The following is a 143,038-nucleotide window of genomic DNA, read 5'->3' as shown; positions in this document are numbered from 1 at the left end:
TCAGTGTTGCTGTCTTTTAGGCCTCCGCAGGTGCTCTCTCCTTATAGCACAGATGGGAACTGTAAAGGCTCAGAGAGGGCCAGGGGTGCTGCTCCAGGGGCAGAGCCGGGACTGTGAGTTAGGATGTGACACCTCTGGGCAGGACACAGCAGTGCCCTTGATAGTCTGGGGCAAACCAGGGATTAGCTAGAGCCCGAGGGACAGGCCTTGGGGGCACGGAGGCTAGGAGAAGGGGCAGGGATAGAGATGAGAGCCAGGAATCTGCAAGAGGGAAGGAGAAAAAGTGAACCCCTGTTCTCGACTGCCCAGCATCCCTGCTTCCTGAAGCGGCTCCTCATTTTCTCCAAGGCCAATCCAACGCCTTGGAGGGGACTGACCTCAGTCCCTGGTTCTAGGTATGATCATGTGACCCAGGTCCGGTCAATCAGAATCACAGTGGTAAACGCAAGGATGGACATAGGACGAGTCCTGGCTGGAAAGAATTCTGCTCTTGTTGGAATCACTGGGACAGGGGAGCTTTCTGGCTGAGGGATGTTAAGCAGGCAGAACACGAGCCTGCGGTTGCTGGAGCCATCGTCAGGAGAGAACCTGATGGAGAATGAGGTCAGCATGATGGGTGGCAGGCCTGAGAGGTGAGGAGCGACATCATTTGAGCACCCAGCTCTAACCACACCCGAATCTGTCTCTAGACTCCCTGTATGTGAGTCAGTCCACTCCTCAGGATAAGTTTTCTGTCCCTTGCACTTGAGAATCCTGGCACAGAGAAGGAAGGAAAGTTAAAAAGGAAGGATGGACATTTTCAAGAAGAGATATGTGAGGGTTACCCCAATTGGGTTCTTGGTGTTTTTAGACAACTGGAATGCAGGTAGAGATTGGAGCCTTCGCCCCACCCAGAGGAGCTCTGTTCTTGGGGCTCCCAGCAGTTCCTATACACTTGCAGTGAAAAAAAAAAAATGCTGTAGCTACTAAGATAAAGCACTTAACTTCCCTAGGTCCAGGAGAAGGGGTGGCATGTACTACTAGGGCCGAGTTCTCCACCCCATTCACTTCTTTGGGCACTAACATTTATTAGGCACCTGCTTCCTGCTGGGCTCTGCTAAGAGGCTGAAAGACAGTCTCATTTCCTCCTGCCCCGGCACAGTGAGGAGGGAGAATCACCATCTCCATCTCACAGACCAGACGATCGACCTTGAGAGGCAGGACCACTGGTTTCAAGCTCAAGAGCCGCAGCAGGTCTGTCTGAGTCCAAAGTCCTGCCCACGGCACCACGCTGCATACACTAGATGCTAAATGAAGGCTCGCCTAGCAAATGCTGGATAAGGTGCTGTCAGCCTTCTGGGCAGCAACCTGCCCCTAGGTACTTTTCCCTCCTGCCTGAAATGCCACCATTAGCAACCACACCCTTTGGTTTCCCAGAAGGAGATCAGCACTAATCTGTGCTGGACTGACTCAGGGGATTGGCAGAGGTGGGACTCAGGAGGTGGGGCAGAGCCAGGCGAAACGAAGGTGCCCTGTTTCCACCCCACAGCCTTATGCAGGAGAAAATCTTCTGAAGATAGAGGGGTGTCTGGGCGGGAGGGCAGGTCGGTCCTGGCTGGACCCAGGTGTTGGCTGAGGACGACAGGGCTTCAGTGGCCTCATCAGGATTGAGGCCAGTGACACAGTAATGGGAGTGGGTGGCAGAGTGGCCACGGCCCCTCTCTGCTCCTCTCCTCTGAAAGAAGCTCATGAGGAGCCCCTGGTTGCCCAGACTCAGCAAAGCCCTGTCTCCATGGATAACTGCAGCATCGCTCTTGTTTGAGAGAGGAGGAGACTAGGAGTTCTGGTTTGGAGGCAGAAAGGATCTGGACCCAGCGACTGGTTTCCTGCTCAAGACAGAGTGGGCAGTCCCCAAGAGTCCCTAAACTTGAGAGCTGGTGTGAGCTGGGGACACAAGAAGGGTGGACGGCAGCCCCAGCCAGAAAACTGGCTTCCTAGGGTCAGAGAAGCCTTGAAGTACTTAGTTCTAAGACCAAAGACTTAGTTCTAGACTCTTCTTCAGTGACAGCATGTCTGTTTCAACCCAAAGCCTCTTTCCAGTTGTTTTTAGAGGCTGTCTGAAAATGTCATGGTGGCCCTCATTGCTGAAAATGGTGAAAACAGCTGGGGATGGGGATGGGGCCTGGGGTTTAACTCATGACTCGGGAGAACCAATTTTCTCCAAGGGCATCCACAGCCCCAGGAGATGCTCTGAGATAATCAGGTCCCATTTTCAAATAAGTAAATTTGGGGAAAGTGGCCCACTCTAGCCCTTTCATGGGTGGTCACAAAGCACATGACCACAGTGATGGCTCTGACAATGCGTCTACTTTGATTTAACCTGGTGTTTCCCTCCCTCATTAGACCACAGGTACCTTTATTCTCTCTGGAACATATTCTAGAACATTCTAGGGGTAAAGGAGTACCTCTTGGATCTCCTGGAGCCCCTGAGAAACCATGTCTGAGCTTTAGATGCTGGGGCCTAGGAGTGATGGACAGTGTGGGTGCAAATGGCGATTCCCATTATAGGGGGGACACAGCTCCTTCAGTCTTGAACAGAAAGTTCAAGGATGTGAGAAAGCTTGAAATAAGAGATGGCCTTCCCAACAACCCGGGGACAGAATCTGGGCCTCCACCTGAGTGGTTTCCTCCTGTAAATACCTTCCCACTTGCCTGAAATTCCACCACTAGCTGCATATTCCTTTGCAGAGCCCAGTTAAATCTGCTCTCCGCTTGTTCAGGATACTGCAGCCCTCAGGTGGGCAGGAGGCCCCTGCAGGAGGCAGGAGGGAAGAGGAAGAGGGACACTGAAGAGGCAGGAAGCCCCAAATGTCCACCATTTCACAACTTGAGGGGAAAAGGGCTAGAGGCGACTCTTCTGGACTCCTGGGGCAAGGAGAGCTGGCTCAGGGGACCCCCAGGCTGTCCGGGACAAGGTCCTGGCATTGTGTCCTGTGTTCGAGTCCGGCTTGTCCAGGGGATACCATGGCCATGTCCTCCCTTGGGACCAGCCTTCAGGCGTGGCTGCCCCTTAGATGCCCGAGGGGCGCACCATCATGCGAGTGGCGCGCAGCGAGTAGCTGGGGCCCTGGAAGTAGTGCCAGCGGATGCCGTTGAGCTTGCGCACGTGGTGACGGGCTGGATAGTAGATGCCATTGAGGTTTGAGAGGCCACAGGCGTCAAACCACCACCCTGGTGGAGGCGAGAGAAAGAGGCTTTAGGTAAGTGGGGATGCAGTTAATAGGGTGAGGGCAGCCCCCTACCCCAAAGGTGAATCAGGGCTGCTGGCCCCTGAGAGAAGCCAGCTTGCTGAGGATGGGGTTGGGTGGGAATGGGTGGGAGATTCCCAGACCCTCTCCTCAGCCTGGGGCCTCCAGAGGCTGGGAGCTTGGGTCTGTCTCTCTGATGTCTCTGTCTCTTTGCTCCCTATGACCCTGCCTTTCTGGGTCTCTCTGCCTCTCACCCCGTTTCCATCCGTCTTTCGTGGATGAAACGTGATCTGTGATTCTCTCTCCATCTTTCCCTCTGTACCTGCCCCTGTCCCCATGCAGCTCTGTGTCCACCTCTCTATCTGTTCATCCTGGTGTTTCTCTCATTTCCGTCTGTCCCTGTCTCTGTGTCTCCTGAGGTCCCCTCTGATCTCTGTCCCTCTCATTCTGTCTCTCACATCCCATCTCCCACTCTCTGACGTCGCTCTCTGCAGAAAACACTGCCTGAGTCAGAGTTGGTGGGCAGCTGCCCCTCTGCCCCCAACCCAGGTCTCCCTCCTCCTGATCCTGCTTGGCCTGGAGGAGGGTTGCGGGGGAGTCTCAAATCTGGGGTTGGAGCAGATTAGGCATTTTACCCCCCTAGGGTGCACCCTGGTCCCCAGCATCAGTGCTGCTCTGAGGTCTCAGGGGAGAACTGGAGGTGCCAGCTTTAGGGGGCGGTGAGACCCTGGAGGGGACCTTAAGGACTCAGTGGAAGTAGGGAAGTTTGGATGAGGTATAGCCAGGCCAGCCTGCAAGTGAGTGAGACCCTGACCTGTACCCACTTCTTGATGGCACCTGGCTGCACAAAGACCCAAGTGGGGAGGCGATAAAGGTGTTCAGCCAGGTGAGCCTGTGCAGAGGCGTGGGTCCACCCCATCTTGCACCCACCTCCGGACAGCATCTGGGCGCACTTGCAGAGGCAGTTGTCATTGTCTGCGTCGCGCGTGCTGAAGTTGGTGCCCTGGAGGACCAGGCTGCTCTGGCGCCCTGCTGAACCACTGTACCCACTCAGAGAAAGCCTGGAGGCCACCCGGAGGTGGTGACGGGAGAGAGGCACAGAGTCAGGTTGGGGCTGGTTGAGGAAGGGGCTCCCCTCTGGTTGTCCTGGGAAGGGAGCCCCATCCTGGATTCTGGGCCATCTTCCCTCCTGGATTGCCGTCCCTGCCTGCTGCCTCCAGGGACAGAGTCCCCATGTGTGCCAGGCCCCTCTCAGCTGGACCTGAGTCTTGGACAGTTGTGAGAGTGATCATGATAATAATAATAATAATAATGACTATGGCTAACACTTTTTGAACATGGACTATGTGCCAGGCATTGTTTAAAGCACTTAACGTGAGTTAACTCATTCTTGCTTAATCTTCACCATACCCTAAAACTCCTGTTTTACAGAAGAGGAAACAGAGCTCCTGTGAGCCAAAGGAGCCTTCCCCGAGTGTGAGAGCTGTGTGCCTTCCCTCCCCAGCTGACCATCCTGCAACCCCAGCCCTGTCACACCTCCTCATACTCATCCCCCCGCCCCCACTTCCAGGAAGGCTTCCGTGACCACATCAGCCCACATGGATGGGGCCCCAAGGCACCCCAATACCTGTGACTTCTACCCTTGCAGCCAGGTGGGGAGGGTTTCTATTTATCAGGCTACAAGACCCTGGCAGACACCTTGAGGCCTGTGTGGTGATTGCAACCATGAGCTTTGGGGACAAAATGCCTGGATTCAAATCCCAGCTCTGCTGCTCGCCAGCTGCGTGCCCTTGGGCAGATTGCTTCACCTCTCAGCTTCAGTTTCTTCACTTTTTAAAAACGGTAATGATAGCATATTAACAATCATTGTGAGGGGGTGACCTCAGCATGTGACGAGTGTGGAGCGGTGCTGGCGCGTGCTAAGTGCCCAGCACGTTCAGGGCTTGTTGTTATCCGTCCTGTCCTGTCCGTGTGTTCCCAGCCCGGGGCGCGCGGCTGGCACAGGCTTCCACTGAGCCTGGCTGAAGACAGTGCTGGGGGCTTGTGGTGGGGGAGGGCCTCCACTGACAGCTGCGGCGGGAGCCACTTTGGGAGCAATCAAGGTCTTCCGGGTGGAGGCAAGGGGACACCAGGTACAGCCAGGGCAGTTCAGGGGAGCTCTGGTTCCCCAGGGCAGGGCCTGCGAGATGCCCCCAGAGGGATCTAGAGGGAAGGTGGTGCCTGGGCATGTGGCCTGGCTCAGTCCAGGTACCTCCCACCCATGGACTCTGCCTGCGGAGAGGGCAGGGCCAGCTCAGGGCAGACAGCCATGAAGCCTCAACAATGCCCTTAAATACATCACCCTGGGCTTGCATGACTGGTGTTGCAAACCCCCTTCCAAGAGGCCCACCTAGCCAGGGCCTCCCTGGGGTGGGAATAGGCTGGCCGGCCCACTTGCTCATATGGTCCCAGCTTCTTGTGGCTGTTGACGGCTCCCCTTAAGGGCTCAGACATGTCACTTCAAGGCCAGGCTTGGGGCTCAGGCTGAGGCTGGGGGTCATGTTTAGTCTGGGGCCGCATGAAATCAGTGTTGGACAAAGCCAAATGATCTCATGAGGTCATTCAGCAGCATCAGCCCCTTACTGGGCCCAAGTCCTCAGCCTCCCTTCCCTGCTCCTCTGGGAGCGAGAAGGGGGATCTGCAGTCTCTAGGGGATCCTCAAGTCATGGGCCAGGAAACCCCACTTGACCCATTTTTCAGACACACTTTGAACATGTTCATGGCTGAGGCCTGGGGAACCCAAACAAACACACGGGTCCTTGGACGTCCCCAGGTGAGATACAGAAGGGGTGTGAGTTTGTGTGTCTGAGGTCGTGAGCATCTGGGTACACGTCTTTGTGCCTGCGTGTGTATGTGTGCGTGTGTTTTGAGTTTGTGTGGCATTATCTATGGTGGATCTGGTGTGTGCTCTGCAATCTGTCTTTGTGGCTGGATTGTGCATGTGTTTATCTGCAAGGGCTTCTCTGAGGCATGTTTGCACACGTGCCCGGTTGTGTGCTTGTGCTTGTTTGGGTAGCTATGGCACTTGTATGAGTCTCTGTGCTCTGAAGGCCCACGATATACCCAGGGGTGTGGTGAGCCCCTCCACACGAACATGTGTGTCTGTGCGTGTCCCTGTGTGCCTCTGTGTGTATCTGGTGCTCGTGCCGGGTCTGGGTGGGTGGCACCTCGGGGAGGCCTGTGCCTGCTGTCAGTGTGTGCTGTGCCTTGTCTGTGCCTCCCTCACCCCGCTCCATGGCTACTTCTCTGCAGGCTTCTGCATGCACCCCAGCTGGGCTCCAGAGGGTCCCCATCATTGTATCTGACATATAAGCGTGTCCCTCCTGCCCATGCCCCAGCTGCTGACTGCCAGGCTTCCCTGCCTCTGGGCATCCCTGAAAGGATCCTCCTCATCTTGTCAGGCAGCTGACTCTGGACAGTGGGGGCCCAGGGACCAGCGTTTGTTTCTGTCACTTTCCCCTAGCCCTTCTCTCGCAGTTTCCAGGCCCCTCTGTGTTTTCCAGGATCTTCCAAGCTGTTCCTGAATGAGCAGGGCCTATTATTTAGGATCCCAGCAGCCTTTGAAAGAGCGTTGCTTAAGTTTAGGGTTTCCGTGGCCAGCTAGATGGCAACTCTTCTGTCTCTGCCTGGGGTGTCCTCTCTATCCTCTCTTTGTCTGGAGAATGCCTACTCTTCATAGGCATCACCTCCTCCAGGGAGCCCTCCTTGTTAGCACTAGTGTCTCTGTGCTCCTGTGCTGTCCCCTTAGGCAACTCCTGTACTCCTGGGGGTGTGGGAAGACACACTCACCCCAAGATACACATGACGCACTGGACTGTGAACAACTTTGAGGGGTAGAGCGTAGGTCTGATTCTTCTCCAAATGACCAAGGCCAGCCCACACTTAGCTCAGGGCAAATGTTCAATATATTGTTATTATTATTTGGGGTCTGCTAAGGGTCAAATAGATGTGGGCCCTTTGAGACCTGAGAGTAATGGGCAGGGAGCTTCTCCAGATCTCAGATAAAAAGTCAGAGGCAGCACATCAAATTCACATAGGAGAGCACAGCAAGTGGTTCCAAATTTAACATAAATGCATATGTTCGTATAAATGGACATAAATAACTGAGATATGCATAGATGTAGAGATATTGTATTTCTGTCTTTGGATATATTGTTTATATATCTCTAACATTTACTTAACACTAACCATATGCTAGGCATTTTCCCACAGGTTATCTCAGTTATGACATAGATAGTGTGTTTTACTGAAGCACACAGAGGTAAGTAACTTGTTTAAGGTCATGAATCCAACAAGTCAAAGAGTCAGGGTTCATACCCTGGGCAATCTGGCTCTAGGGCCATGTTCTTTAGCACAATGAGATATAATACTTTCCTGATATTTCTTCCCTAAGAAAAATGGCAGATCATGGACTTGGAGCCACAGAAGCTGCTGCCCCAGGACTGGGTCATGGAGATGAAATGAAGTTTAACTGTTACATGTGTAGGAAAGGGAGGCACCCCCACTTCCTGTTATGCACTTACTATGTCCCAGGCACTGGGGATGGGAACAGCAGTGAATTCGCACAGAACAGGCCAGCCAAGTGTGTGAAAGGATGGCTTGGGAACAGTAATTGTAATATAATAGTATAATATTATTTGTTGGATATTTACTAAGTGCTAGTGTTAATGCTCTATGTGTAGTATTTCATTCAAGCTTCACAGCACTTTGAGGTGGGTACACTTTGGGCACCCATTTCACAGATGAGACAGTGGAGGGAGCAACTTGCTCAGGGTCCCTCAGGGAGATAAGGATAAAGCCAGGATTTAAGTCTTGGCTTTGGTGGTCAGTGGCTTAAAGAGAGGTCAGCCAGGTGTTGTGGCTACTCACTGGTCAGCTCAAGGAGTCAGGGGGCATTCAGCTCAGCCAGCCTAGCCCAGACCTGGGGATGTTTCATTTAGCTCTAGACCTTACACTTTATGAAAGAGCATTATCAGATTGGGTTGAGTCCCATAAAGAGGGATGTCAGAAGCAGCCAACTGGATGAACCAGGAACATTTCACAGAGAGAGGGGCTGGGGGCATATCCCTGAGAGGCCATCAGAGAGGGAACTATGCATACAGTGCAAGGAGCCAGAGAGTCATGAGCGATTCTTTGGAAGGAAGTGCCTTCCCATTAATGGGAGCATTCCAGCATGGTTGGATGCTGACTGTGGCTGTAGAGGAGGTTCTAGCATCATGTGAAAAACCAGATGACATGTGAGGTCCCTTGTGGCCCTGGAACATGAATCTGTGAATTCAATTCTGTCCTGGTTCCAAGATAGCTTATCCTAATATCCTCGAGTTTCTCAGAGGCATAAAATGATGGGGGAGAAACACGAGTTTTGGCAGCAAAAATGAGTTTAAAACTATGCCTTCCCTACCTTGTAACTCTGGGCAGTTCCTACATCACTAAAGCAGGTATAGCAACACTTACCTCAGAAGGTTATGTGTGTGTGTGTGCTTAGTCACTCAGTCGTGTCCGACTCTTTGTGACCCTATGGACTGTATCCTGCCAGGCTCCTCTGCCCATGGGGAGTCTCTAGGCAAGAATACTAGAATGGGTTGCCATGCCCTCCTCCAGGGACCTTCCTGACCCCAGGGATCAAACCCAGGTCTCCTGCATTGCAGGCAGATTCTTTACCGTCTGAGCCACCAGGGAAGCCCTCAAAACGTTATGGGGAGGATTAAATGAAGCTATGTGCCTGGAACATAGTAGGTGCTCAAGAAATGCTCATTTCTTTTTCTGAATGGGACCAAGAACCCAGGCTGAGGGGGATGGTGGGAGACCTTGGTGATTTTATAAGTTGCTCATATTTAAGCCCATCCTGTGTTACAGAGCTACGGAGAAGCTGACTTGACTCGCCTGAGTTCACACAGCAAGCTGGAGAGAGTGAGAATGAGCCTAGGTCTCTCACTTCCCAGCCCGGAGACCTTTCCACTTCCCCTCATAGCATAGGACAGACTGGGAACATCACTCCCGCGGTTCCAGGCCTCTGCAAAATGACTGACTGACCTTGGAAGGCCCCTTCCTGCTCCCGGCATGGCAGCGTCAGTGGCATTCTTTCCACCCCACCCAGTGGCCGGGCTGTGCTGAGTGCTAACCAGCTGCCTCCAGAGCCCATGACGCGCACCCAGATGGGGGAAAGATGGCAGGAACAGGAGACGCCCAGGGACTGACCCCTGGCGCAGACTCTGTAGCCACTAGCCCAGGGTCCCCCGCCCACCCACCAGCCTGGGCCCCGAGACCACCTGTACAGCTGCGCCTCGCTGCCCAGCTGGAAGTGCTCATACTGGGCGTAGGCCTCGTTGCCTTCCCAATCTTGCAGCTCCACTCGCAGAGAGTAGGTTGCCCTGCTGGTGAGCTGGTGCACCACTTCATTGCCTAGCCAGTGCTCTCCGGCTGGGTTGCCAAAGCCCTAGGGAAGGGGAGAATGCGGGTGGGTTGCATGTGGAGGACAGAGGCTACGCCTTTGGTTAAGGATCTGGGCTGGGCCCGGCTCTGGGGACATTCACCCAAAGCCACTTTGCTAAATGACCAAGTTCATAAAGAATAGTGTGGGCAGGCCTAAGGGTGGAGCTCCCCAACTTCTAGAGTAAAATGACTAAGACTTTTGTAAATGTAAAAACCTTTTAAAAGCAATTGAAATCACATTTCTATGAAGTTAAAGAACAGGTCAAAAAAAGTCTGTGGTGGTAGAAGTCAGAATAACCACTACTTTGGGGGTGTCTTGACTTGGAGGAGACACAAGGAGGTTTTCTGGGGTGCTGGGAATGTTGCATATCTATCTTTGAATGGTGGTCACATGGGTGAATACATATTCACTGAAAGGTCACTGAATCTTACTTACACTTAGGATTTGTGCACAGAAATGCACGTATATTAAATCTCAGTTAAAAACTAGCTAAAAACTTAAATCCGCTGCATACATGGCTGAGCAAACTTTGTTCAGTGACATGGCAGCCACTGCAAAATTTCAGTAACAAAAATGTAAAACGAAGAGCACTGAGGTGGAAAGTGTCCCAGGGTGACAAGTATCCAACACCCTTAGCCAGGACAGTAATTCAGCACTAAGGACAGGGCACACCTAAGCCCCACTCCCCATTTTAGTACCACTGATCAGCCTAATGGTTTATAGTCAGCACTCTTGTGTATTTCTGCTTTTGAGCACCCTCTTTCTTTTTGCCATTTGAATAATTCTTTAAAACCCAATTGGTTTAAGAACAGTCATAGCTTAATTTGCTTTTTATTTTCAAGTATTTATCAAATGGACAGCAAACAGACACACAAAAAATAGTATTGTTATATTTCCGTTTGAGTATCTTTTTCTATTTCTTTTGCTCTTAAAAACTTTAAGAGCTTTTAAGTCAGCTTGCCAAAAATCCTTTACTCAAAATTTAATTAAAAAATTGGAAGACAATCAGGCATTATCCCTCATCTTGTAAAATGCATGGGGTCTTTGAGCCAGCAATTCTGCATTAAAAAATCTCTCCTACAGATGTAGTCATGTATGTGTGTTAAGACAAAGACATTCATTTAAGCAGTGCATCCCGGGGTGGGCAGCAGAGGTTACTTTTTTCTGTTCCATTTTTTGGTAAAATTTTTCCATCAACGTGTATCTTTTCCAAAAATTAAAATAAAATGAAAGCTAAACTTTCATTTTTAGGATATACGTCAGGACTTGCAAAAAGAAGGTTCAATTTTGGGTGTTGGAGTCCTTGACAGTGAATGTGCGCTGGCCAAACCTGTTTGAAGGGAGTTGGTTTAGGCAGGCTGATTTTTTTTTCTGAGAAGGGTTGAGGGCAAACCAGATGCCTGCCCACACCCCACATCCTGCCCCAGGTTTCAGGACTGACAAGATCCTCCCCAGGGCAGCAATGTTACCTGTTTGTAATCCTTCCAGTTCCGTTGGAAATTCACGCTACCATTCTCACGGCGCTGAATGAGGGTCCACCCACCTCCACTGGCCTCCATGTCACAGAACACCTGGAGAGAATTGAGAAGGTGGGGAGTTGGAAGCCCCTGGAGGCAGCCAGAAGCCAGGTCTGGGCCAGCATGAGGGTCATCTGACTGACAGAACATCACAAAGCAAACAGTGAGCTTGGTGGTCAAGGGCATCGCACAGATCCAGGCCCAAACCCTTCCTTTCTTCATTTGTCAAACGAGGATGCTAATACCTTCATCTTTTTGTGCCTTAGGTTCTTATCTGCACAATGGAATTGTCGTGAGAACTAGATGAGTCATCCATCTAAAGAACAGAACTCAGTAAACGGAGGCTTTTCATTCACTATTATTGCAGGGTTCCTTTAAAAATGAAATGCCAAGAGGTGTAAAGTGCTTGATATATGGCGTAGACTCAGGAAATGTTATTACAGGGGTTCCCTGGTGGTCTAGTGGTTAGGATTCAGTGCTTTTATTATGGAGGCCTGGGTTAAATCCCTGGTTGGGGAACCATTCTGCATGCCGCACGGTTGGGACAAGATACCAAAAAAAAAAAAAATGTTATTACATTTGGTGGACAAATGTTTTCTGAGCACTTAGTAGGTAGCAGGCTCCATTCAAGGCATCAGATCAGATCAGATCAGATCAGTCGCTCAGTCGTGTCCGACTCTTTGCGACCCCATGAATCGCAGCACGCCAGGCCTCCCTGTCCATCACCAACTCCCGGAGTTCACTGAGACTCACGTCCATCGAGTCAGTGATGCCATCCAGCCATCTCATCCTCTGTCGTCCCCTTCTCCTCTTGCCCCCAATCCTTCCCAGCATCAGAGTCTTTTCCAGTGAGTCAACCCTTCGCATGAGGTGACCAAAGTACTGGAGTTTCAGCTTTAGCATCATTCCTTCCAAAGAAATCCCAGGGCTGATCTCCTTCAGAATGGACTGGTTGGATCTTGCAGTCCAAGGCATAGAGAGTGCCAATATGGATGAGACAAAGAGTTCATTCTTTTGAAGAGCTTACCATCCATTGCAATCACATCTTTCAGTTTAACTTTTGTTTACATATTAATTTTTCAGCCAGTTCAGTAGATTTCAATGTTTGATGAGGAAATACTTGGTATCTAGTCCCATATTATTAGTAGACAAATCAGAGACAAATGAGAGATAAATAAACCCCCAGGGCTGGTTTGATCTGGAGGAAGCTAGCAGACTGATATGGCTAGAAGGTCTGATACAGCTGGCAGACTACTGAATATGAACATCTGGGCAGCTACAAGATGAGTTCCCAAGAAAGAGTCAGGGACAGCTCGGGAAGGCTTCCCAGGGGAGTAGCATTGGAACAAGGCTTTGGATGTTGACATGCCTGCCAGATAGAGATGAGTGGAAATAGCATTTCCAGTGGAGGAGGGGAGTAGCTGGAATAGAGGTTCTGAGATGTTAAAGGTCTGTTCAGGAGAGAAGACAGTGGTATATGTTGTGAGGGTAGCAGAGGTTGCAGGAAGGGAAACTGAGGTCCAGAAAGGGGAAAGTATATGCTCAAGGTGAATGGGTCAAAGTAAAGCTGAAGTCTGAGCCCAGATCTCTTACCTCCCAGGCCAGCTCTTCCCTCTCTATCAGTGTTCCCAAATTTTAGCTATTCACACTTCCAAAATCCCACCATAGCTGAATTTACTTAATTTCGTATAAAATATTTACTTTAAAAGTGGTGTCTTTTTTCACTTAAGTAAATACTCAGACTGAATGCATCTTAAAAAGGATATCTCAAACTCTTCCACTTTTGGGTTTGGCCCCCAAACCCTCCCTCCTGACATCCACATTTTGCCTTGACTGCGCTCCCTCCACACATTTGATAACTGGTCCTCAAAGTTCAGGGTCTCCATCAGTCCCAGTCCCTAATATCCCACATGGAACAAGCTAGAAAATATCTGCTTTAACCACATGATCTGACCCCTGATTGGGTCACCCCTACCTTCTCTGGGATCTCAGATGTTGGACAAGGCCTGAAGTGAATGTGGGGAGCAGGTGGGGGTGAGCAGGGGTCCTTTGGCTCAGCACCGTCTGATAGCCTCAGTCCCCAAGGAGCCCCCTAACCTTTCTGGGCTCTGTCACATTGGCCACATGGATGGTGTAGATGCCACTGGCATTGGCCCCAAAGCGCTGGATCTCTGCACAGTCCTGGAACAGCTGGTCAGCTGCCCTCATGGAGGCTGCAATGGGACAAGGTGAAAACAATTAGCAGAGAGCAAAACACTTCCCAGGTGGCTCAGTAGCAAAGAATCCACCTGCCAATGCAGAGACACAGGAGATTCCGTTTCGACCCCTGGGTTGGGAAGATTCCCTGGAGGATGGCAACCTACTTCAGTATTCTTGCCTGGAAAATCCCATGGGCAGAGGAGCCTACAGACTAGTCCACGATGTCACGAAGAGTCAGACCCGACTGAGCATGAATGTACATTGATGAAGATGGGTGTGGCTTAGTGATAAATAATTCACCTGCCAATGCAGGAGATGCGGGTTCGATCCTTGGGTCAGGAAGATCCCTTTAGAAAACTTATGAAATTTTGCCTAGCTAAAAATTTATGACAAATTTTGATTCTACTTCTTTGACTTAGTATGAATAGAACAGTATATTTCTAATTTAAAAGAAAATGGACACACAACAAGCAACAAAGGTTTACTGTATAGCACAGGGAACTATAATCAATATCTTATAATAATCTATAATGGAAAATAATCTGAAAAATTATATATGTGTATATATATAACTGAATCATCTTGCTGTATACCTAAAACACTGTAAGTCAACTATACTTCAATAAAATATATATATTAACATTTTTTTAAAAAAGAAGGAAATAGTAACCCACTCCAGTATTCTTGCCTGGAAAATCCCATACAGAAGAGCCTGGCGGGCTACAGTCCATGGGGTTGCAAAGAGTCAGACGTGACTGATCAACTAAATAACAAGGTGAGAGGGAAAGGGCCAGGTGGGCACTTCTGCCTGCTCTGTGCCAGGTTCTGGGCTGGGAGATGTTGGGGACACAGAATGTATCAGGCCCGGGAGGGTTTCCTAGAGGAGCTGACAGTGAGTTGGGACCTGGACGAGGAGCAGGGACTGCCCAGGTGTAGAAGGGAGGATTGTCTCAGGCTGAGGGAACAGCACAGGCACAGGCTCCAACGTGGGAACAGGACTGATGTGTGCTGGGGTTGGGGTATGGTGAGGGGAATTTGGGGCTTCCCAGATGGTGTTAGTGGTAAAGAACCCACCCGCCAAAGCAGGGGACCTAAGAGACATGAGTTCAATCTCTGAGTGGGAATATCTCCAGTATTATTGCCTGGAGAATCCCATGGACAGAGAAGCCTGGCAGGCTACAGTCCATGGGGTTACAAAGAGTTGGACAGGACTGAACTGACTTAGCATGCATGCACGCACCTGCACATGCATGCGCGCGCGCGCACACACACACACACACAGGAAATTTGCCTGAGGCCACGGAGAGGAGATGACTCACACCCTGATCTCAGACCTGAGGCCAGAGGGAGCTCTAGCTGCTCAATGAACTAGAAAGTGTCATCAAGGAAGGAGAGAGGAGTCTTGAGATTTCAGTCTTGAACATGGGGCTGAGGAGCGCAGACTCTGGCAAGGAAGAGTGCTCTGGCCAGAGATTAGGACAGAGACTGGGAGGGATGAGACTCAAAGCAGGAAGGCCAGAGATGCGGCTGTTACAGTCTTTCAGGACAGGTACTGGGGCTCCAACTCCACTGAGGTACTTCTCCATTTCATAGACCAGAAAACTGAGGCCCAGGAGTGAGGTAACTGGCTCAAGGACACACGGCTGGGTCGGGTGGGAAGGGATGAGCGGGGCTTGCCTTCTCTCTGGGTCTCACTGGGGAGCTGTCCTTAGAGCTCCCTCGGGGTGGGTGGCCCAGAGTCTCCTCCACAGTCCACTCTACCAGCATCTCCTAGGTGGGCCCCTCCCCTACATTCTGCTTTCCCTGGGAGCTGACCATTGGCCTTAAGAGAGGATATGAATATAATGGCCAAATTCCACCAGGGCTCTGGGGGCCTCCAGGCTTAGCAAGAAAAAAGTGACTATTGGTAAATAAACTATTCAAATCCCCTCTCTGGCTCCTTTCGTGGAATCCATTAGAGCTTTGGGCTATGAATCCACCAGAATCCAATCTTGGGTAGGTGGGTATCCAATAACTAATAATGTTAGTCACTCAGTCTTGTCTGACTCTTTGCCACCCCAAGGACCCCAAGTAGTCTGCCAGGCTCCTCTGTCCATGGAATTCTCCAGGCAAGAATACTGGAGTGGGTAGCCATTCCCTTCTCAGGGGAATCTTCCTGACCCAGGGATCTAACCCAGGTCTCCCACATTGTGGGGAGATTCTTTAATGTCTGAGTCACTAAGTTTAAGGTGGGTATCCATGGACAGGGCTAAAGTTCCAGATGGATAGGTATCCTGACGAGGGACAAACCAGGAAGCTACCAAGTGTGTGACTTCCTGTTTTTGGCTTCATACTTGAACCTGGATCCTGGATCTTGGAGCTGAGGCACTGTTGAAAGGAGGCTATTATTCCCAGATCACAAATGAAAAGACAAAAGCCCCCAAATCCATCCCAGTCTGTGCAAAAACATTCCCTGGACAAGATCCCCATGGTCTCACTGGCCAGGCCCCTGGTCCCTGGGGAAGGGAAGCAGACACTGGGCCACAACTGGAGACTGGGTTGGCAGTGAGCCGGTGGGGTGAGGTGTTGGCCCCAGGCCCCATGCCTTTGGCTGAGCTACAGGATGAATTTAGGCAGCCTCATTGCCACTATGCACAAGCCAGTGATGGGTTCGGGTCACTGTTAATTACGGACGACATCCACTTCTCTTGCCTGTGGCCACCTCAGACCTTTTCAAACCTCCACCTCGGGGTGCCCAGCTTAGATGGCGCTATGGTGCTGTCCTCTGTCTCCACAATGCTGCCAGCCAACAGCGTCTGGAATCCATCACTATTGTTTGACTCCTGTGCCTTAAAGGCTTTCCAGCTTCCCCCTATGGTGACCCAGCAGCAGTAGGAACCCTTTCCCTGTCTTTCTCTCACCAAGCCATTCTCCCTTCCCTGGTTCCAATCACGCTTCCTAAATGTTAGTCCCTAGAAAATGAGTTAGTCCCTTCCTGCAGCCCTCAGATTAAAGTCTCCTCTCCTGCACACAGCCTTTTAGGCCTTCCATTGTCTGGAAAAGACCCTGAAGCTGGGAAAGATTGAAGGCAGGAGGAGAAGAGATGACAGAGGATGAGATGGTTGGATGGCATCAGTGACCCAATGGATATGCACTTGAGCAAACTCTGAGGGATGGTGAAGGACAGGGAAGCCTGATATGCTGCAATCCATGGGGTGGCAAAGAGTCAGACACAGCTGAGCGACTAAACAAGTCTGGAAACTTCAGGGACACTGCTAGCAGGGCACCTAGCACATACCAGGCACTTAACAAATATGCAATTCCTCCTCCTTCCCTCAGAGACCCACAGAGAGGGGCTAGCCATGTTTTTTTGTTTTGTTTTGTTTTTGGCAAGAAACAGTTGTGGAACTATGCTGTTCACTGGTGTACCCCCAGCACCCAGCACTGGGTGGCTCAGTAAGTGCTTGTTGACTGAGTGACTGACTCTGGAACTGAGTGATTGAAGTCGGCCCCATTAGAAGTGGGGGCTGGGGAGCAGGCCCAGCCATTGTCCTTTCTTAGGAAACTGATCCAGAGGTGCCTCTCCTCTCCTGTTTGGTCCTCTTGGGTTAGAGGGGAGAGAAGTCCTTGGGGGGTTGGGTGGGGCTGAATCCAACCTCTCCATTCTGTAGACAGGGAAACTGAGGCTTGGGGATGAGGGGGCAAGCCCAAGCAAGCGGGGATGGAGGGTGGATCCTGGAATCCCCAACTTGTCAGTCTGGGCTGGTGGTGTCCTTCTTATCACCACCCGTATTGAACAGATGGGGAAAGGGAGACTAAGGGAGGGATGGGGCATGCTCAAGGTCACTCAGGGAGTCAGGAGGAGTCTGGATTGGTTCCTCTTAGGACTGTGGTTGTTGTCACCATGATGACTACTCTTTGTTGTTTCTGTTTCATGATTGGGGGCGGGGATGGTCCTTCCTGCAGTGGCTGCCAGAACAAGCATGAAAGGGCAGGAGGGTAAGCAGGGTCTCCCTCCCCTCTGCTGCCCTCCTCCCACACCCCGGGCGCCCCGGGCGCTCACCCGGGCCCTGGGCCATGACGCGCACCAGGCGCTGCACCGACTCGAGCAGCTGGTGCTGCTGGCGCTGCAGGAGGCTGGAGTTGCTGCTGGCGGCGCGCAGGGTGCGCTCGAGGCCGGCGAGGGCGCCGCTCTGGCGGCCCAGCAGGCGCCGCAGTCGCTCCTTCTCGCCGCGGAGGCTGGCCAGCTCCGCCTGCTGTTGCGTCTCCAGGGCTTGCACCCGCGTCTCCAGCGCGCTGCAGGGAGGGGAGGGAGCGCACAGGGGTGAACCCGCCGCCCCCACCGTGCAGTCACACTCAAGGCTTTCCCCTGGGTCCTCGGGTGAGGCTCAGACCGCACCGGGGCTCGGAGAGGTAGCGTCCTGCCTAGGGTTCCACAGCCGGGAGGTCCGTGCCCACGGATAGCAGAGTGAGGAATGGAGGAAAGAGAGACCTGGCCCTGGAGTAAAATGCCTTGGGGTCCAGCAGAGGAAACAGGTGGGGTGGGAGGGACACACCAGCAACCAGCTAGCCGTGATCAAATCCCAAATACGTGTGTCCTTTGAAATAGCAGTCCACTCACCAGAGACAAGTTCCAGGGGGCATGGGCAAGAATGTCCTTTGGGAGAGTTGGTTGTAATGGGGAAAAACAAAACAGCCAAAATGCACAACAGCCAGGAGTGGCTGAGGCTCTTCTGTTCTGGTTTCCCTGGAAATGATCTGGAGCAGTTCTGAAGAGCAAGGAGGCTGAGCTCAGTTGTGCAGAAGGGAAAGAGGCCAGGGACTTGGAGTGGCACATCACTGCCTCCAGTCTAACCCCGCATGTGAGAAATTAAAAGAGAAAGAAAATGGTATTAATGTAAATTGTTGAGGGATACTCGGGAGCTTATAGGAAGAGGCGTGGATAGACATATGGAAGGACATGGTGGTACCTGAGTTTGTAGAGAATGTGAAAGAAAATCCACTAAGTGCTGGTACTTCTGTGGATCAGGTTTGAGCAGATGGAAATGAAAAGGAAGGGGTGGGTGGAGGGGGCCAACTTTACCTTTCATTTTGTACAAGTGTCTATTGTCTGAGGATATAATAAGCATGAGGCATTTTTGTAATGAGTTTTTTTTTAAAAGAAAGAAATTTTTGACTCAGCTTTCGCACTTCTGGCATTTTGTCCTACAGATTTGTTCACATGTGTGTTCAATAAGGTATGGGAACAATATTCATAGCACCACGTGTTGGAATCATAAGAGACTGGAACAACCTCAGTACCCATTAACTGGGCACTGGGAAATATATCTGGGGACAGGCGTCCAGTGGAACATTATGCAGCTGGAGAAAAGAATTCACAAGTGTGTCACGTAGCTATGGAACCATCTCCAGGATAATTGAAAAAAAAAAAAAAAAGAAAATATCATCTTCCAAAGAATAGTATGTTCCACTTGGGTTTAAAAAGGGTTAAAAGGGGACTATGCATACATATTTGCCTCCGCTGCCAGTGGGTGGGTAGCTGAAAGATGAAGCAGGAAGGAGATATTTTCTTATGCATGAGGCTATGCCAACCATTCTCCAGTCTAAGAAAATGAGTCCAGCCAGGGCCGGAGGAATTTCTCTGGACCCCAGATTATGCCTCAGGAAGAGACAATTCCACCTGGACTCTAGAATTTTAGCTGTCTCCATGGGCCAAGTGTGTATTGATGACACCCTCCATCTTCACTGGTTTCTGTGTGTGGTGGTCGCTCAGTTGTGTCCAACTCTTTGCGACCCCATGGACTGTAACCTGTCAGGCTTCTCCGTCCATGGGATTTTCCAGGCAAGAATACTGGAGTGGGTTGACATTTCCTTCTCCAGGGGATCTTCCCAACCCAGGGATTGAACCCGGGTCTCCCACATTGTGGGCAAACTCTTTACCATTTGAGCCACCAGGGAAGCCCACTGGTGGCTCACTGGTTTCTAGGCACTTTAATTCAGTTCAGAGTCATTGGTAGTATCCCAGTGCTTCCCCCTTCCCTTGGGATGGGGAGTAAGAATAAGGAGGTATACAAACTATCATTAATGGCCCCCAGATCACAGGGAGCTTGAGGATGCTTGTATCCTTATCTTGACTCAGCATATGAGCAACAATAACATCTCATTCTGTACACAGGCCTGTGACTGCTTACCTGTGTGGGTTTGCTTTCTCCACCAGCCTGAGCTTGGCAGTTTTTTCTCCACTCAGCTCGAAACTGAGATGAAATCAGCTTCAGAGGTCCATGTCTCTGCCTTATCTGTACCCCAGGACTCTTTCTTTGTAATTTAAAGGGTGTTCCCTTTGTGTTTATTTGCTTATAAATGCTGAGACTCTCTGCTAATACAGACAAGAAACATATCACTGTGGTTGTTTCTGGGAAGGAGAGGAGTTGGTAGGTGAGATTATATTTATTTATTTACAGATATGTAGATCAAATTAAGATGTACAGGGTGAATTGTATGTTATCCAAATGGTGATTCAGAAAAGCTGTTAAAATCTATAAAATAAATAAAGGAAGATAGAAAAGAAGGAAAGAAAGAGAGAGAGAGAGAAAGAAGAGAGGAAAAATCAGGGTTTCCCACGTCCCAGGAAAATGCCTGTCTCCTGTCCCCACTCAGGACAGGGTGGTCAGGCCCCATGCCTGCCTAGCCCCTAGCCTCAGCCTCAGCCAAGCCCCAGTGTCCACCTTCACTCTCAACTTTAGTCTGATCTCCTACCCTGGTTTCAGGCCTTGCCCTAGCCCTGGCCACGTCCCAGCTCTAGCCCCAGCCCTAGTGCCCCCTCACTCCAGTCTTCAGGCCTCTACCTCTGGCCCTAGCCCCCATCCTGGGCACTAGCTCAAGTCCACCTTTTCATTTTGCCCCCTGACAGAGCCCAGCTCAGGCTGGTTCTGGGGCTCACCCCAGATCCCCAGCCCACTTGGGTCCCAGCCCAGCCCTGGAGCTCAGCCCTGGTCCCTGCCAGGGTGTCCCGTGTCAGGGTGCCAGTGCCCACCTGTTGTGGCCCTGCAGCCGGTGGAGCTCATGGCCCTGCAGCAGCAGCTGTTTCTCCAGCTTGTTGGTGGACAGTGAGGTCTCCAGCAGCTGGATCTCCATTCGTGACGTCTGGTTCAGGACCTGCCCCGAAAAGGGAGGTGGGGAGAGGGGGCTTTGTAAGCCCTTTAGGAGCCCTGCCCAGCAGCCACACACTTGACCTCAAGCCCTGCCATTCCAGAGACTTGCTGACCTATTTACACCCTCTCACTCATAGACCCTAATATCGTGGTCCTTTCTTTCCTTCTGCCTTGTTTCTGGAAATTCTTTCCCAACCCGTGCACAGACCATGACACCTAGCTAGGCTTGTGATTATCTTAAATTTGCTCTTCCCCATCCCTGTACATGGAGTTCCATTCCTCCTGCCATGTATGTGGGAGGAATCAGCCTTGACCTCCCCCCCAATATCTAATCCATCAGCAGTTAGATATTTGCTCCACCTCCCGAATGGCTACATGGCCACTCTCCTGGTCTCCTCTATGACCCGCTTGGCCCTGACCTCCATCTCTCACCCTGTGTCTTGTACTGGCCTCTTCACAGGGCTCCCTGTCCCCGACCTTGTCCTCTATAGGCCTCTGTTTGGTTGGTAGTCTGGGGTAGACTTTTAAAATGCGGACCCCCTGCTCAAAATCCTCCTGTGGCTCCCACCGCACATGGCGGTGGCTGGCAAAATCCTGTAATGCCACCTGTCCCCATCACCTCTGATGCTGGCCCACAAGTCTCCCTGGGTCATTCCAGCCATACTGGCCTCCTTGATGTTCCTGGAGCTTGCCAGCTCTGTTCCACCTCCAGGCCTTTGCACATACTGCTCTCCCTGTTGGGAAGGCTGTTCTAGTAAGCCTGGCCCCAACCCTACCTTCCCAGCAGTGCCTTCCTGGCTGTATTGTCTAAGCTTGCAACTTGTCCCTCTCGCCACTCCTGGCACACACTCTCCACCGGTCATTTCGTGCTTGCTGTTGTCTCCCTAGCACTATCACTGTCTCATACACATGCTATTTATCCTGCTTGTTTTCTTGGTGCTCATGAGAAGGAAGCTCCAGGGGCGTATGGATGCATACCTATCTTATTTACTGCTGTAAACTAGAACCAGGCATCTCCAACAGGGCTTGGCACATAGTAAGGTTTAAGAAACACGTGGCCCTTTGTCAGCTGTCTTTTCAGCCATTCATTTACTCACTCTCTCACTTATATTCCTGTCCCTTTCCTACCTCCCTCTCTGCTGCTCCCTGTGGCCTCCTCTTCCAGAGTTGTTGTCCCCCTGAGGTCTAATAAATAGGTCTAATTTATTATCCACATTTTCCTGAAGCGTTGTGAGCCCCCTGAGGGCAGGTGTGTTTGTGCTGCTGAATCCCAGCTCGGACCGGACACGGGACTCACAGAGGCAGAAGAGCCAAACCCAGTGTCTGCTGTCCCCCACTTCCTGCTCTGGGCTCGTGGCCTGGTGGGAGACAGTTCTGTGATGGGGTCATCAGGGAGGGGTCCCGGGGGCTGCAAGGTCAGAGGAGGCTCTGACCTTCCCCAGGGACAAGGGTCAAAGCAAGATGACCAGGGTTATGAGCCAGCCTGGCCAGCCACGGTGCCCCCAGTACCACCCCCTCACCCTCTAGTACCTGAGCCTCCACGTCGGTCAGCTTGCGGGTCTGGGCGGTGGTCTGGGTCAGGAGACTGGTGCCCAGCTCCAGCATGGTGGCTGTCTGGTTCTGGACCATGTGCTGCTGGGCCTGTGCCAGCTCCAACCTCAGGTTCATCTGGATGTACCTTTCCAGCTGTGAGGAGATAGACGGTGCACTGGGGTCATGGGTAAGTGTTAAAGGGAGCTTCCTGTCCCTTCCACATGTCCCCTGGAAGGATGTAGCGCAACTGGGGGAGGCCCTGATGCCAGGTCAGGCTGCCATCACCTCTTGCTTACTCTATTTGTTGCTTTCTCCTCAACCTCTCTGCCTCCATCCTTGTCCCATACACAGCCCATTCTCTACTCAGCAGCCAGAGGGATCCTGTTAAACTGAAGTCAGATCACACTTCTCCTCCGTTCAGAGCCCTCCCAGGGTTCCTATCTCACCAAAGTCTTCCTTGGAAAAGTCAGGGAGGAAAAGCCAGTCCTCCGTGACTGCAGGTGGTTTTACGACCTGGTCTCCTGCTACCACTCTGGTTTCCTCTCCTAGTCCCCCTCACTCCACTCCAGACACCTTGCCTCTGTGACACCCTTCCAACACAGCAAGCATGGACCTACCTCAGGGCCTTTGCACATGCTATTCCCTCTTGTCTGGATCCTACCACCCCACACCATCTACAAGGCTCACTCCCTCACATCATTTCAGTTCTCTTCCAACCCCTTATCACACCCCAACTTTGTATTACATATTTTTTGTTTGTTGCCTTTTAAAACTTGCCCTTGACATGTCAATGCCATGAAGCCAGGAGCTTGGGCTTGCTCTCCACTTTATCTCCATGTCTAGCACAGTGCTTAACATACGGTGGGTGTTAAAAAAAAAAATGTGTTCAATGAGTCACTAAGAGGGGAAGCAACAATTGTCATCATAGTCCCCAACGTCATGCCTATGACTTAGCTTCGTAGGACTGAGTCAAGAGTGGGAAGAGGGGATGCATCTTTCCCTATACCGGAGTTTGCAAGTCCATCCATCAAACTGGACTTTTATTTTCTGGCCCCCTCCATCTGTGAAATGGAGTTGAACTGGCCAGTCTCCAAGGGTCCTCCCAGCTCAGATATCTTGGGATCTGACAAGCTAATGTTCATTTCTTTGACAGGGCTGCTTTTTCCCAAGAGCAGGAGAAGCTGGCATGAGACCAGGATCAAATTGCAAAGGTGAACGGCCTGTTCTCAGGGCTCAGTGCCTGAGGACAGAAAGCCGGTGCCTCTCCTCCACTCGCTCTCCATTGGGCATATTTGCTGGCCTCTCGCCACCATCTCGATCCCCCAGCTCTGGCTCCTTCCCACCCCCTGTCACTCAGCCCTCCAGGAGGTCCAACAGGGCAGCTCCCAAGGTCCCTGGGAAGACTGGTGTTTCCCAGGGAGATGGGGTGACCTTGGCTGGGGGTCAGGCTTCAGCTGCTTCTTCCTGAGTTCTTCACCTCTCTTCCATCTCAACTGTCTGCTCCCATACCTCCCTCACCTCTGTGCTTTCTAAGGGGGCATGGCTCGTTGTAGTGCAATGTCAAATCCTGAAGGGGGCGCAAGTGGTGTCGATCAGAGCCTTGCTTCTTAAAGTGCGTCCTTGGGGCAAGCATCACCAGGGAGCTTGTGAGAAATCCAAGTTTCCAGATCCAGACCTACAAAATCAGAAATTCTGGGGAGAGACTCAGCCAACTGATGCTTGCCCAAAGTGGAGAGGTCACAAAGGGGACTTGAGGACCAGGGAGATAAGTGTGTCTGAACTTCTCAAGCCTTTGTCCCTTTGACCCCTTCTTTCCTCTCCTGCCCCAGCCTCTGCATCAGGCAAATGTGTCCAAGGGTCCCTAGTTAAAAATTAAAGAAAAAAAATATCCTTGACTCCACAGATTCTCTCTATCTGTGTCTCCAATTTCTCTGCTCACCCCCAAACAACATAACTTCTTGGACAAATTATCTCCATTTTTCCCTCCCTCTCCATGCTTGCTGCTGCTAAGTCGCTTCAGTTGTGTCCGACTCTGTGCGACCCCAGAGACGGCAGCCCACCAGGTTCCCCTGTCCCTGGGATTCTCCCGGCAAGAACACTGGAGTGGGTTGCCATTTCCTTCTCCAATACATGAAAGTGAAAAGTGAAAGTGAAGTCGCTCAGTAGTGTCCGACCCTTAGTGACCCCATGGACTGCAGCCTACCTGGCTCCTCCGTCCATGGGATTCTCCAGGCAAGAGTACTGGAGTGGGGTGCCACTGCTTTCTCCATGCTTACTTTAAAAAAAATAATATTATTATGGTGTTCTTCACACACACACATTCACACAGCATAAATAATAGTATAATAAAATCTGTGTTTTTACTACACTCAAGAAAAAAAATACAACCCATATGGTTGAATCCTGTGCACCACTGACCTGTCCCCAGCCCTGGAGAGACTCTTTAACACACCTCGTTGTAACTGTCTTTGACAAGGGTGGTCAGAGGACACTTCTGTGTCCTCAGCTTACTCTCCGTCTCAGCAGCAGTCACCCATATGGCCACTCCCTTTTTCTGGAAGAACTTCCCAGGTATACCCTCCCCTAGTTTTTCTTCTCCCCTCCCTATTCCTTCCCCCTCCCCTCCCATCACCCTCTATCTGATTCCTTTTTCAGGCTTCTTGGGGGGCTCTCATGCCCTAATCCTGGGTATTCTGTCTGTAGGTCACAGGTGCCTAACTGGGGACCACAGGGCCTGTGAAGAGAATTCAGGGGGTCCATGAACTTGGGTGAAAGAATAATTACATTTTTCTTTTTTGTTCACTAACCTGTAATAAAAATTTGGCATTTCCTTCAATTACAAGCCAAGGTCCAAAATCATAACACTGTTAGCTGATCCTACAACTGGGCTTCCCCATAGCTCAGTTGGTAAAGAATCTGCCTGTAATGAAGGATCTCCCCAGTTCAATTCCTGGGTTGAGAAGATCTGCTGGAGAAGGAATAGTCTACTCATTTCAGTATTCTTGGGTTTCCCTGGTAGCTCAGATGGTAAGAGTCCACCTGCAATGTGGGAGACCTGGGTTCGATCCCTGGGTTGGGAAGATTCCCTGGAGAAAGGAAAGGCTACCCACTCCAGTATTCTGGCCTGGAGAATTCCAAGGACTGTATAGTCCATGGGGTCGCAAAGAGTTGGACACAATTGAGCGGCTTTCACTTTTAATTATGAGCAGAGATTCCAAATCATAACACTGTTAGCTGATCCTGCAACTTCATTACCAACAGAAATCACAAGTATTTCCTATCACAGCATAGATATTACAGTGTCATAAAATACCAATCATGACTTCAGAATATTGGACATTCTCAAGCCCACCACTGGGTAATGTTACAACTATAGCACATTATAATCACAATGTCACTAGGTGTTCTTATTTTATGCATTTGAAAGCAATATTCTGGACTTCTCTGGTGGTAGAGTGGAAGAGGAAGAATCCGCCTGCCACTAAAGGGGACATGGGTTCAATCTCTGGCTCAGGAAGATTCCACACGCTGCGGAGCAACTAAGCCCGTGTTCCCCAGCTACTGAGCCTGCAAGCTCTAGGGTCCACAAGCCACAAGTACTGAGCCCTCGTGCTGCAAGTACTGAAGCCTGTGCGCCTAGAGCCTGTGCTCTGCAACAAGAAAAACTACCACAATGAGAAGCCCACACACTGTGACTAGAAAGGAGCTCCTGCTCTTCACAACTAGAGAAGAAAAGCCTGCAGGCAGCCACAAAGACACAGTGCAACCAAAAAAGTATGTAAATTAAAAAAAATTTTTTAAGTAATATTCTGAAAAAGTATCCATAAGCTCCACCCAGGACCAGCAGCCCAAGTCCCCAAACTGAGACCCAGAAAACTTGCCTAAGGTCACCAGCTGATGGCCTGGGTTCCAAGACTCCCTCCCCAGGGGGCTTCTCAGGTCTGCACAGCAGGCCTGGGGCCTCAGGGTAGCTTGGGGTCCTCTCTAGTAATGGGAACCCCCTAAGCACTCTTATTAGTCCCCTATTTGTTCTGTGGCTACAAATGGCTGGGTGGGCGAAGGCCACCCACAGCTGGGACCCATCACCGAACTTGCATGCCCACTCGTGGGCTCTAGGATGGTAATCTGGGCAAGAAGGGCCTCAGTTCAGCCAGCCTGCAGCTCTGATGAGTAATGTCAGCCTGTGTGTAGGGGTTGGGTCCAGCCCAGGGCTCAGGCACCAACTGGAAGGGTGGAAAGGGAAAAGTCCTCATGGAGAGGAAACCCCAGATGGGATCTGCCCCAGCCCCCCAGCCCCACTCAGGATTGGACCTGCCCATTCTCTGTCACCCTCCTGCTGGTAAACTCTCAGGCCTGAGATGGGAAAGAGGGGCCCTGCATCTCAGCCACCTGACACCACCCACCCCAACACACACCACCCCCGGCCTGCAAAGAGGCTGATCTTTGGCCCTTGAGCTGCCCACTTCTCGCCTTGGCCCTGAGTTTGGTTCTGGCTCTGCTACGCCCAAGTGTGGGCCTCTTAGCAGTTGAAGGCTGCCTTTCCCTGAGCTTCACTTTACCAACCTGTGACACAGGGACAGTAAACCCTGCTTCTTTTGTGGGAGGGAGCATTTGAAAAGGGCCTTGAAGGAAAGGAAAAAGTTTTGATAGGCAGAGCCTGGGGGAGAAAGGAAGGAATTCTGGATAGAATATAGCTGAGCACATAGGCAGGAGAGTCTCAGTGGCCAAGGAGATTTGCTGAAGTCTGCTTTTTTCCTGCATTATCTAAATGAAAAAGACTTCATCTGGTAAATGGATAAGCAACTGTGGCCCAGTCATCCAATAAACTCTACTCAGCAATAAAAAGGAATGAATTACTGATGCATTCAACAGCATGGAGGCACCTCCAATTAGACTGCATTGAAAAAAGCCAGACTTAAAAGGCTACAGACTGTAGGATTCCATTCATATGACTTTCTGGAAAAGTCAGAATCACTTGTTGCTAGAGGCTGAGGCCCAGGGGTGGGGATTCACAGCAAAGGGACACAGGGGAACTTTTGGGGGGTGTTGGCAATATTTTGTATTGTGTGACAGTGGTTACATGATGATATACATTTGTCAGACTCATAGAGCTGTACATTAAAAGGGTGAATTTCACTGTATGTGGACTATATCTCAATATAAAATCCATCAACACAAGGTTCTATAAAATGTCCCATATAAAATATGTGTTATAATATGTATTATATATAAATATGGGCTGCCCTGGTGGCTCAGATGGTAAAGAATCTGCCCGCAATGCAGGAGACCTGGGTTCGATCCCTAGGTTGGAAAGATTCCCTGAACAAGGGCAGGGCAGCCCACTCCAGTATTCTTGTCTGGAGAATCTCATGGACAGAGGAGCTTGGCAGGATACAGTCCATGGGAAACGTATGTTATAAATGTTTCCTCAAACTAATCCCTCACCTTCTGAGTTTCATTTATGTAGTCAAGAAATTATTTTTGAGTACCTATTATATGCTAGATCCTGTTTTAGGTACTCAAGAATAAGGAATGAACAAAACTGGCAAGCTTTCTAATTCCAGGACACTTCCATTGACTATATAAGTTAAATTCCAATAGTGATGAGCGCTACAAAGAAAATAAGACAGGGTAGTGAGTGGGGTCAGGGGCTTGTTTAGCCACAATGGCAGGGAAATGCTCAGCAGAGGGGGTCATCTGAGCTGAGCCGACGTGAAGAAGCCAACTATGGGAAAGTCAGGAGGAAGGGAATTCCAGGCGGGAAAGGCAGTGCAAAGGCCTTAAGGTGGGAATGTGTCTGGTGTGTCAGAGAATCAATAAGATCAATAACAACGATATGTCCTGCCTGTCTCTTTTGTAGAAACGGTTCAGATTTGGGGAAAGCGTTTTGTCAACTACAGATAAAAGCCAAGGCAGAAAGAAAGAGTAGTGCCTTATATATGGTGAGCCTGGGTTTGAATCACAGCTCTTTAGCTTAATGGGTCTGTGACCTTGGGCTATGTGACCTCTACCTCTTTGGGCCACTTCTCTAGAACGCAGATAATCGTAGCTCCTATCTCCAGACGGTAGGGAAGATTCCAGGCATGATCCATTTAAAAGGCCTAGAGCATGATTACGTAATTGACACATGAAAAATTCTGGTATGTCTGTAAGTCTGTATCAGGGGTTACCAAGCAGCTGTTGAAAAGAACGAGGTCGACCTTCATCAGGAGTGGACGTGAAAAGATGTCCCAGATACACTCTTGAGAGAAAAAAGCAGGATACAGAACATTACCTACAGTGTGGACCCCTTTGCATGTAAGAAATCCCAGCTGATGTGTTTCCACGTGAACTCAGACAAAGGTCTAGGAGACACAAACTGGCGACCGCGGTGCTTTGCTTCAGGGAAGGCGATTACAGTGGTGGTGATGGTAATGTTTTGTTTTTGTTTTTTATATTCTGTATCTCCAAATTGTTTCTATTCTAAAAAAACCAGAATGAGATTGTATACAGGCATGCTTCATTTTATCATGCTTTGCAGATATTGCCTTTTTTCTTTTTCTTAACAAATTGAAGGTTTGTGGCAACTCTGTGCCAAGCAAGTTTGTTGGTTCCATTTTCCCAACAGCATTAACTAACTGCATATCCGTGTGTCATATTTTGGTAATTCTCACAGTATTTCTTTTTCATTACTATTATATTTTTATAGTGATCTGTGATCAGGCATCTTTGATGTAATTACTATGAAAGATTACGACTCGCTGAAGGCTCAGATGATGGTTAGCATTTTTTAGCAATGAAATATATTTTAATTAAGGCCTGTACTTAAAAAAAAAGACACAATGCTATTGTACACTTAATGGACTACAATATAGTGTAAAAATAACTTTTGCAATGCACTGGGAAACTACAAAATTCATGATTCTCTTTATTGCAATATTCACTTTATTTTCAGCAGTTTGGAACCAAACTCTCAATATTTTCAAGGTCTGCCTGTACAGATATAATTACTGTAATATTGAAAAGCCAGTATGTCAGCCAGGCATTCTTAACAGCTATTCCTGGATCCCTGAGGGATCTGTGAATAGAATTCAGGGAATCTGTGGACTTGGATGGGAAATAGTTGTGTTCAGTTTGTTTTTTTATTTTGCTCATCTCTAATTGAAAGGCGCTTTTCCTACAGTGATGAATGTAGGCCACAAATTACTGCAGCGGTGGTGCTGCGCGTGACTTCACCAGCAGACGTCACAGATAATCCCTTGTCTCACTCCAGGGGTTGTGGACATTCATGACATACTGTTTATACTTATTACAACTTCAGAATGGTGGAAGGGGGACTTCCTGGCAGTCCAGTGGTTAAGAATCCATCTTCTAAGACAGCGGTTGTGGATTCGATCCCTGGTCAGGGAACTAAGATCCCACATGTCATGGGACAACTGAGCCCACACAGTGTAACCTCTGAGCTCACATGCTCTGGACCCACAGCTAGAGAAGCCCAAACGCTGCAATGAAGAGCCTGCACGCTGCAAGACCCAGCAGAGCCACAAAAAAAAAAAAAAAGACAGCAAGTACTAGATCCACCAGAGGTCTTGTTATTTAATAGACTAATACAGAAGTACTATATAACTGTATCACACATCTGCTCTTTTTTCTTTTAATTTAGTTGTTAATTGGAGTATAATTGCTTTAGAATGTTGTGTTAATTTCTGCTGTACAACAATGTAGATCAGCTCTATGTATATATCCCTTCCGTCCTTACTCTTCCTCCCGCCCCTGCATTCCACCCCTTTAGGTCATCACAGAGCACCGAGCTGAGCTCCCTGCGCTATATAGCAGCTTCTCACTAGCTATCTATTTTACACACAGTAGTGTGTGCTACTCTCTCATCACACATCTGTTCTGAAAAATATTTGATATCTGTATCTCAAGGCAATTTGTTTCCTTTGTAAATCTACGCATACACACTTAATTTTTTTTTTTTTTGGCTGCACTATCTTCATTACTGCTTGCAGGCTTTTCTAGTTGCAGTGAGTAGGAGCTGCTCTCAAGTTGCAGTGTGTGGGCTTCTCATTGCAGTGGCTTCTCTTGTGCAACACAGGCTCTAGGCGCCCAGGCTTCAGTAGTTATGACACGAGGGCTTAGCTGCTCCAAGACATGTGGAATCTTCCTGAACCAGGGTCAAACCCAAGTCCCCAGCATTGGCAGGCGGATTCTTAGTACCTGGACAACCAGGGAAATCCTGAAGCATGTAATTATATATGTTTAAAGACATTCTTCTGAGAGAGGCTGTAGATCTTTATCAGATGCCAGAGGGACCCAGGGCACAGGAAAGGCTGAGACTCTGAAAACCCCTCCTACACACAACTCTGCACGAGTGGACACTCAGTGGGCCACTAACTCTGGGTGCAGGGCCTTTGCTAGAAATTCTTCTGGAGCTTGGAGGATGTCTGGCAGTTTCTAGGTGTTCCATGAATATTTGTTAAGCTGAATGAATGGATGGATTGGACATCTCCCCTCCTGAAAGAGTTAGCTCTGAAATAAACCACCCCATGTAGATCTGTGGTATAGCCACTGGCAAACAGAACAACAGGAAAGGAGAGAAGTGCTTTTATAAAACCATGGAACCCCAGCCTGAGCTGCTTCATGGCTTGCCACTTTTCACCTTTGTGCCTCCACTTCGCCATCAATAGATGGAGTGGTAACAGTACCACTATGTGGGGTTGGAGTGAAGAGGGAAGATGTGGACCTCGTAGAAAAGGGCCCGAGCAAATGGAGGCTCAGACACATAGAGTCACTTCCCTGAGGTCACCCAACAAGTTGGCAGTTGCTGGATTCATATCCAGTTCTGCTGATTTGAGAGGCCGGGAGGTCAGGTCCGGTGAGCAAGAAAGAAACTCTAAGCATATACCAGCAATGAATAGGCTCCTTTTCCCCTGCTTCTAGTCTATACCAATACCAGCTCACCATTCCATACCTTGCATCTTTTTTCTTAATGTAATTTGGAGATTGCTCTATGTTCATCCAGATGAACTTGCCTTGCTGTTTGAAGTGCCCCACCGTTTGCTCCTCTGGTCCCCTATCGCTGGGTCTGCAGGTTCATTTCCAGGCCTTTGCCATCACATCAGGGCTGCCGGGAACATCCTGCCCACTTGTCACTAAATCCCTCTGCAAGGCTGCTTGGGGATAAATCCCTCAAACCATAGCAGCTGCTTTAAAGGATAAGGACACTTGAGATTTGGACGAACTGCTCTGGGCAGAGGGTTGTGTCTGTGGTTCGCACACTGTGTTTGGAAGAGGGATGCCGGGGTCTGGCCATGGAGCCAGGGTGTTATCTACTCAAATCCTCCAACACACATCCACACACCCCAATCTCAGGAGCTTCCAAAGCTTCTCCTGTCAGCTCTCTTCTGACTTTAAGGTCTGCCCACAAGTGTCACCTCCTCTGATGGCCACCCCATCAAAGGTAAGTGCACCCCCAGCCCTACGACACCTGCCATGACTGTGGTTTCATCACAGCATGTCACGTGTTTGAAATCACTGCAGTCGTTTCCTATTCGCCTCTCTCCCCCCATGGGAATGTCAGCTGCAGGAGCACAGGCGTGCCCTGTTCATAGCTATACCCTCTGTGCCTCAAGCAGTGCCAGTAGCTATACCAACTCAGTAACAAATAAGAGGGGCTCAGTAACTATTTTTTTAAAAAATCAAATAGGTCTGTTCTATGGAGAAGGCAATGGCACCCCACTCCAGTACTCTTGCCTGGAAAATCCCATGGACGGAGGAGCCTGGTAGGCTGCAGTCCATGCGGTCGCTAAGAGTCAGACACGACTGATCGACTTCACTTTCACTTTTCACTTTCATGCTTTGGAGAACGAAATGGCAGCCCACTCCAGTGTTCTTGCTTGGAGAATCCCAGGGACGGGGGAGCCTGGTGGGCTGCCGTCTATGGGGTCACACAGAGTCGGACACGACTGAAGTGACTTAGCAGCAGCATGTAAAGGGCACCAGATTTCCATGGAATATTAGTATAGGAGCTAGAAATAAGTTTGGAGACTCTGACTCAGCCCCAGCTGCCCCCTGGATCCCTGTGACAGGCATGGCCAGAGGGGTCAGAGAGTTTGGAGAGACCACTAGTTCAAGGGCAGGAAGGAAAGGGGAAGCTGGAGGGAGGGGAGAGGAGAGAGGGAGGCTCACAGCAAGGGAGAGAGCCAGCTTGGGGCATCTGAAGGAGAAAGTTCTAGAAACCTGACACAGTCTTGGGGCTCATTTGTCTGTTGAGCTAACTCATTCAGAAGTGCTGGGACCCATGCGGGGCACTAGAGGGTGAGCTGTGACTAGAGGAGGCTCGTTCCTGCTCCAGAGGTGGTGCCAGGCATTGCCCTGAGGGCCTTATTTGGTCTGTTTAGATCTTGACTGTCTCATTGCCCCCATTTCACGGCCAAGGAAAAGGAGCACAGAGAAGACGAGCCCGTTGCCCAAAAAAAAAAAAAAAACTCACAGTTTGTGAGTGGCAGAGGCTGGCTGGGGACCAGGCCTTCACGGCTGCCACCAGTTCAGTGGGCTGCTTGTGGCCTCTGGACTCCAAGGCAGCCCCAGTGATCTCCTCCCCTCCCAGTTCTCATGCCCCCGTGTCATCAGACTGGCCAGTGTGAACAACAGGATACTGTAGACATGGTGGTGGTGAGCTGGGCTGACATCATCACACTGTGGCAACATCACTTCGTGGCTTCCGCTTTCTCCCTCCTGAATCTCTTGCTCTGGAGGAAGTTGACCACCATGTCCTGAAGACCCTCAAGCAGCCCTGAGAACCATCTGGAGAGGAACAGAGGCCTCCCACCACGGGCCAGTACTGCCCTCCCAGCCCTATGCTGGGGCCACCTTAGAGGCTGATCCTTCAGTCCCAGTCGAGCCTTCAGGGGACCACGGCCTCAGCTGACACTCGAGTATAACTGCATAGAAAAAAGGCCCAAGTCAGAACTACCTTATTAAACTTCTCCCGATTCCTGACTCCCAGAAACCGTGAGAGATAATAAATGTTTGTGGGTTCAATTAACTTGCGGAATGAAAGTGTGAAAGTGTTAGTTGTTTGGTTTGTGTCTGAATCTTTGCGGTCCCATGGACTGTAGCCCACCAGGCTCCTCTGTCCATGGGATTCTCCAGGCAAGAATACTGGAGTGGGTTGTCATTTCCTTCTCCAGGGGATCTTCCCAACCCAGGGATCTAACCTGGATCTCCTGCATTGCGGGCAGATTCTTTACCGAGCCACCAGGGAAGCCCAGCTTGCTGAATGCCTTAGGGTGTCTTGTTCTAGATAAGTACTGTCCTGCTTTCGCAGAGGTCACAGAGGTCAGACACTCTTGCTCACAGGCGGCCCACCCTTCTTGCCGGGCACATCGCATCCCACCGTCACCTCCAGGCTATAGTTTCCCAATGGAACTAACTAGTTTCATTTTACCAGTGGAACTAATGTTGTATCTGTGGACTTGACGGTCAAGGTCGGCCCCTCCTCTGCCCATCTCCAGCCCCTCCCATCCCCTTGGGCCCACACAGGCCCTGACCCCTGGGCTCAAGGCAGAGGGGATTTGTCTTGTTTTTTTTCAAGCAGCCAGGCCCAGCCTTCCTCGGCTGTTTTCCTCCCTGCAAAAGATTCTGTTGCTTTCCTTCTAGGTCAGGGCTCAGTGGAGCGAGTGGGCAGGGAGCCAGGGCTGGAGAATGTCTTGCACCAACAGCCTGTAGAGGAGGGATGCGCTTTTCAGCTCTTAGCGTAAGTTGTAATTCCCGGATTCCCGGCACAGGCCTGGCTCCGCCACGCTTCCAGCTGCAGCGTTGAGTCTGGCGTGGGCCTGGCGCACGGCACTGTCAGGCGCTGGTTCCATCACTGCGTTGCTGTGTCCTTTCTGGACCAGTGGCAGAGCTTCTCTGAGCCTCAGTGGCCTCATCAGAAAATGGGGCTGACTGATTCCTCCTTGCAGAGGGGCTGGCATGGGCCCCTCTGCCGCCTGGATGTGGGTGCTTCTCGTCAGCTGGGGCGGGGCAGCCAGGGCCTTGGCCTCAGCTGTCCCTTTATGGTTGTCTGTGTCCAAACTTTGATCTTGAGAGGACTGTCAACAGTGAGGCCCAGCACATGAGTCCTTCTTACTCTCCCAAGTGTAGGAGCCGGGAGTTTAAACAACAGGGTGACGTTTCTTGCAGTTGCTTGCTCCCCGCCACTTGGGCATCAGCCCTTACCTGGAGTGGGACTGTGTGTCCATTTTGCTTGGCAAATGTCTAATTCGTGCTTATTATGTGCTTGTCACTGTCCTAGCCACTATGTGTGTTAAATCCCTGTTGCCACCCTCTGTGATAGGAGATACTATCAACCTATTTTACAGATGAGGCACAGAGAGGTTAAGCAACTTGTCCAAGGGCAAGTCCAGGCTCTCTGGGAATGATTCTCTTAGGCTACACTTCAAAGCTGGCATGACTGAAGTGACCACGTGACAGCACTTCCCCTCCATCACCACCCCAGCTCCCCCTGGGGGAAGGGAGTCAAGTGCACTCTAGATGGAGGGAAGCCTTACTGGAGTATCTCCGCCAGGTAGCACCAGACTTTCCTGTCTGAGGAACTCTGGTGGGTAACTCTGCCCTCATCTGATCTTCCTCTGCAGCCTGGAGGAAAAGAGCGATTGCTTTCCACTTGACAAATGAGTTTAAACCGAGACCCAGAGAGGCCGAGCGTTACCCACAGCTGGTAAGTAAGGAACTGAATCCAATGGCTAAGCTCTTTCTGCTCACTCATCACTGGTGGGCGAGGCTGACCCTGAAGACAGGGTGACAGGGATAGGACCAAGGTCAGGCAAGGAGGAGAGGAGCAGGTCCAGATGTCCACAGCCACTGCCCATCACTGGGGGTGGGACAGAAAAGTGGCCATGTCAGTTTCCGGCACCCCAGAGCCTCAAGAGCAGGGTAAGATCTGGGGAGGTTGGTCTCATCTGGGCCACATTCTCCTAACTCTCTGCATTCCAGCCACTGTGAACATTTTCCACTTCCTCGAAATCCCTTTGTTCTGTTCTACCTCAGGGCCTTTGCACTTGCTGGTCCCTGTGCTTGAAATGTTTTTCCCTTCTTTTCCTTGCCTAAGAACTCCTAATCTACTCTTCAGATCTCAGCTCTGTTCTTCTTCCTGGAGCCATTCCTCCATCAAGGTTGGGCCCCTTATTACTTACTCCTTGAACAGGTGAGCCCCTTCTTCACAGCATGTATTAATATCATGAATAATCAGTATACATGAGAAATTACCAGGTTAGTGTCTTTGCTGCTGCTTCTGGAGGCGAAAGACCAAGTCTTCCTTGCTTACTGTTGAATTTTCATCATCTGCATGTAAGTGACTAGCATGTAAGCTCACGGTAAACATCAATGGCTACTGCTTATGCTTAATCGCTCAGTCGTGTCCGGCTCTTTGTGACCCCATGGACTGTAGCCTGTCAGGCTCCTCTGTCCATGGGATGCTCGGGGCAAGAATACTAGAGTAGGTTGCCATGCCCTCCTCCAGAGGATCTTCCCAACCCAGGGTTAGAGAACCCAGGTCTCCCGCACTGCAGGCAGATTCTTTACTGTCTGAGCCACCAGGGAAGCCCTACCATCAGTGGAACGGGTGATTAAGCACGTGGAGGAATGAACACTCCACCTGGCAAATTAAGTTCAGAACGGTGCACACAAGTGTGTGCACACAATCCCAGAGTTTCCTAACTGTAAGGACACATGGCTTTTTCATGAGTTACCTGACTGTGTGTCCTCTAACCACTAGGGAGGAGAAGTAAAGTTGTCCCTGACAATGACCCCAGGGTGAATGTAGTCAAGTCACTCCCCCCGCCCAGGGGAGTGTACCCATCTGTAAAATGGGTAGTAGGGAGAGGCAGTCTGTGTAGTGATTAAGAGTGTGAGGTCTGGAACCAGCTTGCCTGGGTTCAAGCCCACCTCCCTCACCTCCCAGATGTATAAACTCTTTGGGCCTCAGTTTCCCCACAATAAGTGGAGATCATAACAATCCTCACCTTTCAGGATGTCGTGAGATTTAATGAGTCATGTTTGTAAAACACGTGTACTAGTGCCTGGCTCAGAGACAGTACAGTGTGTGGAGTCTCTACAACAATGCAGGGGCTCCAGAAGACAGAAGAAGCGACAGCAGAATTTCTGATTTCCCTACAAGCAGATGTGGTGACAGACACACTCCCAGACTCAGCAGGCACTGGCTATTTGGGCCTCACAGCAAACTCAGGCACGTGCTTACCACATCCCCAGCTCACGGATGGAAAACCTGAGACTCAGGCTTTTCCCATATTTGCAGAGCTATAAATCTCACAGACACAAGGTTGGGTGAACAAAAGCAAATTGTAGAAAGAGATGGACCGTGTGACCTCTTATACAGAATGTGAGAGGGACCTGGAGTAAGGGGTCAGCAACACAGAATTCACGGTAGCTATCTCTGGTCAGGGAGGGAGGTAGGAGTGGGGCGGGGGCTTAAAGGGATTGGTAAAGTTTTGTTACTTAAGCTGGGTTTTAGGGACAAGAAATTTCATCTGATCTTTCTCTATACCTTTTCATCCGTTTGAAACATTTCAGTAACCATTTAGAATGCACAGAATGAGCAGCAAGGAAATAACCAGGGGATAGTGATGACAATGATTTTTTTTCCCTCTGCGTCTTCACACAATTCCATATTTCTGAATTTTTGCACTCTGAAAATTAGTCAAAACCTGAGGAAAACAACTAGGGCTGTTGGCAAGAGGTAGAGCTGGGATTGGACCCCAGGTCAGCGTGACTCTGGAGGAAGAGGCCCCAGCCCCTCATCTGCAGCCTCTCTCCAGCTCATCTCTTAGCCTGGGGGGCCCACTTACAGCTTTTGCAGAGATTTCCTGTGGGGGTTCCCCTCAGCTGCCTGGGAATCACCTTCCTTCCTTCAGCCTCATTTAGCAGACCAACAAGTGCTAGACTGGAGTCAGGATCGAAGGGCCACAAGTCTCCGCCATCCTAAGCTTCTGAGGCTCTGTTTCTCTGTCCAAGGGACATAGTTTCACTTTCAGCCTCAAGCCCCAGGCATCTCCTCACCTGCCTGCCTACCCCACCAGGTCTCTGCATGCTTTACTTCATTTTGTCCTCACCTGAGGTGCTTGGTTCCACGCCCCACCACTTTGAAGAAGAGGAAACCGAGGCCCAGGGAAAAGAAAAAGGGACTTTCCCAAGATCACACAGGCAGGATGCAGAAAAGTTGGCATTCCTGTGCTGATTCCGAGATGGATTCCTTTCCTGGGCCGAGCATCCTCAGTAAGTTTTCCTTTCTTTCTTCCTTCCTTTTTTTTTTTTTTTAAAGATTAAAGAAAAATGTGGACCATTTTTAGTCTTTATTGAACTTGTTGCAATATAGTTTCTCTTTTATGTTGTGCTGTTTTGGCAGCAAGGCATGTGGGATCTTAGCTGAAAGGCGAAGTCTTAACCACTGGACTGCTGGGGAAGTTCCCCCAGTGTGTTTACAATAGCTGGATTTCCTGGGCTCTGTCAGACACTGTCCTCAGCCCCGCCTGTATATTAATTCATTTAATCTCCATGACAACCTGCAAAGTGGCTTCTACTATTGTCCCTGTTTCACAGACAAGAAAATTGAGGCACAAACTGGCAAAGGGAGAACACACAGCCAGCAGGCAGCGGAGATGGAATTCAGATTGAGTCAGTGGGACCCCAAGGCTCATGCTCGGTTTCTGTTGGATTTACCCTGGTACAAGGAGAGAGGTTGTAACAGTGAGGATGCCTAGATGGAGGTTTGCAGTCCGCTCAGTTCTCAAGGGCTGTCCTTGAAGACTGAGGTGCTATGGGGATCTTCTCTGGCAGAAGCTCTCCTTGGCTGAGGGCCTCCTGGGTGAAGGGGAAAATCTAGCCCCTGTGAGTTTCCCCTCTGGCGGCCAGGGGCCTCTGTTCCCCAGGCTGGGTACCCAGGGACCCAGGACACAATGGATGGGTCTCGTCAATTAGCCAGGAACTGGTCCAAGTGCTGAGAGTGTGGTTTCTGGCATTAGACAGTCTAAGTGTGAACATGACCCACTTTTCCTGGTCATGGGACCTTGGGCAAGTCACCTCACCTCTTGGTGCCTCAGTTTTTTCATCTGCGAATGGGCAAGCAATCTTCCTTTATAGACTCATTGTGAGAATTCAGTGCAATCATTCTCACAAGGCACGAAGGACAGTGTCTGGCACACAGGAAGGGCTTCATAAACGCCAGCCCTAGCTCCTGGTCTGTTTCTTTATCCTACCCTCTCGCTGGGAGGCAGCATTTTAAATTCCACTTTGCAGAGGCACTACTTGAAGCAGGTGGCTTCCCCCAGGCCCACAGCTGGTTGGCAAGCCCCCCTGGGACATGGCCCCTGATTCAGGCTCCATACTAGGCATTTCAGAGCCAACTCCAGGGCTAAGCAAACACTCAGAGGCCAGAGTCTAAGCAGAGGTTCAGGCTTAAGGGCAGACCTGGGGCCTGTTTTCTCACATTTCCCGCTCAAGGAGCAAAGGGGAGAGAGGATCTGTGTATCTTCCAGCCCAGACTGAGCTCTGGAGACTGGGAGGAGAGGGTCAGAAGTATAGGGCCGGCCGGTTCCTCTGGGGAATCCCACGTGAGGGGCCGTGCTGCCGCTGCTCCCTGATCATCCCTAGGCCCAGGGCATCTGTGCCAGCTGTTTCTAGGCTCCGTTCTTGGAAAAGGGAGAAGCATTCTTCCAAGAAGCAGATGCTGTTCTCCCCACCCCCTTCCCCAGGCCCGAACTGTCTAGAGGAGCCAGCAGTGAGGTTAGGAAATCAAACCCCAAGACATTTTGTTCGGCAACCGAGATCCATTTCTTGTTTGGATAACCAAAGGCCGAAAATGCCAAGAATTTACGGGCAGCCTGGGGAGGCCAGGGCAGTTGGGAGTCCTGGCCAGTTTGGGAGGATCTTGGGCTGGGCCAGGACCCCACGCTGTGCTCCCGCTGGATGCGCTTCTGACCCACATCCAGCCAGGCAAGGCCTTACGACCACTGGGCCGAGGGGCTGAGTTATTCTGAGGTTTGACGTCAGGGTCCTGGAGAGAACAGCAGAGGCTGGGGGGCTCCTGTCTAGCCCTTGACCCTTCTCTGATTGGCTTTGGGCACAGAAGGGGAAGAGAAGGAGGCCCCAGCTGAGCCTAGCTGGGAGTGGGGTGCTGGCCATAATGCCTGTATGTCCTCCAGTGTGGATGGAGCATGCAGACACCCTGGGAGGTAAAGGCAGGAGAGATGGATGGCATAGGAGTGGGCGGACCAGGGCGAGCCTGAGTGCGAGACAGGGAGAAAGCTGAGGAGATGCCAGCCAGACAGGAGAGAGTATGAGAGTGACAGACACCCGCAGACTTAGAGAAGGTGAGTCAAGCCACCGTGAGAGCCGCAGGACAAGAGACAGAGAGACAGAGAGAGAGAGAGAGAGAGAGGCGGAGATGCACAGGAAGACAAGCAGAGAGGGCTAGCTGTTCTTGGTACAGACGAGAAAGTAGAGGGCTCCCAGGTTTGGGGGTTCAGAGTCTGCCCCACTCCTGGGACCCTGGAGACCCAGCAGAAGCTCTGCTGCCCTCAGGTGCTGAAGGTGGGACAGGAGCCTGGGGACTTGTGTTTCCTCACACTTCTCATGCAACGAGGGCTAAGTGTGGCACTTCCTGGTTGAGAGGCCCCTGGCCGCTGGGGGATGACAGGACAGGAGAGGGTCTTTATTAAGCACCTGCTCTGGGCGGATGCTTTCCGGGCTCTGCCTCTCTTAACCCCACATCAAATGTCAGTAGGTGCTTTCCCTCTCTTGTCTCACACACACAGCAAGTATTCCTGAGTCTGTGGTGGACTCAGGAGCCAGGCGCTAACCACTGGAAGGCACAGCCCAGCAAGGGATGCCTGCTCTCCAGCTGGCTCTGCCCCCCACCCCCCATTCCCCTCAACATTCCTGCTGCAGCTCTTCACCCAGATGAAGGAGTGGAGCAGAGCCAAGAGCTGATGTGCAGCCCACCGAGCTGATGGCTCCAGACATGAGTCACTGGGGCAGAGGCTTCCAGGAGGAGGGGGAGGGGGAGGAAAAGGAGACCAGTGGGAGGAAGGGAAGGGGAGCAGTGTGTGGAAGGGAGTGAGGAAGGGGGAAAGGGAGCAGGGATGGGGCATCCCCATGCACCCTGAGCACAGGCGGAATAGCTGGAAGAAGAGAGTGGGTATTAGGGAATTTGGGATTCTGGAAGGGAGCACCCCATTGTCTCAGATCTGGCCTCCCCTACCTCCTTCACACCCTCCAGAGTTGTAGGAGGAACACAGACTTTGGAGAAGTGGACTTTGGGTCTCCCTGCTGTGCCATTCTGGCAAGTTCCTTCCCCTCTCTGGCCTCTCAGTTTGCTCATCTGTACACTGGACTGGGAACAGGGAGAGGGGTTGGGGCCACGAGGGAGGGAGGCTCTTCTCTGCAACTTCCCAAATGAATGAGACTTGCTGAGAGTTTGGTCTGGAAGGCCAGTCTTCCCCAGGCATCCCCGATGGCAATGGTGATGAGACTATTTTAAAACTCATTTTTTTTTTTCTAAGAGATTGTAGCAGAAGCCAAAAAAAGGCCCTCAAGTTTCAAAGGCCCTGAGATAAGCCCAGACCAAGAGAATGCCTGAGAGAAGAGCCAGAAGAAGGTCACGGTCACAGAAGGTAGCAAGTATTCTTGACTGGAGTGAGAGAGATGACTGTCCAGGTGCCTCATACCCCTGAGCCAGGGGCCTTGTGTCTTATTTCAGAAGGAAGGACTCAAGAATTTCAGGATTTGTCTTTTTTTCCAGGGAGAGTTCCTCATGGAAACAGCCAACATTGATTGAGAATTTACTGTATGACAGGTGCTGGGCCAAGGACTTCATATGCGTTATCTCATTAAACCTTCTTAGAGGTAGGTAATGTCACTGTATTTTATCGGCGAGGAAACGGAGATTCAGAGAGGTGAAGCAACTTGCCATAGGTTACACAGTTAGAAAAGGGCAGAATGAGTCTCGAATTCAAAAAGTTGGGCTCCAGAGTTGGGGCTCTCACCTTCCAGGCTGTGCTGCTGCCTAAAGAGGTGACGGGACCCAGAGAAAAGTGACTGCTGATGGGGTCTGACCTTGGGGCAGGCTCCACTGGCACAGGGTGACCTGGAAGTAACCCAAAGACCAAAGGGCCTGAAGGGAACACTCAACCCAAGCATACTCAGGAGATGGCAGGACAAACCTCTGCTTGGACCCCAATAGAGACTGGGTAAGACTGGGAACTGCAGAGAACACCAGCGTGGAAAAGTGACTCTCCCTGCCCTAAGCTACCTGCCACCCTTGGATTGACCAGGACCAGCGGTGCAGGGCTCCGATAGAGATGATGCTGAATTAAGTAATAGCCAGTTGAGCTACTGTACCCCTGCCCAGGTGAGTTACCCATGCAGCCGAAAGGGTGAGTTAGCGGTCTCCCTGATCCTCGCAGCCAACCCTCTACCATACTATTGTTGTATCCACTTTGAGGAAGGGAAAACTGAGCCTTGCTCATCCACAACCACGTGGCAAGTAAGTTCTGGGGCTGGGATGTAAACTCAGGTCCACCTGATTCCCACATGGGAATTCTTTAGCCCCACAGTGCTCCATGGTGAGCCCTGCCCGGGATTATCAGGCTATGTGGACAGATATCTGGGGAGGACACTCCACTGCCAGATGAAGAGGTGAGCTGAGCGACCTCCTAACCTGAAACCCACTGGTTTAAATCCATCATCTGGCTCAACCAATGTTATTCAAGCACCAGGCACCCAGGGGAGTTGAAATGGATGAGAAGGTGAGGCTTGGGGTAGAGAAAGCAGGTGCAAGGTGAGAGCAGTGTCCAGGAGAGAGGTGACAAGAGCCAGGGCAGTGAGGAAGACAGGAGGATGAGCTGAGAAGCTGAGGGGATAGGATGGATAGGATCTGCTGCCTGGGAGTGGGGCGGGGTTAAGGACATCCCAGGGCCACAGATTACCTGTTGGCTGGGTGGTACTACCTTCAGCAGAATAGGTGGGGGGTGGGGAGGGAAGATCTCAATTTCAGGCGGCTTTGGAGTTGAGAAACTGTGAGCCTTCAGAGGGGAGGTCGGGAGCCCTTCAGACGTTGGTTTGGTATCATCATGGGGGTGGGGGGAGATGGTGCTGCGGGAGTACTGGGAGGGCAGCCCTGGGGGTTGTGCCACAAAGTATGAGAGGAAACAACAAACAGAGACTCTGCCCTGGAAACAGCAACATTTCAGGAGAAGGGGAGGAGCAGGATTGGCCTGAGAGACGGGAGGATCACTGTGCATCCATCCATTCAACAGACATGCATTGCATGCCTACTATGTGCCAGGCACTGTTCTAGGCCCTGAGAACCCAGTAGCAAACAAAACAGACTTGGCCCCTGTCTTCTTGGAGCTCACAGACCGAAAGAAATGTTTTTAAGAACAGGTGGTAGTAGGTGCTAAGGGAGGAAACCAAAGCTGGGTAAATGGACCATAAGGAGGGTGGCTATTTTAAATGTGGTGGACAGGAATGGCCTTTCCGAGGAGGTGACGTTTAAGTAGCAGACCTGAGGTGCGTCAGGAGTGAGCCACATACACGTCTGGGTGAGGGGTGTTGCAGCTAGCAAGGATTTTCACTCAATAAGAGAATAACTAAAGAGAATGGGAGCCCCAGGAGGGTTTTGAGGAGAAACTAACCTAGCTTAGGTTTTAACAGGACCCCTCTGTCTGCTGAATACAGAATGGACTACTGGGGTCTGGGTGGAAATGGAGCTTAAGACAGCAGTTGTGATGACCATCCAAGTAGGAGATGGAGGTGGCTGGTCCAGGATGGAGGTAGGGAAAGCAGTCAGAGTGGTAGATGAGGACTGGTTGATGGAGACAGTTTCTGGAAGGATGATATTGGTTAGCGATACTAAATTTGCCAAGAGGTCAAGTAAGATGAAGACTGAGCCGTGGCCACTGGATGTAGGAAATGGGAAGTGGGAGGCTACTTAGGAAAAGGATGGGATGAAGGAGGAAGTAGAGGCAGAGCTTGTAGACTTCTGAGAGCCAGGCCAGAAGTCAGAAGGTATAGGCTGGAGAAGGGTCTTGTTCTGTCTCCTCCTCCTTCTCCCCTTCCTCTTTCTTTCTTTCTTTAACATGGGAAATGCAATTAAAGACTGAGAGGAAGGAACAGCCTAAAGGGAGGAGTTGTTAGAGACACTGGAGGAATGGTTTGTTTGAGGAAGTTCAGGGGTTGCAGGGGATTCGACCCACAGTTGTGAAAGAGTGACTTTGGTCCATGGAGGAACCCTTCCTCTGAGTCAGAGAAAGGCCCTGGGGACTGGTGGGTGCATAGGTGAATCTGCAAGTGTGGGGTAGGCCCCATGTCTCTTTGAAGTAGGAGATCCGTGGTCTGGTGAGAGGATGGGCACAAAGTGAAAATGGAGGCTGAGGAGGAGACGAGGCTTGGCATGACCCTTACAGGACTGGAAACAGCTGCCTGAAGACACACAGATTTCAAGGCAGCATGGAGCCCTCTGGGATCCAGTGTATGAGGCCAAGAGCTCCCTTGAGGGGGGACCTAAGCATGGGATGGTGGTGGCTGTAAGTGTTGCAAGGTAGGAGGGGCAAGTAGACAGTGACTATGAGAAGATGGTGAATAGGAGGCTCAGGAGATAGATGGTCAGGGCAGGAATGAAACAGGAGTTTAAGTGTGTATTTGAGTATGTGCACAAATCAGCTTGGTTAGATAAGTGTAACTCTCCACTTGGGAGATGGTCAACCCAGGGTATGCAGAAGGTCATCCTTTAGAAAACAGGAGGAAGCCACTGGAACTCTAATTTATGTGATTTCATGTTATCTTCTTAAAGTTTTCATTTGTGTCATACCTTGTACATATTATATTAATAAGGTGCACAAATACTAAATAAATATGCACGTACTGGGGGAGCGAAACATTGTCTGCTGACCAGGCAAACAATCTGAACAATTTGAACCATGGGATAAAGAGGGACTGCTCCCCATCTTGGACATCATAGGATGCTTTCCTCACCCCACCCAGGGCTGAACCTGCTTTGTTCACCTCAGTTTCTTGCCTAGAGCCTGGCACGCAGTAGATGCTCAGAATATCTGCTGAAAGAATGGGGGCAGGGGATCCTAGAGTGGCCCTGGCATTGGGCCAAAATGGCAATGGGGTCCTCAGCCCCCTCATCTCTGCCACCGCATATCCAGTTCATCAGCAGAGCCCATTAACTTCCCCTTCAGAATATACTAGTATCTGACTGGCCACACCCCCTCCTGCTGTCCTGTCTCACGTCACGCCTCCATCACTTATTGCCTGGTCTCTTCCTTGGGCTCCCAGCATCAAATCTGTCCCTTATAGTCTATTCTGTTAAAACTAACTCAGGTGTGTCTCACCTGCTCAAAACCCTGCAATGGCTCCTGTGAAGCTCAGAGGAAGAGCCAAAGTTCTTCCGGTGGCCCTCAAGGCCCGGCATGGTCTGCCCTCCCCTCACCTCTTGGATTTTGTCCCTCAACCCTCTATTGCCCTCCTTCTCTGCTCCAGCCATGCTGCTGTTCCCCAGGCACCCCAACTACATTCCCACCACACAGCCTTTGCACTTGCTGGTCCCCCTGGAAATAGCTTCCCCCTAGAAACCTTCCCAGGTTGCTTCATCACTTCACTTGTTCTCTGGTCTCAAACGTCACCTCCTCTGAGAAATCCTCTCTGATTATCTGACTTCAAATAGCCACCTCTGGCCACCCCTTGCCTTTTTCTTTCTCACTTTGCTTTACCTCTGACAGAGTACATATTGTTCATCCCTTTATTGTCTCTTTCCTATCCTGGTCCGGAAGGGAATGTACTCTTCTGCTTACTGTTGTATTTGCTGCTCCTAGGACGGGACTGGTCCACACTGGAGGAATGAATGGCAGTTGGGGAGTTAGGTTTCCAGTTCTGTCTTCTCCCAGTTTGTCGTGTGGCCTCAGGCTCATCTCTGCCCCTCTTTGGGCCTCATCATTCCAATATGTACAATTCAGAGACAAGGGCCCTATTAGCCTGGCCATCTGTGTCCAGGGCAGGGCTCTGGGGTAGATGCTCCACCTGCTGTTCGCTGCCCTCACCCCCCTGCAGACCCAGTCCTTACCTTCTGCAGCCACTGCGTGTTGTTCTCCAGCATTTTTTCCAGCTGTCGCATCCGCTGGCTTGGCCAGTCTCCTAGGTTCAGTGTGGCCGCCGGGGAGTCCCTCTGGAGACTGTTAGAGCCCCCAAAGGCCTCGGGCTCAGGTGGGCAGGGCTCAGGCTCTGGCAGCACGAAGGTGTAGCTGCATTGGCCGTGCTGGACTCGGTGGGCCCGGCGGCGCCCAGCGGCCTCCTGCCCCCTCCGCTGGGCCACAGTTGTAGAGGCCACAATGAGAAGGAGGCCACCCAGCAGCATGGCTGGTGGGGAGGGCATCCAGAGATGTGGTGATGGCGAGGGGTGTTGAGTCAGAGCCCTGGGGCTGGGCCTGTCCACCACCTATCTCTGTGCCGTTTGCACCCGCCGCTGGCCAACAGTGGCCAGGCTTGCCTGCACAGCCGCCGCAGCTGCAAAGCCCTGTTTGGCCAAGCTCTGTCCAGGCGGCTATTTATAATTGCTCCAAATACCACAGCTGCTCCGCTTCCTCCCACCGCCTCACGCTCCCGCCCCCAGACACCCCCTCACCTCTATTCTTCCCTCTTTCCCTTCCTGCCTCCTCGCGCGTGTCCGCACGCTGCCTCTATGTCCCTGCACTGGCTTGCTCTGCCTGCCTCGCCTCCGAGTCCTTTTATGATCCAGTGGAGGCCTGGCCTCCCTGCCAGAGGGGAGGAAAGAAAACAAGACACACACACGCGCACACACACACACACACACACCAAACCCGCAAGCTTCCTGCTTCGGGAAACCAAAGGCAACTGAATTCTCTCTTTCTGTCTCTGTCTTTCCGTCTCTCTCTCTCTCCAACCTCTCCTCGCAAGGCTGAGATCTCAAATTTCAGCCCCCAGCGCCTTCTCTTTCTCCCCCCTCCACCTACCCCTTCTGATTTCGTGTTAGCCTTGGAACACAGCGGAGTGACCTTAAACAGAGCAACGGGGAGGGGGGCAGAGGGGTGAGGCTGGGGAGGAGGCAGCCAGTTCGATCTGTTTCTAGAGACAGAGAAAATCCTTGCAAGGCTAGGGAAGTGGGCGCCCCAGCCAGGCTCCCATCCTCACTTCTCTCTTGGGGCCTGGATGGGCTCCGGTGCTGTGATAGAAATGGGAGCGTGTTCTTGTCTTGAGGCAGATAGCGCTGCGGCTGCCTTTGGCTGGAACGGGCAAGTAGATTTTGGGGAGAAGAGCCTGAGGTACAGCAGTGTCTTGACCAACCCCCAAGTTAGAGGCAGTGGGCTCTAAATCCTACTCCCCAACCACTGACCCTGAGACTTTGTGTGGGCAGCTTCACCTCTCTCAACCTCCATACCCTGAGACGGAAACCTCATCTCGTGCATGAGGAATGTATATGAGTTCTCAGCATGGGGACAGAGGAATTTTTGATTTACTTGTTGACATGTTTACTGATTCAAATCCGGGCTCCACCACTCATCAGCTGTGTGTTTGGGCAAGTCACTTAACCTCTCTGTGCCTCTGTTTCGTCTTGGTGAACTGAGAAATAATATTAAAACCACCCACTTCACTGGGTGTGAAAATTATGAGTCAAAGCAGTGCTGGCACAAGGTGAGCGCAGAACAGAGGTTTTGGTTGTTGTCATAGTTACTATTATCTCCCCTTCTCCAACCTACTGGAATATAAACCCCAAGAGGGCAAAGATTTGTCCTTGGGAGACCTGGTCGCTGGGCAGAAGATGCCCAGGAGTTGGTTGGGCCCCTCCTCTGTGGGCTGCCTTTCTTTGCTGTTTTCCCAGAGTAGGGGCCTATCCGGCTGTTTGGTATTGTTTTTTTTTTTCCCCCTTTGTTTTCCCAAATCCTGATGAAATTTTGAACTGGACTAGCTTGGGACGGCAGCAAACTAGGGGCTCATCCGGGACTAAGAACATGAAACCAGGTGTGTGATTTCCTTTGGCAGGAAAAGGCAAGGCAGCTGGTCCTCAGCCACCAGCATTCACGGGGCCCTGCTCGCCCACCTCTGCCTCCACTTCCTCCACTGTCTCCACTGTAAATGGGGCCACACCACCTCCGACCTTGCAAGGAAGTGTGTTAATTCAAGTCTCATGAGTTTATCACAGGGCCCTGTACAGATGAGCCCAGAGTAAAGGCAACTGCTATTAGGATTATGCCGGCTAAGACTCAAGATAATCTCAGCAAGGCCAGCAGTATTATCCTTCCCATTTTACAGAGGAGAAAACTGAAACCCAGAGAAGAAAGTGATTTGCCCAAAGTCACACAAGACATGGAATCTAGAAAAATGGTACAGATGAACCTGTTTGCAGGGCAGGAATAGAGACGTAGAGGTAGAGGGTGGACTTACTTATAGACACAACAGCAGAAGGAGAGAGTAGTAGCAATTGAGAGAGTAGGACTGACATACACTCACTACCATGTGTAAAACAGATAGCTAGTGGGAAGCTGCGGTACAGCACAGGGAGCTGAGCTCAGTGCTCTGTGTTGACCTAGAGGAGTGGGATGGGGGGTTAGAGGGGAGATTCAAGAGGGAGGGAACATATGTATACATATAGCTGATTCACTTCATTGGACAGAAGAAAATAATGTAATATTGTAAAGCAATTATACCCCAATTCAAAAAACAAAACAACAAAACCCTAAAACAAATGAAAAAACTCTGGAGGGACTTGACTAGGAACTAGGAACTGGCCAGCCACGCTGGCCCCAGGACCCATTCCACTTCCCTCCACTTACCTGTCAAGGCAGTGCGTGAGGACACCGCCTCTCAGCCTTGGCCTCCTCATCTGAACACTGGAGGGAGCGTTAACACTGGAAGATGGGCTTCCCAGGAGGCGCTAGTGGTAAAGAACCCACCTGCCGTTGCAGGAGACCTAAGAGATGTGGGTTTGATCCCTGGTCGTGAAGATCCCCTGGAGGAGGGCATGGCAACTCACTCCAGTATTCTCACCTGGAGAATCACATGGACAGAGGAGCCTGGCGGGCTGTAGTCCATAGGGTCCCAAAGAGCTGGACACGACTGAAATGACTTAGCACACATGCATCGACATGACAAGGGAAGCTCCTGGCACACGTAATGCATTTAATCTTATTGGTTAAAAGAATGAATGAATGTTAACTACCCCCTCCCCCCACTTAATTAAGTAGACATGGTCCCCATAATTGCAGGAACACAGAATGGCGCTCTGCACAGAGAGGAAATAGGATTACCTACTCACAGGAGAAATGCAGGTAGAATCAAAAGAAGAGTTTTGGAAAGCTTGCCAGCCTTCTCACCTTCATTTCAGCACCTCCTTCTCACATCAGGCCCTTTGCACATGCTGCTTTCTCTGTCCAGAAACGACTGTCCACATGTCCTCACCTCCTCCACCTTTCATCAGCATTCCAGTTACTGTGGCTGCCAGAAAAGGACCTCAACACTTTAGTGGTTTAAATAAAAAATAACCATGTATTATCTTGGGGTTTCTGTGTGTCAGGAATTCAGGAGCAGCTCAGCTGGGCAGTCTGCTCCAGTCTCTGATGAGGTTGAAGTCAGATGGTGGCTACTGTTGTCGCTCAGTCGTGTCCAGCTCTTTGCAATCCCATGAAATGAGCACACCAGGCTTCCCTGTCCTTCACTATCTCCTGGAGCTTGCTCAAGCTCATGTCCATTGAGTCAATGATGCCATCCAACCATCTCATCCTCTGTCGCCCCCTTCTCCTCTTGCCTTCTATCTTTCCTGTCATCAGGGTCTTTTCCAATGGGTCGGTTCTTCACTGGTAGCTGAATCAGGGTCATCTTGAAGGCTTCTCTCACTTGTCAGCGCCTGAGTGAGCACCCCCCTCACTCCCTGCAATGATGTCTCCAGCATGGTGACTTTGGGCACCTGGCCTTCCTTCCTAGTCCCTCAAGGCTACAAAGGCATGTGTCCCCAGAGAGCCAGGTGGAAGTTACATCATTTTTTTTTTTTTGGCCACAACACAGCATGTGGAACCTAGTTCGCTGACCAGAGATTGAACCTGTGCCCCCTGCACTGGGAGCCCGGAGTTTTAACCACTGAACCACCAGGGAAGTCCCTACATCACCTTTTATGACCTAGCCTGGGAAGTCATTCAGTGGAAGCTCTGCCATATGATCAGGGTGTGCCCAGGTTCAGGGCAGGACCTCATCCCTCAATGGAGGAGTTTCACTGTCATACAATGAGCTTGCAGGACAGGAAAGTGCATTGAAGTAGCCGCCTCCGGGAAAAGTACAGGTCAGAGACTGACTTAGGCAGCTCATCCCTGTCCAAGCCAGAATCGCTCCTCTTGGAGCCCCACCCCTTTATCTTTAGCTTTCTCAAGGTGCTCGGAGGTTAATTACTTGTGTAATTACTCATCTCCCTCTGTTCCCAGCATTTGATATACAGTATGTTCTCAGTAAATAAATATCTGTCGAATGAATGAATGAATGAATGTTTGAACTGGGCGCTTTGTGTCAGACTGACGAGGGGCAGGAGTCTGTGGGGCTCCCATGGGGCTGTGGCACCAGGGCAAGTCCCAGCTGGTACGATGCTAGGAAGCCTCGGGCAGATCAACATTTGTGGCTGAAGCTTCCTCTTCCTTGGCCGGACGACATAAACAGGCTTGACCACATCTTCTGAGATCTTGTAGAGGAGAGCTCTGGGGGGAAGTCTGCACACTGTCAGGCCACAGGATCTTTGAACACAGGGCCTCGGGGCCAGTGTTGGAGATGGTTTGGGCATAGGTCTGCCTGGGAGGTGGAGGGTTTACACAGTGACCTCTTGAACTTCAGGGAAATGGGAGCCAGCCATTCCCACGAGAAGCAGCAGGTACCTAGGTGACAGCAGGCAGGAGGAGCTAGTGGCTGAACCTGGAGAGGAAACTGGAAAGATGCCACCTGGGGTCGGTTAGCAAGCTCAGCAGCGAACTTTGGACCTGGAACGGGCTTTGGTGACCTGCGTGCTGTGTGCTGTGGACTCCCAGTCCTGAATTTCCTTCTGAGCACCAGACCCAGAGCCATTTGCCTTCTGGAGGTAAACCCCTTAGGTCTCAAACAGAACTCCTCATTTTCTTCTCCTCTGACTCTACCCCAAATGAGTTTCTTCTGGATTCTTCCATCTCTGGGAATTGCCCAACCTCACCAGGCACCTGGGCCAGAAACCTGGAAGCAGGCTTGGCTTCATGGGTGTGTGACCTCTGTAGTCACACAGGGCTCCACTCTTAAGGCTCCCACGGCTTGGTTTAATGCTCTGCTGTTATCATCTCAAGATTCTTAGTAAGTTCTGAACACAGGGTCTGGCCCTTTTCGTTCTGCACTGGGCCTTTCAAATTACGTAGCCAGTCTTGCCAGGGAGACTTGAGGTCCCACCATCCACTTCACCCCGCCTGTCATCCAATCAGACCTGTTCTGCCAACATGACCCTTTAAATAGTTCTCCGCTCTGTGCCCCTCTTCACTCTTTGGGGCGTACCGGAGCCAGCCTGTCTGAGTTGGAATACTGACTTCCCTTCTCCCAAATGTATGTTCTAGGCCAATGTGCTTCATCTGTTTGTGCCTCAGTTTTCTCTTCTGTCAAATGGGGTTGATGTTAGCCATTACCAGTAGGGTTGTTAAAAGGATTAAAAAACTGATGCCTGGCACATACTAAGTGGTCAATCAATGGCAGCCAACGTTGTCATCATTCCCCCACCGTCACTCTTTTAGCCCAGCATCTTCATCCCTTGCCAAGGGGAGAATAACAGCCTCGGAACTGAACTCTTCTTTTTAATCCATCTTTGATGCTGCAGTCAGTGATTTTTCTAAGACACAAATGCAGCTCCCAACTCCTTTGCTTAAAATCCTTCAGTTTGAAACTCCAGATTATTTATATGATTTATAAATCCCCACAGGATCTGGCCTTCAGCCTCATTGCTCTTATCCTAGGACTTGGTACTTTATAATGAGGTATTGCTTTTACTTTCCAACACTCTCTCTGCTCTCTCCAGCTCAGTACCTTTGTTTGTAGTAACCTCTGCTTGGATAATCCTCTTCACCTGTATTTACTGAGTCCCTTCTACCTGTCTTCTGGGTCTTAACCTCTGGTATCACCATCTCTGGGAAGCCTTTTCCATCAACCTCCCTCCTTCGGTGCACACAGGTCCTCTTTCTCTAGGAGCCCGAGGCCCCCTGCCTGTGCTTCTCACAGCTTTCTCCCTTGTTTACAGGCTTTTATCCCCCTCTAGTTTGAAAACCTTTGCAGAGTATCAACCACACTTTCGATTTCTGTGTTGCCTATTCAAAGGTCAGCTTCACAGTAGGTTCTCAAGAGTGCTTGTTGAGCGGTCTCCTGTGCCCTACAGTCTCCACTTGGGGATGCCAGTTGGAGCCGCAGTCCCCAGGTGGAAACTCAGGAAATCACCCTTTCCAGAGCAAGGGCTGCAGGAACTTTGTTTGGGATATTTCAAGTATCTTGCCTCCAAACACTTAAAACAACCCCTCTACCCCTACTTGATTTTCCCTTTGCTGGCCTGTTGTTGCCATGGAGCCAGAGTTTGGAGAAAATACTCATATCCATCTGGAGAATTTGGCTTTTGTTCAAATGTCTTGGAGCAAAAGAGAACTTACTGGCTGATGAAACTGAAAAGTGTATTTATTTAGCTTCAGGCATAGCTGGATCCAGGTACTCAAATGATATTAGGAATTCTTCCCCCCTCCCCCTTTTCCTCCAACTCTAGGCTCTTGTTTTTCTCTGTTAGCTTATCCTCTGACAGTTCCCACCACCATTACCTCCACAGCTGATGACAGCAGCTCCAAGCTATCAACTTAGCAACACCCCCCAACCCCCCCAAAAGTGGAGTCCCTCTTTCCTGATAGCTCTTGGGAAAGTTCTGGCTTGTCCCATGGCCATTCCTGAATCAATTATTGTAGCCAGAGGGACGAAATACTCTGGTTGGTCAGGCTGGGCTATGTGCCTCTCATGGGTCAACCTCATAGTACCCAAAGGGATAGAAAGGTATGGTGGTTCTCAAGGAGACCTGGGAAAGAGAGACCAGGAGGGAGATGCATACTGATGGGTGCAGACCACCTGCCCACTGCCTCCCCATCCTAGTCATTCATCAGCTGGTTTCTTGGTCCCCCTGCTACCAAGCCAGTGGAGCCTTAGCATAACTGGGGATTCCGTGAGTTCCTACCTTACATTTATCTCATGAGGCAACTTGCCCCAAGTCACACACTGGAACTGATTTTTTTAGAAGCATGGCCCTTCCTGCTCCTGGGAACAAAGGCAGAGAAAATGGGATCATTCTTGGAGAGTCACTTGCTGATTTTGGATCCAAAGAAGAGGATTAAGTCACAGGTCTGAGTCTCCCACTCCTGGCCTCATCTCCACAATCCAGTACTTCCCCCCCATTCCCTTTCAAGCTCCCTACATTTCAACACCCAAGGTGATAATTGAAGGTTGCAAGTGGGCAACTTGCAGCTTCCCAAGCCTCTTGTTCTCTACTCTTCACTTCCCTGAGAACTTGACCTGGCATCTCCGAGGGCCTCTGGTGGCAACGGGGTAAGTTCTGGCAGGAAGCTCAGAGCTACTGACCACATTGGAGATGGTCAGTCAGTGTCCTCAGAAGGCCAAGAGGGATCTTGTGGCTCAGAAGTCATGGTGTCCCCATGATACTTTCCCCTCAAGACAGCAGTCTGTCAACTATTTCCTGCCCCTCCTTTCTGCCACCCAAACCTAGAGCCACAATACAATCAATGGATCAGAAAGGACCCAGGTTGGATATTGAGGTCACTCCTGTGACCCACACCTATTGATTAAGAGCTCCCCACTCATGACACTGAATCTTGATTCTGCTTTAGGAGGTGAGACTTGGTTTCTTCATCTGTATAATGGGAGAACAGTCCCTCATTAACAAGGTGTTGGAGTGGGGCTTCCGGTTACCAGGGCTATGTAATAAAGTACCCAATGCTTGGTGATTTAAAGCAACGGCAACACCTATTTTACTCATAAACATGCAATTTAAGCCAGATTTAGTGGGGATGGCTTGATGTGACTCCATTCAACATCAGCTGGGGCAGCTGAAGGCTAGAGCCTGGAATCATCTGAAAGCTCATCCGTTGATATAACTGAGACCTCAAATGGGGCTGTCGGCACTAATGGCTATGTATGGTCTTCCTATGTTACAGGGGTGAGGGTGGTTCACGATTGGCCTGGGTATCGGGGGGATGATTTCAAGAGAATCAGGCAGAAGGCACATGACCTTTGCCACCTAGCCTCATGAATCATGCAAGGCCAGCTCTTCTCCACTCTATTCATAGAGGCAGTCACGAAGTCCCATCCGAGGTCAAGGAGCAGGGCAACAGACTACCTCTTAATGGAGAGTGGCCAGGTTTTGGAAGAGCATGTGGGATGGGAGATGTGGCCTTTTTTGGAAAAATATAATCTGCCACAGAAGGGCAGGACGAGAAAATGCCATTTAAGTGTTTAGTGCAGAAGTGCTTAATCGTTGGTAGCTGTTATTACTACCCCTGCTATTATGGGAAAGATCCAGCATCTCTTTGCACCAAAGTGTCCTCCAGACCTTCTGATGGCTAAAGGTATAGGAGGAAGTGAGATTATTTCCATTGGGAGTGCCAGAGAAATTGGCCCAGAAATACTCTGGGATTTGTCCAAAGTCACCCACCGTATCAGCACGCAGGCCAGTGCCCACCAGACAAGCTTCACATGGCTGCCTCTGCTGTTAGCAACAATTGCCTCTCCCCAGAGTCTCCATTTGGGCCTTGGTTTCCCCTCTGAACGATGGCAGTGTGCGGGCTCTGCCACCCCAGAGGGGACCAGGATGGAGTACATGCACCGCGTGGCTGTGCCGCTCAGGCTGGGCCACCATCCATATCCGTCCTTTCTCAGGCCTGGGGAGCCCCACTGCCTCTGAGCCCACGCCTGGCACTCACTGCAGGACTTGAAGAGTGAGGCTGCCAGGTCGGAGGGCAGATCTATTTTGGAACCTGGCATCCCCGGGAGGCCCAGGGGAGCCTGTGACCCAGAGAACCAACAGGCCCCTCTGTATTTTGTTTGTTTTTATTAAACAAGCACAGCATGTCCCTTGCAGAAGAATCAGAAGATACATACTAGCCAGAAGGGAAAAAAATACACGGTGCCTGAGCTCTCCCAAGCCAGGGGCAAAAACCATAGCGAACATTTTGGAGTATCTTTCCCCCAACCATTCTACAAATAGATGCATATATTTTGGGGTGGTTTTGTAGGAAAAAAAAACGAAACCATAAACAAACCTCCCCCAAACCTCAAAGCAACATTTTCTAAGTCATTTTTAATTTCATTTTACTTACACTGGGTTTATTTTTTTGACACAGGAACTTAAAAAAATGCACAAGGTAATATAATACCACCCCCTATACCCATCACTCCAAATGGGCATCTGTCAACATTTTGCAAGTTTTCCCAGATTTTTTAAAGACATGAAATACTATTACAGGTTAAGTCGGCCTCCCCGACATCCTCCTCCAGTCTTGTTTTCTCTTCTCCAGGCCCACAGGTCCATATGCACGTATCCGTAAATAGTGATACAATTTTTGTGTTTTCAAAACTCAAACGTATGCTATTAAACTATAAGCAGTGTCCTGCGGGCACACTGTGTTTTCCAGATCTACACAAATATCACATATAGATCCTGTGACTGGAGTCCTCGTCTTTCCATGGCTGTGCAGCTGTGCAGCATGTAATCACACTACTTTCCATTTATTCAGCCTCCGTGGATGGACATGGGGTGAATGCAATTCTTCAGTAGTTCCTAACCAGGCTTCTGTGGCTCTTACACACTAGCCCTTGTGCCATGAGCAAGTGCTTATGTAGGGTATTAATGGAGGGGTGCTCCTTCTGGGACATGGGGGACATGTGTGGCCAGTCTGGGTAGATTTCCAGTCTGTGCTTCCAAGTGGAGTGGCTGCACAAGTTTCCATTCTCTACACTCCTGCCATCCCTTGGTACTGTCACACTTTACTTCTGTAGCAATCTGATGGCTATGAAATGGTATATGTAATTTCATAGCCCACACTTCCTATGTATTTAATGCTCTAGGCGTGCTGCAGTCCACGGGGTTGCAGAGAGTCAGAGACGACTGAGTGACTGAACTGAACTGAAGTATTATGAAGTACTTTCTACAGCAGAAGAAAGTTCTCAAAGCACATGTTTAATGGTGACATGAGCCTCCACTTGTACAGCCAAGGTTTTCTTAATTCATTCCCTATTGTTGGATACTGGGTTTTGTTTTGGGGCAGACTGCAATACTGACCACAGATCTCCACCCCTGTAAGCATGTTTCTTTGCAATGTGTCTTTCCAGCTCCTCCCTTTAAGAGATGGAGCCTATGTCTCCACCCCTTGAAGCTGGCCTTGGCCATGTGACTTGCTTTGGCCAGAGCAACACTTTCAAACGTGAGGCTTGAAAGAGGTTGTGCCCTGGGGCCGTCTCTCTTGCTCACCTGGAACCCTGGAACCGTGGTGTGAGCAAGCCCCAGCTAGCCTACTGGATGATGAGAGACATGTGGTCAGGTCATCCTATCACCCCAGCTGACATTAAACTGAACTCCAGATGACTGAGGACATTTCTGACCACCCAGACCTAGCTAAAGACATTCTAGACAACACAGTCCAGACCAGAAAAATTGTCCAGGTGACTCACAGAACGATGACAATAGTAGATATTTGTTTTATTAAGCCACCAAATTTGGGAGAGTCAGACACGACTGAAGCAATTTAGCACACATTAGCACAAGAGCTGATGTGGCTCCAGTCAGCTCTTCCTTTTGTTCAGCTCATTGAGGCTGTGTATCATAGGCAAGTTGCTGAGTCTCAGTACCTCCTCAGTAGAACGGGGGATAATACCTATCCCCCAAGTCACTATGAGGATAAATAAGATGGCACATGTGTCACCCAGAGAGGCATTGGTACCCGGCAGGTCCTCTTTCAGGTTCCGGTAGCCTTAGACTTGCATATTTTCTCATGTCCCCTTGGTTCTCCCTGCTTCCGCTCTTTATCCAAAGCTTCTGCATTCTTCCAGGTTTTCTGGAGGATATCACCATTTAAATGTAAAAGCAAACGTGAGAATTTAAGTATTTAATGTTCACTTAAGTTAACCTCCCATCCCTACCACTACATCTCCAGGTCTTGCCTCCCCTCAGGACACTCCTCTTGAAGTTAGGCATCGCCATGTGACTTGCTTTGACCACTGGACACTTTAAAGAATCTTTGTGTGATTCTCTGCTTCCTTTCCTTACCGCAGAGAACCTGAAACCCTGTGTTGAGACAGCAGTAGCATAGAATGGTCAAAATTTTTGGTTCCAGTGAGGTTCCCATGAACTCACCTGATGATTCCCAGTGGGGACAAGAAGGATGAGAAAGAAGAAAGAAACCATTGTTGAATTGTGCTGTTTGTTAGGTCAGCATAACAAATGCTATTTTGGTCTGACCTGAGTCCCTCGAAATATATACTGAAGTCTTAACCCTCCCAAATGTGAGCTTATTTGGAAAAAGGGATCATTGAGGATGTAATTAGTTATGATAAGATCATAGTGGAGTAGAACGGGTCCTTAATCCAATATGCCTGGTGTCCTCTTAAGAAGATGATGTGAAGATACTGTTACCAAATGGAATTCAGGTCCGCTCACTCCCCAGGCAGCAAAGTCAGTCTACTGACACTAGGTTCTACTAGGAAAGTACGCTGTTTATTGCAGGGCACAAAGCAAGGAGACTGGGCAGTGCATGCTCAAAAGGCCCGAAATCCCTACTGGCTCCCAGGGAAGGTTTTTAAAGGCAGCATTTGGGGTGAGGGTTGCAGCTCATGTATTTTCTTCTGATTGGTTGGTGGTGAAGTAACAGGGTCATGTTTCAGGAATCTTAACCATCAATCTTCTGGTTCCAACCAGTCTGGGGTCTCCCTGCTTGTGGTCAGTGTATAGTCACCATCTTCCACTTGTTATTATATATCCCTTGGGGAATATGTAATTGTTATGTATATCCCTTGGGGAGGAACTAGGACCTTGCTTTATCATTGCACCATTGTTCACATTATCATCAGTTTTCTTGCTTGCCTACTTTTCCTTTGTTTCTATGTTCCCTCACTTTCCTAATTAGTAACTGTATGAGTCTGCTCTTTGGAACTCAGGGAAGGCCTAGGAGACTAAAACTTTTTCTCTACAAGTAAGAAACGGGGAACACTGAGGGGCTTTTGTACCTGGGAAGATCCCACAGGGTCCTACTCAGTTCCACTACCAGGGCAGAATACTTGTGGAGTAAGGCAGCTGCAAGCCAAGGAACTCCAAGGATTGGTGGCTATCACTGGAAGCCAGAGGCTGGGAAGGACCCACACATTTCTCTGAGGAAACATGGTCCTGCTGACACCTTGATTTCTAGCTTCCAGAGCTGTGAGAGAATGCATTTCTGTGTTTAAAACCTTGTGGTTTGCTGTACTTTGTTACGGCAGCCCCTGGAAATGAATCTACCAACATACTCCGGCTAATGTAACAGTCAGTGAAGGTTCCCTCTGGTAGTCATCATAGTGTCTGTTCAGTGAGATTTTCTGTGTACCAGGCACAGGGCTCAATGCTCCACATACAGTATTCATTCATTCACTTTTGTATCATTTATATTTTTATTTATTTACCTTTTGCATACTGTGCCCAGCACTTCTCTCTAGGCAGTGGGGAAGCACTGTGAACAAAATGGCCCCTCCTCAAGAGCTGGCTGACTAGACGGGTTGATGCTGAGTAGGGTAACTAAGTGGATGTGTGTGTGGATTTTCTGAGGAAGTGGCATATGTAGAGATGGGAAGGAGACCCCACTGGTCCAGCTTTTGGGATTTAGTGGGCCCTTGCCTGAACTCTTCTTCCATAAGGGGAATAGGAAGCCTTAGCAAGTTCATGGGCTGAAAACCAAGGAGCTATTAAAAGTGAGGTTGCTGGAAAGATCCATGATACATTAATTTACAAAAGCAACCTAAGCCAAGATTTCTAAGGACGCTAAAAGCATGACTCATAAGAGAAAAGTTTGATAAATTGATAAAACTGTGGTATTGGCACAAAAAACAGAGGTATACCTCAAAGACTGATAAACTGAAAGTCATCAAAGTTAATTGTTTTTATGCTTCTAAGACACAATGAAAATAATGAGAAATCAAGTCACAGACTACGAGAAAATATGTGCAAAATATATATCTGAGAAATATCCGAGTATAGAAAAAAGTCTCAAAACTTAAGAACAAGAAAACAAACAACCCCTCACAAACATGGCCAAAGTTTTGAACAAACTCTCAATGAAAGAAAAGATACAAATGGTAAATACTCACATGAAAAGGTCTTCAGAAGCATTAGTCATTAAGTGTTAGTCACTCAGTCATGTCCAACTCTCTGTGATCCCATGGATTCTAGCCACGCCCCCCCCCACCCCCCAGTGGTAAAGAATCTGCCTGGCTCCTCTGTCCATTGGATTCTCCAGGCAAGAATCCTGGAACGGGTTGCCATTTCCTTCTCCAGGGGCTCTTCCCCACCCAGGGATTGAATCTGAGTCTCCTGCATTGCAGGCAGATTCTTTACCGTCTGAGCCACAGGGAGGAACCCCATTAGTCCTTAAGGTAATGCAAATTAAAGCCACAGTGAGAGACTACCACATATTTCACCTAATGACTCCAGTCAAAGAGACTGAACATGTGGAGCAAATGGTGCTCCCGTTCATTTCTGGTGGGAAGGCAAAATGGTACGGCCACTTTGGAAAACAATTTGGCAGTTGTTTTTTTTTTTTAAGTTAAACATATACTTACCATAAAATTCAGCAATTCTCCTATTAGGTATTTATCCAAAGGAAATGAAAACATATGCCCACAAATATGTATACATATGTTCCTATAAATAGCATTATCCAAAATTAAAAATTGCCCTCAAGTGAAAATTACCCCCAAATGAAAACAATCAAATGTCCCATTTTGTGACTGGATAAATAAATTGTGGTATGCGCACGCCATGGAGTACTACTTAGCCATGAAAAGGAATGAACCATGTAGAACAACAAAGATGAATCTCAAAAGCATTATCCTAAGTAAAAGAAGACAAAACCACAAAAGAATTCATACTGAGTGATTCTATCCATACAGAACCCTAACAAAGACAGAGCTCATCTATAGTGACAGGAAGCAGGTCAGTGGGTACCTGGGCTGGGGACTGAAAGGTAGAGATTGACTGGAGAAGAACATAACAAAGGAACATTTGAGGGTTATGGGGGTGCTCTATTCTGGATCAGAGTGGTAGGCACACAGATGTATGAATTTTTAAAATATAATGAACTATAAACATAAATGCACGACTTTTATGGTATGTAAATTATACCTTAATGAAGCTGATTAAAACAGTAACAGGTAGTGTCAGGAAGAAGAAGCATGACTCTTGGTGATCATTAAGGTGTTGGACTACCAAGGAGAAGGCGCTGTGCCTCATCAGCAAATGAGAATCACCACCCACCTCATTGTGCGATCGCCTGTGAGGACAGGAAATGAGGCAGAAAACAATACTGAAAGATCATAGTAAGTGATGGTGATGACTGTTACTCCTAATAAACATAAGGGTGGGCTTCCCTAGTGGATCAGATGGTAAAGAATCTGCCCGCAGTGCAAGAGACCCCGGTTTGATCCCTGGGTGGGGAAGATCCCCTGGAGAAGTAAATGGCTACCCACTCCAGAATCCTTGCCTGGAGAATTCCATGAAGTGGGTTACAGTCTCTGGGGTCACAAAGAGTCAGACATGACTGAGCGACTAACACTTTCACTTTATTTTCAACATAAGGATGAGTGAAGGTATTCTCCGCATCTACTAAGAATTCATCCATCCATGCCTCCATTCATTTACACATCCATCTGATACATATCTATCGAGCAATTGCTACACGTGCAGAACTGTGCTTGGCCCTGTGGATTCAAGAACAAATGAGAAGAAATGTGATCCTTGTTGGTTCATATTTTAGTGCAAGAAAGTGATGTCAAGCAAAAAATAGAAAATTAATCCATTTGTGACAAATGCTGGAAAGGAGGCGGCTCCAAGGAACCCTGAATCAGTGTAATAGGGTCTCAACCTAGTCAGGGTTAGGAAATGCTGCTTTGATAAAGAAGTATTTGAGCTGGGTTGGAGGGGTGGTCAGGGGTGGTTGGGCACCTTCCAGCAGAAGGCAGAGTAGGGGCTAAGGCTCAACACAAGAAAGAAAGTGTGAAGAAGGAAGGCCTGCTTCGTATGTGTATCAGGAAGACCTGGGCTTCAAATGGGAGTGGAATGGTCCCTCTGTCACTTCATTTTCCCACAGGGCTGGGATCTGGACAGGCAGGGAGGCTGCCTCCAGTTTTCTGTCCAATAACTTCCCCATCCATCCCCACCTACTGCAAGAGCAGGGGGAATCAGATTCAGGAAGGTATTCGGGGTGCTGGGGACCTCAGGGAGGCCTGACAGGGTATGGGATGGGTTCAGATCTGGACCAGGAACATAGACTGGTGTGGGAGTGTGAGAGCTGGTGGCATGACCTCCCCTGGGATGCTTCAGGTAGGGAAGAAATGCATCTGCCAGAGAGAAGAGAGTGTGGCACGAAGCCATCATTTTGAGCTCAGCTTTATAGACAAGCCTTCCTTGGGCACCCTATCAAACAAACTCTTTATCCCTTTCCCCACTGGAGTTTCTTCATGGTACTCGAACCATCTGACATCATGTTTTAAGTTTATTTGTCTGCTGTCTGTCTCCTCCATTATAATGTGGGCTCCCAATAGCATGGACTGTGTCTAAGGCATTCACCTCTGTCTCCCCACCGTACACCTGGCACACAGTAGGAGCTCAGTAAACATTCGTTGAGTGGATAAGTGAAATATTGCAGTCTCCAGGCATTTCCTGAGTATCATCGATAGCCTCTGGGCTGTGGATATGAAAATAAATCAGACACAGTCCTTGGCCTCAAGGGGCACTTGGAGGAAAAGGAAAAAGTTGGACAAATGCCACTGCAAAACACAGCTAGAAAATTCATCTTCAGTTTCTGCAAACTGAATGATAGGAGGGAGGAAGGCAGTTACTATGGGCTGAGGCCCACCTGTGACAGAACCTCTCGCATACCATGTTTGGCTTAATTCACACAGTAGCCTGTTTCACAGTGTAAGCACTGGGAATCCATACCAGTGAAATGATTTGGCCAAAATCAAACTCAAGGCAGAGCCAGCATTGGAAACTGGGTAGCCTGACTATAAACTCTGAATACTATTTCATCTACCAATGAGGCCTTTCTTGCAGAACAGAAAAAAAGATCTGTATCCAGGTCAAGAAGCAACAGCTAGAACTGGACGTGGAACAAAAGACTGGTTCCAAATCGGGAAAGGAGTATGTCAAAGCTGTATATTGTCACCCTGCTTATTTAACTTATATGCATAGTACATCATGAGAAATGCTGGGCTGGATAAAGCACAAGCTGGAATCAAGATTGGCAGGAGAAATATCGATAACCTCAGATATGCAGATGACTCCTCCCTTATGGCAGAAAGTGAAGAGGAACTAAAAAGCCTCTTGATGAAAGTGAAAGACGAGAGTGAAAAAGTTGGCTTAAAACTCAACATTCAGAAAGCTAAGATCATGGCATCCAGTCCCATCACTTCATGGCGAATAGATGGGGAAACCATGGAAACAGTGAGAGACTTTATTTTTGGGGGGCTCCAAAATCACTGCAGACGGTGACTGCAGCCATGAAATTAAAAGCCACTTGCTCCTTTGGAAGAAAAGTTATGACCAACCTAGACAGCATATTAAAAAGCAGAGACATTACTTTGCCAACAAAGATCTGTCTACTCAAAGCTATGGTTTTTCCAGTAGTCATGTATGGATGTGAGAGTTGGACTATAAAGAAAGCTGAGCACCAGAGAATTAATGCTTTTGAACTGTGGTGTTGGAGAAGACTCTTGAAAGTCCCTTGGATTGCAAGGAAATCCAACCAGTCCATCCTAAAGGAAATCAGTCCTGAATATTCATTGGAAAGACTGATGTTGAAGCTGAAACTCCAGTACTTTGGCCACCTGATGCAAAGAACTGACTCAAAAGATTGAAGGTGGGAGTGAAGGGGACAACAGAGGATGAGATGGTTGGATGGCATCACCGACTCTATGGACATGAGTTTGAGTAAGCTTTGGGAGTTGGTGATGGACAGGGAAGCCTGGAGTGCTACAGTCCATGGAGTCACAAAGAGTTGGACATGACTGAGCGACTGAACTGAACTGAACTGAAAAAGGCAGGCAAAGGATCGGGAAGATCCTCTGGAGAAGGAAATGGCAACCCAGTCCAATACTCTTGCCTGGAAAATTCCATGGACGGAGGAGCCTGGTAGGCTACAGTCCCTGGGGTAACAGAGTAAGACACGACTGAGCGACTTCACTCACTAGGTGGCGCTAGCAGTACCGAACCCGCCGGCCAATGACTTAAAAGACTCCAGTTCGGTCCCTGGGTTGGGAAGATCCCCTGGAGAAGGGCATGGTAACCCACTCCAGTACTCTTGCCTGGAGAATCCCGTGAACAGAGGAGATTGGCGGGCTACAGTCCTTAGGGTGGCAAAGAGTCGTATATGACTGAAGCGATGGAGCATGCACACACATACTGTTTTATATGAAAACAATTATATAGAAAATAAAGACTATTTGATTATATATTTTTATTTTTTTAATTTTAATAAAATTTAAAAATTAAATGAAATATAATAATATGTCATTGTTATTAATTTTTGCTTATGTAATGAGTATATTCACAAGGGGCAGCCTTCAGGCATGGTTGGATCTAGAATCTTGAACGGCATTACCAAAATTGACTCATCCATTCTCAGATGACCTCTCACATTATAATAGCAAGAAGGCAGGCTGTCTGCAATGCCAGCCCTCCCATTCCTTCCTCACGTCCCCGAAAAACCAAGCTTTGAGGGAAAGAATATCTAAAGACAGTCCTTGGACGTGGCTAATCAAGTGCCCATTCCTATCAGTTTCCTTCCACCATAAGAGCTGTGTAGCCAAATAGCCACCGATTCAGCCTCTTCTACAGCTGTGAGTGCACACGGCATAGTGCTGGTCAGTGAGACATAAGTCAAAGCCAGCTGGCAGGAAGAGAGTTCTTGCTACTTTGATAACAAGGGCAGCAGTGGCTGGAGCCGCCTTTCTTCACTTTGTCTTGTGTTGAACATATAAAAAATTAATAAACAGAAGCCTCAATTAAATAAGAGGCAAGAAACCAGAACAGGGAGGTCTCCCGGTCTGCAATGACAGCCGAGCAACAGGAAGAAGAAAGGCTTCCCTCCTGGCAAGGACCCACCCAATGAAAAGCCATTGGCTCGTTGTTTACTATAGCCCTCTAACTTCCAACTTTCATTTCTTCTCTCTGAAAGCATTCCCCTTTCCTTACCAAGCAGGGTCTTGCACATGGCTCAACCATGGTTACCAAACCCAAATCACAATCCTCTGTGGATCCTGAATAAACCCATCTTGCAGGAGAAATATCTGGCTGTCTATTTACTTCAGGTCAACAAACACAAGCATGATGCTTGGACCATGGACCATCTTGCAACCTTGAGGGAAACACCAAAAAAATCATCATGGTATTAGCCCTGACATTGCTAATCTGCTAAATTCTTACCTGCAGACTTCTTCCTAAGAGAGAAAAATAAGCCTCTGCTGTTTAAGCCACTGCATTATTCCCAGTTACTTAGAGCGGAAAGCATTCTTGACTGCTGTACCTCTCTGTCCAATCCTTGTGAGATCTCTGGGAAGGCATCACACTGGCTCCAACGGGGTCCTGTCCCACTGCTGGACCGACTGTGGAGGCCCGCAGGGAAGGAATATGCCAGCTGACTGCCCTGGCGGCTGCCTTCACCACACAGGCTGATAGTGGGCAGGAATGGTTCCTCCGTGGGCAAGCGGAGGGCTGTCAGCAGAGGAGGGAGATGGTGGCTGCCCTCCCTACACCCCAAGATCCATGGAGACGATAGACACCTGCTAATGGCCCAAGTTTCCCTCCATCATTTCCTGGAACATGGAGGGAGATATCAGCTCATTTATCCTCCAGACATTTCATTGGGGAGGTGGAGGGAGGATAATTCAGGGGAACTGTCCAGTTAGGGGGTCTCCCTGGGAGTAAAGCACAAGCCTTAAGGACTGCTTCAAACACCATGTTCACAGTGTCCTGTCTGCTCTCAGGACCAGGCTGTGACCATCCTGAACCCATCCTATTATATCGTCTGACTTTCAGACAGCCCTGAAAGTCCGGCTCTCATAGCCCCTGCTCTGCCTCTAACTGTGTGACCTGGGGCTGGTCTCTGCCTGTCTCTGGGCCTCCCTTCTCTCTTCTGTTTGAAGAGGGGGCTGGTCTGGCTCTACTCTTTCCTGGCTGTCTGTTCTTGCGTGAGTTATTTAACCCCCGGTGCCTCAGTCTCCTCATCTGTGCACTGGGGATGGCCAAGTCCCTGGGGTTATGGTGAGGATTAAATGTACGGTGACTGGCACTCAGTAACTGCTAGGAGTTAGTGTCATCTGACCATTCTATTGCTATTGTTATTGTTGCTGTAACCATTAATGCGGGCTCTTTCTGAGGCCCCTTCCAGCTTTCAGACTGACCCAGCTGTTGCCTGTGCCTCCTCCTCTCAGCCAGTGTCAAGGAACAGCACTCACCTACCTCACGGATGCCCTGCGTGGAGTTGGGGTGGGGAAAGGGGCTTGACCTCCTCTCATGAAATGGACCCAGCTCCTTCCTTCCTGCTCCAGCCTTGCCCAGCTCCCTTCTGCTGGGACCCAAGATTGCTTCCAACTTAAGGAGCAGTCAGGAACACAAATCAGCCCTGAAGCCTAAAATTTTTGAGAGCCTGGAGGGAGCAAGGATGAGTAGGGAGGAAGTGAAGCCCAGTTCTGCCTCCAGGAGGACTGGTCTCGGCCCAGTGGACCAGGTGCTTCACATTCTTTGGGCTTCTCTGCCCACCCTTCCATCCCCTTTCCTGAGCGGATGCTCCTTCTCTACCCTAAGTCCTACCTCAGTCCCACTGGAGAGCAGAAACTTGGGCTGGTCTCTTGATGCCCTGCTTGATTAAAATGCAGAAGGCACTTCTGTCCAAAAAATAAGGCTAAGGTCTAATGGCTCCCAGCCTTCTTGGCTAAGCAGCCACTGGCTTCTGGCTGCCCTCACCCAGCACTGGAAGGGGCTGATAGACAAGGGAGCAGAGGCCAGAGTGGGTCATGAGCTGGGCTTCGGACTCCTGGCCCAGTGCTCAGGCTGGGCGGGAGGTCTGTGAGCAGAGAGTTCTGAGTAGAGGGCTGTGAGCTGAGGAGTCCTGAGTGGAAGGTGAGGTGGGCAGCCCATGGGTCACCCCCCAAGCCTCAGTTTCTCCATCTGCAGAATGGGGATGATAATGTAAGATTTCTTGCTTAGAACCTTGCCTAGCCCTTGCAAGCAATGATAAATCCTCCCTAAGACTTCAGTTCTCAGACTCCCGCTGCCCCCTCCTCTTGACCGTCTTGTCACCTCCATCCATCCAGTTCTCAGTCAGGTACTTGGAGCCACAGTGCAGGAAGGGGCTGCCAAGGGCTCAGAACACCTCCGCCCATTTCAACTGAGCTCCATATGTGTTAGGGTCAGTGCTGCCCGCTGCTCTCTCTCTGAGAGATGATGATTCAGTGAAGGACATTCTGGAAGGGTGTAAGAGTTAAAACCACGTCCCTCTGTCCACTTGCACACCCTTCCGCCCCCTTCACCATCCCCTCTGTGCACACAGACCAGCCCCCTCCACCCACCCACGGCCCTGCAGCCCCTTTGACCGCCACACAGAGGAGTGGGCATGGTGTCCTGGCAGTGCAGGGCCCCTGCATCAGGCTTTTCCATCCTCACATAGTTCACCACAGTCTGGCTGGGCCTCGGTCCGTGGGGCCAGTGTCCCAGGCAGACCCCTGAGCTGCAGTCCAGCACCTTCCATTTGTGACAGGGTGTAGGGTCAGCCCACATTTGTGCTTCTTCATCCACATGGGCACCAGTTTCTCGAAGGCTGATCCCTGGACCCGAGGCTGACATGCTCCTTACGTGCCAGGGTACCATCAAGGCCCGGCTCCACAGCAGGCTGCTCTAGACTAGCATACTCCCTCCCCCAGTGGGTGCCTGTGGCTCCCACCCCTCCACCCTGGCAGGCCCCAGCCTCCCTGCCTCTCTGGTTTGCTTGCTGGCTTCAAGGTGACTGGAGTTCCAGCATCCTCTCCCTGCTGTGTGTTGATGCTCATCTCTCAGTCAGCCATCACAGCTTGAGACCAGTGTTCATCACCATCTCAGGGGACACTGTCACAGGCACCCACAGGAATCAGAGGTCAGTGGGGAAGAGGTTTGGGTCTGCAGAAGTGGTGTGGGGAGCACTTTGGAGTAGAGGTTCTGGAGCCCAGAGGCCTGGGGTTCGAATCCTGGCTATGACCCTTGCTGGCTGAGTGCCTTTGGAAAAATTATTCAACATCTCTGAGCTTCAGCTGGGTCATCAGAAAAGCCAAGTTAGTAGGAGCATCCAGCTCTGATGGTTGTTGTGAGGAGTTAGTACATACTCGGTGCTTACAACAAGGCTGGGCATGTTAGCTGTTGACCTTTGAGCACCTAGAGTACAGGAATGAAATGTGGAGGGGTATCAGAGACAGGAACAGTGTGGAGAGCTCGAGAGTCCCGTGGACTGCAAGGAGATCCAACCAGTCAACCCTAAAGGAAATCAACACTGAATATTCATTGGGAGGACTGATGCTGAAGCTGAAGCTCCAATACTTTGGCCACTTGATAAAAAGAACCGACTCACTGGAAAAGACCCTGATGCTGGGGAAGATTGAGGGCAGGAGGAGAAGGGGGTGACAGGGGATGATATGGCTGGATGGCATCCCTGACTAAATAGACATGAGCTTGAGCAAACTCTGGGAGATGGTGAAGGACAGGGAAGCATGGTGTGCTGCATTCAATGGGGTTGCAAAGAGTCGGACACCACTGAGCCACTGAACAACAGCCGTGTGTTGAATGCTGGTGTGCTGGGATCTGTGTATGAACTGGCTTGTTTAATCCTTACAATGACAGGAACCCAAAGCTCTGAGAAGTAAAGGAATGTGCAGTCTGGAACTGGAAAGCCACCGCCTGCTGTTCCCTTTGTGCAGGTCCTAGTGAGGAGGGTGGCTGGTGTGAGGGTGGCCTGGCCCAGCTGGGAAATGGGATTTCTAGGGCTGGAGCCCAGTTCAGAGCACAAGCCTTGATGAAGAACAGATGCACAGAGTCTGGGCCCTGCCCACCCTCCTCTGCAGCCCTGGATGGGGGTGGCGATGGCTTCCAGATGGGCTCAGCTCTGAGCGGTACCTTACTTGACTTTGTCTGGGTCCCTGCGGGGCCAGACTGCAGACCTCCTCCCTGGCTCTCAGCCCCGCTGGTCCTGGTAGATACCCAAGAGCGTACCTTGGTTTGGGCAAGGTGGCCTCAGGAATGTTGGTCCTGCTTAGAGCCTAGTTTCCCCCTTTGAGAAGCAGACATTGTCCCACAATGAGCATTCTCCTTCTCTCTGGCCTGGCAGGGCCGTCGTGCGCCGGGAAGCTTGAGGAGCAGCATGAGAGTGTTTCCCAAGCGTGGGGGCCTGTGCACCAGGGGCAGAATCTTCCAGGCTACCCGCCACTGGAAAAGTAGGAACTTTGTGTTTGGCTTTCATTTTCTGAATGTATAATTCATATCCATAGTACAAGATCTTGAAGGTAAAAAAAGAAAGGGACATAGTGAAAAGTGAATTTCTTTCCCACCCTGTCCTCCAAACACCCAGACCCTCCTTCCTGAGGCAACCCTGTCACCAATTTCTTGTGAATCTGCCCAGAGATGTTTACGCACTTGTAAGGAAATACACAGGAATTTTTTTACCCAGTGATGGCAGACTCCATACACTATTCTGCACCATCCTTTTGTTGTCTAAAACTCCCTTTACATGTCTTTCTATATGTTCCACGAAGAGTATCTCCTTCCTTTTGATGCCTGACCAAGGTGATAGTCAAAATATATTCGGTACAGACATTGACAAAGTAGAATGGATCCCAACAGTGCACAGTCCCTGTGCAGAGCTGGCTGATGCCAGCTCTGTGTCTGCATAGTTTTGTCACTGCATGGATGTGTCAACATGTACTCAACCAGTCTTCAAGTGATGGGCACTTAAGTGGTTTCCAATATTTTCCATTTTCAATCTAGGTTGCAACTGCACTGAGTATCTAATTTATACATTTGTGGGAAGGTATGAGTAGGATATTTTTCTAGAAGTGAAATTGCATTCTTCATCAATGTGTAAAATAAAATTATTTTAACCTACAAAGCATACACAAGAATTAACCTCACACCATATACAAGAATTAACTTGAAATGGGTCATAGATCTAAATGTCAAAGGTGAAAGTGAAGTCGCTCAGTCGTGTCCGACTCTGAGCGACCCCATGGACTACAGCCCACCAGGCCCTCCGTCCATTGGATTTTCCAGGCAAGAGTACTGGAGTGGGGTGCCATTGTCTTCTCCGTTAACAGCAGCTAGGCATATTATATTTACTTGGAGCTGGTATACTTGGTGACAGCCTTAGTGCCCTCAGGCACGGCGTGCTTGGCCAGCTCCCCAGGTAGCAGCAAGCGCACGGCGGTCTGGATCTCCTAAAATATCCAGATAAAAAGTAGGAGAAAATCTTTGTCAACTGGGGTTAGACAAACATTTTTTCAACAAGACACTAAAAGCATGAGTCAGAAAAGAAAAAAAAAATTATGTTTGACTTAATCTAAATTAGAAACTTCTTTTTTTCTAATGACGCTGTTAATAAAGTGAAAATACAATCCACAGATTGGGAGAAAATATTTGCAAAAACTATATCTGATAAAAAAAACTTGTTATCTGGAATATATTGGACTGGCCAAAAAGTTTGTTTGGATTTTTCCTCAACATCATATGGAAAAACCCAAAAGAACTTTTTGGCCAACTCAATAAAAAAAAGAGCTTGCAAAATTCAATAATGAGAAAACAAATAATCCAATAAAAATGGGCAAAAGATTTAGAAAGATACTTCACCAAAATGTAGATATTGATGGCAAATAAGCACATGAAAAGACACTCAATATTATCAATCATCAGTGAAACGCAAATGAAAGCCACAATGAGATACTGTGCTGTGTTGTTCTTAGTCACTCAATCATGTGTGACACTTTGTGACCCCATGGACTGTAGCCCACCAGGCTCCTCTGTCCATGGGGATTCTACAGGCAAGAATACAGGAGTGGGTTGCCATGCCCTTCTCCAGGGGATCCTCCCAACCCAGGGATCAAATCCAGGTCTTCTACATCGCGAGCAGATTTTTTACAGTCTGAGCCACCAGGGAAGCCCAAGAATACTGGAGTGGGTAGCCTATCTCTTCCCCAGGGGATCAATTCACCCAGGAATTGAACCCAGGTCTCCTGCATTGCAGGCGAATTCTTTACCGGCTGAGTTACCAGCTATTCTTAAAGAGATGGGAATAATAGACCACCTGACCTGCCTCATGAGAAATCTGTATGCAGGTTAGGAAGCAAATTAGAACTGGACATGGAACAACAGACTCGTTCCAAATAGAGAAAGGAGTACATCAAGGCTGTATATTGTCACCCTGCTTATTTAACTTATATGCAGAGTATATCATGAGAAACACTGGGCTGGATGAAGCGCAAGCTGGAATCAAGATTGCTGGGAGAAATATCAATAATCTCAGATATGCAGACGACATCACTCTTATGGCAGAAAGCAAAGAACGAAAGAACCTCTTGATGAAGGTGAAAGAGGAGAGTGGAAAAAGTTGGCTTAAAGCTTAACATTCAGAAAACCAAGATCATGGCATCTGGTCCCATCACTTCACAGCAAATAGATGGAGAAACAGTGGAAACAGTGACAGACTTTATTTTTGGGGGGCTTCCAAATCACTGCAGATGGTGACTGCAGCCATGAAATTAAAAGACACTTGCTCCTTGAAAGAAAAGTTATGACCAACCTAGACAGCATATTAAAAAGCAGAGACATTACTTTGCCAGCAAAGGTCTGTCTAGTCAAGGCTATGGTTTTTCCAGTAGTCATGTATAGATGTGAGAGTTGGACTATAAAGAAAGCTGAGCGCAGAAGAATTGATGCTTTTGAACTGTGGTGTTGGAGAAGACTCTTGAAAGTCCCTTGGACTGCAAGGAGGTTCAACCAGTCCATCCTAAAGGAAATCAATCCTGAATGTTCATTGGAAGGACTGATGCTGAAGCTGAAACACCAGTACTCTGGCCACCTGATACAAAGAACTGACTCATTGGAAAAGACTGTGATGCTGGGAAAGATTGAAGGCAGGAGGAGAAGGGGGCGACAGAGGATGAGATGGTTGGATGGCATTACCGACTCTATGGACATGAGTTTGAATAAACTCTGGGAGTTGGTGATGGACAGGGAGGCCTGGCATGCTGCAGTCCATGGGGTCGCAAAAAGTCAGACACGACTGAGCGACTGAACTGAACTGAACTGAACCAGGGAAGTGAGATACCACTACACACCTATTAGCATGGCTGAAATTAAAAGTAACGCTGATGCAAGTGCTGATGAGGGTACAGAGCCACTGTAACTTGGGAAAACAATCTGGCAGTTTCTTATAAAATTAAACCTACAGTTACTATATGACCCAGCAATACTACTCCTTGATGTCTACCCAAGAGAAATTAAAATTGCGAAAAAATCAGACACAAACAGTTATAGCGGATTTTCTCATAATCACTCCAAACTGGAAACAACGTGGTCCTGCAACAGTGGTGGATGGATACAAGATGGAATACTACTCGGCAAAACAAAGGAATGGATCCTAGCAAAAATACAGATGAATCTCAAAGGCAAGATGTGAGGTGATAGAAATCAGACTCAAAAAGTTACATACTGTGTGATTTCGCTTCCACCACCTTCTGGAAAAGGCAAACCAAATGGACAGAGAGCAGTCTGATTAGTGTTTGCCAGGGGCAGGTAGGGGAGGAGGGGTGGGTGGAGGAGATCAATTTAAAGGGGCAGGAAAGAACTTTCTAGGGTGATGAAGCTGTTCCAGATCATGTCTGTGGTGCTGACTGCGTGACTAGCTGTTTTATTTCCTGGAGTAAATTGTATTTCAACAAAACAGTAATAAATTCAATATTGAATATTTTGGTATGGGAAAATATTTAAGGAAACCATACATTTATTTGTAAACTTAACTACTTCCAAATGCCCCACAGAGATAGAGATTGTGGCAGTGTGTTTGCCCTCCTAGAGTGAGTGAGGGCAGGGCTTTGAAGGGTAGCAGGGCTTCCCTGGTGGCTCAGACAGTAAAGAATCCGTCTGCAGTGTGAGAGGTCTGGGTTCAATCCCTGGGTTGGGAAGATCCCCTGGAGAAGGGCAACCCACTCACTCCAGTATTCTTGCCTGGAGAATCCCAATGGACAGAGGAGTCTGGTGAGCTACAGTCCATGGGGTCGCAAAGAGTCAGACATGACTGAATGACTAAGTACAGCACAGGGGGTAGGGAATGGGGGTGCTTCAGTGACCAGATGAGCCTGTGTTCTGGGGCTTTAGGGCCATGACTGGATGCGGATCTTCTGGGGCCTGTGGATGGCACAGGCAGTGCCTGCTGCTTGTCAGGTCACCCCAGACCTCACTCTTGCCCAGAGTTATTTTCATTCACTCATCCCTTCAGCAGTGCCCGGGTCCCACCCTTGTACCAGACTGGAAACGGGCTCTGGGGATTCAGAGCTGAGTCAGACCCAGGCCTGATCCTTTTGGGGCTCTCAGTTTCGGGGTGAGACAGACACATAGAGTCAGGACCTCACAGGGAAGTTAGTTGGTGCAGAGCAAACGGGAGAAGTACTTGTCCTGCCTGGGGGGCTATCGGGGAAGACTTCCAGGAGGAGGCAGGGTCAGAGCTGAAACCTCCAGGATGATGGAGTTAACCAGGTGAAGAGGAGGGTGAGAGGGCTCCAGGTGGAGAGCACAGCTGTGTGTAGGAGGTGAGGGGTAAGATGGGGTGGAGAGGGGAGTCACATAGTTCATACCTTCTGCAGCCACGGGTCGTTCACTCTCACTTGCAGTAGAGTTCCTCATTTCGGGAAGAGTGCCATGACCCGGCCTCTCAAAGTGGGCAAGATGATTCAAGAGAATGTGTAAGGTGACTGAAGCACAGTTAGGTCTGCACCATGGGGAAGAGGAGGAAGAAGGACATTTCGGGGCTTGAAGGGGAGTAGGGGGACGTCTGGTGGTAGCCTTTTGAAACTGGGTCAGAACCCAGGGGAGGGGGAAGATGTAAAAGGTCAAGAATTGGATAAGCAAGATCCTTTATATCTTGATAAAGGCTGTGAAGAAAAATTTCAAAGATACTAAGCAGAGAATGACTTGTAGGGAGGTGCATGCTATTCAGATAAGATTACAAAGGAAGGACTCACTGAAGAAGTGGCATTTGACCTGAGAGACTCAGAAGAAGAGATGGAGCCAGGCTTGTGAAATCTAGAGGGAGCGCATTCCAGGCAGAGAGGTTAGCAAATGCAAAGAGCCTGGGGCCAGAATGAGACTGGTGTGTTTAAGAACAAAGGAAGCCAGCGTGGTTGAAACAGGCAAGGACAAGAGGACAGAAGCCAAGGTCAGAGGGGGCATGGGGGCCGATTAGATTGGGCCTTGTGGTCACCGTGAGCTTGTACCAGCCCTGACATAGTGCAAGGTGCCCTCCGGATCCTTGTTCCTGGTGGCTCCTGGCCCCCTGCTTCCTCCTCTGTTCTTGTCAAGGTCAGTGGGCAGGTTGGCCATCCCTAGATCCCTCCCAGTGCCCCTCCACCCACCCCGGCTCATCCAACAGTAAGGCCCACCCTTCCTGAACCCCCTTCTCATAGGATCCTCAGTCCTCTTGTTTAATGCTGGGTTAACATTGCCATTGCTCTCTACCACATCCCCTGAGATCATCAAGGAATCAGCAACTTTCATTGACTGAGTGGGTGATGAATGCATTGTTGCCATTGTTAGGGAGGTGGCCCAAGGTGAGTATTCCTCCTTCTACTTCCTGGGGGCCTGAGCCTCAATTGTATCACCTGTAAAATGCAAGGGAATGTAGCCAACAAGAGTGTGAACAGATGCATGTAAACCTCAGCAGAAACTGGAGAAATGTGGGTTATACAGTAAGAGGCACAACCCCTCTGCCTACGCCTACTGGACCGGTGGTTCAGATGGTAAAAATCTGCCTGCAGTGTGGGATCCCTGGGTCAGGAAGATCCCTTGGAGAAGGAAATGGCTACCCACTCCAGTATTCTTGCCTGGAGAACTCCATGCACAGCCAGGCTACCGTCCACGGAGTTACAAAGAGTCGCACATGACTGAATGGCAAAAACACACACACAGTGGACTGGTGAAAATTAGGAAGCCAGGAGCTTCCAAGTATTAGCGAGGATGTGGGAGATGGGAGCTCTTCATCCTGCTGGTGTTTGGACTGACATGGTGCCAACCCAGCCACCCTTCTCCTGCATATAAAACCCGGAGAGATTCTTCCGCAGGCCCGGGAGGGGACCCTAAGAGGTAATGGGTCTCTCGCCTGTGCTGAGGTGTGAAGAAGGGACCAGTCAACAATAAGCCACGTCTGATGTCACAGTAAGTGAGCCCCAGGGATGCGGGAGCAACGCAACTGGAGTTAAGAAACACCAGGTGCGTGGGGGGATAAAAGAAGATAGAAATCTGTAGCACGAGGCCATTTCTATAAATAAATGACCACGACACCACAAAACATTCCCACATGGTTCACAAGGATCACGAGTATTCAAGCACACAGATTGGACCCGTAAGAGTGGGTGCCTGGGTGAGAGCGGAGGAGCAAGGAACATTAAGAGGGAAATCAGCAAGAGAGGGGTTTATGGGAACTGAGAACCATTAACTCAACTTTCTTGGCATCCACTCCGTAAAAACAAAATGAAGATAAAATGGGTATGATGGAAGGGTGGCCATAGCGATGTTTTCCTCAATGAGCCAAAGTGGGCAGAGTACTCAGCGCGGACATGGCACACAGTCAAGCTTCTAAGGTGTGAGTCTTCCAGCCAGTGGCTTGTCTTCCTTCTCTAGCTTCCTAGGCAGTGCTGCCCTCTCGTGGCCAAAACAGTGATAAGATCGCTCAGTCTTGTCCAGGCTTACTGAGAGCCCATGGACTGCAGCATGCCAAGTTTCCCTGTCCTCTATCTCCCAGAGTTTGCTCAAATTCATGTCCATTGAGTCGCTGATACCATCCAACCATCTCATCCTCTGTCGTCCCCTTCTCCCACCTTCAATCTTTCCCAGCATCAGAGTCTTTTCCAATGAGTCAGTTCTTCGCGTTAGGTGGCCAAAGTATTGGAGGTTCAGCCTCAACATCAGTCCTTCCAGTGAATATTCAGGGTTGATTTCCTTTAGGAGTGACTGGTTTGATCTCATTTCAATCCAAGGGAGTCTCAAGAGTCTTCTCCAGCATCAAAATTCGAAAGCATACTCAGGCCACTACCAGGGAATCAGACGAAGGGTGTGAAAGAAGGAAGGAGGATGGAGTCATAAGAGGAAGGGGATTTCTGGTTGGGAAAGATATGGATCAAGTGAGGCTTCCTGGAGGAGCATTTATGCTGAAGGATAGACACTATCTGGAGTCTGGGATATTGATGAGCTAATGAAAGAAAATGTGGGTTATTAATATATTATCAAAAACTGATTGCTGTGGACAGTGACTGCAGCCATGAAATTAAAAGTCACTTGTTCCTTGGAAGGAAAGCTTTGACAAACCTAGACAGCATATTAAAAAGCAGAGACATTACTTTGTTGACAAAGATCTGTACTGTCAAAGCTGTTTTACCAGTACTCGTGTAGGAATGTGAGAGCTGGCCCATAAAGAAGGCTGAGTAAGCAAGAATTAATGCTTTCGAGTTGTGGTTCTGCAGAAGACTCTTGAGAGTCCCTTGGACAGCAAAGAGATCAAACCAGTCAATTCTAAAGGAAATCAACCTTGAATATTCATTGGAAGGACTGATGTTGAAGCTGAAACTCCAATCCTTTGGCCAAGAGCTGACTCATTGGAAAAGACCCTGATGCTTTTCCAATGAGAAAAGGGGGTGAGGAGATCTTTCAATGCAACTCAATGGACATGACTTTGAGCAAACTCCGGGAGACAGTGAAGGACAGGGAAGCCTGGCGTGCTGCAGTCCATGGGGTCACAAAGAGTCAGACACCACTTATGGACTGAACAACAGCCATGACTAAGCCATGCTGTGTGCCCGTCTTCACACTCCTGATATTTCATCCTCCAACACCCTGGGAATGAGTGTTAACACTTTTGGCCTCACTGACAGCTGTGAAAAGGAAGACTCAGGGAGCAAGGTGACACACCCAAGGATTCACACCCAGTCTGGGGGACTGGCTGGTATGCTCAGTCGTTTTCACTTTGGGGTGGATCAAGGAAACCAGTGATCCCAGGCACAATTTACCCCTGAATCTTGGCATCCGAACAACCCTTTAGCAGAATTTCACATCAGGTTTGCACAAGTAATGGAAATGGAACCCCCAGAGAGAGAGGGAAGCTCGCTGTGGGATGGCCAGCAGGGCCTCACCTCGGAAGCTGCTTCTTGCTCTTTGGCAGGCAACTGGGGTGCCCACACTTGGGGATCAAAGGTGGGGTCTCACTCTCTGCACTCAAGGACGTGTCTCTAAGACACTGTCTGAAAAACGCTTCATTTCAGAATTTATTTCAAAGCCTTTTGAATTTTTATTAAGGATATTATTTAATGACCAGTTTGCAAAATGTCTCCAAAGTATTTCATTTTTACTTTTTGGACTTGGTAATATATTTCTATCTCTTAAAAGTTAAAGGGAACAAGAGAAAAGCAAATCTCTTTTCCATGCCCTTTAACCGCAGCCCAAGCACACCACACTCTGCTGTGCAAGTAGCCTTTCCCAGGTAACAGTGGGTCTCGGGAGCACTCTGGGCCAGCACATCGCCTGCTTCCTCAAGTTTCCTAGCTGCACAGTGTTCATTCCATTGCAAGCTATGCGATTGTAGTGTAAACAGATCTCTTAGATATGTTCAGATGTTTCCAATATTTTGTGATCACACATAGCCTGCAAGGAATAGCCAAGTACCGTGTATGCTTGTCCCTTTGCACGTGAACAAGGCTAATTAGAGGATAAATCACTAGAAGTGAATTGCCAGGTCAGGGGACATGCACAATGTAATTCTGATAGATGTGGTCCACTGTAGAGGCTGGACTTTCCTGTCAGCTGTAGAGGCTGGCCTCTTCCTCTCTGTAGAGTTTGGGCTTCCCTGGGGAAGGTAGGAGTGAGCGCCAGAAGCTCACCCACAGCCCGGTGGTTTGAAATTCTGGCTCTTTGCCAATCAGATAGGTGGAAAATAGAAGCTCTGTGTGATTTTATTGTCATTTAATTTGAGTGAGCTTGACCATCTTCGCTAGTGCGTGTGAATTCTTATTCTAGATCAGTGTTTTTGCCGTAAGAGAGCAAAGCCTTCAGGTGCCCATGCGTGAATGAAAAGGCAGCCTGGTGGAGGGCAATGGTTTGAGCTCCCATTCCACTGCTTACTTTCTGAGACTCAGATTCCTTGTCTGTAATAAAAAAAAAAAAAACAGGAATAATAATAAAATCTCCTCCAGAGAGATCTAGCAGAGCACAAATCTAAGTTTTTAATGTTAAGTGCCTGGCACAAGTTCCTGGCTCACACTTAGTGCATAAGAAATGTTTGTTGAGTGAATAAACAAATACGTCATAATAAAAACTTTTATTGAGCTCTAGCTGTGTATATATAAACCCTTGCTCTTATGTTAATCTATTTAAACCTCACAGTGACAATGGGAGGGACACCTATTTTCCCCTTCTACAGATGAGGAAACTGAGGCACAGAGAAAACCAGAGTGTTAGTCACTCAGTTGTGTTGACTCTTTGCGATCCCGTGGACTGTAGCCCACCAGGTTCCTCTGTCCACGGGATTTTCCAGGCATGAATACTGGAGTGAGAAAACCAGAGGGTCTTGCCGAAAGGCTCAGCGATGGAGATGGGATTAGTGGCCTTGCTGTTTGTCCCTCCACCCTAGGAGAGAGGTACCACGGTCAACCCCTGTTTCCATTGTCTGTTGCTACAAAACCTTCCAACCTGAGAGGTGGAAAGCATCATCCATTTTACCGTGCTCATGAGTTCTAAGGATCGGAGTCCAGACAGAACAGAGCAGGGCTGGCTTATCTCTGCCGGGGCTTTGGCTGGGAAGACGCTACAGCTGGGGCTAGAAAGGCCAGGGCTGGCGGACCCACTCCGGAGATGGCTTCTTTAGTGGCAGGTCTGGCTGGATGATATTCTGCCTTGTGGGTGGCAGGTTGAATGGAAAAGCACTGCTAAAGGTGAGGCTGGGAGTCATGGAGGGCAGGGTGGGGAGCCAGCAGGTCCCAGGGCTGTCCCCGTGTTCTAGGGTCTAACAGCCTAAGAGCCTTAGGAATTCTGGGCCTGGCACCCCCACGAGCAGCTTCCTCTCCAGGCCTCTCTGCACCTACTGTTTCCTTGAGCTGGGACCCTCCCCGCCCATCACATTCACACCTCCTCATTCGTCAGTTCCCAGCTTGGCTCTCTGGGCCTAGGAAGTGGAGCTCCCAGATTTGCTGTCCCTCCTCCTAGATCCTGTTCCCTGTGGAGGGGCCTTATCATACCATTGTATGGACTTGTCCACAGGCTGAAAGATACAGGGACAAGATCTGGGTCCTTATCACCAACACCCAGCACAGTCCCAGGCACACAGCAGGCACTTTATGCATATTTACCAGGTGGATAAAGAGATGAGATCAATGACTTTTGAATGGCTTTAACTTGAGCCTCAATTTCCTCTTCTATAGACTGTTTTCAGGGATGCTATGAAGGTGGCAGGAGATAAAGGATGTGAAAATATATGCGCATAAGGGGCAGGCAGAAAAAATGGGAGTTAATATAATCTATACTGAGGGGAGGAAAGTAAAGAAAATGAGATACTGCCCTTAAAACACTTTGCACTGTCTGGCACACAGTAGCTCCTCAACACATAGAAGATATTCTTGTTATTAGTCCGCATTATTGTTATTACTTTTGTGTTTTTTTTTGGTTATAAGAAAGCAGATTTCCTGAGCCAGAAGGACTAATAGCATGGTTTTCATACACGTGGAAATGGAAATGGAGACTATGAAGCTCCAGGAGTTGGGAATAGGGTGGAGATGTTGTGAGTCTCGGCAGGAGGATCAGAATTGCCACCGTCATGGAGACTGGCTATGGGATGTTGGGTGAGAGTCCTCTGCTGAGTCCGTTCCCCTTCTGTGCGAGAAAGGGCCTGGGCTCCTGACCTCACGTCCGACCCTCTGGAACTGCGTGAATGCCACTCATCCCATTGCCACTGGTGGTCTGTTGCAAGCCTGTTTCTGGTTGGGCATCGCCCTCTAGTGACAGAAGGTGGGTAGAACAAGCACGTGGTGCCTGGTCAGGCAGTATATGAAGTGAGCACAGGCCATGCAGAGAGGCTGCCTGGAGAAAGAGCCTTAGTGGGCCTCGCTGGAGTGGGGGGCCTACAGGGGTCAGGTAGGGGAGCCTAAACTTGGGCTAAGCTGTTGTTCTCTCCTTCTGGGTAGCATCCGGAGGGGCCATCCCCCAGAACCTCCCCATGTATTCTGTCTGACTGCCCTCTCTTGTTGGGTGGCCCCATCAGTTTCTGAGCTTCTCTCTGAGCTTGATCTGTAAGAGGTGGTCACTTGGGAAGGTCTTCTTCCAAGGAAGGGGCTTAAATTCTGGAGAGATTGTGGGTGAGGCTGAGATTGTCAAGGCTGGATATTGTCACCTTGCTTATTTAACTTAGAAGCAGAGTCCATCATGTGAAATGCCGGGCTGGATGAAGCACAAGCTGGAATCAAGATTGCCAGGAGAAATGTCAACAACTTCAGATATGCAGATGAGACCACTCTTATGGCAGAAAGCAAAGAAGAACTAAAGAGCTTCTTGATGAAAGTGAAAGAGGAAGAGTGAAAAACTGGCTTAAAACTCAACATTCAGAAAACTAAGATCATGTACTTTATGGCAAATAGATGGGGAAAAAGTGGAAACAGTGACAGACTTTGTATTCTTAGGCTCCAAAATCACTGTGGATGGTGACTGCAGTCACAAAATTAAAAGATGCTTGCTCCTTGGAAGACTAGCAGCGACAAACCTCAACAGCGTATTAAAGAGCAGAGATATCTCTTTGCCAACAAAGATTCGTATAGTCAAAACTGTGGTTTTTCCAGTAGTCATGTACAAATGTGAGAGCCGGACCATAAAGAAGGCTGAATGCCAAAGAACTGAAGCTTTCAAATTGTGGTGCTGGAGAAGACTCTTGAGAGTCCCTTGAACTGCAAGAAGACCAAACCAGTCAATCCTAAAAGAAATCAACCCTGAATATTCACTGGGAGGACTGATGCTGAAGAAGCTCCAATACTTTAGCCACCTGATGTGAAGAGCCAAGTCACTGGAAAAGACCCTAATGCTGGGAAAGATTGAGGGCAGGAGGAGAAGGGGGCGACAGAAGATGAGATGGTTGGATGACATCAGGGCCACAATGGACATGAGTTTGAGCCAACTCTGGGAGATAGTGAGGGACAGGGAAGCCTGGCCTGCTGCAGTCCATGGTGCCACAAAGAGTTGGAGATGACAGCGACTGAACAACAGCAGGAGCTGGGGTGGAGGGACAATGAACCGCCTGAGATCCAAAGGTTTGGGGAGGGGTTTAGGCCCTGAAGAAACTTCATCTCCTAACTTGAAAATGTTTAGGAAAAAAACCTTGTCTGTGGCCCCCAGTTGGGTGGGGCAGAGAACCAGGTCCTCTGAGGCAAAGAATATAGTCAGGGGATAGCAGGACTGGAACTTTCCATTTCTGTCTTCGTGTCTTGGAATTCAGAACATTCAAAATCCTAGAATTCGATGCTTATCAGAAAACTCCATGTAGAATATCAACTCTGTAGAATCAGATTACGCCTTGAGATCAGAATCAGAAGTGCAGTCAACTCAACTTTAGACCTAGTAATCCGGGACTGGGAGTCAGCGTCCCTCGCCCCCAGTCTGGTCTTGGAATGAATGTTGCTCTCACCTCAGTTCAGTTCAGTCGCTCAGTCGTGTCCCACTCTTTGTGACCCCATGGACTGCAGCACGTCAGGCTTCCCTGTCCATCACCAACTCCCGGAGCTAACTCAAACTCATGTGCATTGAGTCGGTGATGCCATCCAACCATCTCATCTTCTGTCATCCCCTTCTCCTCCTGCCTTCAATCTTTCCCAGCATCAGGGTCTTTTCCAATGAGTCAGCTCCTTGCATCAGGTGGCTAAAGTATTGGAGCTTCAGCTTCAGCATCAGTCCTTCCAATGAATATTCAGGACTGATTTCCTTTAGGATTGACTGGTTGAATCTCCTTGCAGTCTAAGGGACTCTCAAGAGTCTTCTCCAACACCACAGTTCAAAAGCATCAATTCTTTGGCACTCAGCTTTCTTTATAGTCCAACTCTCACATTCCTACATAACTACTGGAAAAACCATAGCTTTGACTAGACGGATCTTTGTTGGCAAAGTAATGTCTCTGCTTTTTAATATGCTGTCTAGGTTGGTCATAGCTTTTCTTTCAAGGAGCAAGTGTCTTTTAATTTCATGGCTGCAGTCACCATCTGTAGTGATTTTGGAGCCCAAGAAAATAAAATCTCTCACTGTTTTCATTGTTTCCCATCTATTTGCCATGAAGTGATGGGACCAGATGCCATGATCTTAGTTTTCTGAATGTTGAGTTTTAAGCCAACTTTTTCACTCTCCTCTTTCACTTTCATCAAGAGGCTCTTTAGTTCTTTGCTTTCTGCCACAAGGATGGTGTCATTTGCATATCTGAGGTTATTGATATTTCTCCTGGCAATCTTGATTCCAGCTTGTGCTTCAACCAGCCCGGCATTTCTCATGATGTACTCTGCATATAAGTTAAATAAGCAGGGTGACAGTATACAGCCTTGACATACTTCTTTCCCAATTTGGAACCCAGTCTGTTGTTCCATGTCCAGTTCTGACTGTTGCTTCTTGACCTGCACACAGATTTCTCAGGTGGCAGGTAAGGTGGTCTGGTATTCCCATCTCTTTAAGAGTTTTCCACCATTTGTCGTGATCCACACAGTCAAAGGCTTTGGCGTAGTCCATTTGCTACTGTCTGCTCCTACATTTGTTCACATTAGTTAAGTCTGGGACAGGGCCCTGAAATCGGAATTTTTAGGTAGCACCAGAAAATGCTGTTAGGCCACCGAGGTTTTTGTTGTTGCTCTTTAGTCACTTCAGTCATACTTGACTCTTTGCGACCCCATGGACTGTAGCCCACCAGGCTCCTCTGTCCCTAGGATTTTCCAGGCAAGAATACTGGAGTGGGTTGCCATATCCTACCCCAGGGAATCTTCTCCACCCAGGGATGGAAGCTGCATCTCCGGCTTGGCAGGTGGATTCTTTACCACTGGGCCACCTGGGAAGACCCCTCCCCCAGGTTAGGCAATGGATTTAACCCAGTTATGCCTCCTCTTCATCCATCAAAAGGGAGCATTGAGGCCCAGAATGAGGAAATGATTTGGCCTTGACCTCACCGATTGTCGGTGACAAGCTGAGACTTGGACCTGTGCCTCCCAGTGCTAACTGCCCCCCTGCCAACAGCAGCCCAGGGAGTTTAGACAGCTCTGGGAAGGTGTCCTCCTAGGTGTCCCTGACCCTCCAGACATGTCATACAGGCACAGATGGGTTCCTGGGGCCTCTCCTGTGATCTCGGGGCTGAGAGGTACGGGAGTAGGGGAGCACAGCACCCGTCTGCCTCTGGCTGAGCCCCCTTCTCGTGAGAGGCCTGGAGGGGCTGAGGGCCCATTCCCCACCCAGTCTCTTACACACCCTGGTCCTCTGGTCCCCGGGCATTCCAGAGAAAACTACCCTACATGGTTTAGGTTCAATTACTCCAAATTCATCAGGATCATGATTTTGCAACACCACTTGATGCCCAAGAAGCATCTGTGAGTTTCTTTTCCCTTTATTAAAAAAAAAAAAAAGTGGAGTCTTGAAACAACAACAGAGCATTTCAGAGGCACTAACTTTTGCAGAAAAGAAGCTAGTGGTCTGGCCAGGTGAGGGGCTCTTGCTGACCTCAGGGAGACAAAGAGTGAGGCCTTGGGGGACAGGGCCCCCAGAGTCTGCTGGAGGCAGTGATAGGGGATTGCCTGTGTCAGGTGGAGGGGAGCCTGAGAATGGGTGCTGTCTCTGGGTGGGGCTGTCCTTCTTCATCACCTTCAGCCTCTCCTCCGGCCTGCTGACACCCCCATTTCCAGGCCACCCTGGGACCCTGGGGTCTCATGCGCTCCTTGTTCTTGGCTGCTGGCAATGCCAATGCAGGAAGCACCACTTTCTGGGGAGTTAGGAGAGCAAAGGAGATGGGAGGCACTTGATGGTGGAGTGACAGGCAGTGAGGAGGTGCCTTGTCTTGCTCTTCCTGCTGGTGTATGGCCTTGGCTGGTGGTTGGGGGGCGTGCCACAGGCTGGGGTGTCAGGGGTGAGGTGGGTGAGGAGGGGAATCCTCCCTTACTCCTGACCCGACAACTTCCTTCCTCACCTCCCCAAGGCTCCCAAGGCTTCCTTGCAGCTGTGGGTGTGCTGAGCAGGTGAGCAAGTGGAAGGCACAGCCCATGGGATCCCTGGGTGACCTTGGACAAGTCCCTTCTCAGCCTCAGTCTCACCAGAGGTACAACAAGCAGGAGGAGCTGGAGGGAATGGAGTGGCCTGGAGAATCTCGAAGTTCCTTTCAGCCTGCATGGCCTCTTCTGGGATGAGCTGGGACGCAGGACATAGGTGACCAGCGGCTCGGGAAACAGGGGCCAGGGCACCTTGAGAGGGAGGGTGCTGAGGGAGCACTGATGCGTGCAGCAGGCAGCTTCCAGAAGGGTGGACTCGGCACAAGGCTGGCTGTCCGGCCAGAGGCCCCGTCACGGCTCTTCCATGGCCAGCTGGGGTATCCAGAAGCCTGCGGAGCCTCTTCCAGGGGCTTCCCAGGGAAGCTGGGGGCTGTGGAGATGCCTCTAGGGATGGGCTAGAGCTGGAGGCACCCACAGCTCAGGGTTCCAGAGTCTCCTCTGGAGTGGAAGTAGGGCTCTCAGGACTCAACCAGCCTGCCTGGCTGTGGCCTGGGCCCCGCTCTTAGAAACACCTTCTCTGCAATGGGGCTGAGGAGGATCAGGGAAAGACCTAGAAAAAGAAGTGTGCTTTCTTTAAGGAGGAATAGAGAGTGAGAAGTTGGGGGGGGTGGGGTGCACAGGAGTTGGTCTCTGTCTTAGTATGTGCATGGTGGTGGTGGGGACACAGTGGAGAAAAACAGGAGGAGAGGAAAAGATAAAAGGAAAGCAAGAAAAAGGAGAAAGGAAGGGTAGGAAGGAGGGGAAAACCGAGGTGGCAGAAATGTAGGAAATGCAGGAGAAAAGAGAGAGGAGATGTGAGTGAGAAAAAGAGAACAGGGAAGGGAGAGGAGGGGGAACAGCTAGAGAGTGAAGGGGTGAGAGAGAACTCCTGAATTGGCCAAGGCCCTGGCTGCAGATTGGGCGCCTAGGTGGGCGCTGGCCGGGGCCTCCCATCCCCCCTGCCGTCCAGCTTCCGGTCCTTGCGAGGGCGCCGCTCTCTCTGGCCCTTCTTCCGATTGGGGTTTCTCTCTGCAACAAGAGCACAGAGTGTTGCTGCTGAGGCCATCCTGACAGATGAGGGGTACCCGCACTCCCCGCAGCAGGCTCTGAATGACACAGCGGTGCTGACCTGACAACCACTCCTTTTGAGAGTTGGGACGGCAGTATCACGTACCCTAAACCGGACACTCTCAATTCCTTAGGGGCTGATGAGGGCACTGACTTGTGGGGCACCACCCATGCTGGGCATCTGCCTCATTTAGGGCTCGAGGTCCATGTGGGGCCCCCTTTGTCAAGAGATAGGGTGGCTTGGAGGGCCGTTGGGGTTGGGGGCGGGACAGGACCCGCCCACGTGCACTCACTGCGAGGTTTACTGGGCTCTTTGCTGGAGACGCAACACCTTTCACCGGAGTCTCAGCACCAACCTCCCCACTTAGCTCCCAGCCCAGCTCTGCCCTCAAACAACAGTGACAGCAGCACTTGGTTGATGCTCCCGCTGTTGCCAGCTGTGGCTCCAGGTGCCCTGTGTTTCTCATCTCCAGGATATCCGGGAGGCAAGGGCAGCCCGGATGCCCCATATGACGCCGTCACCGGGGTCTGTACCCACTGGCTCTCCCACCGTGGGGAGTGGATGCAAACCCCAGACCTGCCAGGGAGTCCTGACCCCGCTGTGCCCTCCACCCCCCACGGAGCTGGCGTGAGTGTCTAACACAAACACACAATCAAGTCCCATTTCTCAGGTAAGGCCACTGAGGCCCAGGAGGGCCCTCGCTTACTCAGAGGCACAGCCTGGGCTGGAGTTCTGGGCATTACTTTTGAGTGACTCCCGGCTCACCTGGAGCAAAAGACCATGTCATCTCTGTGGCCTGTCCCCCAACCCCCGCCCTTGCTCACACCATCCTGGTCACTGGCAGGTTCATGCCACCGCCACACCTTCGCTCTGGCTGTGCCTTCTGCCTGGAATGCTCTTCCTGTTGTGAGCGATTATCCACAGGCAAGAAGATGGAGACATGGGTGGGAGCAAAAACGTGAAAGTTGCTCAGTCGTGTCCGGCTCTTGGCTACGCCATGGACTCTGCAGTCCATGGAATTCTCCAGGCTAGAATACTGGAGTGGGTAGCTTTTCTCTTCTCCAGGGGATCTTTCTAACCCAGGGACTGAACCCAGGTCTCCTGCATTGCAGGTGGTTTCTTTACCAGCTGAGCCACCAGGGAAGCCCAAGAATACTATCCCTTCTCCAGCGGATCTTCCCGACCCAGGAACCGAACTGGGGTCTCCAGCACTGCAGGCTGATTCTTTACCAACTGAGCTATCAGGGAATCTGGTGGGACCAAGGACAGCCCTAAATTTCTGATTAAAAAGTGTCTGCACATCCAGGCCATCTTCTTGCATCACTAGCCCCACACTCTTCTACAGGAGCTGCTGGTTGCTTCCCCAGGTCTGGGGTCTCTTCATTTCTGTGGTCCCATCTCAAACTCATCCCCTGTCCCCAGCTGCCCACCATGCGTGGGACAGTCCCCCCGGAAGAAGGCACATCCCATCCAGTTCCCTAACGGCTGCCCTAGCTTCACGTAGCGAGGAATCAGCTTGCTCAGAGCCGAACTCTTGTCTCGTGTGTGAATGAATGCCAAGTGCTGTGGGACACTTGTCCCCTTGCTGACTAGTCTAGGGCCACCAGTGTGCTGTCAATCAGGAGGTGAGACAGCTCTGTTGGACTTTACAGAGAACTGGTCGCCATTTGGGAAACTGAGTCTCTGATGGCAACACGGTGGTGCCTGAGGCCCTGACTGTGGACGGCTACCGCCTTCACTGTGATGTTACTTCAGTCAGTACTCTCTGGTGTGTTGGACCCAAGCACGGCCATAATGAAACTTGTTTCTCCTTATAGTTAGGCACCAGGCGTGGGTGCATGCTAAGTCCCTTCAGCCGTGTCTGACTCTTTGTGACCCTATGGATCATAGCCCACCAGGCTCCTCTGTCTGTGGGATTCTTCAGGCAAGAATACTGAAGTGGGTTGCCATGCCCTCCTCCATGGGATCTTCCCAACCCAGGGATCAAACTCTCATCTCTTACATCTCCTGCACTGGCAGGCACGTTCTTTACCATTAGTGCCACCTGGGAAGCCCAGCTAGGTACTATACTGATTTTTCTTTTTTAATGCCAAGTGCAAATAGGTCACATTATCCATGACTTTGTTTCAGTGTCAAGCGGTTGTCCCAAGTCCTTTATTATAGGAGGTATCAGTCTGAAGGGGTCTCAAACCCCTGCTGGAAAGGACAAGCTTGATCTTCGTAAGGGATCTGAGGCTAACCCTTGCAGGTGGACACTGGGGAGGGCAATGCTCAACACACAGGAAGCTGTGACTAGTGGGGCCTTCGGGCAGCCTTGTGCTGTGCTGTGCTGAGTCACTCAGTTGCCTCTGACTCTTTGTGACCCCATGGACTGTAGCTCACCAGGCTCCTCTGTCCATGGGGATTCTCCAAGCAAGAATACTGGAATGGCTGCCATGCTCTCCTTCAGGTGGTCTTTCCAACCCAGGGATTGAAACTAGGTCTCCTGCATTACAGGCAGATTCTTTACCATCTGAGCCATTAGCGAAGCCCTCAGGCAGCCCTACAGGGACGCTTTGTGGGGGCTAGGTCCTTCAGTCACTATGTCCTGCCTGTTGCCCACCGTGCCAACCCTGGTGCTCACCTCCTGGGCAGGGCCTCCGGATGGGGCATTTCCTTGACTCAGACAGCACCTGGCAGGTGGCCGCCTCTTCTCGCCCGGCCCGGCCGGCCTCCCTCACGCGGGTCTCCAGGCCCCAGGCCGAGCCGCAGGTCTTCCCATTGTGTGTACAAGGGCTCCAGCTGCCCCAGGGGTTCAGCTCACACTCCTCTGGGGGTGGGAGAGGGAGACAGACAGATGGATGGGGTCAGTTGGCAGTGAGTGTCCCTCAGATCAAGTGCAGGGTCTGAGGGGTTCAGCTCCCTGAAGACACCATCTCCATGTGTTAGAGTCCCAGGCTACCATTAAGGAGCCAAAGGGGAACGTTTAAACAGCTACTTATGAGATCCTGGGATAAGAGCGCTACTAATGCAAACACAGGCCACGGCGGACAGGAAGCCTGAGTGACCGACTGTGTGGCTTTAAAGGGGAAGGCTTCCCTGAGGAGGTGACATAGGAGCCAGAAGAAGAGCAGACTTATCAGGTGGCGGCGGAAAGAAGTACATCCCAGATAGGTGTGCACAGCCCTGGAGGCCTGGCCATCCTGTGTGGGGCACGAGGATGCTATAGTGAGGGACAGAGGGGAGGTTCAGGATGGGAGGGACAGGAGACAGGCTGCAAGGTTGGCTGGGAGGCCCTCAGGGCCAAGACCTGGTTTCTGAACCTGATCGTGTGCTTCTGATAAGCTTTAGGAGGTGGGAGTTATGCTGTGCTGTTGTCATGGACAACAGCAAAATGAGGTCATGGAGAGAAAAGGTAGGGAGTAATTTTTTTTTAATATATAATATATAGTATTCTTTCACATTTGATTCTTTTAAGAGTCCTGGAAAGGTAGGCAGAGAATAGGGCAGCTCTTAATACCTCCACTTTGCAGATTAGGACACGGAGGCCCAGAACAGGTAAGGGGTAAGCTGAAGCTCCAGTCCTTTGGCCATCTTATGCAAAGAGCCAACTCATTGGCAAAGACCTGGATGCTGGGAAAGATGGAGGGCAGGAGAAGAAGGGGGCGACAGAAGATGAGACGGTTGGATGGCATCACTGACTCAATGGACAGTTTGAGCAAACTCCAGGAGATGGTGAAGGACAGGGAAGCCTGGAGTGCTGCAGTCCATGGGGTCAGAAAAGAGTCGGACACAACTGAGCGACTGAACAACTAGGGAAAAGAGGCGCTCGCACAGCAGAACAGCAAGTGTTTACGATCCAGCAGGGCCCAGTGACCAGGTCTCCAGACCCTGGAACTACAGTCCTTCACAGACGCATTCATCTGGGAAGCACAGACTGAGTACCTGCCATGTGCCCCCTGCTGTGATGGGTGCCCAGATGAGGCAGGGAAGGCACAGCCCCGGGTCTGCCTCCCAGAGCTCACCGTCTACAGCAGTGGGGCTGGAAGGGCAGAGTGCTTGTACAGACCTGGGGAAGCCCTGGCAGCAATAGGAGACCAGGGGGCCCCATCCTGAGCCACCTGGCGGGCTTCCTAGAGGAGAAGACTCCTGATCTGAGTCTTGAAGTGGGCATGGGGAGGTCAGCCAGATTCAGGGAGGGGCAGGAAGGACAAGTGCTCCAATTGAAAGAAATGAAAGTGAAAGTGTTAAGTCGCTCAGTCGTGCCTCTTTGTTGACCCCATGACTGTAGCCTGCCAGGCTCCTCTGTCCATGGGATTCTCCAGGCAAGGATACTGGAGTGGGTTGCCATTCCCTGCTCCAGGGCATCTTCTTGACCCAGGGATTGAACCCAGGTCTCCTGCATTGCAGGCAGATTCTTTACCATATGAGCCACCAGAAAAGCCCATAGTTGAAAGAAATACCCAAGCGAAATCCCCAGATGACTCTGCCCTCCATGGGGAAGCTGGAGCACAGACTCAAGTGGGGGAGGAAAAACCTGATAGGTTGGAGAGGTGGCAGATGGGGACCACATTGCCCACAGCCTGGAGAACAATGGGAGCCACTGAGGGGCCTTGAGCAGAAGAGAACCTGATCGGATTGTCATTCTCAGATCATCGCTCTGGCTTCTGGAAAGAGAGACAGTGTGGGCTGCAGACAGTGAGACTGGAGGCAGGCATATGGGCAAGAGGCTGTGGCCAAGATCCTAGCAATGGGCAGAGAATGAGGAGAGAAAGGGATGTTTGGGTGTAGGGTGGGGAAAAGGGAAAGGAAGGCTGGGGCAAGTTTGGGAGCTTTATTCTGCTTCATTTCCCCCAAAGTTTTTTTTTTTTCTTTAAACCACCTAACATCTGTATTTATTCTTGTGCATCTTCCGTCTCCCCTGTAAAATGTCATGTCTACAAGGGCAGAAACTTTGTCTGTTTTGTTCACTAATATGTCCTCAGCAACTTAGAAAGTGCCTGGAGCATAGAAGATGCTCTAGCAAATATTTCCTGAATGGATGAACGAGATTGGATTGGATGTAGGATGATAGGCAAGAGTCCACAGTGATGCCCATGCTTCCAGGATGGCCAGCCTGTGGCTGGTGGAGCAGATCACTGATGGAGGAAGCCCAGAGGAAGCACCAGGCTGGGGATGGGCAGGGAGGGAAGAAGGCACCCACAGGGCAGGTGAGGATGTGAGTCTGCTGCCCATGAGAAAATGAAGCTGAGGAGAGCGAGTTAGGAGCCATCAGTGTTTGGAATGACCATGAACATGAGCCCAGAGAGACTGTGTGGGCAGAGATATGTGATTCAGGTGAGAACGCTGGAGAACAGCCTCATAAAAGGACAGATCACAGAAGCGGTGCTCACACAGGAATCTGAAAGGAGTAGGGGGAAAACAGCAGTCATGACAACTAATATGACAGGTAATAATAATGACATATATTGAGCACTTACTGTACCAGCTACTGCATTAAGTACTTTAAAGTGTATTAATTTACCCCTTACAACAACCCTCTCCCATGAAGTAGATTTTATGTTCTATTGTAATTTTCTTAACATTTGGAGAAGCTGAAGGATAGAGAGCTTAACTGACTTGCTCAAGTTCACTAACGGATGATTTTTAGAGATAGCATTTGAACCCAGGTCTTATTCCAAAATCAATACTCTTCTTCTGTGCTCTGCAGCTGCCCTTGGCAATAATAATGATGTAGATGTTGGTAGTAATGGTAATCATCACAATAGTGCCTATGATGGGTCTAGTGTATTGAAGGGTTCCTATGTGTCCCTGACACGGCATTGGGTTTCCCATCATCACGTGACATTCTGCTATGGGTTCTTCCAGGTCTCCTAACACCCCTCACCAGCCCCTGCTCCAGGGAGGGAGGGGACAGGGCAGGGAGAGGATGCCCCCACTCACCCTGGCACTCCCGTGTGCTCTGCTGGGCCGCAGTGCCTGGCGGGCAGGTGGGCAGACACTTTCCCTTGTACAGGTAAAACCGCCTCTTGCACTGGATGCAGAAGTCCTGGCTGAAGCAGCTTTCACACGTGGCTCCGCATTCTGTAATACAGCCAGGACCAGCCCTGGTGAGGGGAGCTGCCTGGGGAGGGGACCCTCTGGGGCTGCCCAGGACTGGGGAGGGCCTCTGAGTCTGCATTCTGTAATACAGCCAGAGCCAGCCCTGGTGAGGGGAGCTGCCTGGGGAGGGGACCCTCTGGGGCTGCCCAGGACTGGGGAGGGCCTCTGAGTGACCCAAGCTCTGTAGTACTGGGGTCCGGATTCAGTGTGTCTCTGGAGAAGGGAATGGCAACCCACTCCAGTTTTCTTGCCTGGAAAATTTTATGGACAGAGGAACCTGGTGGGCTACAATCCATGGGGTCACAAAGAGTCAGACACAATTGAGTGACTAACATCTCATTTGATGTTGTCCACAAATGGGGCTGCATTTCAGAACTCCTTTTCTCATTTGAACTGAGGCTCAGTGGGGGCAGGTGTCATGTCCAAGGTAGGAAACATGATTATATTGATTCTCTTTATCATATGAGCTGAGGCTCAGAGAGAGCTAATACCTTGCCTAAAGTCACACAGTGAATCTGGGCTGGGAGTGAGGACTCCCTACTCCATTTCCACCAAAGCTCAAAGATGGTCATGATTTGCCCAGCTCACAGTGAAAACCAAAGTTAGGAGTTAGGACTCCTTTTCCCATTGAGCTAGGCCCAGGGAGAGTGAGTAGCATGCCAAAGGCCACAGAGCAAACTAGTGTAGAGGTGGAAGTTCCCTGTTGTTAGTGTTGAGCTCAGAGAGGGCACTGACTTGCTTAGGGCTTCAGAGCCAGCCTGAAAGCTAGCATATATCTGAGTCTGGGCTCAGGCATACATTGCTTCCCCAGGGGTTGTTGTGTTGAGAGGTGGGATGTGGACCAGGAGTGCGCAGGAGCGCAGTGCTAGCATAAGACAAGGAAGGGGCCACATACTTTTGCACCTGTTGACTTCCTGGCCGCGGACGCCGAAGTAGCCGGGGGGACAGTCGTGCACACACTTGCCGTACTGGCGGATACCTTCCCGACGGATAAACAGGAAGAGCCTCTGCTGGCAGGTTGAGCAGCCGTTCTCCTCTGAGCAGATAACACAGCCTGTGCAGTTGCCCCCTGGACCAGTGCCCACTGCCAGCCAGACCAGGGTGGAGGGTGGGGAAAGGGAGAGAGAGATAGTGAAACCACATGTGTCAGCAGCTCAGACTGTCTCATTGGGATAGAACAGTAATTGAGCACGTGGCCATTCAGATGACTGCACTTCCGATGCAACTAGATCATGTGACTTTGGTCATGTGACCAAAACCTGGCTAGTAGGTTATAAGGTAAAGCAGTGTGTGTGCAACTTCTAGAAAGCTTAAAGGGCAGGGGGCATGCCCTTTGTCATCCCCTGATCCTTCCTGTTGGGTGGAATGTGAACACGAGGGCTGGAGCACGAGCATCTGTTTTGGATCATGTGTTAAAGATGTTGGGGAAATAAGATTAAAAGTTTGGTCACTCACTGACATATTTAATCTTCACTAATACAGTGTGTATTTTTGAGTGTGTTTGTGGTGCACATGCATGAGGGGGTGGGAGAAGACCCTCGTCTCCTTGCTGCCTTTGTGAACAATACCCCATTCCTCACTGACGCCATTATCAAGGGCTCCCAACATCCTCAAGTACAGCAAGTAAAGGGAAGGAACTTTTTGTTCCAGAATTGGCAACCAAAGCTGGGGAGAAAAAGGTGAGAAATACCCTAGAAAGAAAGGTCCTCCAGGGCTTACAGGGAGTCTTTGCCATCCGACTACCTCTGATCATGCTGACACCAAGACAGGAGGACTCAGGAGAGTTAGGAGCTGTCAACTTGGGGAAGAGGGGGTTGCTGTGGCTTCCCCTCACTTCCCAAACCCCCAAACCAAGTGAGAGGAGATGCAAGGGTACCCCTCACAGAGACTGTTGCCTGCAAAAGGGGGTGACCAGCACCTCACACCCCGGTTGGATGTTGGCTTTTGTGGCTCTGCTCCTTCCAACCCAGCTTTGAGCACAGAAAAGAGACCAGGAGAGGGAAGGGAGGCAGCAGAAGAAATTGCACATCCTTTATGGCCAGCATGAGGGGTTCTCAGTGGCAAGTCTCCCAGGAGTAGTCAGGCTCAAGAAGCCTCACCCAAGAAGGCTGGTTTCTGGCAGGCGCCTGAGCAAGAGGCAGTATGGTAGACCACTGGGGGTAGGTGGGAGCTGGGGAGAGTCAGAAAGTAACTGGGTGTCATTAAGGGACAGGAAAGGGCCAGGCAGCTTCATAGAGGTGGAGATTAGGGAAACATGAAACTGTTGCGTGTTTATACCTCACCAAGTTCAGCTTGTTTAATAAACTAGTTACCTTGGCACTATGTAAGCCCACTGGCCCTGAGATGTGACCCCACCAACAAAGGGCAAAGAGACCCTCTATTGGCTTGAGGTGATCTCTGCCACCTGGCAGAATAGGACTCAGATTAGAAATTATGTTCAATGACAGAGAAACAGAAGGGTATTTCCTGAAAACTGAGTTTGTGGTCGGAGACCGCCTGACATGGGCGTGGGTGGTACTGCCCATTTTGCAAGTGAAGAAACAGAGGCTCAAAGAGGTGAAATGACACACCCAGCATCCCCCAGAATCAGTGGTGCAGGGACACACGTCAGTCAGCACCACACTGCCACTCGGCGCACTTGCTCAGGGCCTCCTCTGTGTCTGGCAGAGCCTGGGGCTGCAGGCGTGAGCAACACGTGGCCCTGCTGTTCTGGGACCTTACAGCCTGGTTGGGAGGGTTGCAGCCCACAAAAGTGACTGTAACAGCAACGCAGATGGTGCAAAGCAAAACCCTTACTAACTGTTGTCTCTCAGAAGAGTTTAGGGATCACGCATCCCAACCCCTGCAGCTTCACTGGGGACCCAGAGGCCAGAGAAGTTGGAGCCTTCCCCAAGGTCAGGCAGCCAAATAGCAAAGAAATTCCAATTAGAGCTACTGCAGTATTTGTAGAGTGAGATTTCAACATGCTGCAGAAAAAACAACCCAACAAGGACTCACCCCTGACCTGGGAGGGTTGTCAGTGTGTGTGCATTCATGCATGTATGTGGACAGGTGATGGATCTCAACTACCATTATTCATCACCAGCTCTTTGAAGAGCTGTTGCCTCTGCCTCTTGCTGCATCCCTGATCCCAGCAGTTGGTAGGGTGCCCTCTAGTGCCTTGCTGTTGTAATGACACCCCTGACTTTTTGAATCTGATGGCCTCACTCCGGCTTTCATCACATCTCTATAACTCATAGGAGATGAGTCCTGAATATTCTTTGGAAGGACTAATGTTGAAGCTGAAACTCCAGTACTTTGGCCACCTCATGCGAAGAGTTGACTCATTGGAAAAGACTCTGATGCTGGGAGGGACTTCAGTTCAGTTGCTCAGTCGTGTCCGACTCTTTGCGACCCCATGAATCTCAGCACGCCAGGCCTCCCTGTCCATCACCAACTCCCGGAGTTCACCCAAACTCACGTCCATTGAGTCGGTGATGCCATCCAGCCATCTCATCCTCTGTCGTCCCCTTCTCCTGCCCCCAATCCCTCCCAGCATCAGAGTATTTTCCAATGAGTCAACTCTTCACATGAGGTGGCCAAAGTACTGGAGTTTCAGCTTCAGCATCAGTCCTTCCAAACAACGCCCAGGACTGATCTCCTTTAGAATGGACTGGTTGGATCTCCTTGCAGTCCAAGGGACTCTCAAGAGTCTTCTCCGATACCACAGCTCAAAAGCATCAATTCTTTGGCACTCAGCTTTCTTCACAGTCCAACTCTCACATCCATACATGACCACTGGAAAAATCATAGCCTTGACTAGACAGACCTTTGTTGGCAAAGTAATGTCTCTGCTTTTCAATATGCTATCTAGGTTGGTCATAACTTTCCTTCCAGGGAGTAAGTGTCTTTTAATTTCATGGCTGCAGTCACCATCTGCAGTGATTTTGGAGCCCAAAAAAATAGTCTGACACTGTTTCCCCATCTTATTTCCCATGAAGTGATGGGACCAGATGCCATGATCTTCGTCTTCTGAATGTTGAGCTTTAAGCCAACTTTTTCACTCTCCTCTTTCACTTTCATCAAGAGGTTTTTTAGTTCCTCTTCACTTTCTGCCATAAGGGTGGTGTCATCTGCATATCTGAGGTTATTGATATTTCTCCTGGCAGTCTTGATTCCAGCTTGTGCTTCTTCCAGTCCAGCATTTCTCATGATGTACTCTGCATATAAGTTAAATAAGCAGGGTGACAATATACAGCCTTGACGTACTCATTTCCCGATTTGGAACCAGTCTGTTGTTCCATGTCCAGTTCTAACTGTTGCTTCCTGACCTGTATATAGGTTTCTCAAGAGGCAGATCAGGTGGTCTGGTATTCCCATCTCTTTCAGAATTTTCCACAGTTTCATGTGATCCCACAGTCAAAGGCTTTGGCATAGTCAATAAAGCAGAAATAGATGTTATTCTGGAACTCTCTTGCTTTTTCCATGATCCAGTGGATGTTGGCAATTTGATCTCTGGTTCCTCTGCCTTTTCTAAAACCAGCTTGAACATCTGGAAGCTCATGGTTCATGTACTGCTGAAGCCTGGCTTGGAGAATTTTGAGCATGACTTTACTAGCGTGTGAGATGAGTGCAATTGTGCGGTAGTTGACTATAACTCATTAGAAAGGGCAATGCTGTTCCTCCCATTTTCCCATGGTTACAGATGTAGAGACTTGAGTGCTAATTTTATGAATAATAAGTGATGACAACTACAGTTTGTACAATGTTGCTTTAGAAAGATCCAGACTTGATGGCTCCTCAACTTGACTATGCATAAGAATCTCCAGGGAGGCTTGTAAAGCCTCTAGGCCCGGGAATGTACATTTAAACAAGACCAAAATAGACATAATTGGCATTTTGTGTGTGTCTTTTCTTGCTCACACTCTTCTTTCCCTGAGAACCAGACCTGGCAGCTGTGCTTGTACAGCTTGACCCTGTTCCCTAGCCAGTGGTGGACAGGCTGTATACCAAGGCCTGACAAGTCATCCAGGCTGGGACCATTAGACCATCTGTCTAGAGAATTTTGACTGTGGGTGGACAGACCATGGTTTAGGATGGCCTCTTGACCTAAGGACATTTGCAGGAGGGCAGGGTGGCCTGTTCCAGTGTACAAGTGTGAGGAGCTTTGGTGGGCACTAACACGCTTGTCTAGCAAAGGCCCATCTCTGACTTTGAGGTTCATGTGGTACCACCTCTGTCCAAATGCAGCTAACATGGGCTTGAGCAATCAGCATCCGGTCCCCTTGACTGCAGTGATTGGTCCAGACACAGGCACGTGTTTCGACGGAAGCTAGTCTTAGGATTGTGTGTGTGTGTGTTTACACTCTATTTGATTTGAGAAGATGTAGACCAGAGTTGGTGGACAATGCATGAGGGGAGAGGGTCCCAAGAATGGAGGCCATGCAAGAGATTGCCTGTGCATCTGATCTACTCCTGGGAGGGTCCATAAAGTTTCTTCTCTTCTAAAACCATTTTGAGTATGGTTTTCTGTCTCTTGCAGACAAAGACTCCTGACTACACAGAAGCACACACACACACACATACACACAGAAATAAATTAGATGCGGGGGCGGGGGGGGAACTTCATGGGGCCCGGATGGTCAGAGTTTCTGAGCATCTTCTAAGTCCAATTTCTAGTCCCTGAAGTCTTGGCTCACTCCATAGTCCCAAAGAAAGTCACTAGTTAACGTGAGGTAGCTCTCCTCACGTCAAATTACAATCAGAATGCTATAGGTCACCAGGTAAGTGGAGCCCAACGGGTCATGGTAGAGCAGCTCGGCTTTAGCAAGGCTGAGGGCCTGAAGCTCTGCCCGCTCAGCCTGACCACATGGCATACTAAGGGGCCCTGGGGTTCTAGGGCACATGCTTTGAAAACCCCTGGCTCCTTCTGTACCTCAACTGGATGCTGGCCTTCATCACTGCCCTCTCTCCCCTCTGAGGCACATTTCTCATTGAAGTATCAGTATTTGAGCTCTGATTGCAACCTCCCTGAGTTTTCTTGGGGCATCACAGGGGATGACACCCCATGTGATTTCTCTTAGTAAGTATTTCCCTTCATCAAGACCATCCTCCCGCAGTCAAAGTACCAATGGCCCCGAAAGGATGATCTTGTGTTGCTCCAGCATCCAGAGGGGCTTGGAATGACATTGGAGTCACTTTGTCTTTCCTCAAGCAGCCAGGGGATAAGTTGAGACTTGGATGTCCATCTTACGGAGAATGACAGTGTGCTTTTTATCACATCGGGGTTGGTAGTTTACTAAGGGATGCAGGCTTATAACAACTCTGAGCACGTGCATTAGACCAAGGTTCAGTAATCCATCCATCCATCCAACCATTCATTCAACAGATAGCTAGTGAGCCTCTACTCTCTGTGAAGTCCAGTGCTAGGGACTCAATGGTTACGAAATGTGGCAGTGATCACGGGAAAAGTACTTCAACTCTCTGGGCCTCAGTCATTCTAGCTGTGAAAGGGGGTGGGACTTAACTTGCAGATGTGATGAAAGCAGACAGTATAATGCATGGAAAAGTCTTAGCATAGAGCGGTTCACCCTTGGGATGGTGAAGGGCTCAGGACAGAGACAGAGGAGGCAGCTTTGGTCTCGGATGGAGGGCAGTTTATTCTTTCTGTTGGGATTACGGAATGACCTGTGTTCTTTGAAACGAGGGTTCCCAATCTCAGGGTCACCCACATCCTGAGAATGACCACAAACCCCTTGTTTTGATGGGAGTCAATGGTTCGGTGTTTGCAAGTGATCACTATATTTTTTTCATTTAGGGATCTGAGTGGATTCAGAGTCATTTGCAAGTGATCACTATATTTTTTTCATTTAGGGATCTGAGTGGATTCAGAGTCATCTCTGCATTATCATGCCTCCTGCCCACCTTTCCCTGAGGGGGTCAGAGGCACAGGGTGACATCTAGGATCCTGAAAATTACCTGGTCTCTCAGGCAGGCCCATCTCTTGGCAGCCCACTGTGAGCCTGAAATTGACAAATCCTCAATACCCAAGCCAAGAACTTCAGCTATACACTTAAAAAAACACCAAAAAACTAATTCACTAACAGTTAAAAAATCAGATTTCACATAAGAAGCTGGAAAAGTTATAAATACTTGCCCACACACCAGGCCTGCATTCCCGCAGGGCAATGCTTGGCTGGAATTCCACAGACAGGGCCTATGTTCTCCGGTTTGCCAAGGTCCCCACCACTCCGTTATTATCCCTGACACTGAGGGCAAAGGTCAACCGCCATTATTATCATCCATGTATCTTACAGCTGCTTCATTCATTCACATTAGAAGGCAATGCAGAGTAGGGGTTCCCAAACTTGGGCATGCATCAGATTCACCTGGAGGCCTGGTTAAATCACTGATTGCTGAGCCTTCCCCTCAGTTGCTGATTCAGTAAGTCTGGGTAGGGCTTGAGAATCTACACTGCTAACAGGTTCCAACTTTAAAGTGGAGCAGGGTTAAGAGCCACACTGCTTGCGTTCAAGCAGCTCTGCCCCTTATTCTTGTTCACGTCCCCTTGAACTAGTGCCTTAGCTGCCCTGTGCTTCAATTTTCCCACCTGTAAAATAGGGTTCACACTGACCAACCTGAGAGAACCCTGAGGACCTGAGCAGGCATAACAGTTAACGAGGGTCTCAGTAACGTTGCTATCACCACCGGCCATGCCTCCACTGGTGTTTGTGATCTCAGACTTGCTTTGGCAATCAGCGCAGAACTTTTAACTTGATGTTAACATTTTTAAGGTAGAGTTTCTTCACATTTGGGGTGTGCCCAGGGAAGTGTGTGTTGCATGAGAACAGTGTGTGTTGTGGTGGACTACAGGATTTAACACAGCTGTCCTGAAGGACTCGCTGGGGGAGAGGAGGATGGAGAAGAAGAAAAAGAGACCACCATCACCTATCCCAAGGCAGGGCAACCTGAGGAGGGCCAGGCCCTTGAGAAGGATCCAGAACCATGTATGTGGGGGGGAGACCCCCACACAGAGTGCTGGACGGCGCATTCTCCTATCCCCGCCTGGCAGCGGAAGATGCATGTTACCGATGACCAGAGGAAATAAACAACATCTGGGCTCCCATCTGCCTGCTCAGATCATCACATATGGGAGGCAGTCTTTGCCACTGGAGGCTGGCTCAGAGGACCCCCGGGCACATTCCTGCCTTGGGAGCAGATTTCACCATCCCAGCAAGGCATGGGCCCTAGCGATGACTCCTGATTGGAGAGACCAGGGCGGGCGGGTGTGGGGACACTGTCTCAGCTTCCAGCATGACAAACGCCCATTTTCTGGCTGTGTGATCTTAGGCAAGTGGCTTCACTATTCTGAACCCGAGTCGCCTCTTTTGCAAAATGCGGACAATAGTAGCAACCATCTCCCAGCACTTGTGAGCTCATCCATGCCGAGTACTTAGCACAGCTCATGGCAGACAAATGAGCACTGTTTTAGCACTTGATTGATGGGAGGTGCATGGAAAGCACCCCAAGGGGCTCCCTTGAGAGCTGGGAGTTCAGCTTGGCTCATTCTCCTTCAAATTTCCACAGTCTTGCACACTGCTGCTGCTGCTGCTGCTGCTAAGTTGCATCAGTCATGTCCGATTCTGTGCGACCCCATAGACAGCAGCCCAACAGGCTCCTTTGTCCCTGGGATTCTCCAGGCAAGAATACTGGAGTGGGTTGCCATTTCCTTCTCCAATGTGTGAAAGTGAAACGTGAAAGTGAAGTCGTTCAGTTGTGTCCGACTCTTAGCGACCTCATGGACTGTAGCCCACCAGGCTGCAGGTGCCTGATATTTCTTAAATGAATGAATAAATGATGGCTTAATAAAAGTTCTCAAAAGCTGTTTTCAGGGAAGCTGCAGTCTAGTTGGAGGAACTTGGTTCATATATTGCCAAAAAAGCTGATGATGTCTGCCCAGCAGAGCTCAGAGCTAAATGAAGGACCCAGGCAGCCAGGAGCTGGGTTCAGACTGTAGTTCATCAGGGATGGTTTTCTGGAGAGGCAGATGTGGGACAGGACTGGTTTGTGTCAGAAGAAAGGTTTCCTAAGAACGGTGAGTTTATGACAGTACAGGAAATCCCCTACATACGAATCTTCAGGCTGTGAACTTTCAAAGATGCCAGTGTGTCCACAGAAAGGATGAAGAGAGACAGGGGGAAGAATAAGTAACTGAAGAGCTGAAGAGGCCCACAATGCAGGAGATGGCAAGGGGATGTTCTTTATTTGAGAAGATTGTTCGTTTTTGAGAAACAGGACCTGAATGCAGAAAGGTCCGTGAAGTTTGCAGCAGCCATTCAGAATGCAATTCAGTGCTACCGTGTCATCTATGATGAGAGAAAAAGCTACTATCCAGATGTCACTGGATCAGTTTTTCAAGAGGGGCAAGAGGATTGAATCCAGCAATGAACCAGAACCTGTGCCATCAGCGTCAGGCGTGAGTGAAACTGCAGCTTGCCCCTACCTCCTATGGCTGATGACCCTTCAGCTCCACCATCCCAGCTCCCCTCCCTCTTCTAGTCAGTAATTTTATTGCCTCTTCACCTGATGCCAGCCCCTGTGTGCCAGATGTAGTACTGTACTACTGTGCTTTTCAAGGAACTGTACTGGAAGATTAAAAATGGTTTTTTTTGTGTGTGTGTGTGTTTGTTTTTATGTATTATGTGTGAAAAGGATAATAAAACTGTTATAGTACAGTACTATATAGCGAACTGTTAGTTGGGTACCTCGGCTAACTTTGTTGGAATTACAAACAAATTGGACTTAAGACTGCACTCTGAGAACAGAACTTGTTTGTATGTAGGGGACTCACTGTATATAAGTTGGTGGCAGGGAGGGAGCTTGGGCAAGAAGCAGAGAGCAAATCCTTGCTACAGTGTCAATACACGACACCAAGGGTTTAACGGGTAGAACCCTCAGAATATAGTATAATAGGCACACATCCAAAATGGAAACTTTTAATACTTTCCTCCCTCTGCCCACCCCAAACTGCCCCTCCTGTCCATATGTGTCAATGGCCACTTCACTTGTGGTCAAACATCTTGGAGTCACCCTGCCTCTTCTACTTGGGTTACCCCATAGACAATCTATCAGAAATAAGTCTACACCAACGCCAATTACATTCCCTCCCAATCGCCACTTGCCCTGCTCCAGCCATGCTGGCCTCATCCTTGCTGTCCCTCAAACATGCCAAGACCACTCCCAACTCAGGGCCTTTGCACTCGCTTGCCATTCCCTCTGCCTGTAATGCCCTCCCTACATTCATCCACAGGGCTCACCCCCTTGGGGTCTCTACTGGAATGTTCTTCCCCATGAGACGTCCCTGACCACCTGCCTGAAGTCACACCCATTGCAGATCCCTGTCGCACCCTGCTTTGTTCTTCTTTGGCACTTATCTCCATCTGATATGTGAGGGGTTGGTGTGAGTTTTTGTTATCTATTTCCCACCACTGAAAGGTGAGCTCCAAGAGGGCAAGGATAAACCACAGTGCTCTGCACGGCTCTTCAGCGCCTTGCTTTGCTCGCTTAAAGTATCCTGGCGAGTGCTGCACATCACTGCCTTGTCCTTTTTATGGCCGCTACCCCCTCCATGCAGAGACGCTGCATGGTTCATTAGGTACAATGATCGTATCCACTTCAGAAAAGAGGAAACTGAGGTCCAGGGCAATGCTGCTGCTTGCTCAAGGTCACTTCCTAAGAGGTAAGTGACTTACGAAGAGGTATCTGACTGGATAGTCCGACACAGGCAGTGTGACTGCAGAACCTGAAGGCCTCACCTCAAGGCCACACTGCCTTCCCACCGCCAGTGTATCCCAATGCCTCCCTTAATCCTCCACATAGAGTAACAGGTCCCCTTGCTAAGGCCTTGCTAGGTTTCCTGTGCTGTGCTAAGGCTAGTCTCCTTCAATGTTCATTTGACCTTGATAGAGACAGGAAATTAGCCAGACAGTGGCAGTATAGGTTGTCCCAAGACTGATCCTGCCCTTCTGCATCTCATTCAATCTCCCTTCATCCCGTGCTCATCTCCCCTTATCTCCATGACATGGAGCAGATCAGTACCTATGTGTTCAATCAGGGGGCCAAATGACCGTTTCCCTGTCCTTCAGGTCCCCTCCAGCCTCTCTGAGTAATTCTCTTGCTACCACCTGGACTTGGAAGAGTGGGTAAGTACCCTGCCCCAGCTCCTGCTTGAATCCTTCTTAGACATTAGTTTCCACCGGCTGGGGAGGTGGGGAGATGGAGGCTGGTAGTGGAGCCAGGGCTCACACACACATCTGCTGTTTCCCAGCCAGTGGGGAGCCTTAGAATCAAATCCACATCAGAATCCCCTGGGGCTGTATGCATTTTCCTCTTAGACCCTGTATCTCCAATTAGTCTTTTAAAGATAACTGCTTATTTTACTGCATGTGTGCTCAGTCGCTCAGTTGTGTCCGACTCTTTGTGACCCCCCCGCCCCCCATGGACTGTAGCCCACCAGGTTCCTCTGTCCATGGAGTTCTCCAGGCAGGAATGCTGGAGTGGGTTGCCATTTCTTTCTTCGGGGGATCTTCCTGACCCAGGGATTGAACCCGCACCTCTTATGTCTCCTGCATTGCAGGTGGATTCTTTATTAATGAGCTACCCGGGAAGTGGTTATTTCATCAGTTACTACCAAATAGCCTATCTCTTTGAAGATATTTATTATGCTTATTGAAAATTAAAAAAAAAAAAGAATCACCTGGGGCTGCTTATTGAAAACAGAGGCACTTCCACTCCTCGATGTGTACTGTTGGTTTAACACTTTACGGTGGTTCACCTGGTGTCATATGTGTATGAACTCATGTGATTTTAAAATAACCACTCTGTGAGGTCAGCCAGGGCTTCCTAAACTATTGAGCATACAAAGTGCCCAGGGGTCTTGGGTTCAAGTGTAGATGTTGATGCTAAAGGTCTGAGGTGAGGCCTGAGAGTCTGCTTTTTGACAAAACTCCCCAGGGATGCTGATGGTGCTGGCTTCCAGACCTCATTTTAAGAAGCAAGAAGGCAGGTGCTGTTATCACTTCTTATTTTATGGGAAAGGAAAAGTGAAAGTGTCAGTCGCTCAAGTCATGTCAGACTCTTTGCGGCCCCATGGATTGTAGTCCGCCAAGGCTCTTCCGTCCATGGAATTCTCCAGGCAAGAATACTGGAGTGGGTACCCATTTCCTTCCCCAGGGAATCTTCCTGACCCAGGGATCAAACCCAGGGCTCCCGCAGTGCAGGTAGATTCTTTACCATCTGGGCCACTAGGGAAGCCAAGAAACCTGCCTTTAGATCCCAGTTCCATACTTCATTCCTTGGGCCTGTTACTGGACCTCAGTTTGCTCACTGTAAGCTAAAGGCAATCATCCACTCACTAGAAATCCTGTTCCTTCCACAAATATGTATCAAGGACCTACTATGAGCCAAGAAGTGTTGTAGACATTGGGGATCCATCAGAGGACAAGACAGCCCTTCTCCTCATGGAGTCTGCATCCTAAAGGAGAGAGAGAGGTCATCTGAGACAGTGATAGGAAGTGAATGAAAGGAAAGAGTGAGCAGAAGAGAGGAGGGTCCGGCCACAAGACAGGACTCCCTGAGACATACAAGGAATGTATTCCTGGCAGAGGAACCAGCATGTACAAAGGTCCAGGGGCTCAGCATGGAAGAGGGCAGTGAGGCCAGAACACAGAGACTGGTCAAAAAGGCAGGTCAGCCCAGAGCGAGGTGCTGGGCTCAGAAAAGGCTAGTTCTGGGTTTTCCTGGAAGCAAGACGGGAAGACCCTGCAGGGTGCAGGCCAACAAGAGTCTGCATCTCAAGAGGTCCCTTTGGGGCTGGGCAGAATGGATGGGAAGGGGTAGCAGTGGGAGCTGGGAGCCCAAGTTGGAGGCCTGTGGTCATCTGGAGGGCTCTGGACCAGGCTATTGGCTGTGAGCAGCAGATGGACAAGTCTTGCTCAACGGTAATTATGAGAATTAAAAGGTAAGCAGTCTAGTTCATGGTGCAGCAGGTAGCTGGTGTGAGCTGCTGTCAGCTCCCCATTCTCAGCTCTAAAGAGACCTGATCTGAGAATCCCATGATGGTATCTAGTCTGCAGCCTCCTCCAGAGGTGCCTGAATCCCTTCTGCTCCTTCACATCATTGGCTCTGGTCGTGCTTCCATGACCTGTGGTGGCCTCTTGATGTTCACAGGCCACTGGGACAAAGCCTCACTCACATCTTGCTGTTCAGTTGCTCCCTACACCTGCTGCATACCTGCCACCTCCAAGCTGGGCTGAAACCTGAGGCCCCATCTGGATGGCTCCCTGGGTCATTCTCGAAGGTGAGAAAAACAGAACAGGCATCTGCCTGCCCTGGCCCCCAGACCAACTGCCCAGCTCAGGAAGTAGGAGATGAGGGGAGGCAGCGTGGGGCAGGCAGGAGTCCAGGTCATATACATCTGAGTTTGAATCCCAGCTCTGCAACCTTGACCCTGGGGGGTCCCTCTCACTTCTCTGAGCCTCACATCTCAGCTGCAAAATGAAAATGATGCTATCAAAGGGTTGTCTGGAGGATGAAGGGCAGTAATAACCTACAGAGCACCTAGCAGCATGCCCGGTTCATATGCCAAGGACTCACCAAATGGGAGTCAGCTTTATCCTCGTTGCTGCCCTGGGTTCAGCTCAGCAGTTCCTGGCACGGTGAATAAGAGCTCTGGCTTCAGAGCCCCAGCTCGGCTTCCAACCCAGATGGATGGGGGCTGTGGAAACCTGGGCACGTGGCCTCGCCTATCTGGATCCTACTTTCCTCTTCTGTAAAACGGGTCCTATCTCCTGAGGTTATGGGTAATTAATGCACACAAATCACCTGGCACATAGTAGGTGCTCAAAACTGGTATGATGCCAGCAGAGAGGAGCTGAACGGAAGAAGGTGACAGAGGCTTTGCCTAGGAAACCTCTCATGGTCCTGGGGTACTGTCTCCACCACACCAAAACCCAGTCAGTTGGAGGGACCTAGGCTTGCAGGGCTGGGAAATTCCACACCCACTGTTAGCCGGTCTCAGTTTTCTCATCTGCAAAATGGGGATTGTAATCCTTCTTATCCATTTAAAGGCAGGATTAACAGCTAGAACCAAGACAAACAGCCACAGGCAGCGATGCCGATCTCTATGAGCTCCTATAGACCCTCTGAAGGACCAGGTCTGCAGAGGGGCAGAGCCAGGCCCATGCCTGCTGAATATCTACAGCATGCAGGACCCTGTGCCATCAGGTCCTTCTGTTAAATCACTGCAAACCCATCACAGCCTTGCAAAGCTGGGCTATATTTACCCACTTTCACGGACTGAAAACTGAGGCTTAGAAAGGTAAAGCAGTTGACCCAAGTACTCACAGCAAAGAGTCAAGTGGGATGCAAACCAGAGCCCTAGCTCCTAACTGCTGGGAGCTGTACCTCCCTGATGGCCTGTCGGCCCCTTCCTGCTGCCTCACGCCTGGTGGCTCTCCAAAGGTAGAAAAGTGCCCCTGAAAGTCACACGTCCCAGAGCCCAAGGCCCACAGGGAGGGGCCCAGAGCTGTGTGGTGCGGGGTCAGACGGGAGAAGCAGAGAGGAGGTCGCAGGAATGACTCAGTGGTCTTACGCCTGAAACCACCTGCACTGCAGATGGAGCCCTTAGCAGCATCCCCAGACCGTCAATCTTCAAGTCTGCATTACTCACAAATGTCCTGAGTGCCAATTTCTTTCTTTTTCCTTTAACAGGGAGGGGGCTGGAGGGAGGATTACTGATGCAAGAGAATAAGATGGTCCAAGAATTGAAACCATTCAGAGAAAGCAGCCCTGGCAGAATGTCAGCCATTGGTGGAACGCTCCACTCGTGGGGAAAATATCCAGCCAATTCCCCCTGACCCGGGACTGGTGTATCCAGCTGATACTTCTCCTATTCACTCTGTTGGGCCTGCCACCTTCATCAGTCTGGGGCCCTTAAGGACAGAGTCTGGCTGACAGCAAGGGTTTAATAGACGTGTGCGGCTGAAATGCAGTGACCCAGGAACAACCAGGAATGAAGGTGGACAGAGAAGAGTCACCTGCATTTGAGAGTTCCAGGAGTATCCTCAGGGAAGGCCCTAGGGCCGCTGCATCAGGACTGAAAACACTTGTCAAGGAAGAATCGCTCACAGGAAGGGTGATCTGCTCAAAAGACAGAGAATTGGGAACTCACATCCTTCTCATGAGACCTTTTTACAAGGAAATTTTGTAAGATCAAACAGCCCAGACCATAAGATAGAAAAACTCCACTCCTACCAAAAAAACCTTCAAACCTTTTCTTGAACAGTATTATAAGTAACAATGTCTACTCTCCAAAGTATATACAAAGTTAGCAGTTGGGATAACAGATTATAGAAAGATATCTTCCATGTGAAAACCAACAGGAGATTAATATGTAGGTAATACAAGGAAGTCTTATAAACTGATGGCTTCCCAGATGGCGCACTGGTAAAGAATTTGTTTTGCCCATGCAGGAGATGCAGAAGACATGGGTTCGATCCCTAGGTCAGGCAGATTCCCTGGAGTAAGAAATGGCAACTCACTCCAGTATTCTTGCCTGGAAAATTCCATGGACAGATGAGCCTGGTGGAGTACAGTCCATGGGGTCACAGAGTCAGACATGACTGACCAACTGAGCACACACATACCTATAAACTGATGAAGAAAATTCAGGAAACCCAATAAAAAAGTGGGCAAATAAAAACACAATAACATTATCTTAAAAGAAATTAACAACCCAAAAAGTAAAATTAAAAGATTTAAAATAAAACATAATTTAAACTAATAAAAATTTAAACTAAAAAGGCATTTTAAAATATAAGAGAAAAACAAAATGCTTAGACAAATAAAATGTAAGAATAAAATAAAAATAAATTTGTAAATTTAAATAAATTGCATTAACCCCTTGCAAGAAAATTTGAGGGCAATTTCATTTGATAGTAACAACCATTTAGAATGCATCAGATTCTGCAAACATGTTCACCATATGAAATTCTTATCATGTTTGTTCATCTGAGTTTGACATTTCTTGGGAAAAAGATTAACATTTGATACAACCCTAATAAAATCATTTTTAGACAAGCTGAACAAATCCACAAAAGACACTTAAAAGGAGTTCATATAAAGTATTTATTTATAAATGCCTAAATTCACTAATCTAAGGAGATATGATAAGCAAATTAGATATCATGCAAATAACACAGTTTATTAGCTTTTTACCCACAAGATCATGGCCAGAACAAAGACAGTAAATTATAAAGTGCTAAGGCACTATATATAAAACAGACAACCAACAAAGATCTAGTGGATAGCACAGGGACCTATACTTAGTACTTTGTAACGGCCTATAAGGGAAAAGAATCTGAAAAAAAAAAAAAATACATATATATATATAGCCGAATCACTTTGCTGTATACCCGAAACTAACACCACATTGTAAATCAACTATACTTCAATAAACTAAATACATTAAAATTAATAAAAATAAGATGTTTAAGTAAAATGAAAATTTTAAAATAAGTGAAGTAAATGTTAAGAGTTAAATTAAACATTGACAGTTTGTAACCATTTAAAATGGAGAAGGAAATGGCAACCCACTCCAGTATTCTTGCCTGGAGAATCCCATGGACAGAGGAGCCTGGTGGGCTAATGTTCATGGAGGCACAAAGAGTTGGACACAACTTGAGTGACGAAGCGCAATCATTTAAAAAATAAGGAAAAAATACGATAATACAAAATAAGCATTATCAGCTCGACTGAAGCTGATAATATGCTATGAATTAAGTCTCTTGGGCTCACATGTCTGCCAGAAGCAGGCAAGAGGGGAGGAGGAAGGAAAAGTATGTCTGAAAGGCAGCATCTGACTGCGTTTTTCCAGCTGCTGTGGGCAGAGGGCAGGATGTCAGGCCTCATCACATCATTTATATGTTTATAATATGCGAGCAACACACACACACACTTCTATCTTCACTGCTGTTCTCTGAGGTCCCCCTTCATAGAGGAGTGAACAGAGGCTCAGAGAGGGTGAGCCACTATGCTGTAGACACATAGCACTTAGGGCCTCCCTAGCCTCTGAATCTGGGCTTCCCCAAATAACTTTCTTTTGAAGATTTAGGTCTGCCAAGGACTTTCAAACCCAGGCAGGGGCTTGTCTGACGTTAGGCTGGAACGTCCTGGACAGTAGAGCAAGCTTTCCTATGACGCATGACTGGCGTCACCATTTATTAGCACCTACTGTCTCCCAGGTGGGTTACATGCACAATTTTGATCTTCAAGACAATCCTATGATGTAGCTGCTACTATTGTCACCATGGTACTGACAGACAACACTGAGATTCAGTAATGAAATATCTTCACACGAACATGGCAGTAGCAGAGCTGGGAGCTGAGCCCAGGCCTGTCTGAGCCCAAATCCCGCACTCCCTGCCCGGCACTAGACACTCTTCTCACCAACTGAGCACTCACCATGTGCCGTGGGTGCCTTTTGTGCCCCATCTTGCAAATTAGCCACCAGAGGTGACCTGCCCAACATCACTCAGCTGGTGAGCAGCAGAGCCCGTGGCCTTCGTGCCAGTCAGTCGACCTCCCACCGCTCATCTGGGACATGCTGGAGACAGCCGTGCCTGCCTGCCAACAGCAGAGCAGGCTGCAGAAGAGCAGTTGTGACATTCCTTTCTGGGTGTCCCCACCCTGCGGATGTGGGCACTGCAGTCAGTCTGCAGGGAAAGTGGAGGCTTCTGGCGAAAGGGAGTGGTTTCCCTACGTGGTCTGTGTCCCCCAGGCTTGTGCATGCCTTTCTTCTGAGCTAGTGAAACAGAACCCCCCCACCCACACAAACCCAGAGAGGCCCCCATCAAGGGCCACAGATCAGGGGCCCTGTGAATCACGTGACATTATAAGAAATCATCCCAGGGCGGGCGGTGGCGGCCTGGCCTGAGGCAGCAGTGCCCAAGATGAGGGAGCTTCCCCCGTGCAGCGGGAACCAGACCATGCACTGTGGGACCCTGGAGGAATCCCCGGGGGGCGCCGAGGGTGTGTGTGTGTCCTGGGTGGTGCTGATGGCTGCACAGAGCTGAGACAAGGAGGCTCTGGCCAGGGAGACCTGGGGTGGGGGGCACATTCCAACCTCTCCCCATCCTGGCTGTGTGACCCTGGCAAGTTGATAGCCCTCTCTATGCTTGGAAGGCCTCTGTAGAACTACAGGATCCAACTACCTCGTGGGCTATTATCTGGATGTACTGGGAGAAGGCCAGGAAGGGTGGCTATGGACCCAACCTTTGGAATCAATCATCTGGGTTTAAATCCTGGCTTTGCCAAACTTACTTGCCAAGCTAGTAGACTGGAACATATGAAATCACTAATATTTGGCTTTTTTCAGCCTATAAAAATGGCAGTTTCACATTCTTTAACTCATGCTCCTTTCTCTCTTAATTCAGTCTCCTCGTCTGTGAAATGTGGATAATAACATCCTTTTCCAGGTTGCTGCAAGGACTAAATAAGGCTGGGAGGCAACTGAGCTTGGTAATTGGAGTCTGGGCTCTGGGACTAGGAAGGATTTGAATTTGGCTGTGTGACCTAGGGAAAGTCACTCAACCCCTCTGTGCCTCAGTTTTCTCATATGTAAAATGGGGACGATAATAGTACCCACATCACAGGTTTCTTAGGAGAATTTAGTCAGTTTATATGCACAGTGCCTGACATTGGTAAATAAAACAGGTAACAGTTGGCATAGAGGAAATAACCATAAAACAAAATCAAAAAGAGACTTTCTAAACCTTTGTTGCAGTGAAAATTAAGTACCTTTAAAGAAACAAATACATGTTTTTAGGAACATATATGTGTGTGGATATATACATGAGGGGCAGCGGTAAAGAATCCACCTATAATACAGGAGACATAAGAGACATGGGTTCCATCCCTGGGTTAGGAAGATCCCCTGGAGGAGGGCATGGCAACCCACTTCAGTATTCTTGCCTGGAGAATCCCACGGACAGAGGAGCCTGGTGGGCTACAGTCCATGGGATTGCAAAGAGTCAGACATGATTGAAGCGACTGAGTAAGCACACTTAACCTGTTCCTTCTGGGTAATTGAGGTGTGTGTCCCCATGAGAACCCCTTTGACACATAAACGACGTGTGTGTCCCTGGGTATCCACAGAACCTGGGGCTTTTCTACGTCCTAACAGTGTCCACAGTCTGGGCTCTGACAGAAGGACTTGCTTCAAGGGCATGGCTGTTCTGTGTGGGTCCCGGGCCTCCGCCAGGTGCCTCTCATGGAACCACACACCCAGGCCACAGACCCCGTGTGGCACTCAGGTAACCCTGGAGGCCCTTACAAGCTCCTGGACCTGGGCTGGCCTCTGGTTACTAAGAAACCTCTGCAGAGCTGTGCAAGCCCTCTCTGTTGCACCCTCTCATGTAACATTTCTTCTGGGCCTGGGAGAAAGACAAAGCAGACGGAGCATTCCCAAGTGACACGAGCAACTGAGGCTCTGAGAAGCTCTAAACCAGACTGCAGGCTCTGGAGCAAGCTGCCTTCTTCTGCCTATCCAAGGCCACCCTCGCGGCCCTGCCCCCTGTCCTGCATCCTCACCTCCACCCCGGCTGGGTGATCTTGGCTGAGGCACTTCCTCGCCTGGAGCTCCTTTTTTTTTTTTTTAACACAAACATGGGTCTCCAAGGCCTCAACTTTTCAGCCCTAGCATTCCATCATTCGATAACCTGTCTCCAGAACTCCAGAGAGAAAATGGAAGTTGAACTGTTTTGCAAACTGTGAAGGCCTATATGAATGAGCGGGTGGGTACTGGCAGCATTAGATGGACCTTCTGGAGCACTCTTTAGTAGGCGGGACCTGCTCCCATGGTTCTGGAATCAGGAACATTGGCTATGTGACTTTGGATAAGTCGGTTTCCCTCTCTGAGACAGCCTGCTTCTTCTGTAAAGGAAGAAGGGTAACCATATCCACCCGGCAGGGCTGGGGGAGGGTCGATGTGAAAGGAACATACAGTGTCCAGCACTCAGCAGCTCCTTGGGGATGTCTGATGCAGGAGGACATTTAGACCCTGATGGATCATTCCATTTCCTGGGGCTAAAGTCCACCTTGAGAAAAGAAAACATCTTGGGAAGGACATGACCATCAGATTCAGGGCCGTTAGAAACAAGCGTAAGGACAAATATGTCGAGGGCAATTGCTACTTTAAAGGCAATTTAGCCTCCTGTTTGGAGCTCCAGAGCCAGACTTTTGGGGTTCACATGCCTATGGTTGTGTGACCCACGGGGCCTTCAACTCCCCATCTGCAATCCCAGGATCCCCTGGAACCCTCCTCTCAGAACTGTCGGGAGGACTGCACTGGGCCAGCTGATACAGTGGCCTCCACACTTTTTGGACAATAGTAAAAATTACATTTTTATGTCAGTACACACACAGTACACAGAGTACACACACCCCTCATCCACACTCACACACACCCACATCAATGTGCACACATCTACATATGGGTACACACATGCACCCACACACTCACATATGTATGTGAGCAAAACCCACTTCTCAAAGTGATAACTCATCTTAACATCTGCAATGCATTCTGGTATTTTCCATGAAGGGGGTTGGCAAACTATGGCCCATGGGCTAACTTAGTGGAAACAGTGTCAGACTTCATTTTTTGGGGCTCCAAAATCACTGCAGATGGTGATTGCAGCCATGAAATTAAAAGACGCTTACTCCCTGGAAGGAAAGTTATGACCAACCTAGATAGCATATTCAAAAGCAGAGACATTACTTTGCCAACAAAGATCCGTCTAGTCAACGCTATGGTTTTTCCAGTGGTCACGTATTGATGTGAAAGTTGGATTGCGAAGAAAGCTGAGTGCCAAAGAATTGATGCTTTTGAACTGTGGTGTTGGAGAAGACTCTTGAGAGTCCCTTGGACTGCAAGGAGATCCAACCAGTCCATTCTAAAGGAGATTAGTCCTGGGCATTGTTTGGAAGGACTAATGCTGAAGCTGAAACTCCAGTACTTTGGCCACCTCATGTGAAGAGTTGACTCATTGGAAAAGACTCTGATGCTGGGAGGGATTGAGGGCAGGAGGAGAAGGGGACGACAGAGGGTGAGATGGTTGGATGGCATTACCGACTCGCTGGGCATGAGTTTGGGTGAAGTCCGGGGGTTGGTGATGGACAGGGAGGCCTGGCGTGCTTCGATTCATGGGGTTGTAAAGAGTCGGACACGACTGAGCGACTGAACTGAACTGAACTGAATGGCTTCTTTACGTATGGCTGTGAGCTAAGAATAGTTTAATATTTTTAAAGGTTTGTTTAAAAAAAAACAACAACAACAGGAAGAGTATGTCTTACAAAGCCTAAAATATTACCTATCTGGTCCTTTGCAAAAAAGTTTGCTGACTTCACCCTATTTCATTCTACTCTATACTGCTCTGTTTTATTCTATTCTACTCCATTTCAGCATTCTAAATGCTAGTTGCATTTACTAAATTTATTTCCCAGATCTGCTGAATGATTCCAAACCTCAGTTTGAAAAGCTCTGAATCAGCGTAAGCTTCAGTTTTTTTCACTAAATGGAAGGATGGAAAGATGGATGAAGAGACAGCGGACTAATAGATGGATGAGAGGAGGCAGGCGAACAAACTGAAGAGGATCCCCTTATCCTTTGACACCTCGGCTGAGCAATGTCCCACCTCTGAGTCTCAGATTCCTCAGCTGAGATGAGGACCACCAACGACCAGCCTCTCTGAGCTATACTGAGAAGCAGCAGGATCCTGTCTGTGCCATTTTTTTTCATGATGGATTCATTTCTGACACCTCTAAGAGATTCTGAGCTCTCTGACAGCAGGGACTGGAGTAGGAAACTGCTCCAGTAGTTCTTGACTACTGGAGTATTCTTTTTTTTTTTAATTTAAATTTATTTGTTTTAATTTGAGGCTAATTACAATATTGTATTGGTTTTGCCATACATCAACATGAATCCACCACGGCTGTACATGTGTTCCCCATCCTGAACCCCTCTCCCACCTCCCTCCCTGTACCATCCCTCTGGGTCATCCCTGTGCTCCAGCCCCAAGCATCCTGTATCCTGCATCAAACCTGGACTGGCAATTCATTTCTTATATGATATTATACATGTTTCAATGCCATTCTCCCAAACCATCCCACCCCCGCCCTCTCCCACAGAGTCCAAAAGGCTGTTCTATACATCTGTGTCTCTTTTGCTGTCTCGTGAACAGGGTATTCGTTACCATCTTTCTAAATTCCATATATATGTGTTAGTATACTGTATTGGTGTTTTTCTTTCTGGCTTACTTCACTCTGTATAATAGGTTCCAGTTTCATCCACCTCATTAGAACTGATTCAAACGTATTCTTTTTAATGGCTGTGTAATACTCCATTGTGTATACGTACCACAGGTTTCTTATCCATTCATCTGCTGATGGACATCTAGGTTGCTTCCATGTCCTGGCTATTATAAACACTGCTGTGATGAACATTGGGGTACACGTGTCTCTTTCAATTCTGGTCTCCTCGGTGTGTATGCCCAGCAGTGGGATTACTGGGTCATAAGGCAGTTCTATTTGCAGTTTTTTAAGGAATCTCCACACTGTTCTCCATAATGGCTGTACTAGTTTGCATTCCCACCAACAGTGTAAGAGGGTTCCCTTTTCTCCACATCCTCTCCAGCATTTATTGCTTGTAGACTTTTGGAGTATTCTTGACTGGAAAATCCCATGGACAGAGGAGCCTGGCTGGCTACAGTCCATGGAGTCGCAAAGAGCCAGACACGAATGAGCGACTGAGCACTGGACTGAGCGACTGAGCAGGGACAATGGAGCACAACTCTGCTGTCCTCGCCAACACCTAATTTAGGGCCTGATTGCCAGGAGGGGCTCAGTAAACATTTCTTTGTGACGATGGTGACAGGCAAATGGCATCCAAGGCCCTCCATGACAGGATGCTGGAACTGTCTGCAGTCAGACCTCCACCCACTCTGCCACACAGCCCCTTTGGCCGTTCCCACCGGCCAGACCCTCCGCTCTGCCTTCGAGAGTCCCCAGCTCCTATGCTACTGCTGCTTCCGGCTGACAAATTCCCAAGACCTAGCCCTCTGATGGGGCTCCTCTCAGATGCCTCCACCTTGCCACAAGTCTCTCTCTGAAGATACTGCCCTGGACATGCACGTGTTCCAGATGCAACAGATCAACTACTGTGGGAAGGGACGCCAGTAGCCCCCTCACCAAACAGTGGGCATGGTAGGTGCAGCCATGCTCGACCTCCGCACTGAGCAACTGGGGATGGGGAAGGGATTGGAAGTCTTCATTTTCTTTATTTTCTCTGTGTGTGTGTGTCTTTTAGAACTGAGAAACATCTTGCTGCTGCTGCTGCTGCTGCTAAGTTGCTTCAGTCGTGTCTGACTCTATGTGACCCCATAGATGGCAGCCCACCAGGCTCCCCTGTCCCTGGGATTCTCCAGGCAAGAACACTGGAGTGGGTTGCCATTTCCTTCTCCAATGCGTGAAAGTGAAAAGTGAAAGTGAAGTCGCTCAGTCGTGTCTGACTCTATTTGACCCCATAGATGGCAGCCCACCAGGCTCCTCTGCCCGTGGGATTTTCCAGGCAAGAGTACTGGAGTGGGGTGCCACTGCCTTCTCCGGAGAAACATCTTAAGGATCTCCTAAACCAGCTCCTCTTCAGATGTGGAAAGTGAGGCTCTGAGAAGGGAAGACCAACAGAGCTCAGGAGACATCTTCTCAGAATCATGTCAGACTGATTTGAGCCTGTTTTACTACCAACCCTCCTCCTTGTATTGAGGGTGGAGGTCCGACTGCAGACAGGGCCAGCGTCCATTCATGGAGGGCCTCAGATGCCAAACTCCAATACTTTGGCCGCCTGATACGAAGAACTGACTCATTTGAAAAGACCCTGATGCTGGGAAAGATTGAAGGCGGGAGGAAAAGGGGATGAGATGCTTGGATGGCATCACCGACTCAATGGACATGAGTTTGAGTAAACTCTAGGAGTTGGTAATGGACAGGGAAGCCTGGCGTGCTGCAGTCCATGGGGTGGCAAAGAGTCGGACATGACTGAGCGACTGAACTGAACTCCTCCTTGTAGCCCTTGGCAAGTTTCTGATGGGATTCACTTCCTTTTCTATGCACAGACTTCGGAGCCTCCAAAACTCTGGGTCCACCTTCCAACTCAGCTGTTGGGAGTTCCTGGGCAGGTCTCTGTCTCTTTCGGAGCCTCGGACCTCTTGTCTAGGAAATAGGAGTAATGCAGGCAGCACCACAGTCAGACTTCACAACCCACACGCAGAGTTCCTGGCACGTGCTCGCCCTAAGGGTCTCCTTTGGTGGCTGGGCAGGGGTAGGCTTATCTCCACCCAGGGGAGAGGGAGGTGAGATATACTTTGCTCTGTGCCCAGCCATGGCCCTGACCTGGAGACTAGAAACCCAGGTCCTCCTCTATCACGGCCAATGCCCTGGGCACCTGCCTTCCGGGTCTCAGTTTCTCTGTCTTTGGGCAGGGGACAGTGCTGCCTGTCTGGACATAAACACAGGGGTTCTCAGTTTGGAGAATTATTATATTCAGTCCACCTAACAGGCCTCTGGAGTGGGCACTGCCATAGTCACTGTACAGATAATTTTCTTTATTTGTAAAGAAATCTCTATTTCTAGAGGCTCAGAGAGGGGAGAAGGGCAGAGGTGAGATTCAACCCACATGAGACTCCCTCCCCCCAGCCCAGGGAGCATCCGCTCTGCTGTAAAATGGAGGGGGAAGTGGTTGAGTCCTTATGAAGCACCCACTGTATGCCTTCAGACCCCTTTCCCTGTGACTGTGGTGAATTGGCCCAAACGCCAAAGAGGTACGCACAACCATTCCCATTTCACAGATGTGGAACTGTGAATTGGAGAAGGTATGTGGCCTGCCCCAAATCACACATGCAGGGCAAGAGAGGGCCCTGAATTCCAGAGCTCCTCCCTCTGCCCTTTGCTGCCCCAGGTCCAGAAGGATCTAAAGGCACCATGTGAATGTGGGGGACAACTGCATCCACAAGGCCCCTCCCTGGCAGGCCATAGACACTGAGGAGAGTCGGGGATAGCCTGTCTTCTCCTCATTGCCTAAATGAAGCTCCATATCAAGGCAGGGTTACAGACCAGGACCCCTCACCCTGCCCGACTCTCCTATTGCCGGGACACCCCAGCATGTTCAAGAGAAACGTCCCCATCTGGTTCTGATTCGTTTATACTTAATTAATCAACATGTTGTTTTGTAAGAGTCACTTGAGCTCTGAGAACCATTCTCAAGCCTTTTCTTTTCGTCTTTCTTGTCTTGGAAACAGAAAAATTAGGTTTCATCAAAAAAAAGTGATGTTGGAGCTTGACGAAGCACGGGTCTGTGGGAGCCAGGCCCTGAGGGTGACAGCTCAGCCTCGGCGGCTGCTGGGCCCAGAGAACGTTCCTCTTGACCTTGCAGAGCAGGTCAAACGCTGGAAGGGAGGTGGGAGAGGACCAGGGAAGGGCATCCCTCCACACTAGCTACTCCTCAAGGGCCCCAGGTCCATTTACCTTGACACTCCCAGACTTCCCAACACAGAGCCTGGCGCAGGGTCTGCCCTGTAATGCTTATTGAATGAGCAAGGGAAAGAGAGAGAGGAAGGAAAGAAGAAAGGAAGGAATTAAAGAAGGAAGCGGGGCTGGGAAGGAGGGGAGAGGAAAGGAGAAAAGAGGCATTGCTAATATCTACGTGCCTTCAGGACACATTCTCTTGCCAAAGTTAGACCAGAATGTCAAAGCTGGGAAGACCCTCGGGGATCTTGTGTGGAAGTTTCCAAGCAGTTGTCTTATGAAAAATGGTCGCTAATCTGTAACTGGTTTGGGAAAGGTCCTATTCTCTGTCCTCTGCCTCTTCACCACGAATGCTCTGATAAGTCCCGCCATCAAGAAATCTGCTGAAGCCAGCAATGCTCAAAGCTGTTTGGCCAAGACTCCTATGACCACCTTGCAGAATAGGTTACAGGAAGCTTTCTGCTACCTCCTACCTCCACCTTAGTGCCAATGGCGAAACCAAGGCTGTGGGTAGGAGGTAGGTTGGGGGAATCCACTCTCCCAAAAGGAGTGGGGGGTGGGGTGGGACTAAGATCCAAGGCTATCTCCATTGCACCTGACAGGTAAACAGAGTCACAAAGCCTCTCGCAGAAGATGCTGCCCCGGACACGCATGTGTTCCAGATGCAACAGATCAACAACCATGGGGAGGGGCGCCAGTAGCCCCCTCACCAAACTGTGGCCGTGTAAGGTGCAGCCGTGCCCGACCTCCTCACTGAGCAACTGGGGATGGAAGAGGGACCGGACGTTTTCTTCTTCTTGATTCTGTGTGGCATGTGTTTGAGAACTTAGAAGCAGCTTAAAGCTCTTCTAAACCAGCTCCTCTTCAGATGGGGAAATTGAGGCTCTGAGAAGGGAAGACCAACAGAGCTCAGGAGACATCTTCTCAGCATCATGTCAGACCAGCTGGGATTCAAGCCTGCTTTGCTACTAACCTGCTGGGCCACCTTGGACAATCAGTTTTTCTCTCTGAATCTCAGTTTCCTCATGCAGAAAATAAGCATCCCCCCACCCTCTCTGGGCTGTTGTGAGTGACCAAAGACATGATGGGCAGGAAAGGAGAATGACTACTGCATTTGGCTACTCACTTAACAGATACGCTAACTCACTGAGTCTTACCCACATCTGCCCTGTGAGTTGGATATAAAGATCATTATTCCTATTTTAAAGAGGAGTTACTGAGGAGAGAGGTGTTTTACACTTTTAATTTTTTTTTTTTGGTCTTTCTGAGAACTAAGAAAATCTTAGAGAGCTTCTAATAGACCCTCAGATGGGTAAACTGAGGTTCAAAGAGGCAAAGTGACATCCCCAAGGTCACTCAGCTGGTAACTGAGGAAGGCAGGCTGACTCCAGAGCCTATGAGCTTTACCATAAAAGGGCCGTTCACAGACCAGTGTCCCCATGAGGTCGCAGACTCCCCGCAGCTCACCTGAAGCCCACCCACCTCTCCCTTCCCTGGACCCCTCTGTCTAGTCACGCCTGGACCTGGAGTCCTTCAGGCCTCAGTCTCTCTCTCCCACCCAAACCCACGCCTCCATTCTCCAACAACCACTCTCAGCCCCCTGTTTCACTCCAGGAGTGATTTTGTCTATTCAGGGCTTTATACTAAAAGGGACTAGAAGCCCCCAGAGAACAGTCTTGTTCTCTTTCCCATGCAGCCTTGCTCAAACCTAACACCAGAGCTGGAAAGAAAGAAGACACAGGGTCTTACTCACCTGCTGGTCAACTTGGCAAAGTTACTCAGCCTGTCTGAGCCTTGGCACCTGGCTCTATGAATAGGATGATCCCTATGTCATGAGGATGCGGTGGGGACTCCCTCCGTGCGTGGAAAACCCTGGGCACAGAGGCTGGCATTTGGCCGTCAACTCTCAGACTGCCAACTGGACGGAGGTCAAAGGGCTGCCGGCTCAGGTGTGGGACTCGCTTACCCTCCTCGGTCTGCAGGGACAACCTCAAACTTACCTCCTGGGACATTCTGACTCCCGCAGAGAGGGAACATGGCATGGAGTCCCAAGGTGAGAGTGCAAGGGGCCCCCGACTTTGTGCCCCTGGTACATTTATAATCTGAACCTTGGTTCATCCTCTTAGTGGCCCTAGGTCAAGACAGAAAAACTGAGGCTCTTGGAGGGTGTAGATGTCTTCCAGGTCATCCCAGAATAAATGTTGTCAAACTCCAGTCTCCCTGAGCTCACGCAGCTCAGGCCCTCACCCAGGGAGAACCTACCAAAAACTACTGCCTTCTGAAAAGTCATGCAGAGATTAAGGGTCTATACTGAAACCGGGGCATTGGGACTCCCAGCTCAGGGCTCTTTACCTCACCTCCTGGCTCAATACTGATGCTTGGGATGATTTCTGAGCCACTAACTCTGTCCCCTAGTCCCTTCCACCCCTAGCCTGTGTCACCTGAGGCTTCTTGTCTCTGCAAAAGTCACTTTCCTTCCTCCCAGCAATACTATTATTACAGGGAGTGGGCATAAGGAGTCAGCCCTGCCAGCTCTTTCCCTCCCTAGAGACCCTTCTTGGTCCAGCTTGCCCCACAGTATCCTGGGGCCTCAGTCTCCCCATCTGTAGAGTGGGGTTGACAGCAGTCTGGAAGAGCTAACAGTTTGGGGAGCCGGGCACCAGGCAGATGCCCCCAGGGCCACCCCTCGACTATCCTGCTGCACTGCCCGGCCATCCTGCCGGCTGCCCCTCATACCTTGCTTCTTCCTTCGGTTCAGGGGGAGCATGTCCACGGCGTGGGCGACAAGCAGCAAGAGGCAGAGTGGCGCCCGCATTTGGGCAGCCTGGTCCAGGCGGGCGTGCGGGCGCCCTGGGAGAACCGACGACCCAGTGGCTACCCTGCGGCGGCGGTGCGGCGGGGCGCGGGGGCTGATTCCGGCGCATCCGCGGGCGCGGGGTCAGTCCCGCCGCCAGGGACCCGCCGTCCGCCCAGGGCCCGGCCTCCAGGTCGAGTGAGGGCGTCGGCAGAGCCCAGACGCGGCGGGCTGGGAGGAGCTGGCGCTTCGGGGGCGGCGCGTTAACCCGCTAGGGGCGGGCGCGCGGTGGGGGCGGAGGGGGTCGCCAGGCCAGGGGCCGAGAGGTCGGTCTGTCGGGCTGTGAGCGCTCTGGCGTCGTTCCTGCGCTGCCCCGTGGCGGACACAGGTATGGTCCCCCACGCCACACACACAGGTACAGACGCTCAGACGCCAGGTGACCCTGTCCTGCTCTCAGCCTCTCCCTCCACCCCACTCTCTGCCTCCGATTTTCTTTTTCTTCTTTTCTCCTAAGCCTCAAAGTGACCAGCACCTCATAAATTCGCCAGGGAAGGGGCCCGGGGCCTGGACTGTGTTTCCTCTAACCTTATCTACAGGTTGGGAGCAGCTGGCCCAATTTTAACCCTTTCAGGGTGAAATTCCTCCTTCTTCCCAACAAAGGGTACGTTTCTGCCTCCCGCCGCCCTGCCCACTGAAAACTGTAACAGTAATTAATAATACTGCCTGTCACTTTTGAGGCCTGTGTGCTTGGCGTTGTTCTAAGCACTTTATACAGAATACAGTCTTCAAAACAACCCAGTGAGATTCTGTTCTGATTAACTCCACTTTACCGGCGAGGAAAGGGAAGCTCAGAGAGGCTGAGAGACTTATCTAAGATCACACAGCAGGTCACTGGTCTGTCTGGGTCCAGTGTCTGTACCCTTTTAGCTACTACTTGGGGAACTTACCCTTGACAGTCTGTTGCTGAAACATTGTTCTTCCTTTTACCTGTGTGTGTAATTTGATTAAAAACAAAAAGGTAAACGCCCACATCTCCTTCTCCAGCCCCTATTTTCACCCTTAGTGAGATGCCCAGTGCATTGAGGACATTTGAGGGCGTGCCAGGGGAAGGGAAACAGTAAGGCTGCTCTGCCCTGGCCGGTCTTCTTCCATGCTAAGTCGCTTTGGAGAAGGAAATGGCAACCCACTCCAGTGTTCTTGCCTGGAGAATCCCAGGGACGGGGGAGCCTGGTGGGCTGCCATCTGTGGGGTCGCACAGAGTCGGACACGACTGAAGCGAGGGCGTGTCAGGGGAAGGGAAACACAGAGAGTGAGGCCACTCTGCCCTGGCGGGTCTTCTTCCGTAGGGTTCCACGAACACCAACAAACAACCTCATAGGGATCTGGGTAGAATGTCAGAGCCATCCCTCCCAGTGGTGCTATATTCTACAGATGGGCCACTGAGGCCTAGGGATAGGTGGTGCCTAGCCCAGGAAGCCCAGAAAATCTAGGGCAGAGGTGGGATGGCATCAAGGTGTCCCAGCATGGTCCCCATCCACCAAGCCTACCAAGTCCTCTTGTTCTCGCCTCTTTGATATCCCCTTCCCCTCTACCCCTCCTTTCACCCTTTGATCCCAAAGATCTCAACTCCTTGCAGTATTTCACAGATGTCTCCAAGTCTCTCACACCTCTGAGCCTTTCATGAGTGATCTCTTCATGGAATGTTGGCCTACATTCCATCCCCCTTCCCCGCTGAGTAATTCAGGACCCATCCTGAATATACCCTTCATCCAGGAAGCCTTCCCTGATTCTCGGGCCAGTCCAGGGCCTCCTCTGGGCTTCCACAATCTCTCTGTCACAGCTTGGATCACATGAGGTAGTAACTATAAATGTGTCTGTCCCTTCCTCTGAATTGTTAACTCTTTAAGGCTAGAGATGAGGTCATATCCGGATGCCAGAACCTGGCTCATGCTGGGCACAGAGGAGGTGTGCAACTTGTTTGTAGAGAGGATGAATGAATGAGTTCTCCAGATGCAAGAGTCTCTCAGCTTATACATGGAATTTGGGTATGCAGAGAAATAAGGTGACCCTAGAAGATCAACCGTTAGGAAACTGGAGAGTCAGCCCCTACCCATCCAGGTTGCTCAGTGGTATAGAATCTACCTGCAATGCAGGAGACCAGGGTTCAATCCCTGGGTCTGGAAGATCCCCTGGAGAAGGAAATGGCAACCCACTCCAGTATTCTTGCCTGGAAAATCCCTGGACAGAGAATCCTAGTGGACTATAGTCCATGGGGTTGCTAAGAGTCGGACACGACTGAATTACTGAGAATGTACACACTGCCTGGAAAATTCCTGATATCCTCAGGGCCTGTCTCCACTCTAGGTTACCTCCTCTGAGGGGGCCGTCTCTGACTACTCCAGACCAAATAGGATGCCTGTGCCCTTTGTCTCTTGGTCCTGTTTTAATGCCTGTAGTACCAAGCACTACCAGGCCTGTTCATGTTTGAAATTTGCTTGTTGGTGAGTTCCATGAGGGCAGGAATCTTCTATTTTATCCTTGCACTGGACACATAAACTGCTAAATAAATATCTGTGAAATGAATAAAAGAATGAAAAAAAAAATGAATGAGTGAGTGCCCACTCATCCCTTGATTTATTGTGGGACCACAGGTACCTCCTATTCTCTCTCTTGGCCTTAGTTTCCCCATTCATTCAGTGGCACAGATGAGATTTTGTGTTCTCTTCCGATCCTTTCAGAATTGGTATTTCTAGGGTTCTAAGAGCCAGAATTCAGGTCCCCACCCAACCTAGAGCTGCTCAAAGGGTCTTGGGTTCTCTGTAACTGTAGTGGGGAGGGAGTCTGGGAATCCCAGTCTGCCATCCAGCCGCCCTCTCTGAACATAGGGAGGACATCAGGGTCAGTGGTGCTGATGGCAGAATAGGAGGTGTACACACCAGGAGCCATCAGTTAAGGAACTACTGGATGCTGTCACAAGTAAATGAAGCTAGATATAATGGCTGCACCGCATTATGCTCAGAGTGTGTATTCCTGATTAGCAAGTCCTCCTTTGCAGGATAGCCAGGACCTCAGTTCCTTCCAGCTTGTGCTGTGCTCTCTTTGTTGTCGCTGTTTAATTGCTAAATTGTGTCTGACTTTTTTACGATCCCATGGACTATAACCCATGCCTCCTGCATTACAGGAGGATTCTTTACCACTGAGCCACTGCGTGGCTTAAAGCTCACTGTGGAAGGGGCAGGGCATGGAGGACCACCTACGGGAAGTAAAGAGCGTGTCCTTCCATGTCTCATTGGTCAGAACTCAGTCATGTACCCCATATACCTGCAAAGGTGGCTGGGAAATACAGTCTCGCCTTACCATGTGCTCAGGAGGAAAAGCAAACGTTTGGCGAACCTCTGGCCAGTTTGCCCCATTGGGCCACGCTCACCCCAGTGATGTGGTGGCTCCTGCCTGTGTCACTTCCAGCCCCTGTGAGCTCTTCTTCCTAAGCAGCCAGAGGACCTGGCTCTTCTTCCAGGTGAGCAGCAAGGGCTGCTGGATGGCTCCTGCTTGAGTGACTAACTGTCCTGGTTGGTCAGGGATTGAAGAGATTCCTGGGATGCAATTTTATCTCCTGTACAGTTTCCTGTAACTATCACCACATTTAAATACCTAACAGGACCATCACAGCACTCCCTTACTCATGCTGTTCTTTAGGGCTGCACCCACTCCCTCCCCAACACCCTAATCCTTAACAAACCACTAATCTGCTCTCTGTTTCTATAATTATGTTGTTACACTTATGTTATATAATGGAATCGTGCGGTATGTGTCTTTTTGAGACTGGCTTTCTTCACTTAGTATAATTTGCTTGAGATTTATCGAGGTTATTGCATGTGTTAATAGCTGCTTTTTACTGCTGAGCAGTATTCCATGATATGGATGTTTTATATATTTTGCTTAGCCATTCATCCATCTAAAGACACTTGAATAGTTTCCAGTTTTGGGTTAATAAGTATAAAGCTACTATGGACATTTGTGTACAAGTTTCTGCCTATCTTCTTTAGCAAATGTCTATGAATGTCAGACATATTTACCCATTTTAATTGGATTTTCTTAATTGTTGGATTTTAAGAATTCTTTATACTATATGTTATTTGCTAACATTTTCTTCTAATCCGCAGTTGGTCCTTTCATCCTCTTGCCAGCGTCTTTCATAGAGCCAAGGTTTTACTTTTGATGAGGTTCACATGATCAGTTTTTCCTTTTTTTTCCCCTAAAAGTCTTACAGTAGTGGTTTGATTATTTATTTATTATTTTTGGTTGCGCTGGGTCTTTGTTGCTGTGTGCAGCTTTCTCTAGTTGCAGCAAGCCAGGATTATTCTTCATTGCAGTGGCTTCTCTTGCTGCAGAGCACAGGCACTAGGAGCATGGGCTTCGGTAGTTGCAGCTCACGGGTTAAGCTGCTCTGAGGCCTGTGCGATCTTCCCAGACCAGAAATCAAACCCGTGTCCCCTGCATTGGCAGGCGGTTTCTTAAGCACTTTACCACCAGGGAAGTCCCAGGTGTACATTTTATGGATCACGCTTTTGGTGTCAAATCTAAGAACATTTGCTGGTCCCAGGTCTCAAATATTTCCTCTTCTTTTTCTTCTAGATGTCATATTGTTTTACATTTAAGTCCATAGTGCATTTTAAATTAATTTTTGTATAAAGGGTGAGGTTTAAGTCAGGGTTCATTTTTTGCCCATGGATGTCCAATTGATATGATGAAAAGACTGCATTATCTCCATTGGACTGCTTTTGCTCTTCTGTCAAAAAGTAATTGCGTATATTTATATGAATATATTTCTAGGTTATCTATTTGATTTCACAAACTATGTGTTATTTTGTCTGCCAATACCAAGATTATGGTAGCTTCATAAGAAATCTGAAGTTGGGTAGACTGATTCTACCCATTTTATTCTTTCTCAGAGTTGTTTGATCTATTCTAGTTCCTACGCCTTTCAATATAAATATTATAATAATTTTGTCTATGTCTGCAAAAAATCTTGTTGAATTTGATCAGAATTACATTAAACATGTAGATCTATTTGGGGAAAATTTATATCTTAACTATGTTGAGTCTTCCAATCCATGAATATGTGTCTCTCCATTTTTTAAGATCTTCGATTTTTTAAAAAAAATCAGTGTTTGGGATCATTTTCAGTATACACACACACACACACACACACACACACACACACGTGTGTTTTATTAGATTTACACCTAAGTATTTCTTTTCTTTTCTAAAGAAGCAATTGTATTTTTAGTTTTGCTGCCCATTTGTTCATTCCTAACCTATAGAAATGCATCTGGTTTTTAAAAAATTGCAATTTGACTGATTTGCAATATTGTGTTAGTTTCTGAGGTACGCCAAAGTGATTTGGTTTTCTTATATATATATTCTTCATCTTGTTCTTTTTTTATTCTAGGTTATTATATGACGGGCTTCCCAGGTGGCGTTAGTGGTAAAGAACCCACCTGCCAATTCAACAGACCTAAGAGACATGGGTTTGATCTCTGGGTCAGGAAGATGCCCTGCAGAAGGGCGTGGCAACCCACTCCTGTATTCTGGCCTGGAGAACCTCATGGATAGAGGGGCCTGGCAGGCTATAGTCTGTAGGGTCGCAAAGAGTCAAACACAACTGAAGCGACTTAGCACACATGCACACACACATAAGATAGTGAATATAGTTCCCTGTGCTGTATAGTAGGACACTGTTACTTATTTTATTTTTAAGACTTATTTTTTTTTTGCTGTGCCATAATGCTTTTGGGATCTTAGTTCCCCGACCAGGGATTGAACCCAGGCATGTGGTAGTGAAAACAGAGTCCTAACCACTGGACGGCCAGGGAATTCCCTTATTTTATATATTGTAGTTTATATCTGCTAATCCCAAACTCCTAATTTATCCCACACACTCCCTCCTTTCACCTTTGGTAACCAAAGTTTGTTTTCTATGTCTGTGAGTCTCTTTCTGTTCTGTAAATAAGTTCATTTTGTATTATATTTTAGATTTCACAGTAAGTGGTATCATATGATATTTGTCTTTTTCTATTTGACTTACTTCACTTAGTATGATCGTAGTTCCATTTATGTTGCTGAAAATAGCATTATTTCATTCTTTTTTGTGATTGAGTAGTATTCCATTGTGTATATATACATGAATGTTGAATCAGCCTTTCCACCCTGGAATAAACTCTGCTTAGCCACGGTGTATGATGTGTGTGTGTGTGTGTGTGTGTGTGTGTATGCGTGTGCACACGTGCACACTCAGTTACTCAGTCACAACTGATCTTTGCACCCCTGTGGACTGTGGCCTGTCAGGCTCCTCTCTCCATGGGATCCTCCAGGCAAGAATACTGGAGTGGGTTGCCATTTCCTCCTCCAGGGGATCTTCCCAACCCAGGGATCCAACTTGTGTCTCCTAGCATCTCCTGCATTTGCAGGCAGATTCTTTAGCACTGAGCCACCTGGGAAACCCATATGATTCTTTTTATATATTGCTAAAATCTACTTGACAATGTTTTATTAAGGATCATTGCTTCTGTATTCATGAAGGCTGCTGATCCCTGTGCATTTTTGTCTGACTTTGTCCAATTTTGGTAGTAGGATAACACTAGCAACCACTAGCACCAGAAGAGCAAAGCAGACCAGACTAGAATTGCAAGGGCTCTGGAAACCAAATGGTCATTGCAACTACAGCCCCCAAAGTAGGTGAGAACCTATATGTACACCTAAACAGTGAAACTGCCTACTAAAATTAAAGATTTAAAATAGACCTAGATATAATATAACAGCCCAGATTTCTAGGATATGTGGAAAATTAAATGTCATACCAGAAACCAGAAAACCATAATTTGAATGAGAAAAGACAATTAACCAATGCTAATACCTGATGATTCAGATATTGGAATTATCTGACAAGGATTTTAAAGCAGCCATAAAAAAATGCTTTGAGAAGAAATCATACTTTCTTTTGAAAAAATTAAAATGGAAGATCTCAACAAAGAAATAGAAATTAACTGAAAAGAACCAGAAACTTATAAAACTGAAAAAATATTTGAAACAAAAACATTGCTAATAGAATCAATAACAGAGTGGAGATGCCCAATGATGGACAAATACCCCAGCTCCCTCCTTCAGCAAGTGGGGGAGCCTGAGGCATGGTCTACGCTGTCTCCCAGAACTCCCCAGCAGGGTTGAGCTCCTGTTTTTCCCAGTGGTAACTGTCTTAATGATCCATGGATTGCCTTTAGGTCCTGTTTCACTCATTCTCAGCCCTGTGTTTCCCAAGATCAATTCCCAAGAAAAGTTCTTGAACTCTAGTCTGTGTCTCAAGATCTCCTCAGCAACCCAACCAATACAGTTACTAATTCTTCTGACCACTCTTGAGGTGTGCAGGTAAAAGCAATGCCTATTTCAGAGTAAATCTTCACTAATAATTTCCATTATCTATACCAGTTTCATCATCTATAAAAGAGAGTTGGGCTTCCCTGGTGGCTCATTACGATAAAGAATCTGCCTGCGATGCAGGAGACATGGGTTTGATCCCTGGGTTGGGAAGATCCCCTGGAGAAGGAAATGGCAACCCACTCCTGTATTCTTGCCTGGAGAATTCCAGGGACAGAGGAGCCTGGTGGCCTAAAGTCCGTGGGGTCACAAAGAGTCAGACATGACTGAGCAACTAACACACAAAAGAGAGGCACCCCAGCTTCTTCCACTGAACTTTGTATTGTTCTCTTAAATCACAACCTCTGCAACAACCCCTGTCTTTCTTCTTTACTTGGGCTATTTTTTCCCAGGGGAAGGCTAGCAGCCTTGGCCCTGGGATGCTCAGGCAAACAAAGGCACTGCTTTAAGCCAGCACTGCCCCCCGCCTCGCCAACCCCAGTGGAATCACAGCCTCCATGGTAGGTTGGGGTTATTGTTTTTAATACCAGTGTGAAATAAATTGAAAAATTACCCATAAAATACAGGTTTTCAACAGCTGGCCTGAAATTTCTTTCCATAAACAAACAAGTTTAAAGAGATGCCTTAATGCCACCCGCCAACTCCTCCCCCAGTCTTTTATGTCCCCCTGTGGGAGTGGGGTCTGCTGAAAGTCTCGCCTCCCGGGCACAGGCAGGCTGCTGGGGGCCACGGGTCATCCCTAGGCCCTTTGCTAACCTGCATCTCTTACCCTAGTCTGTCTGCTCCATGAGGAACCTCTCAGACTCATCCCCCACCCCTAGTTCCCATACTGAGCATAGACTTAGAAGCCAAACTATCTAGGTTTGAAACAGAGATTTCATAAATATTTTTAAGCAAATTACTTATCTCTGCTTCTGTTTCCTCCACTGAAAACAGGGATCATGTTAGTACCTACTTCATAGGGTTGTTTGAGGATTAGATTAAATATATATGAAGCTCTTAGAACAGTGCCTGGCACGAGGCCACTCGGTGTAGCTGTTAGCTATTATTAGTTTTACAGGCAGAAGAGAAAGTAGGATAGAAGATGGAGCAGGAGGCTTAGTGACATTTAGATTTTCCACAGTGAGCCTTGTTTGGGGTTTCCTCTGGGGTGTTTATGTAAACATCTGCCCAGTGCCCTGCAGTTTGCAAAGCTTGCTGACATCTGCTCTTTCATCCCACCTGACATTTAACTGCAGAAGAATACAGGGCATGGGTTATGATTAGCCCAGCTTACAAAAAGGAAACTGAGGCCTAGTAGGTGAACAGACTCCCCCCATGTCTCAGAAAGTGGTAGACACCTATTTGGTGGTTCGAGGATACAAGATGAATCCTGATCCTGGTTGTAACACTCTGCCTTGACTCTCATCATAGACTTAGCCTTGGTCCTTCATCACACACTGATTCTTGACCCTGATCTTAGAATGAATCATAATCCTGGTCCTATACGGGGCTCTGACCCCATTCTTGATCATGGGCTGAGTCCCAGTTTAAGTTGTCATCTTGGGATCAGTTGGAACCTCGAATATTGTTTCACAGTAGATGCTGACTTCAGGCTCTGATGGAACCCTGATCCTATGACAGACTGAATCCTGGTCCTTTTTATAGCCCAAGTCATACTCCTAGCCCCGTACTGACATATGATCCTGGTTTCATCCTGAGCCCTCAGTGGGGTCTCTAACCTGGGACACTACTTCTAGCCTCTTTCTGTATCTACTCTGTGAATCCCAGTTTCCCCTCTTCCCCAGGATTTAGTCCATCGCCTGGAAGACAATGAGAAAGAAAACTGCTCTCAGCACCCTTTGGAGAAGACCCAGGCATCAGAGCAGGATTTACAACCTATTACAGGAGGCAAGACCCTCATCTCCTTACCTGTGTTTGAAAACCCCCCTAATCCCACCCAGAGCCAGCCTCGAAGACCCAAGCCCTCCTGATGCCAGAACTCTGAGGAGTTCTATTGTTTGGGTGGCTTTCAGTTCTGATTATTTAATACAGTAGTTCATGGTTTTACACTCACAGCCCTGGTCCGCTGGGATAGGGGTTTTCTTGCTTTTGCGGTTAAAGTTGTAACACTTTTTCAAACAAAGGGAAAAATTTTAAAACAACAGTGAAAATATTTCTAAAACATGTTCACCATCAAGTTGATCTCTCAGGAACTGACTAGGGGAGAGAAGGGAAGGACAAAGAGAAGTTTTGCATAGTTGGGGGAGGCAGGTCTCTGGTGGGCTGGGGCAGATGTGCAGGGACCAGCCTTGGCTCTGGGGAGATGGGGGGGGAACTGACTGCAGGAAAGTGAAGGAAAAAGTCAAGGTTCATACCTCTGAACCTTCCCACTCTTGAAGAAGTTGAGCCTCTTACTTGCTACGCACCCTTAACTGTGAGCCTCACTTTTTGTCTGTGAAATGGAGATGATACATCTGTCCAAGGAAGACTCTGGAGATCAAATGACGACTGCAGAGCACCCAGCTCAAGTTCTGACTTGAGTGGGGGTGGGTGCAAATTATAGCAGTTGATGTCGTTATTATTTATACATATTTATATATAAAAATATGTATATATATATATAACAATATAGAAATATATTGTTTGTCAGCTGAGAGGCAGTAGAGCTTGGTGGTAAATGGAGGCCAGCATCAGACCACCTGGGTTCAAGTTCTGGTTCTATTACTTATTTATTACTTGACCTTCCGATGGCTCAGCAGGTAAAGACTCCACCTGCAATGCAGGAGTCACAGGAGACACAAGTTCAATCCCTAGATCAGGAAGAGCCCCTGGAGTAGGAAATGGCAACCCACTCCAGTATTCTTGCTTGGGAAATCCCATGAACACATGAGCCTGACGGGCTATAGTCCATGGGGTTGCAGAGTCAGACCCGACTGAGCATGCACACATGATATGTGACCTTGGGCAATTTGTGGAACCCTTCTGTGCCTTAGTTTCCTCGTCTGTAAAATGGGCATGGTAATCAAGTTATTGTGAGGGTTAAAATGAGTTAAGGCATGCAAAGCACTTAGAACTTGCCTGGCACACTGTAAGTGCCTAATACGTGTTGTTGTTTAGTCACCAAGTCGGGTGAGCATTTCAGGCAGTGGAAACAGCAGATCCAAAGGCTCAGAGGTGGGAATGAACTTGGGCTCAAAGTAGTGAAGGGAGGTAGAGTGGCTGGAGTGGAGGGAGCAGGGAGTGGTGTGTGGGAAGTAGGGCAGAGCAGAAGCACCGGTGGTGGGCTTGGGACATGCACAGCCTTGTTGGGGTGTATTCCCAGGGAGATGGGAGGGGTGGGTGGTGGTGGGGATAAGGAAGCAGGAGCTGCGACCTTTGAGGAGGACTGGGGAGGGACAAGATCAGACACTAGCATTAGAAAAGCTGGAGTTCTGGGTCCTTCTACTCTCTCCCCTTAATTCTCACAACAACCCATTTCACAGATGGGGAAATGGAGGCCCCAGAGAGTCACACAGAGGGAACACAGATCTGGCTGCCACTAGGTCCAGAGCCCTAGCTCCCTGATCTCCCCCTTGTCTTCTCTGGCATCTGACTCCCAGCCCTAAGGATCCTCAGGACCCATAGCCTCCCGCAGCCCACACAGTCCTCAACCACCTTCTTCCTAGCCAGCTCAGCCAAAATTGGGCTGAGGAAAAAGTGACAGGCATCAACCCTCCAGTTATCTTCAGTCCTCTTAATCCCAGCCCTTACCTGGGGGCCTCCCTAGTCTCTCTCCAATTCCTTGTAACTTCAGACCAGTTCAGTTCCTGGGAATTCTTGGTAAAGATATCCACAGTCCCAAGTCTCCCGCTCCTGCCATTTCTCCGGCTCCATCAGTGGGTGCCCTGCCCATACCATTTGGTGTTCACCATTTAGATACTTGCTGGCCAGACCCTGGGGCTCTGACCACCCACCAGGCAGGCTGGGAGAGTTAGCACCCTGGGAGATGGTAGATAAGCCTTAGCTTCCTTGCCCCTTGGGTGGGATGACTCTTGTCTCCAGACTTCCCAGTAGGATGGAAACCAGGTTGCCCACTTGCTTTCTGGGGTCTGCTCCCAAGTAACCCATTTGCACTTGAACTCTCAATGGCACCCCACTCCAGTACTTTTGCCTAGAAAATCCCATGGACGGAGGAGTCTGGTGGGCTGCAGTCCATGGCGTCGCTAGAGTCGGACACGACTGAGTGACATCACTTTCACTTTTCACTTTCATGCATTGGAGAAGGAAATGGCAACCCACTCCAGTGTTCTTGACTGGAGAATCCCAGGGACGGGGAAGCCTAGTGGGCTGCCGTCTATTGGGTCGCACAGAGTCGGACACGACTGAAGCGACTTAGCAGCAGCAGCAGCAGCATGGATGTTGTGAGGATTAAAAGAGATTGTTGCAGCAGCAGCAGCAAGATAAGCACCATGGCTAGTCAGTTTTACCTGTGAAATAGCTCTCAAACCCAGATCCTTCTGTCCATCACCTCTGTGACTGCCCACCTAGTCCAAGTGCCCGGCACTTCCTGCATGTATGCATGGGAAGGCCTCCCAGGTGGTCTTCCAGTTTTGCCTCTGCCTCCGACCCCCCAAAAGCCAAAGGGATCTGATATAAAGGAAACCAGGTCATTTCCTTCTCCTGCTTAACACTTGCTGTGGCCCCCGTTTCTCCCCTCATCACAGCCTGCAGGGCCCACAGGATGTGGTCCTGCTGACCTCTTCTCACCTCTCCCCCGGGCCACACTGGTTGCCTTCCTGCTCTTCAGACACACCCCCTGACAACGGTCTTGGGGCCTTTTATCTTGCTGTTCCCTCTGCCTGGAACACTCCCCAGATCTCCCACGCTGAGCTCTTTCTGGTCCTCCTGTTCTCAGCTTGAATGTCACCTTCTCGGGGAGGCATTCCTTGATCACGTAATCAAGGAGTCCCGATTCTCCATCACCATGCTCCGTCCCTTTAGCCTGCTTCATTCCCTTTAAGCCTTTTCCCACCATCTGAGTTGGCCTTGTGGATTTGCTCTCTTGCTGACTGTGACTGTACTCCCAAACCAGGGACCTTGTCTGCACACAATGGGCTTCTTGCCCCAGGCCCTCAGCTGGCTTCTGAGTCTAGCTGTGAGTTTGGTGATGTCCCCGCCCTCTTGGAGTTGATAATCTGATTGGACAGGGGCTGGGGGTGGCAGACAGATGATGCACCAGTTGCGGAAAACGCCACAAAGGAAAAGGACTGGGAGAGAGAGAGTAGCCAGCTGGGGGAGCAGTAGTGGTTTAGCCGCTCAGTTGTGTCCGATTCTTTGCGACCCCATGGCCTGTAGCCCGCCAGGCTCCTCTGTCCATTGGATTCTCCAGGCAAGAATACTGGGGTGGGTTGCCATTTCCTTCTCCAGGGGATCTTCCTGACCCAGGGATCGAACCCAGGTCTCCTGCATTACAGGCAGATTCTTAGGGGTAATATTCTCTAAGAGAAAGGGAGATTGGATATGGGGTCCTTGCCTCAGGTACCAGCAGGAAGCTTACCAGCCCTCACTTGGCTGTTTTCTGCATCCCTAGTTCTTGGTTCTTCTTTATGTGAGGAGAAGGGAAAGATGGCTGCTCATGGTCCTGAACTAGCCAGAATTCCTACCCCTGGGTGCAACCCCCTTTGCTAGCTTCCTTCTTCTCTTGGTTCAGCTGGCCAGCTCTGCCTCCCCACCCTCCTCCATCTGCCTCCAGTCTCTGGTCTCTGTCCTGTCCACCCCACTTTGCTCCCATCTTCACTTCACTTCTCTCTGTCATCATGAAACATCTCAGAAGTTATGCCCATCTGTGTGGTGGCTGCTTTCTCACCCTCTTCTCTCTCCATCCTCCCTGAAGGTTTGGCTTCCACTCTTCCTCTGTACTCAGCGGATCTGGTCACTTTTTGTCAGGAGATCCACTTTTTTCTAGGACTCTGCAGCTGGTATGGGTGGGGGCTTCTGGCTCAGAGTCTCCCAGGAGGTTGCTGTCCAGATATCAGCTGGGGCCACCCACGCCTGAAGGTTTCGCTGCAACCAGAGAGTCTGCCCCCAAGGTGGCTCACTCACATGGCCAGCAAGCTGGTGCTGGCTCTTGACTGGGGATCTTGGTTCCTCTCCATGTGGGCCCCTCCACAGGGCTGCTTAAGTCTCCTCGCTACATGGCAGCTCATTTCCCCAGTGAAGGATTCCATACTAAGCACATTACACACAATCTCTTTTAATCCTCACAACATCCATGCTGCTGCTGCTGCTGCTAAGTTGCTTCAGTCGTGTCCGACTCTGTGCAACCCCATAGATGGCAACCCACCAGGCTCCGCCGTCCATGGGATTCTCCAGTCAAGAACACTGGAGTGGGTTGCCATTTCCTTCTCCAATGCATGAAAGTGAAAAGTGAAAGTGAAGTCATTCAGTTGTGTCTGACTCTAGCGACCCCATGGACTGCAGCCTACCAGGCTCCTCCATCCATGGGATTTTCCAGGCAAGAGTACTGGAGTGGGGTGCCATTGCCTTCTCCGTACAACATCCATAAGGGCCCCAAATAATGATTATATACATTTCTCAGATGAAGAAACCAGAGTTCAGAGAGAAGAAGTAACTTACCCAAGTCAAGGGCACAGCTAGGATTCAACTTCAGATCTCTCTGGTTCCAAAGCCCTACTCCTTACTACTGGGCTGCCTCTCTGAATCATCACAAAGTTCCAGCAAATAATCTGTGGCTGGGAATCACTTTGATTTGATTTGATTTAAATTTCCTCTTACTGGTAGCCTGGTCCCACTCACTCCATTGTGGGTGCTGCCCTTTTTTAGACCCTTTATCAATGAGTCACTGGTGTTACCCATTCTTCCTTCCCAATATTCTCGCCATCCCCTTCTTCTTTTTCCCAGCCCTACACTTTCAGTCTTATCTTGGGCCATCTGGTCTCCTACCTGGAGACAAAGTCAGAAGAGGCAATACTTTCTGCTGACATTCTTTGATCTTACCCACCCAGTCTACCCTCAGCTCTCCTCTACCCATCCTCTTAGAAGACAGAGATGCAAAGGATGACCCCATAAGGCAGAATTCATTTTGCATATTTTGCAGATATGGAAATAGAGGATCAGCTAAGGTAACATAAGGAGTGGGGAGAGGACTGGAACAAAAACACAGGCTTGTCTTATTTCAAACCCTATGCTCTTTCCACTCTACCCACTGACCTATCAACTCATCCACCCACCCTCCTATCCTCTCATCCATCCATTGACCCATCCACCTATCAATCAGTCAACCCATCTTCCCATCTACAAACCTATAATCACCCATCTTTTTACACTTCCATTCTCTCATCCATCCATCCGTCCATCTATCCATCCATCCCCCCATGCTCCAATCCACTTAATCCACCCATTTATTTGATAGTTACTGAGAACCTCCCATCCATCAATCACTATTCTAAGGACTGAAGTTGGCTTTGAGCTAGACAAAGTCCTGCCCTCTTGGAGTTCACATTTTGGTTGTGGGAGGCAGACAACAAATAAATGCACTCTGCATGTGAGGCTTAAGTGCCTCAAAGAAAAGTAAAGAGGAGAGCAATGTTGAGAGCAACTAAGACAAGTTGATGGTTAAGGAAGTCCTCTCTGACAAGGTGTCACTTAAGCAGCAGTCCGAAGGAAGTGAGAAAGCAAATCTTTGTGACAACTGCAGAGAAGAATATTCCAGGTAGAAGGAACAGCCATGCAAAGGCCTTGAGGTGGAAATGGGCTTCATGGGCCTGAGAATCAGCAGGGAGGCTGGTGTGGATGAAGCAAAATGAGGGAAGGAGAGATGGAAGAGGAAGAGACTGGTTAGGCTAGATGACCTCCACCCTTGTTGGTCACTGTGAAAACAGTTACCCACACTATCTGAAAGTAAAGCATTCCTATGAAAACTTTTGTAAGCCAAAATGGTGTAGGCTGAAAAAACAATTGCCTTAGGATACACCTTGATGCGGAAGCTGAAGCTCCAATACTTTGGCCACCTCGTGCAAAGAGCTGACTCATTGGAAAAGACCCTGATGCTGGAAAAGATTGAGGTCAGGAGGAAAAGGGGTCAACAGAGGATGAGATGGTTCGATGGTATCACTGACTCAATGGACATGAGTTTGAGCAAACTCCAGGAGATAGTGAAGGACAAGGAAGCCTGGCGTACTCACAAAGAATCGGACACGAGAGCAACTGAACAACAAACATCTTGCTGATGGATATGCACAATATAAACCGAGATAAAGCACAGATGCTCACAGACACAGTTCAAAGCTATGGTGGTTTGATACTGAGATGCTGAGTGTAGTTCTGGGCGGATGGAGCTGGGTGCGGCCCCTCTTGCTGCCCAGGCAGTGTGCTGGCTTGATAAGGACTTGCTGCAAAACAAACGCTGAGTGCTATTTTGTCTTCACTTTTTTTCTTTTTGTAAAAGTGAAAATCCTTTTTGGATTTATTTTGGTTAGTGTAAACAGGTACTAAAGTAGATGTTTCATAAAAGCAGAGTGGTCTAAAGTGAACTTTCATAAAGTGGGGGATGCCTATAAATGAATTCTGTTTCCATTGAGTTAGCCAACAGGGTCGCTCCAATAATAGATTGATTCCTCATCTGCCAAGGAAGGGGCCACAGAGCTGTGGGCATCAATACTTCCTGATCTCTCTTTTCAACCAACCAGCCCAGTGCCTTTCACAACTGCCACTGGAGCTGGCGCCAGAGACAGGTGCCTAGGAGGCTGAGTCCTGTGCCTCAGTTTCCACAGGAGATGAGCCTGTCCTTCACTGGGTGAGGAAGGAGAGGGGCTAACCATTCCTGAACACTATTAACATCTCTCAACCTATTTCATCTTCACCACTTTCCAAAGCTGGTGTCATTGAATCCATCTTATAGCAGAGGAAATTGAGGCTCTGAGAGGTCATGAGCTTGCTTCAGGTCACATGGCCAGGAGATGGCACCAAATTCACCCATATTTCTACTTTTTCAACTCTACTCAATTAAATCTTTCAAAAACTTAGCTTGAGTTCCTACTGGGTGCTGGACTCAGCGTAAGAGACACTTGTAGCCTTATGGCCAATTTTGAAGGCCAACTTCATAGTCACCTGGCACAACCTGGCACCATTCTCTTGATGGGAAACAAGAGACGCTCTGAAGGTACATCCTGCAGGTCACACAGCTTAGAGAGGAGGAGGCTGGGAGAGTAATAGCTTATTTTATTACACCTCTGAACGGTCAGAAAGGGAGAGAAGCCATATTTTCCTCCACAACTTTAGTAACTTGACTTGGAGCTTGACAACAGATGTGTCCCCAGACTGTTGGCTATAAACCAAACCAATTTTCTCTACCGATTGTCATTGTGTTTGGGGGCATAGAGCCTGGGACATAGTTGTGCCTATTCTGGGGTAATAATTCCATCAAATAAGCACATCTGATAAAAGGCAGAATTTATTCATCAATAGATTTCTTAACTGATCAATCAATTGATTTCTATGTCCCTATTGTACAAAGGATTTGAGGCAGCTTAGGAAGAAAGTAAAGAGTGGAAACTGGTCATCTTCTGTGAATCTTACATTCTGCTCATCAAGGAATACAAAAAAAAAAAAAAAAAAATCCAGCTGCTACATAGCTGGGGAACAAATTCTTGGTATGGAAGTAATTCTTCTAAGGCCAGTGTCCTCAGAGTACATTCCAAATGCTTTTCCTATTTTCAAATTTAATTAGGAGATGTTTCTGTAGTGTGAGTCATCTTTTAATAATGGGGGGTGTTTATTAGGGAGTGGGTGGGAAGGGGACAGGACAGTTGGACAATTCAAATCTGAGCTCCCTGGGTGTGTGATCTTGGGTAGCCACTTCACTGTCTGAGCACCAGCTCCTTTGTCTGTAAATTAAGATTTAGGTAGCATAGATTTGGGGAATGCTAAACTAGCTCATACGGGCTTCCCTGGTAGCTCAGCTGGTAAAGCATCTGCCTGCAATGCAGGAGACCCTGGTTTGATTCCTGGGGCAGGAAGATTCCCTGGAGATGGGATAAGCTACCCACTCCACTTTTGATGGGCTTCCCTGGTGGCTCAGATGGTAAAGAATCCACCTGCAGTGCAGGAGACCTGGGTTCAACCCATGGATTGAGAAGATCCCCTGAAGGAGAGCATGGCAACCCATTCCAGTATTCTTGCCTGGAGAATCCCCGTGGACAGAGGTGCCTGGCTACTGTCCACGGGGTCACAAAGAGTTGGACACAACTGAGTGACTAAGCACAGCACAAACTAGATCATACATATGAAAAAAAACCCAGCACTGTCTTCTTTTCCCATTCTTCTTCTCACTTAGTCTACTAATCAGCCTTGGGGACCATGGAAGGAATGTTGTTTTCTTCCTCCAGCATGAATTACAGCCTTCCAAAGACCATTCAGCCGCTCCTCTGGAATGGCATTTCAGATCAAGTCAGATGTACCTTCTTACACTCGCATATCTTTCTGTCTCCACACAGAGCCAAGCACATAACTGTAAAAATGTCTTTGGATAGGGTGGGAAGTTCATTCACAAAAGGGAAAAATCTCCTGGGTTGGGAAGGAGCCCTAGAATATAAGTGCTAAGATTTGGTTAAAGGGTAAGAAGAGGGCATCTGGGAGTTACCGCAAATGGAGGCAGGACTGAGCTGAACAATGCTGTTGTTGAAGGTGATGGTGGTAGATTATAGTCAAAGAGAGGGAGAGAGCACAAGAGCTGGAAGGGAAAATATGAGCTTCCATGAAAGAAAAGGGCTGATTCACTGATTCGTTTTGGGGATGAGCATCTCTTCCCCCCTGCTGGAGAGATCTCTGCTTCTCTGGGACAACAGGCATTGGTCAGGGTTTGCCCATCATGCTTTCTTACTCCCTTTCCTCTGTCTCTGGGGAACTCTTCCAATTCTGGGAGTCTGGATGAAGGTGTCAGTCAAGATGCCTGTCATTCTGGCTACAAGAGGAGGGCTTTCTAGTTAGACTAGAACTGGAGCCAGTTGGAATCTTTTCTTTCTGTTGGGGCTACAGAGAGGATCTCCCTCTTCAGGCTATTGCAGTGTAGTCTTGGGGATGTTGTTTCATTATTTATACCACATGGAGCAAAGCTTGTCTGAAGCAGAAAAAAATGATGCTACCCAATAGAGATACAGAGAGAAGCAAAGCTAAGTGTAGGGGGAGGGCTGCCAATATTGTCCATGTGTCTGCATCTCACCATACCCACAGCCCATTGGACGTGACCTTTTTGGGATTACTACATTCCCTTTGTTCAACAAGATTTCTGAAATAGGGAACTAAAATACTTCTGATTGGTACAGCTGGCAAATCAAGACAGACCTCCTCTTTAGAAATAGCCAGAGCAGGAATGGAATGCAGTAGACATGGAGAGGCTGAGTGAAGGTCTAAGATATTCTGCTGACTCACTGCAGCCCTTGCTCAAGTCACTGCCCCTCTCTGGGCCTCAGATTCATCATTGGTGGTGAAATGAACAGGAAATAACATCATTTATTTATGCCTCATCTTGTTGTGATTATATTTTAAGGCAGCTTACAAATATTAAGAGATTGAGCCAAAGCAAGAATGACACCCAGTTGTGAATGCGACTGGTGATGGAAGTAAAATCTGATGCTGTAAAGAGCAATATTGCATAGGAACCTGGAATGTTAGGTACATGAATCAAGGCAAATTGGAAGTGGTAAAACAGGAGATGGCAAGAGTGAACATCAACATTTTAGGAAGTAGTGAACTAAAATGGACTGGAATGGGTGAATTTAACTTAGATGATCATTATAGCTACTACTGTGGGCAAGAATGCCTTAAAAGAAATGGAATAGACCTCATAGTCAACAAAAGAGTCTGAAATGCAGTAGTTGGGTACAATCTCAAAAATGAAAGAATGATCTTTGTTCATTGCCAAGGCAAACCATTCAATATCACAGTAATCCAACTCTATGCCCCAACCAGTAATGCTGAAAAAGCTGAAGTTGAACAGTTCTATAAAGACATACAAGACCTTCAGAACTAACACCTAAAAAAGATGTCCTTTTCATTATAGGGGACTGGAATGAAAAAGTAGGAAGTAAAGAGATACCTGGAGTAACAGGCAAATTTGGCCTTGGAGTATAGAATGAAGCAGGGCAAAGGCTAACAGAGTTTTGCCAAGAGAATTCACTGGTCATAGCAAACACCCTCTTCCAACAACACAGGAGAAGACGCTACACATGGACTTCACCAGATGGTCAACACCGAAATAAGATTGATTATATTCTTTGCAGCCAAAGATGGAGAAGCTCTATACAGTCAGCAAAAAAACACCAGGAGCTGACTGTGGCTCAGATCATGAACTCCTTATTGCCAAATTCAGACTTAAATTGAAGAAAGTAGGGAAAACCACTAGACCATTCAGGTATGACCTAAATCAAATCCCTTATGATTATATAAGTGACAAAGAGATTCAAGCAATTAGATCTGATAGACAGACTGCCTGAAGAACTATGGATGGAGGAGGTTCATGACATTGTACAGGAGGCAGTGATGATCAAGACCATCCCCCCAAAAAAAGAAATGCAAAAAGGCAAATGGTTGTCTGAGGAGGCCTTACAAATAGCTGAGAAAAAAGAGAAGCTAAAGGCAGAGGAGAAAAGGAAAGATATACCCATCTGAATGCAAAGTTCCAAAAATTAGCAAGGAGAGACGAGAAACCTTCCTCAGTGATCAGTGCAAAGAAATAGAGGAAAACAACAGAATAGGAAAGACTAGAGATTTCTTCAAGAAAATTAAAGATACCAAGGGAACATTTCATGCAAAGATGGGCACAATAAAGGACAGAAATGGATGGACCTAACAAAAGCAGAAGATATTAAGAAGAGGTGGCAAGAATACACAGAAGAACTATACAAAAAAGATCTTCATGACCCAGATAACCACGATGATGTGATCACTCACCTAGAGCCAGACATCTTGGAACATGAAGTCAAGTTGGCCTTAGGAAGCATCACTAAGAACAAAGCTAGTGTAGGTGGTGGAATTCCAGTTGAGCTATTTCAAATCCTAAAGATGCTGTGAACATGCTGCATTAAATATGCCAGCAAATTTGGAAAACTCAGCAGTGGCCACAGGACTGGAAAAGGTCAGTTTTTATTCCAATCCCAAATAAAGACAATGCCAAAGAATGTTCAACCTACCACACAATTGCACTCATCTCACACACTAGCAAAGTAATGCTCTAAGTCCTCCAATCCAGGCTTCAACAGTATGTGAACTGTGAACTTGGAGATGTTCAAGCTGGATTTAGAAAAGACAGAGGAACCAGAGATCAAATTGCCAACATCTGTTGGATCATAGAAAAAGCAAGAGTTCCAGAAAAACATCTATTTCCGCTTTACCGACTATGCCAAAGCCTTTGACTGTGTGGATCACAACAAACTGTGGAAAATTCTTCAAGAGATGGGAATACCAGATCACCTGACCTGCCTCCTGAGAAGTCTGTATGCAGGTCAAGATGCAACAGTTAGAACCAGACATGGAACAACAGACTGGTTCCAAATCGGGAAAGGAGTATGTCAAGGCTGTATATTGTCACCCTGCTTATTTAACTTATATGCAGAGTACATCATGAGAAATGCTGGGCTGGATGAAGCACAAGCTGGAATCAAGATTGCTGGGAGAAATATCAATAACCTCAGATATGCAGATGACACCACCCTTATGGCAGAAAGCAAAGAAAAACTAAAGAGCCTCTTGATGAAAATGAAAGAGGAGAGTGAAAAAACTGGCTTAAAACTCAACATCCAGAAAACTAAGATCATTGCCTCTGGTCCCATCACTTCATGGCGAAGAGATGGGGAAACAATGGAAACAGTAAGAGACTTTGTTTTGGGGGGGGCTCCAAAATCTCTGCAGATGGTGACTGCAGCCATGAAATTAAAAGACACTTGTTACTTTGAAGAAAAGCTATAACCAACCTAGATCAGATCAGATCAGATCAGTCACTCATTCGTGTCCGACTCTTTGCAACCCCATGAATTGCAGCACGCCAGGCCTCCCTGTCCATCACCAACTCCCGGAGTTCACCCAGACTCACATCCATCGAGTCAGTGATGCCATCCAGCCATCTCATCTTCTGTCGTCCCCTTCTCCTCCTGCCCCCAATCCCTCCCAGCATCAGAGTCTTTTCCAATGAGTCAACTCTTTGCATGAGGTGTCCAAAGTACTGGAGTTTCAGCTTTAGCATCATTCCTTCCAAAGAAATCCCAGGGCTGATCTCCTTCAGAATGGACTGGTTGGATCTCCTTGCAGTCCAAGGGACTCTCAAGAGTCTTCTCCAACACCACAGTTCAAAAGCATCAATTCTTTGGGCTCAGCCTTTTTCACAGTCCAACTCTCACATCCATACATGACCACAGGAAAAACCAAAGCCTTGACTAGACGAACCTTTGTTGGCAAAGTAATGTCTCTGCTTTTGAATATGCTATCTAGGTTGGTCATAAATTTCCTTCCAAGGAGTAAGTGTCTTTTAATTTCATGGCTGCGGTCACTGTCTTTAGTGATTTTGGAGCCCAGAAAAATAACCAACCTAGAGAACATATTAAAAATCAGAGACATTACTTTGCCAACAAAGGTTCATCTAGTCAAAGCTATGGTTTCTCCAGTAGTCACGTATGGATCTGAGAGTTGGACTATAAAGAAAGCTGAGCACTGAAGAATTGATGCCTTTGAACTGTGGTGTTGGAGAAGACTCTTGAGAGTTCCTTGGACTGCAAGGAGATCCAACCAGTCAATCCTAAAGGAAATCAGTCCTGAATAGTCATTGGAAGGACTGATGCTGAAGCTAAAGCTCCAGTACTTTGGCCACCTGATGCGAAGAAATGACTCATGGGAAAAGACTCTGATGATGGGAAAGATTGAAGGTGGGAGGAAAACGGAAGGACAGAGGATCAGATGGTTGGATGGCATCACCAAATCAATGGACATGAGTTTGAGCAAGCTCTGAGAGTTGGTGATAGGGAAGCCTGGCGTGCTGCAGTCCATGGTGTCACAAAGAGTTGGACATGACTGAGTGACTGAACTGAACTATAGATATTATAAAACCAGAAGATGAGTAAACAGGTAATGAAATTGAGAGGAGGAAAAAGAATGTGAGCTCAAGGATGAGACCAAGTTCCTGAATGAGTGCTGTGAGGTTCTGAACAGATGTCAGAAGTGACTAGCACGGTTTGTTCTGAGCTTTCTTACAGTCAAAGTGAAGAAAGAAAAACATGGTTACATGGTTTCATAGCGGGGAAACCCCCAAGCCAGTTCCCGAGCAGAAGACCAACTTTTCCTGGAATAAAAATTTAGACTAAATTTTCTGTTTTTCCCCATTATAAAGACTTTGTGAAACACCATGATCAGAGAGAAAAGACAAGTAACAGGCTGGAGAAAATATTAATAGTTGCAACAAATATAAATCAGAGGATTTAAATCCATAATAAATCAAGACCTCATTCAAATCTGTCAGAAAACACATCATCATAAAATGGGCAAAGGGGAATAAAGAACCAATTCACAGCAGAATTCACAATAGATAAAATACCTGTCAAATCAGCAAAAACCATCAAAAGAATGGGCAATACCAGTGTTGTTGAAGATATGAGGCAATGGACCAGCTCAGACACCTCTGTTTTCTTTTAGAAAATGAGATGGCTGGTTGGCATCATGGACTCAATAGATATGAGTTTGAGCAAGCTCCAGGAGATGGTGAAGGACAAGGAAGCCTGGTGTGCTACAGTCCATGGGGTTGCACAGAGTTGGACACGACTGAATGACTGAACAACAACAACATCATTTGACATATTGTATGTTTATGTGTTTATCTGTTTGGGACAGTTTCCCTGACCAGACTGTGAGTTCCATGAGAATGACTATTGCCTTTTCACTGTTAAATCCCCAGCACATAGAACAATATCCCAGAACAGAGTCATAGGTGCTCAATAAATATTTAGCAAAGAGCATGAGCAAGTGACATGAATGAACAGACAGCATGTAAATTAGTGTAGCATATTTTGGAAGGTGATCTGGCAGCATCCATTCGATTTTAAAGCCTCACTCACTGATTCAGAAATTCCTCCTTTGGCCATCTTCTCAACAGAAACACACAAATTCTCAAAGGAATGGATCAAAGAATGTTCTGTTAAATGGCATTGTTAAATGGCAAAAGTTGGAACTAACCTAAATGCACAATAACAAGACACTGATTAAGTTATGGTATGTCCTCACTACAGTCCATGGAATTCTCCAGGCCAGAATACTGGAGTGGGTAGCCTTTCCCTTCTCCAGAGGATCTTCCCAACCCAGGGATCAAACCCAGGTCTCCCACATTTCAGGAGAATTCTTTACCAGCTGAGCCACCAGGGAAGCCCATGGAATACCATATGTACTTCTTTAAAAAAGTAAGAACAGATTTATGATACTTAATGTGGTCTGATCTCTAGGACACATTACTCAAAGAAAATAGCCAGTCACAGAGCAACAGCAGGTAGTATCTGTGGGAAAAACAAAAACTCTATTTCTCATCCATCTATGTATCTATATATCTATTTCATATATCTACCACTGTGAACAGTTTGGTCAATCTATCCATACAAACAGACAAATATCTTGGAAAGAAAGACCAAACTGTTCACAATGGTAGCGCCTGGAGAAGAGGAAAAAAAATGGGGGTGGGGGGCAGTGTGCAAAGGACTATGTTTACTTAGAATTCTATTTAAGTATAAAATGCTTTTAAAGTGAGCACACATAGGGGTAAAAGTTGATAACATTTCACAAAATCTATACATCTAACCAGCATTCAGATAAAGAAGGAGAATATGACCAGCACCGAGGGCCCCTCTCTGCTCCTCATCCTCTTGAGGGTCATTATCTGTATCCTCCTATCACCTTTGTCACCTTAGATTCATCTGTCCACTTTTGAATTTTGTATAAATGTGACCCTAAGATGGATACTTGCCAACAAAGGTTCGTCTAGTCAAGGCTATGGTTTTCCCAGTAGTCATATATGGATGTGAAAGTTGGACTGTGAAGAAGGCTGAGCGCTGAAGAATTGATGCTTTTGAACTGTGGTGTTGGAGAAGACTCTTGAGAGTCCCTT

The 143,038-nt window shown here is 48.9% G+C and overlaps 2 protein-coding genes and 1 long non-coding RNA gene across 3 annotated transcripts in view; 1 reads left to right on the top strand and 2 right to left on the bottom strand.

Annotated features, from left to right (window-relative positions):
- ANGPT4 (angiopoietin 4) overlaps positions 1 to 46,062 on the bottom strand; it is a 46,899-nt gene extending 837 nt beyond the window's left edge. The window contains exons 1-9 of the mRNA XM_019972179.2: positions 45,207 to 46,062; positions 22,076 to 22,231; positions 20,428 to 20,549; positions 17,458 to 17,690; positions 13,314 to 13,429; positions 11,169 to 11,270; positions 9,536 to 9,702; positions 4,158 to 4,288; positions 1 to 3,210 (exon numbers count right to left, since the gene is read on the bottom strand). The exon at positions 1 to 3,210 is cut by the window's left edge and continues 837 nt beyond it. Of these exons, the coding sequence (XP_019827738.2) occupies positions 3,050 to 3,210; positions 4,158 to 4,288; positions 9,536 to 9,702; positions 11,169 to 11,270; positions 13,314 to 13,429; positions 17,458 to 17,690; positions 20,428 to 20,549; positions 22,076 to 22,231; positions 45,207 to 45,515 (1,497 nt within the window). The 5' untranslated portion in view covers positions 45,516 to 46,062 and the 3' untranslated portion in view covers positions 1 to 3,049. The remainder of the gene's footprint in view (positions 3,211 to 4,157; positions 4,289 to 9,535; positions 9,703 to 11,168; positions 11,271 to 13,313; positions 13,430 to 17,457; positions 17,691 to 20,427; positions 20,550 to 22,075; positions 22,232 to 45,206) is intronic.
- LOC139186545 (uncharacterized) lies at positions 34,584 to 42,061 on the top strand. Its single transcript, XR_011570164.1, has 3 exons — positions 34,584 to 34,784; positions 37,162 to 37,357; positions 40,642 to 42,061. It is a non-coding gene; the product is annotated as an uncharacterized lncRNA (long non-coding RNA).
- A 36,269-nt stretch (positions 46,063 to 82,331) lies between the features above and the next one.
- On the bottom strand, positions 82,332 to 118,654 carry RSPO4 (R-spondin 4). Its single transcript, XM_019972699.2, has 5 exons — positions 118,434 to 118,654; positions 90,979 to 91,167; positions 89,925 to 90,065; positions 86,626 to 86,811; positions 82,332 to 83,962 (listed from the first exon to the last, which is right to left on the bottom strand). The coding sequence occupies exons 1-5, from the start codon at positions 118,510 to 118,512 to the stop codon at positions 83,859 to 83,861; spliced, it is 699 nt and encodes a 232-aa protein (XP_019828258.2). The 5' UTR covers positions 118,513 to 118,654; the 3' UTR covers positions 82,332 to 83,858.
- Positions 118,655 to 143,038: the final 24,384 nt, after the last annotated feature.

The sequence above is a fragment of the Bos indicus genome, chromosome 13 (genome assembly GCF_029378745.1).
Source record: "Bos indicus isolate NIAB-ARS_2022 breed Sahiwal x Tharparkar chromosome 13, NIAB-ARS_B.indTharparkar_mat_pri_1.0, whole genome shotgun sequence".
Taxonomy (NCBI): Eukaryota; Metazoa; Chordata; class Mammalia; order Artiodactyla; family Bovidae; genus Bos; species Bos indicus.
This window is presented reverse-complemented; position numbering and strand designations above follow the sequence as displayed.

Coding starts and splice junctions, on each gene's coding strand:
- RSPO4 (XM_019972699.2), bottom strand. CDS start 118,512: ATGCGGGCGCCACTCTGCCTCTTGCTGCTTGTCGCCCACGCCGTGGAC. Junction 91,168..118,433: donor GAACCGAAGGAAGAAGCAAG/GTATGAGGGGCA, acceptor TCTGGCTGGCAG/TGGGCACTGGTCCAGGGGGC. Junction 83,963..86,625: donor CCGGAGGCCCTGCCCAGGAG/GTGAGCACCAGG, acceptor CTCTTGTTGCAG/AGAGAAACCCCAATCGGAAG.